We start from the raw sequence: 142,694 nt of genomic DNA, 5'->3' as shown, positions 1-142,694 counted from the left end.
TTTTGGTTTGGATTTTTTTTTTTACTTTTTTGCTCGGTTAACAGCAGATACAATAAATACGTGACTTACTGGCGCCGTCACACATGACACCACGCAAATGATGGGGAGGGGAGGAGAGGGGCGGCGGCGGGGAGCAGCGTCTCGAGAAGCCTCGAGCCAAATCGGAGAAAGCCATTCTGACGATCTGCTCCGGTCGCCCTGAGCACGTTCGCTCGGAAATGAACGCGCCCGCTCGATAATGAATTGCCGAAAAATTGTGACTACTGCAGCAATTTCACCCCCCCCCATTTTCCTGCCCCCGCGGAGCCGTCAGCGAGGGGGCCCTCCTCGCCACCGTCATCGCTCACGCGGCAGCGATCCGCGGCTATTTCTCCGCGGCGCGGGGGGTAATGCCTCCGCTCCGAAACGCAAACCTGATGACCGTCACCGCCGCTGCGGCGGCGATGCACAAACGTGCGGCTTTACCGCTCTCCTCTAAGTAACAACATAAATTGCGGCGTGCGATCCATGCGCGCGCGCGCCTCTCTCTCTTTCACGGCGCGGCGAGCGCACGCGCGCGGCCCGTGACTCACCCGTCAATCACGCCTCGGCCTCCATCAGCTTCTCATTTAGATTAATGTCAAGATTTGCCAAACCTGCACCCCCCCCCCCCATACACACACACCCTGCGCTCCCGGCAGCCGTGCCGCTGCGATGTTTAAACGTAATGGTGTTTCCGGACCCAGTATTTCCCACCCTGCACTTATCTCCCCAGCAGGGACACATTGTGTATGCGTGTGCGCGATGACAATGCCCAGCGGTTCTGGCGTCGACATTGCGAGCGTGTCGTCTTATCGCCGTCGTTCTATAAAGTTAGGGCAAAGGCGCAGACCTGCGAATGCTCGCTCACGCCACTGCTGGAGGAAGAGGCTTCGTTAGAGAGACCTCTAGATAGCCCTTAAAGGAAAAAATGTCTCGCGTCTTGCATGCTGGATAGACGTGTTGGAAGATGTGGGAGTAGCCACACTTTACCCCGCTACACGCGACCTGGCAATCGACTGACTGTGAACATACCCCGCTATTGTTATGGGTGGAAAGAGGAAAATCGGCGACCTCTGGGTTGCAACTACAATGCTCAAAGCGTGACACCGCTGTGGCAGCGCCCCTGCCATTAAAACAGCAACGACTACGGTATTGATGACGGTGGCCATCTCGCGTGCGTGTGTGTGTTCACGTGTATGTGTGCGTGTGTGTGCACGTGTGTGTGTGTGTGCACGTGTATGTGTGCGCGTGTGTGTGCACGTGTATGTGTGTGCACGTGCGTGTGTATGTGTGTGCGTGTGTATGTGTACACGTGCGTGCGTGACCCCCGACCCTGCAGGATGATGTCTCCGGGCAGCAGCTCGTGCCTCATCACGGGGCTGCTGCCGGGCGTCGGGTACCAGGTGTGCGTGCTCGCCATCTACTACGACGGCACCATCGTGCCCTCGGTGGCCGCCACGCGCCTGCTGGGCTGCGTCGACTTCGTGACGGAGGATACCGGCGACGGCGACTCCCATCTCTGCTCCTCCTCCATCGCCTCCTCCATGGCCAACGGCGGCGCCATCATGCCGGGCCAGCTGCTCGGAGGCACCATGATCATCATCATCGGAGGCATCATCGTGGCCTGCCTGCTCGTCTTCACCGTCATCCTCGTCATCGGCTACAAAGCCTGCGCCGCCAACGACGGCACCACCAAGACGTCGAGCCGGGCGAACGGCGCCGGGGCGACCGCTGCCGGCGGCACCTCGGGCCCTGCCGGCGCGGCCGACGGCTACTCCGCCGCGACCGCCGTGGCCGCGTGCCACCCCAACAGCAACAGCAGCAACAGCAACGGCAACAACGGCGCAGCGGCGGCCCCCGCGGGACTGCCGGCGCAGGCCAGCTACGGCGACGTGGTGCGTGAGCTGAACCAGCTGAAGCTCGCCAAACCGCCCGACCCAGCGTGCGACGTGAAGCCGGCCACGCTGCCACGCGCGCCGCGCACCGCGCGACTCGGCGCCGATCTGGAGGCCGAGTCGCCGGCTGCTGCGGCTGCTGCTGCGGCTGCTACGGCGGAACGCGCCACGCTGCCGCGACGGCTCGCAGCGCACCGGAGGTCCGTAACGTCGATGCCGCAGCGCTCGGGGGACGTTTCTCCGGCGGACGGATCGACGACGCGTGCGGTGTGGCCGCGCGGGGACGGGCGCAGGGCGACGCGCAGCTTGTCGTTCGACGGCGGCAGCTTCCCCCACGGAGTCCCCCCGCTCGGGCTGAGCGGCGCGGGGCAGCCCCGGCGGGCGGGCGGCATGTGGACCAAGCGAAGCATGTCTGTCAACGGGATGGTGCCCAGCGTTGAGGACGGGAAGTTGTCCGGACGCAAAGCCATCTTCAGCAGCTCCGACTGGATCCTCGAGAGCACTGTATGAGCGCAGGGCAGCGGCGCTCGCAAAAAAACGAGAGCGGCGAGTGACGGACGAACCCCCCCCCCCCCCCCGCGTTTGGGAATACGTCAGCGGAGATAACAAGAGCACAGGAAGGACACTGCGACAGCAAATGTAACCAGAGATTTAAATAAAGTAAAAAAGATGAAATATATTGTAACAGTATTTAAGGCTTCAGTGGCTCGCTCAGATTTTTGAAAGCATGCACCATCTACGAAGCGCCTTTACCCCAGGAGAGCGTGCGCGTGTCTGGCCATGAGTCGCCATCGCCCCCCCCCACCCACCCCCCAGCGTCAACGCGCCCCGTTCCGGCCATCGCATCAACCTCGGCGCGTCGGGGAGTGGGTATAGGCAGCGACCCGCGAATAAACCCGTTTACAGAGTAGCAGATGTATGATTTGTCCGTGGGCACGACGGTATGCAAGAGTGACGAGCGAGCGAGCGACTCGAGGTGGAGGTGGCTCCCGTAGCTTGTGCTGGCACTCCACTCCCCAACGCCCCCGAGTTTCCGGGCCAGCGCCTTCTTCATATTCTTCTTCTCCTTCTGTGCAATACGCGGAGCCGCGCAGAGCGAGCCCGAGTCCTTGGGAGCACCAGCGAGCAAAGAGGGCGGCTTTGCGCTTGGCCGGGCAGCACACCGGCCCAAGCAGTTTCCTCGACAAGAGAATGCAAATAAAATGATAACGACGACGACGATGATGATGATGATAATGACGATGGTGATTTAAAAAAAAAAATGCAAAATTTTGGCAATGTACAACGGCCTGCATATAAACACAGCGGTTGTAACTAACGGTCGATGTTTTTTTTGTGTGTGTGGAGTCATTCCGATGTCACGCTCGTCGTTCGCAAGCGACTCCTCCTTGCCTGGTGGATGGGGCTAAGGGAGGAGGGAGCTTGGGACAGTCTGATGCCCCTTACCGTTCTATTTGTGTGATTCCGGGAGGCAGTCCGCTACTTGCTGCTTTGCAGCCTCGCTACGAGCATCGCTAAATGGGATGAGTTGATCGACTACTTAATTTATATTTTCAATCTTGCAGTTTACTCAAGTGCTATATATTTGTCAACTGCCAAGAGGGGAAGGAGCGGCTGCGATTTCGTTTTGTATTCTACTCCCCGCGAAGGTAGAATGTGCGAGTCATTAAATTGACCCTATTGTGTTTCGGTAAAGAGATGTGGACCCACTGTCGTGTACATTATGTCAACACGGGGCCAGGTGTACATATGGTGCTTTTTAAAAGTGGATTAATCAGTTCGCGTGTTGCGGTCAGTGCTTGAATGTTGGTTCTTTTGGAGCGATGGTGGTAACTTCCTTGGTGTACAAAGTGAAGTAAACTCGATGTAAATACTTCTCTCCGTCATTATTACCACCGGTGCCACGCGTAACACGCACACACACACACACGAAGACAACGATCCCCCCTGTATAGCCTTTAACTGTTGGGCTAAGGTGCTATTAGCGAGCACCTATTATGCATATATACATAGCACACGCATGCGCCACTGTCGCCAATGTTCACAACTCTGCGAGTTCGTCACCAGATCGAGCGATTTTAGCGATTTCCCGAGAGGCAACATGTTGCCAGCGACATGCCCAGAACGGCTTTCTGAGACCGACCCATGAGGGCGATTTCAGAGCCGACTCCGCGTGCGGCTAACAATTCGTCGATCGTTCGGTGACAATTTTTTTTCATTCGTCGAACAAGTCCGACTTCACGACTTCTTGTCGCTAGTTGGCAACACTGGCTCACGCGACTGCGTTCGGAGTCGCGTGAGAGGGCAGCGAGGCAGGCACGACTCCCCGCTCCCTGGGGCACCAGCTGCTCCAAAAGCAACGCTGGTTCCGGAACCCGGGGTTGCACACCTGGGAAATCAGTTGCACTCAACTGGGTCGCACGCAACTGAAATCGATTGCACGTGGACGTCCCCGCAAGCAGTTGCGCAACCGCTTGCTCACCGCGGATTGCGGACTCTGTTCGCTCGACTCGTAGGGACGCATTCCATTGCGGGCTTCTTATTGGCGGGAGCTGTGATCGATCACCGCCATCCTGGAAAGCGCCGTCCGATTTCCTTGTTGGGCAAAAAACTGTCTCAAGAATAGAGGTTCTGCCCCGCTCACATGTGGACAGAGCTGCCGCGCGATGATTGCCAGAGATCGATTGGGGTCGCGGGGACCGATCGCCCCGGGGCGGTCGTGCCATCCCCCCTCCCCCACCGGCCGGGGGTGCCCACCACCCTCCTTCCCATGTGGAAGGGGCCCACAGAGCAACCTGCCACCCCACCCCCCCCTCCAGCCCCCAAGCCGTTGGAAAACAAACGCACAAATTTGAAAAACATTGGAGGGAAATATTAAAGTTGGATCCGTTTTTTGACGTCTCCCATCCAAGAGCCATCACCTTCTTTCAAGATTAATCGTGTTTTTGCTTTTGGTTCTCTCAGCTCATTAATCTGAGCAACATCAGGGCTGGCAGTAGTTAGCCGTGTAATTAGACGACACCAATTAGTCGCGTGTAATTAACAGGCGCGCTCGTCATTATCTCGCGCCAGCATTGAGAGACGCCCTGCCCGTGCCGTCCTCTCTGCGCGCGGATATCTAATTGGCGCTATTAATTGGAAAGCGACTTTACGGGTGCGTGTGTGTGTGTGTTTTTTTTGAAGCCTCAAAAGAAAGTGAATTACTTTTTTTTAATTAAAATTGAATTATTGTGCGGGGCGAACAGGCGCGGGTGAGAATTGGAAATCGGTAGCCGTGAGGAGTCGCGAAGAGACCCCCTCGTCTTGCCGGAAGCAGCAGGGGCACTGTCAAGCAACAACTCATTAATGACATGCATCGTCAGAGGAGTTGCGTAAACTGTTGTGTTCGTTTAATTAAGCAACAAGTTGCATGCGACAGAATCGGACTCGGATAAAAAAAAAACACACACACACGCATACGAGGACGTTTCTACAACCAGTTGCGAGCAGTTGCGCAACCGGTTGCTTACAGTGGAGACTGACACTTGTAAGCACCGATCTGCTTGGCGATTCGTCGCCACGTGTTTTATTATACGGCGCACAATTTCGAACTGTGAATTGGTTGTTGCGATCTCTGGCTTATTTTTTTTATTAAATTCGCACGTCCACTCGCTCAGATGTGGACAAAGCAGCTGCAGGCGGCTATGTTGCGCGATGGCCTCGAGGGCGTTTGGTTGGGAGGAGGAGGCGGTAGGAGGAGGGAGGAGGAGGAAGGAGGAGGGAGGAGGGAGGAGGAGGAGGGAGGAGGAGGAGGGAGGAGGAGGAGGGAGGAGGAGGAGGGAGGAGGAGGGATGAGGAGGGATGAGGAGGGGGGAGGAGGAGGCGGGAGGAGGGGGAAGAAGGAGGAGGGAGGAGGAGTTAGAAGGGAGAAGGAGGGAGGAGGAGGTGGGAGGAAGAGGTGGGAGGAGGAGGAGGACCCGGCTTTGGGACTGCGGGCGATCGAAACCCATCGATGAACGACGCTGCGAGCCAGCGACGGCGCCTGGAGGAGAGAAACTCCGACAGCCCGGAGCGATTTCCGTGAAAATGAAACTGGTCGCTGGCGTGAGTTGTCGCGCTTGTTCTGCCCAAATTATCCGATGTCCTCTCGGCTCGTACCGCGGGCGTCGTTCACCGCGATGCCCGACGTTTCGCTGCACGTCGCCGGGAGCTTCTTTATCGTGCCAACACAGCCGCGGTACAACACCGCGTTTCCGCATGCTCTGGCAGTCGGACCCACGCCAGCCCCCACCGCCACCGTCTGTATTGCGGCGCGCGGCTCATTAAGGAGGGGGGCGAGCCGTTGGCTCCGATTCCAGGTCCGCGGGGCCCTCTTGCGCAGCGCAGCCAGGCTTCTTGTGGCCATCGATCCGCCCATTAGTTGACGTTGCGCCCAGGCAACGCACCACCGCAGCCACGTGGGAGCCAGAGCAAGGCTCTACCGGATTCAGCGCACCGAGTTGCACCCGTGACGAGGCCATCTGACAGCTTGGTGCACTTGGCCTTCAACTTGATCATCATCTTCTTGGTTCTTTCGGTAAAGTCACGTAGAATAGAAATAATAAAATAATAAAAAATTAAATAATTCTCACGACGTAAAATAATTCTCACGACGTTTCGGCCACAACGCAAGCAGCTGTCATCAGGTGAAGAACAGGTCTGTCTTCTCGACAGACCTGTTCTTATTATTATTTCCATTCTACGTGACTTTACCGAAAGAACCAAGAAGAGGAATCCCTGCAGTCACGAAAGCTTTAAATCGAAATTGATCATCATCACCAACAGGCGTGGTCCATCCACTGCTGGATGAAGGCCTCTCTCCAAGACGTCAACACCTCTCGCGATCCTGCGACGAGTTTGTCCGCCGAACACAAGCACGCGAGCACATTTACATCGCTCCATCTCCGCGGTCGAGGGGCCCCTTGGACGCGTTCCATCTCCTGGCTGTCATTATTCTTGACCGTCGGCCATCGTCCGTCGTAGCTCCAACGTGCGCTGCCCAGGTCCACTCACTTTTATTTCATCATTATTTGAGTGGTGTCTTTGCCATGCGTGTGTTCTCTCATCCGCGCGTTCCCGTTTCTGTCTCTCGGTCTAGCAGCAAGTCGCCGCTAGAACGCGCGCCGCCGCGATCATTCTTCACGGGCTTTGAGCAATTGTTCTCTGAAACGACGGAGGTGGGGGGGGGGCAATTTACCAAGATGTTGTAACCGTCGGCTGATAAGAATTGCCACCGTTCATCACGCTCCGCGAAATTGGCTCCTTCCAGCCGAACCCCTAACAAAAAAACCACACACACACAAAACAACCATCGCGGAATCAGCGAAAAGGGGAGACATTGGCGCGCACTCGTTTTCCCTGCTACACATTCGACTGCCAGGGACAACAAAGGCAACAGCACGCGGCCACAAAACTCCGCCTGGCATTGTTCTATTACATCCACTGTCGTGCCAGCGCAGCGGACCGAGAGCTGCACGACAACTACCTGTGCGGAGGTGGTGGTGGTGAGGGGGGAAGACGACATGAGAAGAGATGAACGCCCAAGTCGTTTGAAGTCACGCGGCTCGTGGTTTTGCAGCGCAAACGCGACTGGCAACGTAGCGGGTTCAGTGCCACGTGGAGCCGCCCCCCCCGCCACCCCCCCTGATTGCTGGGCTATTGCGGGTATTTTACACATTAAACAAAAGCAAGCTGCCCTGCAATCTGTGCAGTCGATCGCCCGGGTCCGATGTGTATTGTTTTTCGAATAACGTTCAGTGTTTAATGCTCACGTTTGGGTGGCGGTGGTGGTGGTTGGGGTGCGGTGGTGGTTGGGGTGCGGTGGTGGTTGATTGTGTTGACGAGAGACGATAGTGTTTTTTCTTGCGAGACTTGGATATGGACCTCTTATTAAACAAAAAAAACGAATAAGGAAGGTCTGATTGTCGTAATAAAATTATATAGAGTACGAGCATGGCAGACTATAACAACAACAGCACACAGCCCTGTGTCCAGTCGGTGCTGGATGAAGACCTTTCCACACAACAATCGGCCATTGCGAATTATTTGAACATATCTCACCACGCCGGTCATTGCAGGTTGGTGAAGGCCGAGGTACCAATGACCGGTTGAGATATCACTCGTCGTGCTGGACAGACATTGAACTCGGATGGTCGGGCTCGGAGCGCAGTGCCCCTAACCACCCTTCATTTACATATCAGCGCACAGAGGTCTGGGGTGGGGATGGGGCGCGTGCGGGTCTAAGGGGCAAAGGTCACGGCTCTTGAATGCACGCGAGGGAAGCGTTGCGCGCCACGCGCCACTTACAGGCAAAGCTCCCACTGATCCGTCTGTCCGGGCAAAGTGTCGGAATTCTGAGTCAGTGTGACATGGTGGCGCGCTTAGAACTGTCGCGCCGCCCAGCGTTATTGCCGCTGTTTCAGATACGAACGCGACGAGTGACTGTCTGAACAATGCACGCTATTAAATCGCCGACCTGTCCAGGGATCAAGCTTAAGTGCTTCGTTTACAAAAATAGCCGCCGCTTTTAAATGCGATTTCCGTGGCTTAGCCATGCACTTCAGAATTCGAGTGAGCGAACGGTGCCGCGTAAACGTCTCTCATTTGACGATGCTTAAACGGCCACGACTGGGCAATGAATCAATCAAAATAATGGGGAATGCACTTCGATCTAATTAAATGGCACGAAAGAGCAGACGAAGGCACCCCGTTTGGCAAGAGTGGAGGGAAGAGGGGGGGGAGGTATTTATTTATTATGTTTTAATATTTCCCCAGCTTCATCGTAACGCGGATAATCAATTTTGAACTCTTCGAAAGCAGAGCGACCCTCCATGTTAGAGAACGGAAGCGGACATCATAGAGTTACCTCTGAGATCCGCCCTAGTGACCCCTGGTCCACATAGCAGGGAGGGCATCACTCGCCCACCCGTTCGTCCACTGAGTAGAGGCAGCGGCATGCGGGGACGACAATTTTCAATTTCTAGAGCTAGAATTTAGCCCAATTAAGTGTGGAAACAACTGTAATGTGACGGGGTTTGTGTGCGCAGGAGTCGGTGACCCTTCTTGAGACCAGGAACTCACTACACAAAACAGCCCAGCTTCATCACAGTGGTCGACCAAACGTGGATACTGGATTCGAACCCAGGCTTTCGGCGGTGGCAGCTCAGCGTCTCGCAACGTTTGAGCAAACCCGTCACCTGCGAGGCGAGCCTACCCCACGTCGTCGCCATAGCAAGGCAACGGCGTGCAGGGACCGGCGTCGGCGGAGTGAAGGGGTCGTTCGACACACGGCGTGGCCCGCGATGCCCTATCAACCAACGTATGCTTATTCTTAGGTTTTGTCGGTAAAGTCACGTAGGTAAAAAGTAAAAATAAAAATTTATGAAAGTGAAATAAATAAATAATGATTAAAACACGACGTTTCGGAGGCAACACAAGCTTCCGTCTTCCGTCTTCGGAAGCTTGTGTTGCCTCCGAAACGTCGTGATTTTATTTATTTATTTTACTTTTTTTAATTTAAATTTTCACCTACGTGACTTCCGAAGACGGAAGCTTGTGTTGCCTCCGAAACGTCGTGGTTTATTTTTTTTATTTTTTTTTATTTTAATTAAATTTTTTTACCTACGTGACTTTACCGAAAAAAACCTAAGAATATGAATCCTTGCAGTCACGAAAGCTTCACATCTAGAACTAACGTATGCTTCTTCGTGTGTCCTCCACACCTCTGGGTATCGTCTCACACGAGAGCGTTCGGGCTTTTCCAGACGGAAGTAATTAGTTTTATACGGCGCAACATCTGACTGTTGTTACAGCAACATCACTGTTAATTAGCACTGAGGCGGTGCCATCTGCGTTCGCCGAGTGCATTTAATTGCGGATCTGTTTTTAGCGGGTGAGATTTATAAATACGAGCGTAAAATGTTTTAATTGCACCACATGTCCACACACGATGTCTTCATGAAGAGATTCGCGTTGCTCATCGCAGGACGTGTGGAATGGGGTTTTGTTTGTGCGTCGGTGCGAACGGCTCGCGGTGTTCCAAACGGCTTTCACGGTGTTTGTATCACGTGATCACGACATTCTCAGCCTTGCCGAGACCACCAACTCGAGCTGCGAAAGCGTGGCCGTCCAGGGCAGGCAGCAGCGAAGCAGAGCGCCAACTGTGGACAAATTTCGTCCGCATCACGCCTCATCGGTTTTCGTAATTTACACAACGTTTTGGATTTCTAAACGCCAGCGAATGGGAGCGACGGCGCACGTGTTGGGTGCGCGCAACGACACAGACGTCGCACGAAACGCTTCCTGAACTTCCCAACAGGTGTTAGATATTCTGCTGGAAACGACATTGGTTTGCACATGTACGGATAACAGCCACGGCAATGATCGATATGAACACGAACCTCTCGGGGGGCGGGGAGCTTCTGAAGGGCTGTAGGAAGGGGCCCCCCAGCTCACTCCCTCGGAGGAGGCTTCTCAACAGACGTGACTCACCCCCTACCCCGCCGGAAATGGCCTGCGCAGGGACATCGTCGCTTTTGGCCACGCGGCAGCAGCAGCAGCAGCAGCGAGGGGCTGAGAGCGGGGACGCAGCAAGGGACGCCTCCATCGCCGGTGGTGGGAGGGGGTGTGGGGAGGGGGGGACAACCCACCCCAGTGGTATTCGAAACTCTGTGGTAAGTGGGGAAGGAGGGGCTCGGTTGTACGGCTCGCGATCTCGAAGGTCGCGACTTCAAATTCCCGGTTGTGGGTTCACGCGGCCAGTCATCTCTCCGGAATCGATCAAAAAACAAGTTCCGCTTCGTGGGGAAGTCCACGGCGGTTGACCTGTGGAAATACTAGTACAGTACAACAATGGATTTTGCTAACAACACAACGCAGCAGCAGCATCATACAACACCCGTTTTATGTGGTGACGGTGGTGGTGATCACCCGTCAAAGTGCTTTCCAGGCTCAGCTCTGGTTAGCTTTTTGAGATCCGACAAGATCTGGCGGCATTCCGGCTGATTTGGTCGGAGGACCGCTGGTGGCTCGGCCTTCGGAGAGATTTGTCGCGACTCGGGCCCTCTTCTCTCGTCCACAAGCACCGGCACCACCAACCCCTCTCGCACTCGACTCGTGGCCCCGTCGGGCTCCCACTAAATGAAGGCCCTCTGGGTTTTGCTTTTGGTACAAATTTAGCGCTCCACTTTGGCTGTATTATTCCCTCGTTCAATATTTAAGCCAATTCAAATACAAACCGCACGCTCGGTGAAAGAACATGCGTGTATTAATTTTAATGGTTGTAGAAAAAATCTGACAGTAGGACTCGAGCAGTGATTGATTTTTTTTTGCTACATTCCCTTATGCCCCAGAGCACCTCGTGGTCCAATCTGTCATAAGCGGCACGTCAAATGTCAACTTTTTTTACGTATTAACTTGCATATGTATTTATCATTGTTATTAAAAAATGCAGTAACAAACGGACAATTAACCACGAATAAACCTACATTCATCTACGTAAGTATTTGGCGGAGCGGTGCTGCGATGTTTAGTGCAATGGCAGTGTGGCGAAGTATGGCAACAACTCCCATTGCCGGCACAGCGTGGTGAGGTTTTCATCCAGCAGTGGACTGACAAAGGGTTGTCATTTAGTTTTAGCCGTGGCCAAGGTGCGACGTGCACTATTACAGCGCAGGTCCATACGAGCGTGGCAGTGGCTTTTAGTCGCCCTCAGTCGAGCAGTGGATTGAACTTGGCCGAGGACAATACAATTAAGCCGACCGGTGTCTCTAAGCGTCACAAAAAAACTCCAATGTCCTCTTTGAACAGAAACAACCGTGGGGTGAAACGCGAATTGGTAACCCAACGCTAAATTTGAAACTGCCAGCGGCAGTGAGCACTCGGGGCCAGGGTGGGCGTCGTTAGGGGCAGGGAGGGGGTGGAGGGGCGGCTGGTGGATCGCTTCTGGACGGTGCGTCGTCCTCCTCTGAGCTTCGCAGCCGCCGTCGCCCGCAGCGAACCCTGGACATGAAAACCGGGCCGCCGCACCGCCGCAACGCTGGACCGCCACACCGTCACACCGTCACACCAGTCAGCCACCTGGCCAGACGAGAGCCAGAAACAAGCCCCCCACCCACCCACCCAGCCTCCACTTTGTGCTTCTAAATAACCTGCGAGTTGAATGTATAACGTCGTCTTTTAAAATAAAAATAAAACGTAGATATATTCTATGCCCCCCCCCAAAACGCCAACAAATCCTGCTTATGTTGTACAGTTGGCTTGCATCAATGGTGAATCAGACCATCTAGAGCTTACATGTTACCAATTACAATCATTTATGGCCCCACACGTACGATCACTGCAGCAACAGAAGCAGCAGCACACAACATCGCGCTCACAGCTAACGCGGCGCAAACACAGCGGACACTTGCGCAGGCTGTTACATTTATTCGTTACTGGCAACGTTTGGTGGTCGCAACGAATCACACATCAAGACGTCGCCTTCCAACGAGGGCTCTGTTGACCGTCCGAAGATACCGCTGCGATCTACACGCCCACTCAGGCGAATAGAGTGCCTTATTCATAGCCTCGTGCAACCCAAGTCAAAGTATTTGATATCCGGTTGCTTCCCCGGAGAATCGACGGCAATTGACGCAGATTTATCGCTTCAGCTTAAATAGGTGTGGGTTTTAAATGAGTGCATCTGCCGCAGGCCAGTGCTCCTAACTTGCCTCGCATCTCAATTTTCGCACCGGCACTCTCAAATTGCTCGAGCCCAGCGGTTCTGTAGCCGAGGGGCGATAAGGAAAAAAAAAACGATTCCGGGAATATCGGTCCCAGATCTCGACTGCCCATTGACGACAGCTGTCAGCCCTTATCACAAATCGGGGCTCATCTCGGCCAATTACGGCGGCCCTTACACGCAGGGCCTATTGGATTCAATTATTTCTAACAAGGCGTACAGTTTGTTGCCGTTTGTACTCGAGGTCGACGCATCACGGTGGAAATAAATCGAGTTGTGTCCGCGTTGCACTCATTGCGCTCTGCGTGAACGTGTGTGTGTGCCTTTGCGTTCATGGGGAGTGGTAGTTAGCGGTTAGCGCGCTGCGCTCTGAACCTGGCGACCCGGGTTCGATTCCCGCTCTCGGCCAACACCAGTGACGATTATTTGAACCGGTACTGGGCCTCCCCTAGATCGACTCAGCCTTAAATGAATACCTGGTGCGGTGTGTAAACATCGCCACTGGGGAGACAAAGGCGGTCGGGCGTGGTGCTGGCAACCCACCCCTTCGTGTACCGTTCCGGCCTTCATAGGTGCTCGCTAACAGCACTTGCCCCTACAGTTTGTTAAGGCTATACGGGGGATCTTTTTGTCTTTGTAGGTTGCGCCACGAACTCGCCGACCCGAGTTCGATCCCCGCTCAGGGCCAACAGCGGTGACGATTTTCTGAACCGGTCCCGGTGCCTCCGCAAGGACGAGTCAACCTCAAAAAACAATTACCGGGTGCGGTGTGTAAACATCGCCACTGGGGAGACAAAGGCGGCTGGGCGCGGTGCTGCTCACTCACCGCCCTCGTGTGCCGTGCCGGCCCTCACAGAGGCGCGCGAACAGCACTTGCCCCTACCGCCTGCATGTCCATGCGGCGAGCATCGCGCACGGGAGACGCAGCCAAACGAATGGTTTCGGTCGCGACTTCGCGTCCAACGCGATCATCGACGCGTTCACGCCGTAGAAAATTCCATCAGAATCTGCTGCGAGACGCTCCGAGACAGTCCAAGCGACGAGCATCGCGGTTCGAGCGATACCCGTCGCCCCGCGTTTAATAGCCGAACGATTCCAAAGCTCCCGTGACTCCTCCACTCGTTTTGTTTTGATGGAATTGTGCAAATGATCCTCTCGAAACGGGCAGCAACAACTGCCCCGCCACCACCTCCACCCATCCACCTTCTATAAACAACTGAAATAATTGACCGGACCAATTCCAAAAAAAAAAAATAGCCGCAATCCGTCTTAGCAAATACCCGCGGCCGCTCGGCAGTGGCGCAGGTTAATGATGACGATGATGAAGGCTGAAGCGCCACCTTGCAGCGGCTGCAGGCTGGGGGGGGGGGGGGGCGGAGGAAGGGGGGGGCTGCATCCTCCAACGTGGATCTGAATATTGATGTTATATTCGGGCGCCAATTAAAGGCAACTGGCGGGGCAGACCGCTCTGCCTCCCGGTGCCGCGATTCACCACCCGCCTCGTTGCCTCCCGGCGCGCCCCGCCAGCTGCATCTCGCTGAAGAAAATGTTTAGCCGGTGGGTAAATGAGCCCTCAATGTTGTGATTTAGTTTCGCCTATTTGTCCACAGGCTGGCAGTGCCACGCGAGCAGCCCCGAGTTGCACGAGGCTGCTCGGTGGCTCTCAACACGTGCTGGTCGCGACGGCGCGCACACATTACAGGTAAAGGCGCAGCCCTGAAATCGCTCGCTCTACGCCACTGCTTGGCTAGAGGGATCGACAGAAAGGCCCTCGAGGGAGAGAGAGAGAGCAGTTTAGGCCACTCCTCCACGCTAAGCCAAACGTATTGGAAAACGATGGGAATGTCCCACACTTTTCCCCACCACGTGGTCTGTGAAATGGCAGCGCCTTCGTTAATTCCTCACGCTGTAGGATTCTAAATCTATTCATGATTTGAGTTTATACTGCTGGGTAGGGAGAGGCCCGACGATTTGAGAAACTTGAGTCTTATTGTTTCGCCTGCCGCGCCGGAAGATCGAACCCAAGCGGCGACAGCGGGCTTGCACATGCAGCGTGCGAACCATCGCAGCCCCAGCAGCAGCAGCATTTGCAGCAGTAGTAGCAGGAGCAGCAACAATAGCAGCGGCAGAAGCAGCAGGAGCAGCAGCAGCAGCAGCAGGAGCAGCAGCAATAGCAGCAGGAGCAGCAGCAGCAGTAGCAGGAGCAGCAACAATAGCAGCGGCAGTAGCAGCAATAGCAGCAGTAGGAGCAGCAACAGTAGCAGCAAGAGCACCCATAGCAGCAGTAGAAGCAGTATCGGCAGGAGCAGCGGCAGCAGGAGCAGCAGCAGCGGCAGTAGCGGCAGTAGCAGCAGGAGCAGCGGCAACAGCAGCAGTAGCAGCAGGAGTTGGAGCAACATTAGCAGCAGGAGTAGCAGCACCAGCAGTTGCAGCAGTAGCATTAGCAGCAGTAGTAGCAGCAGCAGCAGCTTCCCTGCCGCACTCAATCCGAGCGAGCGACAGCTGATGCGCCGAGCGCGTTGACCTTTTGCGGGCAGGGAATTAGACAAGAGGAGCCATGAGCACATTTTACTTCTATCGACACTTTGAGGCGACCTATAAACGGTTCCCCAACTCCCCACCCCCCCAAAAAAAAAATCGTCGAATGTCCTTTCTTTCATCCGGGCAGGAAGCTCAGAAGCCCGAAGCATTCAGAGCCAGCCGCGACAAACATTTCGAGGCGCGTGTCGTCTGTCGGGGCCGGCGTGACCTTATCGCCCAGCTGGAAGTGGGGGGGGAGAAACACACTCGCCGAGCCACGGACACCCCTCCCAATCGATGGGAGACAATTTATCAACTATCGACTCAAACGGTGAAAGCTCCAAAAGCCTTCCATTCATCACGGACGAGTCGGAGACTGTCCGCGGGACGGTGTCGTGGTGGCCTCGCGCGGCGAGGAGCGAGCGCCGCACCCGGTCCACGCCCCTAGGTTGACCTCGCTAATAGGGTGACCTCGACGATAGGGTGACCTCGCTGATAGGGTGACCTCGTTGATAGGGTGACCTCGCTGATAGGGTGACCTCGCTGATAGGACGACCTCGCTGATAGGGTGACCTCGCTGATAGGGTGACCACGCCGATAGGGTGACCTCGCTGATAGGGTGACCTCGCTGATAGGGTGACCACGCCGATAGGGTGACCACACTGATAGGGTGACCTCGTTGATAGGGTGACCTCGTTGATAGGGTGACCTTGTTGATAGGGTGACCACACTGATAGGGTGACCTCGTTAATAGGGTGACCTCGCTGATAGGGTGACCTCGTTGATAGGGTGACCTCGTTGATAGGGTGACCTCGCTGAAAGGGTGACCTCGTTGATAGGGTGACCACGCCGATAGGGTGACCTCGTTGATAGGGTGACCTCGTTGATAGGGTGACCTCGCTGATAGGGTGACCTCGCCCCTAGGTTGACCTCGCTGATAAGGTGACCTCGTTGATACGGTGACCTCGTTGATAGGGTGACCAAGCTGATATGGTGACCTCGCTGATAGGGTGACCTCGCTGATAGGGTGACCACGCCGATAGGGTGACCTCGCTGATAGGGTGACCTCGCTGATAGGGTGACCACGCCGATAGGGTGACCACACTGATAGGGTGACCTCGTTGATAGGGTGACCTCGCTGATAGGGTGACCTCGTTGATAGGGTGACCACGCCGATAGGGTGACCTCGTTGATAGGGTGACCTCGCTGATAGGGTGACCTCGTTGATAGGGTGACCTCGCTGATAGGGTGACCTCGCCCCTAGGTTGACCTCGCTGATAGGGTGACCTCGTTGATAAGGTGACCTCGTTGATAGGGTGACCAAGCTGATAGGGTGACCTCGCTGATAGGATGACCTCGTTGATAGGGTGACCACGCCGATAGGGTGACCACGTTGATAGGGTGACCTCGTTGATAGGGTGACCTCGCTGATAGGGTGACCTCGTTGATAGGGTGACCTCGCTGATAGGGTGACCACGCCGATAGGGTGACCTCGCTGATAGGGTGACCTCGCTGATAGGGTGACCACGCCGATAGGGTGACCACACTGATAGGGTGACCTCGTTGATAGGGTGACCTCGCTGATAGGGTGACCTCGTTGATAGGGTGACCACGCCGATAGGGTGACCTCGTTGATAGGGTGACCTCGCTGATAGGGTGACCTCGTTGATAGGGTGACCTCGCTGATAGGGTGACCTCGCCCCTAGGTTGACCTCGCTGATAGGGTGACCTCGTTGATAAGGTGACCTCGTTGATAGGGTGACCAAGCTGATAGGGTGACCTCGCTGATAGGGTGACCTCGTTGATAGGGTGACCACGCCGATAGGGTGACCACGTTGATAGGGTGACCTCGTTGATAGGGTGACCTCGCTGATAGGGTGACCTCGTTGATAGGGTGACCTCGCTGATAGGGTGACCACGCCGATAGGGTGACCTCGCTGATAGGGTGACCTCGCTGATAGGGTGACCACGCCGATAGGGTGACCACACTGATAGGGTGACCTCGTTGATAGGGTGACCTCGCTGATAGGGTGACCTCGTTGATAGGGTGACCACGCCGATAGGGTGACCTCGTTGATAGGGTGACCTCGCTGATAGGGTGACCTCGTTGATAGGGTGACCTCGCTGATAGGGTGACCTCGCCCCTAGGTTGACCTCGCTGATAGGGTGACCTCGTTGATAAGGTGACCTCGTTGATAGGGTGACCAAGCTGATAGGGTGACCTCGCTGATAGGATGACCTCGTTGATAGGGTGACCACGCCGATAGGGTGACCACGTTGATAGGGTGACCTCGTTGATAGGGTGACCTCGCTGATAGGGTGACCTCGTTGATAGGGTGACCTCGCTGATAGGGTGACCACGCTGATAGGGTGACCTCGCTGATAGGGTGACCACGCCGATAGGGTGACCTCGTTGATAGGGTGACCTCGTTGATAGGGTGACCTCGCTGATAGGGTGACCTCGTTGATAGGGTGACCTCGTTGATAGGGTGACCTCGCTGATAGGGTGACCTCGTTGATAGGGTGACCTCGCTGATAGGGTGACCACGCTGATAGGGTGACCTCGCTGATAGGGTGACCACGCTGATAGGGTGACCTCGTTGATAGGGTGACCTCGCTGATAGGGTGACCTCGCTGATAGGGTGACCTCGTTGATAGGGTGACCTCGCTGATAGGGTGACCTCGCCGATAGGGTGACCACGCCGATAGGTTGACCTCGCCGAGTCAAGCCACGTCGGGTTTATTCGAAGTATTGTCATAGCTACAGTTATTATTCTTATGGCCACATTGCTCTGGGGTTAGGCCGCCCAAGTCTCCCTCCTGCACTTGTGCTCAATGTACCAACACACATAAGCGGACGGAATGTTTCATACATGTCTCCCTCCACAAACAACGAACGCGTTGCTTACACAACGCATCGGCCGCACTGCCCTCTGGGAGTGCGATGATTTCAGCAGCATTGTGTCAAGACAAGCACAACTCTGGACCGGTTTCGACACACAGCGTCTCATCGGCAGAGTGACGTCTGCGTATTTGTTTGTGTTATTTATATTCTCGAGAACGATGCCGATGGTTACGTTGAGCTGAGTCCGTGTAAGGTCTCCCCCCCCCCCACTACCCCACGAGTCGCCCACCCTGTCCCTCGATGTCACCCCAGCCCCTCTCAAGCCCCTCGCTACGTCGACTATTCCAGCTCACCTCTACTGCCCGCTCCCTCCTCACCTTCATCTCATCTCTGTTGCAAACACGTTGGTGACGATACATCCCTCCTCACTCCGCATGAAAAGTTTGAAAGTTCCTTGGGACTGATTCTTAAGAGCATCGATTTGGGCAATGAGACACTCACCCCCCCTTTCCCTCTCTCTTCCCCACCCCCTTCCATTTGAATCTTCTTCTCCAGGGTTATCAGAGCTTAGGAAGACACCAGGGGGTTGTAGAGTTGATTGAAACGTGCGGTTTGGGCAGGTTACCATAGTACTACAATCCGCAATGTGTTGTCTGCGCTGGTGTCCTCTGCGTTGTGTACCTGATATAGTTTCGTGAATAAAATAAATTTTGTAAAGAAAAAAAAAACAAGTTCCTTGGGGTTGCGGCGGATGCTGCCGAAAAGTCTCAATGATCTCAGGCTGCTCCTCTCTCCCTGTCACCGCCGTTTGTTACTGGACGTTTGGCATGTTCCTCTACATCACACAGCACTTGTTCGAGTGGCGCGCGGGGTGGGGGGAGGGGGGTTGTTTACCATTTCCATCACCACCGCATAATTCAATGCAAAGCGCGATTTCGCCACGTAATATCGCAATACGTTTAACTCAGCGGTGGCATTAAACAGCTGCCGTGGTTGTCAATGTGAGCCACTGCGCGCACCGTAGCGTCCCGTGTGCCACAACAGTTGCTTTGTGCGAGAATTAAAGACGAGATTTTTTTGGACAATGCTCCCTCATTCGCGATGCTTTGCGAACCTGCAACAACGCCGCGTCTCTTTCTCACGCCGGGCACATTCGCAGGTGAGTCGGTGGTCCACAATACACTTGACTCATCACCTCACCAGAGTCCGTATCTTCCTTTCATCATAAACAATTGTCTTGCATTTTTCGACCGTACAAATCGCCGGTATAACTTGTAGAGCTCAACGGGTTTTCTGTTGTTGTCATTTGCCGTGACTGCTTTTGTATTTTTTTTCTCGACTAACCCACATCTCGCTTGGAGATTGTGGACTCGAAACGTGGTCTCACTCAAATCCCGTCTCGGTACAAAGAGTCGATTGACATTCGACACAGGCGCCTCCTCCCCTTCACGAGCGCTTCCACCCTAATGGATAAGTTCAATTTGAATGTGCATTTCGTTGAGGGGCTGTGTTATTGTTGTCTTTGTGTGTGGTCTGGCACTGTTGTTGTTGTTTTTGTGCTGTGTTGTTGCCTTGCCTTATCTTGCATTTGGTGTTCACAAATGTGCAGGAATTCATGTACTCATGCAATTTGCACTGATATAATTTAGTTCATTAAAATTGTTTCGTGACTTGCTTACCTTTTCTCCATTTTGCACTCCAATCGCGCTGTTGTATTATTCGTCGGTGTGGCTCGCTGACCCGCCCCAAACCTGGACATCTGTGAAAAATTCTCTCCATAGCTTATCGGATTCCTCCTCCAAGTCTATATCAAGATTCTTATTCTGAGTATCAACGGCCATTGCTGAAAACGCTCAATCGATCTTGGTTCTATTTTGGGGTGGCTCCGTCCACCCTGCTCTCCTGGGGCGGGGGGTCAAAGGGCAATACCCCCCCGCCACACACAAAAGAGGGCCCCACAATGGGCCTGTTTTTGTCTCTGATGAATGAGGGCTCACCTGGTATTCTCGTATTCAAGCCCTGGCCTCCAAGAACCTTTGGGCAGCGCTGGTCTTGACTGCAGAGATCCTGCCCCCTGCTCCGCAAGAGAGCCCTGGCTTTGGACGCTCGACTCGTCCTCTGCCTGAGGCTGTCTCTCTCTCTCTCTCGGGCGGCTTCTCCTCCTGTCACGTCGTCTCTGACCCGCCGCATTCCCCGATGAAAAATAACCTTCCCACCGCCCCCCCCCCCCCGTGGCTCTCGAGATGAGCGTGACTCCTCTCTACGGCGTCTCGAGATGCCGCCGCATGAGCACGCTCTCGTGCATCCAAATCGCGGTGCATTATCTCTACACCGAGGGTAGAGTGGTGGCGCAGTGGTAAGGGAACTGCTGCTTACCCTGCGAGCCTGGCGGACCTGAGTTCGATTCACAGGCTCAGCCACCATCGGTGGCGAGTCACGTATGAACTGGTCCTGCACCTTCCACCCCCTCTTTCTTCGTTCGCCCACCCACAATGACCAGCGTGGTGAATTATGGTTAAAAAGCCTTCACCGCCACGTGCCGAGGAGCAATTTGTGGCTTTCCCAAGGTCCAAGTGGGGCAAGGCGCCTGAGATTCTAATTTACACCTTGTTCTAAACATGGTGCATACAAAAATGAAATCGTTAAATATTTAAAATGTGCGGCATTTATGTGAAAAAAAAAAACTGTCTAAGCTGTGTAAACACCGCATTTAACTCGGGTGTATGTTCTGTGAACGTGTAACAGCGCGCTTTTGAGCCATTCTGCGCTTCCTGCGGAATAATAAAATCCATAAAATGATAATTTTCCTCCTAGAAGTGCCAACTAAATGTGCCGGAGATCCCAGGAGTGTTACGCTCCAATCCACCGCCACCAGAACCCATTTGGCGGCATTCCAAGCCATCCGCCGCGAGTTCATTTGACGGTAAATATTGCATTGCCTGCGCTAATGCTTTAACACTCTTGACTCGTTCGGCGGAGCGCACTGACCCTAAATTGAGGCATCTTAGCGCGCTTCATGTGACTCGCATTGAAATGAGAACTTTGCATGTGCCTCCCCTGATAAGCTTCAAACGCCCTCTCGTGGGTCATGGAGAAACCCGTGCATCTGCCGATGCCTTGATGGTCTCGCGAGCTCCAGATACGAACCCTGTGCACATCCTCAGCGACACGCAGGGCGCTCTGCAGCAGTGCCACGTTTAACCCCGTACGGTGCAGGGCACATTTCGGCGCACCGCTCGTTTTGACGCTTAACGCTGCAGCTCCGCATGTCCCCTGCTTGTGCTCGGTTTCACGAGCCCCTCCGAGTGAGTGGGGACCTGCTCTAGAAAAGTGGTGGCGCTCATCTCCATTCACAGCGCTGAGCCAGTGGCGGGAATTCCACATTCCCATGGTGGGGGTGAGTCTATTTCCGTAGGACCGACTTAATATTTAATGCAGCACACACTCCGTGTCGGTGTTCTGATTGATGATGATTTAGGCCCTTTTAGTTCATCACTAAATCTGGCCGCCCTCATTAGCTGAGCTTGACACATAAGAGCCCGGCAGTTTCCCTTTAGAAACAGACACGCACACATGCAAGCAATGCAACCTCACATGGGCTTAATTACTGCGAGGCGCACAGTTGCAGACGCAGCGGAGTGCAGTCCGTTTACCCGGTGGCCACGATCGATTTTATTTTGTTGTTGTTGTTGCAGGAATTGCTCCGGTAACAATAGCCTCTCTCTCTTTTCATTCCATTCATTCCATTTCGTCCCTAGCTCACGACGACCTCGGCACAGGCGGCGCTCTGTGCGTCGCGTCGCAGCCCGTTTCTTGGGCCAATCCGCCTCGCTCACCTCAACAGGACTTTCACTGAATAGCACCTCCCTCGTGGCCTATCCCGCCAGCGACACATATCGACTTACGCAGCTGCCGGGTCTCCTGCCCCCCTCCCCCCCCCCGTATTCATTCTCTGCTCTGCCCCGCAGAACTCTGCTGGAGCAGTGGCCGTGTCCGAAAGCGAGAGTGAGGCCCGCAGAAAACAAAAACATAAGAATAATCCCCTCTTTTCGGAAAACAAAACAAATGACATTACACTGTGAACGAAGGCCGCAAGCCGGCAATTTCGCGGTTTAAAAAGGCCGCGCATGTAGCCTCGGCGCCGCGTGCGGTCGTGAGCGGTGGGCGGCATGAGACTTCGCGGTTCCGTGCGGGGGAAGCTCGCACGCGCTCGTGATTCTGTTCGGAATAAATAGACTCACGGCGGCCGGCCGGCCGACAGCAAGCTGGGGCACGGCAGCCCGTTGATTTAACGAAGAGTCAACAGATTTTCCAGCGACACTGCCCTGAAAGGAGACACGCGTACATGTATATTGGGCGACGTTTCGGATAACGGCTAATGCACTCATACGGAGGACTGTTTCCCGAAGATGATGAGAGATGATCTCTTTCCTTTCTTGATGTGAAGCTTTCGTGACTGCAGGAATCCATACTCTCTCGTTCTTTCGGTCATCATCACCTGATGACGGACGCTTGTGTTGCGACCGAAACGTCGTGTTCTTTTATTATTATTTTCTATCTACGTGACATTACCGAAAGAACCATGATCTCTTTCCTATGAAGAAATACCATTGTCAATAAAACAATGTCTATTATATTTTATATTTTAAAGCCACGGTGTTGTCGACGAATGCGTCGACTTATATTTGTTTGTTAATGGAGGTTATGCATTTCGAGTGCATGATCACGAATCAAATATTTAATTTGCCGAGGGGCCAGCCTAAAATTCTCAACGTCGTGATTGCTTTCAGTGGGCACACAACCCAGCAAAGGGGAGAACGGGGCAGTGGGGGAAGGGAGCAGCACACAGAATACATCAATGACATGAATGTCAAATCTTCTGTCGCCTTTAATTAGCCTTGCTTACTTAACCCGCTGCCATTACGGCGCATGTCAGACACGTGACCTTATGCCACCAGCGCGGCGGCGGCGGCTGTGGTGAATCGGCGAGGTGGTGCAAAGCTTTCAAGAATATCGAATTGAAATATCCACCTGGCCCGGAGGCAGGTGGAGGGCTTGGTGAGAAGGGGAGGTCACGTGGGAGAGTCTGGCTTCCGTTCCGCGAGACTGCGAATTCTCAACACAAACCAGGTTTGCGCTGAATTTTAAGAAGCCGCTGGCTTTTTTTTTTAATCTGTGATTTTAACAGGAGCTGGTAAATGAATGTGCCGACAGAGTAACAGTTTTCTTTTTGAGTTATCGAACAGCTAGCGGCTAGCCAGGGTGGAGGTGTATCTGGAGACTTGTTAAATCTGACATGCCTTTAGGGAATGTTACAATTCCCAGTTGGTGATTTCATACCATTGCACCCGTGTAACAGCATAAGTGGGTTTCTTTGTTGTACGCGTGCCTGGAATGCATGAAATGGACACAGTTGCACAAAGTAAGTTAACGCTTTAAAATAGTACATTACGCACATACTTACATAGATAAACACACACACACAGCAACAATACGATAGAGATACAAAACAATGAAAAAGTGGATATATTTGTGCAGTTTGTATTAATATCTCCTCCGTGATACATTTTGCAATAACTGGGATTAAAATTTCATAGTGCTTGCACTCAAAAGTTGTCCTCTGGCTTTCAGAACCAACGCTGCCAGTTGACAAATTGCAGCTTCACAAGAGCCAGAAACAGCCCTATAGTTTGGCCGAGGCAGTCCCCGACGGTTGCATAAAAAGGCAGTCTCAGGGTGACTCCAACCCCGCCGAAGTTTTTTTGCGAAAGTCAGGATTTTGTCCCCGGTTTAAAATAGTGCGGCCGCATGTTCGACTCGTGATACGGGCTAAGCTTCCTGAGCTGTGGGCGGAGCTACCTGAGTAGTGGGCGGCGCTCCCTGGGGAGTGGGCGGAGCTACCGTAGGAATGGGCGGAGCTACCTGAGTAGTGGGCGGAGCTTGCTGAGTGGGCGGGTCTACTTGATGAGTGGGCGGAGCTACTTGAGCTGTGGGCGAAGATACCTTAGGAATGGGCGGAGCTATCTGAGTGGGAGAAGCTACCTGAGGAGTAGGCGGAGCTACCTGATGAGTGGATGGAGCTACCTTGGGAGTGGGCGGAGCTACCTGAGGAGTGGGCGGCGCTCCCTGGGGAGTGGGCGGAGCTACCTTAGGAATGGGCGGGGCTACCTGAGTAGTGGGCGGGGCTACCTTGGGAATGGGTGGAGCTACCTGAGTAGTGGGCGGGGCTACCTTGGGAATCGGTGGAGCTACCTGAGCTGTGTGCGGAGCTACCTGAGGAGTGGGATGAGCTAACTCCGTGGGCGGAGCCACCCGGTTTGTGGGCAGTGCTCGTTATTAAGTGGGTTTTGGTTCACCCGAAAAGCGGGCAGAGCTGGCATGGTGCAGTGGCTGCCAGCTCAGCGCGCGTTCCAGTTGAGCCTCGCAGAAATGTGGACAATTGAAGCTCCACACTCGAAGCTAATGGTCCAAGCTCTAGGCCAGTGGCTCTTTATTAACCTGCGGTGCACGCTGCATCCCCTGGGGCTGCGAGATGCCCTTTCTGGGGGTGCAAGACATGGCCAAATTTTTTTTAGAAGGTAAATAAAATTCTGCACGGGAACGTAAGGACAACTACTTTGTTTAATCGAATCTATGTATTTATTAACATTGTACATTTTAATGATTGGGAACCAAAGTGGCGCAGGCTGCGTTGAAGGTTAATAACCACTGCTCTAGGCTGTAGGGTGCTACAAACAGCTTTTTCCTGTATCGATGGGGGAGCACAGATCATAGGAGTAACCCCATCCCCCAGTTTTGAACAGGGAGTAGAGCCATTTCCAGTGCCCCCAAATCATCATCATCCATAGGGCAAGTGCGGTGTGTGATCACGACTTCGTTCCTTTGAGAACCAAAGAAGCTTTGGAAAGCGTGTAAAGTCGCACCGTGTCAGTCCGCATGACCTGCAGTATGGGAAGCATGATTCTGCAATACTGTACTGTAAACAGTCTCGACACAGATGGTGCCATGGGCCGCACAGAGAAGAGGGGGGCAGAGAGTGGGGGGAGGGGGATAAAAGGGATGCGTCCCAAGCGCTCATGCAAAAGAGGGACCCACGGCACCTGTGCGTTGGTTTTTTTGGAGTCATTAATGGATAACGAGCACCCGCGAAGGATTCTACCCCGGGCCTCCAGGAGCCGCTGGGCACACTGTGATGGCATTTTTTTTTATATATGAAAAAAGAAGAATAGGTTTTTACCCTTTCTATTTGATGTCCAACCACCAATTAGAAACATTTTGCTAAATCTGGTTCAAAGACAATGCGTGTATTATCAAAGCACGTTTGTTTGCATGTTCGCCACGAGTACTGTGTGTGGTTCATGCGAATTTGATTCGTTGAACATTATTATATTCGGTGTTTGAACATCTTAACACAACTGTTTTATTGCCGGAAAGGATAACACATATTTGTATTTTCTCATTCTTTGATACTGGTAAAAAGGTCCCATTTTGGCATTTTGCTTTTTTTGGTCGGGTTCATCCCGCTCATCGTGGGGGTTGACGATGCCCCCTGGCTCTGAGCTCAGCTCGGTGCGCGGCCTCCGAGGTTGGCACCGAGCCTCGCCAGCCACGCTAATTGCCCTTTCCTCGCCGCGATCGCCGCCTGTTGTGAACGCGACTGGATGAGCGCGCGAGAGATTTGTCTATCAGCCAGCAGCGCCCATCGACCCCGCCCTCACCCCCCCCCCCCGTGACGAATCTAGGGCCGTGGGTTTGATCGAAGGTGTTAATTACAGCAGAGGCAACGAAACCGAGGTGAACGCTCGCCTTTATTAACCCGCGCACTCCCTTGCATTTTGTTTACGTGCGCGCGCGCGCGTGTGTGTGCGTGGTGCGCGCGCGCGTGCACGTGCGTGCGTGGCGCGCGTGCACGTGTGGCAAGCGAGTAGTGACGCGGTGGAAAACCGACCACCGGAGTTCGATTCCCGGCTCACGGCCAATACCAGTCGCGCATGTCTAAACCGGTCCCGGGCCTCCGCTAGGTCGACTCAGCCTTAAACGAGTACCTGGTGCGGTGTGTAAGCATCAGCACTAGAAAAAAAAGACAAAGGCGGCAGCGCGTGGTGCTGCCCACACCGCCGCATCTTTTGCCGTGCCGACCTTCCCAGGCGCCACTCGCTTACAGCACTTGCCCCAACAGTCTGTTCGAGGCTATATACGGGGAGGATCCGTGGTTATCTGTGCGCCTAATGCCGCCGTTGTTGTTCTGTTTTTAACCCCTCTGGCATCCGCGAGCCGCTTGAGGGAACGAAAGTCACCTTAGCGCAAATGTGCATCGATAATGGATTGCCGGCGCCGCATCCATCACAGAGCAAGGCCCCCCCCCACTCGCTCCCCCCCCTTCCACTCGCACCGACTCCCCCACCCCTCCCCCACTCGCACACCACCCCTTCACTCGCACCCCCCCCACTCGCACCCACCCCCCCCACTCGCACCCCCCCCCCACTCGCACTCCCCCCCCCCACTCGCACCCCCCCCCCCACTCGCACCCCCCCCTCACTCGCACCCCCCCCTCCACTCGCACCAACCCCCCCACCCCTCCCCCACTCGCACACCACCCCCCCACTCGCACCCCCCCACTCGCACCCCCCCCCCCCTCGCACCCCCCCCTCGCACCCCCCCTCCATCTTCACCGCCTTTGAGGGGATCGTCTTACCACCACTCTGCCGATCCCCCTCCGCGCCACCACCCCCCCCCCCCCAGTATAGTCATAACATGATCATACTCTTTGGTTCTTTCGGTAAAGTCACGTAGATAGAAAATAAAAATAATAGATTACGACGTGTCGATCGCAACAACAAGCGATCGTCGTCGTGATCTATTTATAATATTTTCTATCCACGTGACTTTACCGAAAGAACCAAAGAGTTTGAATTCCCGCCCTCACGAAAGCCTCAAATCAACATCATCACCTTTCACTCCGGCTGTGCGCGTGCAGACGGAGAGCGCGTTCCGTCAAAAATCGTCCAAAATCGCGTGACGTCATTTATGGACGGCCCCTAATACAAAACACGCGTCAGCCGTCTCTATAAGCTTTCGACACCAATGTCAACTCCTTGCCGGAGACCAGTGACGTCAGAACCGAGCATGATTCTAATTACTCACGCGAGCTTACCCAGGGAAAGTCTGACTGAGTCTCAACTCTTTCAGGGGGGTCCTGACACATTTTTCATTTTCGCAGGAGGAAGTGGGGGGGGGGTGCAATATTCCTCAGTACTGCATGTGCAATTTCAGTTGAGTAATTTGCTGGTGGTTTTTCAGCATAGGTTTGTTTTGAGCCAATAACAACTAAAGTGTGTTTATTTTTTATGTAGCTATGGGGAGGAAACTCAGAGTAAACCCATGCAGAACAAGTGGTGGCGGGATCGAACCCAGACGCTACGCAACCCTTACCGCTCAAGGCAGAGAGAGAGAGAGGGGGGGGGGACAATCTAATTTGCGGTGGTGAGTGGGGGGCACCTAGACCGCTCAACCCTCCCGCTCGTCTGTGCAACTGCTGCTCGATCTGGCAGAAGGAAGGAAGCGGTGGCTGAGGGGCGGTGGCATCAATGGCATTGGCCATGATGACCTCTTTAGGTTGAGCCCGATTGCCTCAACAGCCAATCCGAGGCGGTGCCTTTGAAGGGGAAGGGGGGAGTAAGGTCAAATAATTCGCACGTCCACGGACCTGGCGTTACGTCTGCTGGGCCACTTCGGGTGGTACGAGCGGGTAGCGCGTTCGGCGATTTTTGTAGATGTTCGCGGTTCAATTCCAGCGGCGGCCCTGGTTATCACTGGCGGGTGTATTAACCGTACAACCACAACGCGCCCTCTGATTCACAGTGGACGTTAAAGATCCCGCGACGTCATTTGCGACGTTCGAATATGAAAAGCTGCCCGAAAATCACTCCGTCGGAACATCGACGGCAATCACTTCGCAAACTTTTGGCAGGGCCCACCTGAAAGAAAAAAAAAGAATCACGAGACTCGGCGAAGCTTTCTTGAGTAACGCGAGGGCAATAATAGAGTACGATTAAAATCAGCTAATGCCGTGCAGGCCCTAGGGCAGCAGAGTAACTTGATGTCGAGACGCTGACAATCTCGTTAGGAAGCACTTGCGCCGTAAATTGCCCTCTCGTGATGTTGCGGCCAGAATTTGGCTGCCACGGGATTTTGGCATGGAACTCGTGAAAAGAATCAGCTGTGCGAGGAGACGCTGGTCGAGACCGAGCGGCGACAACCAGACGGGCGCTCGGGATGAGACAGGAAGACGCGTGGCAAGGGGGTATTGTGAGCTGCGTGTTGTGTTGTGTTCAGCGGCAGCGGGGAGCGCGCCGCGCCACGAACCCGGCGACCCGAGACCGATTCGCGCTCACCGCCAGTATCAATGACGAATATCTGATCCGGTCCTCGGCCTCCTTTAAGTCGACTCAGACTTAAGTGAGCATCGGGCGTGGTGTTGACTACACCTCCACCCTCCTCGTTGCGTTTCACTGGTCGTCATAGGTGTTCCCTAACACAACTTGCCCCGACAGTATGTGAAGGCTATACGGGGGATATTTATCTTTGTAGCGTGTGAATTGTTTTTTTTCCCTCCCTATTTCTCCAGAAGCATGATGGAGCTGACGTTGAGGTTTTCTACAGAAGAGTCTCGTATTAGACCCGTCAGCGCCTTTTGTTCCTCCTGTGGGATTCAAACACATTTGGTGCGTGTGTGTGTGTGTGGGCGACCGGGCGCCGAAGCCATTTAGCGAGAAGCCACGGGTCTCGACCGACATGAATAGTGCATGCGCAAGTGGCAGTGGCCCAGCGACGCGCGTGGGTGTCACGCGGCGTGCTCGCTCGCTCGCTCTCCCGAGTCGCGCACCCAACCGGTCCGACAGCGCGTCCCTCAACCCTGCGCTGAAGCACCAGCTGCGACACGTGCCCACGACGCGTGCCTGCACACCGCGTGGGCCCTGCGACACTGCACAATCCTGACGGTCACGGGTTAGATTCTCGGCCAGGTCGATTATATCAGCGGCACGGAGCAGCTCGATCTGTCTTTTGAGCCTCCCCTAGGTCGAGTCTGCCGAAGCAGCACCTGCTGTTGTGTGTGAACCTGAGCGTTGGGGAGTCAAAGAACGGACAATGACCACCAGGGCCACCGAGACGCGGGAACAGAAAGGGGGGAATTATTCGAGGCCTCACACAAAAAGAGGGCCTCAGAACGAGCCTCGTTTTGTCACTGACGGATACGGGATGGGGGGGGGGGGGCTAGTGGAAGGCACTGATGACAAAATCTAGTTTATGACCAAAACACCCGCAATGTGCAGGGCCTCTTCAGGTCTCAGAAACCCAGCCGGGTATCGCCTGGTTAATGCGTGGATGTGCCGCCACAATGCGTACAGGAAGTTGGTGCATGGTGCCGCGTGGGCTACGTTAATAAGGCACTTTACATCGAGTCTGTTTCTTGTGAAATATTACACGAACGCATAATTGAATAAAACACGCTATAATACGTTCTATTAACGCGTTCTATATAATTTGATCTATGCTCGTACCTATTGTGGGCTTAAGCGTTATTAATTGTGCCTGAGCGCGGCTTTGGAGGCGAGCTAAATTAAGGGGAGCCCAGGGCGACGAGGCCGGAGGGGCGGTGGTGGACGTGGGGGGCCGCCGCGAACCACGTGGCTCGTCGTCACTCGGAATATAAAAGGTGGCGCGGGGAATCACGATCATCATCATCATCGTCAAAATCGCCAATCCACCAATCACGATCATCCGACGATGGTCAATACGTTCAGTGGCGTGCAGTTGAAGGGATGAGCACCCAGGGCTTGCCAGGTGTCGTAGGCGCGGGACTGCGAGGTGCGGCCAGGAGCTGGCGATGCCGAGTGTCCGCACCTCCGTCCCCGACACTTCACGGTTGAATGCGCGGTGCCGGATTTTTTATTTCCGGGTCTCTGGTTTCATCCCACGCGAAGCCAACCTCGCACAGATTAAGTGAATCGCGCCGCCGCAGCAGGAACCCTGCCGAGCGGCCGAGGCTCTCCTGGCCAATGGGGAATCGTTATTGCTGACCTCACTTTGTTCTCCAGACGACACCGATTAGTTTTAATTGTTCGTGTGTGGTTTCCCCTTTCGCCCACCAATTGCTATTCGTGAGAGGTTGACGACAACGCCGCGCACGGCGCTCGCGTTTACCGCGGGACTCTCACGACGACCTGCGGGAGTCGTCGCGCACGCATCATCATCATCATCACCACCAACACGACCACCAATCGGCTCAGAGGCACTCTGAACACTGCCGCCGGTGATAGCGAGGTGGAGCTGTCAATAACCTCGCGAGGCGAAGCACAGCCCATGATCGTCTTGCCGGGTCCCACGAGAGCAAGGCCGTAGCCATGGAGCCAACATTGGGGGAGACCAAATCTTCCAGGGGGTCTGGGGGTCCCCACGCCCCCAGAAAAAAAAATCTAAAAAAAAAAATCCTGCCATTTCCTGCGTAAAATATAAAAAAAATTCACTGACACATGGGATTGACTTTTTATTTATTTTTAACAATAATGTCTAATAGTGTATAGTATTACATTGCTCTGTTTATTTCTTTTGTACCTCTTGTTTCATTATATGTAATGGCAGAGATTAGGGATTTAATAAAGTACAACCATAACCACAATCATATAAACAGAAATCTATTTTATAGCAATATATTGGGGGGGGGGGGGGGGCATTTTGAGCATATTTGAATATTGGGGAGGATGTGTCCCCCCCAATATATATTATAATTACGGCCTTGCACAAGAGCGACTTGAAATCATTCCAATGACGACACTTCACCGGATCTTGCAGTTCAGCGCGGTAATGAAATAATGTTTGGTGAAATGCGCTTGTTAACACACTCTATGTTGTAATTCAAACGAGGACGAGGATTCGTGTTTAATGAAGTGCTCTACATGGAGCTGCATCTCAAATCGCTTTACAAAACACGAGCCAGGAAATTGCAACCCACACCACCCCCACCTGATGCCAGCACCCATCCCCATCAAGCCTCACCATGTCCATAGATAAACCGCTGTCTCAATCATAACAACCACCAATACACCACACCCCATCCAAACACCACCAACCTACCACACCCAATTACCACCAACCATGCACACCAATAAATCACCTCCACCCACATCATCTCACCTCCACCCAAACCACCTCACCTCCACACACCACCTCACCTCCACCCACACCACCTCACCTCCACCCACACCACCTCACCTCCACCCACACCACCTCACCTCCACCCAAACCACCTCACCTCCACCCACACCATCTCACCTCCACCCATACCACCTCATCTCCACCCACACCACCTCCACACACACCACCTCACCTCTACCCACACCACCTCACCTCCACCCACACCACCTCACCTCCACCCACACCACCTCACCTCCACCCAAACCACCTCCACACACAACATCCCACCTCCGCCCACAACCATCTCACCTCCACCCACACCACCTCACCTCCACCCACACCACCTCACCTCCACCCACACCACCTCACCTCCACGCACACCACCTCACCTCCAACCACACCACCTCACCTCCACCCACACCACCTCACTTCCACACACACCACCTCACCTCCACCCACACCACCTCACCTCCACCCACACCACCTCCACCCACACCACCTCACCTCCACACCACACCACCTAACCTCCACCCACACCACCTCACCTCCACCCACACCACCTCACCTCCACACACACCACCTCACCTCTACCCACACCACCTCACCTCCACCCACAACACCTCACCTCCATCCACGCCACCTCACCTCCACCCACACCACCTGACTTCCACCCACACCACCTCACCTCCACCCACACCACCTGATCTCCACCCACAACCATCTCACCTCCACCCACACCACCTCACCTCCACCCACACCACCTCACCTCCACCCACAACCACCTCACCTCCACACACACCACCTCACCTCCACCCACAACCATCTCACCTCCACCCACACCACCTCACCTCCACCCACACCACCTCACCTCCACCCACAACCACCTCACCTCCACACAAACCACCTCACCTCCACCCACAACCACCTCACCTCCACACACACCACCTCACCTCCACCCACAACCATCTCACCTCCACCCACACCACCTCACCTCCACCCACAACCACCTCACCTCCACCCACACCACCTGACCTCCACCCACAACCATCTCACCTCCACCCACAACACCTCACCTCCACCCACGCCACCTCACCTCCACCCACACCACCTGACTTCCACGCACAGCACCTCACCTCCACCCACACCACCTGACCTCCACCCACAACCATCTCACCTCCACCCACACCACCTCACCTCCACCCACACCACCTCACCTCCACCCACAACCACCTCACCTCCACACACACCACCTGACCTCCACCCACAACCATCTCACCTCCACCCACACCACCTCACCTCCACCCACACCACCTCACCTCCACCCACAACCACCTCACCTCCACACACACCACCTCACCTCCACCCACAACCACCTCACCTCCACACACACCACCTCACCTCCACCCACAACCATCTCACCTCCACCCACACCACCTCACCTCCACCCACAACCACCTCACCTCCACCCACACCACCTGACCTCCACCCACAACCATCTCACCTCCACCCACACCACCTCACCTCCACACACACCACCTCACCTCCACACACACCACCTCACCTCCACCCACACCACCTCACCTCCACCCACAACCACCTCACCTCCACACACACCACCTCACCTCCATCCACTCCACATCACCTCCACCCACACCACCTCCACCCACACCACCTAACCTCCACCCACACCACCTCACCTCAACCCACACCACCTCTACCCACACCACCTCACCTCCACCCACCCACACCACCTCACTTCCACCCACACCACCTCTACCCACACCACCTCACCTCCACCCACCCACACCACCTCACCTCCACACAAACCACCTCACCTCCACCCACAACCACCTCACCTCCACACACACCACCTCACCTCCACCCACAACCATCTCACCTCCACCCACACCACCTCACCTCCACCCACAACCACCTCACCTCCACCCACACCACCTGACCTCCACCCACAACCATCTCACCTCCACCCACAACACCTCACCTCCACCCACGCCACCTCACCTCTACCCACACCACCTGACTTCCACCCACACCACCTCACCTCCACCCACACCACCTGACCTCCACCCACAACCATCTCACCTCCACCCACACCACCTCACCTCCACCCACACCACCTCACCTCCACCCACAACCACCTCACCTCCACACACACCACCTGACCTCCACCCACAACCATCTCACCTCCACCCACACCACCTCACCTCCACCCACACCACCTCACCTCCACCCACAACCACCTCACCTCCACACACACCACCTCACCTCCACCCACAACCACCTCACCTCCATACACACCACCTCACCTCCACCCACAACCATCTCACCTCCACCCACACCACCTCACCTCCACCCACAACCACCTCACCTCCACCCACACCACCTGACCTCCACCCACAACCATCTCACTTCCACCCACACCACCTCACCTCCACACACACCACCTCACCTCCACACACACCACCTCACCTCCACCCACACCACCTCACCTCCACCCACAACCACCTCACCTCCACACACACCACCTCACCTCCATCCACTCCACATCACCTCCACCCACACCACCTCCACCCACACCACCTAACCTCCACCCACACCACCTCACCTCAACCCACACCACCTCTACCCACACCACCTCACCTCCACCCACCCACACCACCTCACTTCCACCCACACCACCTCACCTCCACCCACTCCACCTGACCTCCACCCACCTCACCTCCACCCACACCACCTCACCTCAACCCACACCACCTCTACCCACACCACCTCACCTCCACCCACCCACACCACCTCACCTCCACCCACCCCACCTCACCTCCACCCACCCCACCTCACATCCACCCACCTCACCTCCACCCACTCCACCTCACACCCACTCCACCTCACACCCTACCCAATCACCGTCATCCACCCACGGCGCTGCTGAGTTGCTGGAGCAGCCAAGGCACATGAGAGGCGCGGTGTCAAGAGGCAAGACCCAACCTTTTGGATAAAGCTGCTTAAACAAACACTAATATGTCTATATTCGCTTCATGAAAGGGTCGCCTTAATTAAAGATTGAAATGTAAATCTTCATTTTATTACCTAACCTCATGAGTCATTTGCATTCTTTTGCAACCAAGGTGCCTATTTACAATGCAAATTAGCGGAAGGATCAGCGTTGAGACAACGTTACTTCAATAAGGGCAAGCTGCGTGTTGGCAGTTCAAAGTGTCCAGCGACCCAAGCTCAACTCCTGGATACGGCTAAACATCAGTAGCGAGTTGTATTTGGACCCTCCCCTTCGCCAAACCGCACTGACCAGCGTGGTGAAGTATGGTCTAACACACCCCATGTACAACGCGGTGTGGGATTGCCTTGGTCCAGCAGTGGATTGTAAACCACGACATGCTTACCGTCGTCGCTGCTCATTGGGACGATTTGGCCGTCCAGCCACGCGGTGACCCGGCGATGACTTGCAGGGGTTAAGAGATCCCTGGCACAGCACTTGTGATGAGGATCAACCCATCCAATCACGCTGGGCACTTTTCTCTCCCGAGTGGTTGCAGCGAGGCTCCCACTGCACCCACTGCAGGTGGTGCAGGTTTAATGGCGTTGCACCACGACCCCCCCTGGAGTTCGATCCCTGGCACTGGCCAACATCGGCGACGAATATCTGCACCGGTCCAGGGCCTCCCTTAGGTCTAACCAGAATAACATGAGTGCCTGGTGCGTTGCGTAAGCATCAGCACCGGGGAAACAAAGACGGCCGGGCGTGGCGCTTGCCACCCACCCCCTCGTGTTGCCGTGCCGGCCTTGACGGGCGCTCGCTGACAGCACTTGCCCCAACGGTTTGTTGGGGCTATACGGAGGGGGGGGGGGGCTTTGTCTGTGTGCGCGTGCACAGCAATACGTGGGCTGCTGCTGCTGCATGCCACCTGCTGGTATCGCCTTGTTAACGTTGCCGCTTGGATCTAGCCGAACGGCGGTGGCCGCAGTAACCATAAAAGCTCAATTTGCCCTCCCCGGCGTGACCGTGGCGGCGTGCGTGTGGTTTCTCCGGCAGCAGGAAGGCCATTCGTTATTTGTTTTGTTACATTTTAACGATCTTAAGCTGCTCCGTTTGTATTAGTGCAGAAGCACCACGTAACAGCAGCAAACAATCAACACGTTCGTCGTCAATAACACGTACGGAACTACCTTAAAAGGGCAAATATATTTACGAAGAGTTGACGCTTCGGGAAATGGACCTTGATGTATATGCTATGAAGGACCGTTGTCTGCAACGACATCTGTCACTGATTGTTCCTCTTTGCTTTTATTGTTCACTCTGCAAAACAATTGAGTGCAGTTTGTGGCCAGTGAAGCTGAAGATGACCGTTCAAAATTAGGCCACTTCAAGGCAGCTTGCTGTGTAACCCCATCCTGGTCACAGTCGCTCGTGAAGTAACGACCGCGCGGCTCCGCTTCTGCTTTTGCCGGTCTGCCCCAAATACATTTATTTACGCAGTGCGAGCCGTTACGCGAGCGTGACAATTTACTCCGCGCAGACGCACAAAGGGCCGTTCCCCGGCTCTGTTTGTACTCGGCTGAGCAATAAAGCACGCTCGCGTTGTGTTGTTTTGATCGTTCCCCATGCAACGCGCGGAGAGCCGCCGAACGTGCCGCTCAGCGCGCGCCGTGAGACCTCGATTTTCCACCGCTGGCCACGTCGGGCAACGGATTTTTTCGAACGTGACGACGGAGCGACCCAGCGGTGAACCTATGTGGGTGAGCGTGCGCGGCCACCACCCTTGTCCTGCCCGCGCGTCAAAGCAGCGACGGCACCCTCCGCCAGCGACTGTGAGAGACGTGCCCACCTTAGGGCTCCACCTTAGGGCTCCACCTTAGGGCTCCACCTTAGGGCTCCACCTCAGGGCAACACCTTAGGGCTCCACCTTAGGGCTCCACCTTAGGGCTCCACCTTAGGGCTCCACCTTAGGGCTCCACCTCAGGGCTCCACCTTAGGGCTCCACCTTACCGCCAAAGTACGGTTCACATCGGCAGGCGACTTATTCCAAAACGTAAACTGCCGTTATATTTTGAATCGGTTTGTAATATTTTTTTACGCATTCATTCATTTGCAGTTTTATTCAGGAACAAGAGCGATTGTACATCCTCAACACGTGCATTTTTTCGGAAATCGGGCTTCATCTGCAATCGCCATCCGTGCTAATTCAAAATCTGAGCGTGCATCCGTCAGAACTTAAACCCAACGTCGCGAGAGCCAGCATTCGCTGCAATTATTTATCAGCAAGCCAGGGCTGGCAGCCCCGCCAGCGCCGCCCCCGTGGAGTTTCTCCGGAACGCCCCGGCGATCGCGCGGCGGCGCCTCTGGTGGCCGTGGGCGGCGGCAGCGACTCCAATCGGCGCGAGCGTCCCCGCCGCACTCGATCGTAGCGGAGGGCCCGGCGGTCGCGTGCCCTCGTTGCGGGGGGCAGCTCATCTCAGGAGGAATCCCGCTCCGAGCCGGTCGCCCTCCTCCAGGGAGAAGCGCGCCGTGCCTACGTAGTGCGCCTCTCCGCCGACCTCCACGATCACGGCTGGGAACCGGCCACAGCGCAGCTCCTGCGGCACACGGTGCGGCGGGCGCGAGTCGTTACGGACGAGGACCCGCCGATGACCCCCCCCCCCCCCCGGTGCCTTAAATCATTATTCACCGTTCGATTTACGCTCGCCGACGAGCGGCCAAACGGGGACGGCTGAGGGCCCCCGGAGGGCCCGCGTCAGGTGCGCCAGACGGATTTAAGGTGAACTGTGAGGAAGGCCATCAATCACTCAGCCAACGATATTGGGCACACGCCGCGAGGGAATTGTGGGGAACCCGCGCCGACTTATTTTGCTCCACCGTCAGGGGGGCAGCAAGAAAATAAAAAATGAACCCTGCTAATTTTAAAATCTCAACTCCTCGGTGCCTTGCGGACACAGCGGATTAATCATCTCCGATGTAACAAACCTTCGGTCCTAAGGTTAAAGGGGCGAGCCTTGCGGGGAGTTGAATGCTTGCATGGAAGGCAGGAGCATGCGAGTAATTTTTCGTGCGTGCGTGCGCGACGACTGAAACGTGCGTGATGCTGCGCCGCTTGGAGCGAAGCCAGTTTGCTCGAGACTCTGCGGAACTCTGCGGGAGGAAGCTCCCGGGGCCTCTCGACCCATCGTCACGAGTGCGGCTACTCGGCTTGATTTGAATCAGGAGAAGGAATCCCACGGTTGGTTGTGAGGCACCAACCGAGCGGAAAGCGTACACTCGAAGCCTTCGGTCAACCGGCAGATTTGACAACATGCATTACGGTCACCCTCCGGAGACGCTCCTATTATTATTATTATTAGTTAAAGAAGCCATGGCGCAGCGTGCGGACTGCAGCCACTCTCGGGCCACGGTGGGAGCCACCGCAAGTCAAGAAGCCCCGCGAGCACCGCTCTCCATTTGCTCCGCCAAACGCGGCAAAAGGTGTGAATGCACGTGCGACCGACAAAGAAGATCGCCCACGTAATAACTCACGGCCCCACGTAAATCCTTACGGCTGGATGAAGGGGCCTCCTCGTCTAAGATCGGCGAAACGGTTCCGGTGTCACTCGCCGCTCACGTTAACCGTGGCCGGGATTCGAACTCGGGTCCGTGAGCACGGCGGGCAAAGCACTGCAGCGCTGCGCCCCCCCACCCCCCGCGCCCCCCTCAAACGTGAGCATCATATCAGCAGGTAATTTACATATCCATTGCATAATCACCGACTCTTCAATTCTCATGCGCAAACTCTGCCGTGTGTACCGGTCTGTGACTCGATGCACCGCGATGTAGCTATTATGAAACAGCGGGCGAGCCGAACCTCTTCAGCATGCCTACGGTGCAGGGTGAACCATCCCGATAATGGCAACACAATCGTCAATAACACTGTGACCTTGAAAAGTAAACAAACAAAAATAGGGAATGTTTCAGGTAATGGCCCTTCCCCAGGGCACACAGAGCGGTGTAGTGGATACGATGTGGCACCTCATATACCAAGGCGGGACCTGATAAGAATTATATTATGAAGACAAAAAAATCGTGGCAAACAGTTTTTACATAATCCCCTTAGTGATGCATTCCTGGGCGAAATTCTCATTTGAATCGGGGATTATAATCAGCATAATGCACTCAGTGATGTATTGCTGGGCTCTATTCAATCCCCCTGATTTATAAGGACCCTATTCTCCTTCTCAACAGTAGGTGGAATAATTGTTAAAGCGATGGCCTCATAACTTTCATGGAGAATGTCAAACTATTGTTTAAGTGCACTGGGACTGGTGGGAGATATGCACAGGCATTGAAGTTTATCAAATGTTTTATCCGTGATTTTTCACGATTCGGATTTCGCTGCTGATTTCCGGATGAATGAGTGAAAAAAAAAATCAAGCCTGAGTACATGAAATTCCCGATTATCCAAAAAAATATGTCTGGCGCTGTGTTCTTGCCAGACACTGGGAGCACGTTCATAATGGGCAGAAGAAAAAAGAACATGAGTGACATTAGCACGTGACACGAGTATGCAACGTGCAACGACCAGGACATCCGAAATGAAAACTCCAGAAAAAGATTATCCGTACGAATCCGAAATCCCAAACGTTTCAATCCAAAACTTCTCCCGACCATTTTCTCGGGAGGCGTCTATACACGGCAGATGAGCCCGTGCGGTGAGACACGCCGACGGCGGAGGGCCCCCGTGTCTCGCCCGGAGCGCCGCTCACCGCGATGGCCTTGCCGCTGAACATGGAGCCCGTGGTACCGCTCTCAAAGCGCCGTGTCTGGCCAAGGCTCAGGAGGCCCCTGCGGTGCTGCAAGGCGACGCGGGCCGTCACCCCCGACCCCGTGGGGCTCCGGTCCACCTGGGGCACAATTCGCAGTGGTCAGCGCGACAGTGGCCGGGTGGCCCCTGAGACGGAACGTCTGGGTTCGAATGCTGGTAGCGGTCGCCTGTAATTGGACGGGTGGCTCAACAGGGGAGTGAGTAGAAGGAGTGAGCAAGGTTGGGAGCTCAAATCCGGCTTGGGCGTTAACTCGGCCCATCATCCATCCAGGGTCGACAAATACTGAAGAATTTAAAACGTCAGTTTCACATCGGACAAATAATATTTGCTCTGTGTGGATAAATATGCTCAATTGAAGCGATCATCTTCCGAGGCTGTTCTCTCACACAGGGTGATGCCCTGCCAGCTGCAGTGCTCTGAATCGAAGTCTGTTTATCTAATCGCATGGTCATGATAGCACAATTGATATATCATTTGTAAATTATATGAAAAGAAAAACGAAGTACAGCCGTTTGTCGGTCTATCACTGGATAAAGGCCTCCTCACGATGCATTCGGTCATGGAGCTTTTTTGACCATACTTCACCACGCTGGTCACTGCCGGTTGGCAAATGGTAGGACAGATCACGACTGGTTTAGATATCATCCACCGCAGATGTAAGCCGTGGTCGGGAATCAAACTCGGGTTTGCAGGATCGTAGTGCGGGTTGCACTCACCGCCGCGCCACCGCCCGGCGAATACAAAACGAAGGGTGCCGGCGCTACCTGGGCGTCTGCGAAGACGCAAACGTTGGCCGTGGGCTCCTCCGAGAATCCATCACTCCCGTCGGTGAGGATGGTTCCATAGAGGAACGCCAGCTCTTCGCCGTCCGGGTGGAAGAGCCGCACCTGCCAGGGCAGCGTAGTACGTGAACACGAGCCGCGCCAACTACAGCAACACGGACCAGACCAACACGATCCACGCCAACACGAACTGCACCAATACAAACCGCACCAACACAAACCGCACCAACATGAACCTCGCCAACACCAACCGCGCCAACGCAAGCCGCTCCAACGGCAACCGTGCCAACGCTGGCCGGGCGAACGCTGGCCGCACACGCCGCTACCGAATCCCTTGACCGGCATTGCCATGAATCCAACACGGTGCCACCGCTCATAACGTGCCGCTTGTGTGTACGTGCGCAGCTATGACCCGCTTTTTAATCCGCTGCTGGATGAGGGCCTCCCCATGGATTAGGTCCTCCCCATGCCAAGCTTGCGGTGGGGTTATCTGACAGTACTTCACCATGTCGGGTTAGAGTATGAGTATGAGCGTAGATTGTTGGAGCACGGCACAGTACGACAAACGATGTTGCTACGCTGCCCTCTGCTGCCTTCAACGCAGCCCCCGCAGCCATCCACGGCGCCGGTCAGGCGCGGCGATCGCCCATCCACGCGCCATCCAAGAATCAACCCTGCTTCACTGGCGAGATGCGATGGAGATCGCACGCATTCCGCGAGATTTCATCATAAATGTGCTTGTGTGTGTGTGGACACACGTGTGTTGAGGGCAGCACGTTCCCGTGATTTATCGCCGAATCGGAATGAAAAGCGCAATTTCTGGCATCTGTCCTCGCTCTCGCACAATATCTGTCGAGCCGTTCCAGCAAAGGCAACAACACAAAAAAAATACTGACATTTTGGGCTACAATTCAGGGTGAAAACACCCCGCGTATGAATCCCTTTCAGATACAAAAGTGTAAAGGTGAATATCGCTCCGCTACGGAAATCTGTCATCCCTCTATTCCTGTCCCTACCCAAAGAATGTCCCGGGCTCTTTGACCAATCCAATGACATTTTCTGCTATAGACCAGCAACACGTTGCATTGCTTCGGATAGTGGGTGGGGGGAGGGGGCACTTCACCGAAAAGGTCAAAGGACGTCGCGACGTTCCCAGGAATGTCACGGACATGGGTTGCTGGAGGTTTATGTATTCTGTATATTATTAGAGACATCACCGTGAAAGAAACCGTCGTGCCTGTGAAGCTTGCGCGTTGCAGCAGCATTGTGCTAGCGAGAAAAGAATGCCGATAAAACCACAAGGCAAATGTTACTCATCGTCGTCATCATTATCATCGTCGCCATCGTCACCGAAATGTTAACACCAATTCAGAAGACGGGCGACGTTAAAAAAACCCACCACGTTCGGCAATAACGCTGCGGCTTTGACTGGAAAAATATAGACCAGGTGACGTTGCGGGCAAAGGCCCTTCCTCGTAGCGCACGTGTGTTCTTTGTTAATCATGCCGGTGCACAACCGCGAACAACAGCAGCAGCAGCGTCACCAAATAATCCACGGCACGCGATGTAAGATAATAGCATGCAGGTTGGGTAACATTGACAAGGGAGAACAGAATGCAAATGACGGCGGTTAAAATATTACTTGAAATGGGGGGGGGGCGGTGGGGGCCGAGACACCGCGGCGGCGTTAACGCTGCGCCGGTGCTGGGTCGACCGCCGCCGCCCACGACGACAGCACCGCGCCACGGAGAGACCCCCGGGCGTGAGGGCAGGACAAGAGCCTCGCGTGAGCCAGCAGCGGCGTAGTGGCGGTGGCGGCGGTGGAGATGAATATTTGCTCTCGCGAGACAAGGGAGGAAATTCCGAAGCCTCGGATTGCAGGGGTTTACCTGATGGACTTCATCCGTCTGCAATCGTTTTCGGTAAATGCCTTAGCGCGGACAAATGCGTGTGTGGCCTTGGTAGTGTCGCGGTGAGTGCGCGGCGCTACAAACCCGGCGACCCGAGTTCGATTCTCAGTCACGGCCAACATCAGTGACGATTATCTGAACCGGTGCAGGGCATTCCCTAGTTCGACTCAGCCTTAAATAAGTACCTGGTGCGATGTGTAGACATCGGCACTAGGGAGACAAAGGCGGTCGGGCGTGGTGCTGGACATACAACCACGCCCTCGTGTGCCTTGCCGGCCTTCATCGGTGCTCGCTAACAACACTTGCCCAGGAGCCTGTTAGAGGCTATACGGGGGATCTTTGTAGCCTTTCACTGCCATGTGAGAGGAGGTGAAGCATGGATGAGAAGCTTTTGGCAGCAGGGAGCCTCCGTGTGTGGAGTTTGTCTCTACGCCCCCTGTTCTGCGTGAGTTTCCTCTGGGTTCTCCGATTTCTTCCCATAGCAAAAGTAAAAAAAATGTGTCACTGGTATTGGCCAAATATCCCAATGCTGACAAATGCCCTGCAGATTAGTCTGTTGTGATTATGCAGAGCAGCAACATCGCTGCCTACTGCAATAAACTTGGCAGGACCCTCCTGTGTCTCGAGACTCAGTGAGCCTTTTCTGGATAAACAAGCAGAAAAATAATACTCAAAGTAATAAAAGCGAAAGACTTTGGTGCGTGGGAATCCCTCGCGATGAAAGCATAATAATCAGCAGACGATTGGCTTGGGATTAAACCTCAACTAGGGGTGTGCACCAGGGCCCTCTGGTCCAGCCTCTCCTTCTGGACCTCATGCGGGTCCAGCCAAGGTTGTGGGAGGCTCAGGTGAGAGGGCAAAACGAGCGTATGGCACCGATCGCGCAAGCGAGGAGCCTTACAAACCCATCCCCGCGTGTGTCTCCCCCGTCTCCCCTTGCTTGCCTGCTTCTTCACCGCCTCCGTCACTGCGGTGGCCCCTTCGACCAGCGTCTTGGTGGAGGACGATCGGACGTCCAGGCCCAGCGACGAGGCGCTCAGGAAGGCGTAGAACGTGCCGCCGTAGGCCACGTCCACGGCCAGCTGCCCGTAGCCCGGCACCGCGACCAGCTCGTCTGCACGGCAGCAGCGGCGGCAGCAGCAGCGGCGGCGGCGGTGAGATCGGTGTGCCCCAGGGGGCACGGGAAGTTGGCCAAGCGCGGCGAGGAGGATGAGGATGAGGAGGCGCCGCAGGCAAGAGCTGCTGCACCGCTAACGGATTGACTGATGAGACGAGGCTGGCACCGGGATGCGGGTCGATACGGCGCTCGCTATGGCGCGCACGACTAATATGAAATGTAATTTAAAATAAAATTGAAGATCCATCGCCCGCGACGCCGCCTTCGCGCCATCAGGGGTCGTCGCTCGCTTTGCGCTCCGAGCGTCGGGCCGCCGGGCCGAGCGCCGCGTGCGCACGGCCAATTTGCGGCGCCGCCGGGGCCGCCCCCCAACCGCCCGCTACCCCCTCCCCCCCCCCCCGCATCGCCAGGAACCGGCGCTCACCCAGGCAGAAGGCGAAGGCGGGCACGCTGTGGAAGCGGACGTGGGGGTCGCTGGCTCCGTCGGCGCCGCGCCGCACGAAGGCGGTGACGAGCCCGCACGGCACCTCGATGCGCACCTCCGTCTCCGGCTCGGCGCCGTCCACCGAGGGGGCGGAGGGCGCCGGGGGCGGTGCGAGGCCGAAGTCGACGGCGAAGCGGCCGAGGGCCAGCACGGCGTGGCCGCACATCGTGCTGCAGCCCTCGTTGTGCACGAAGGCGGCCGCCAGGTGGGCCCCGGGCTCGGCCGGCTCGGCGAGCACGGCGCCATACATGTCCCGGTGACCGCGCGGCTCGTTCATCAGCAGGCGGCGCGCCGCGTCGTGCCGCGCGCCGGCCAGCAGGGCCCTCCGCGTGGCGGCCGCGCCGGGCCCCAGCGCCGCCTCGTCGGGCCAGCCGGCCAGCACGACCCGCAGCGGCTCGCCGCCCGTGTGCATGTCCAGCACGGACACGGGTGGCGTCGCGCCGCAGCCCGGGAGAGGCCGCGTGGTGTCGGCCGCGATGCTCGCCAGGGTGGCGCGAACGCCGGAGCCCGGGCCGCTCATGGCCACTGCTGAATGCGTGGGTGTGTGAGTGGCTGTGTGGGTGACTGAGTGGGTGGGTGTGTAGGTGAGTGACTGACTGGGTGGGTGATTAGATGGGTGGGTGTGTAAGTGGCTGTGTGGGTGAGTGGCTGTGTGGATGACTGAGTGGGTGGATGGGTGAGTGGCTGTGTGGGTGGGTGATTGGGTGGGTGGATAAGTGGCTATGTGGATGAGTGACTGGCTTGGGTGGGTGAGTGGTTGTGTGGGTTAGTGGCAGTGTGGGTAACTGTGTGGATGAATGATTATGTGGGTGAATGAATGACTGGGTGGGTGGGTGGATTAATGTGTGTGGTATACAGTGGGTGGGTGGGTGATGGTGGTGTGAGCGGGTGGTTCTCTGCGTGGATCGGTGGTGACTGTGAGTGGCTATGGTCCAGTGGCTAATCGTGGATGGGTGCCTGGAGGTGGATATGACTGGATGTGTGTGGCACGAGCAGTGAAAGTGTGCAACGCAAAAATGTATCTCAACGCAAGACAAAAAGGCACGCACCTGGAGGGGGTGGGTTGAGAAATGTGACGTCACATCAAAATGCGCAACTTTAAGTAAATATAGACAACACGTTCTACTTAATTAAATATTATTTTAATACATGTTTTCTCCTACAACATCAGTGCAGCGCTACGCACTACAATGACAATAGTTTAAAGCGATTTGAAGCATGTTTTATTTTCAAAATGGACATATGGTTTAGGGGGGGGAGCAGAGCTTTGTGACGTCACATTTGAGGGGGGTCTGACTTTTTGTGACGCCGTGTGACGAGGAGGGGGGGTTCAAAAATCGTCCAAAATCGCGTGACGTCATTTATGGACGGCCCCTTATTACCGAATTCTCCGCATCATAAGACACATTTTCCCTGTACTGTACATGTGACCAGCTTTACATCACTTTATGGAACAGCTGCGCTGCTCGGTTGTACAGTTTTCGGGAGCTTATCACAGCTCAATGCAGCGACGTCAAGCACCGGTGCCAATTCCACATTGCCAGGGCAAGAACCGTACCTCTCAAAATGTACGACCACTCGACTGTCCAACAAAGCTGTACAGTACTGAGTGTATCGACCGCGGCGCGATGATGGGCCTGGTAAAGCCACAAAGCAGCCCCCGCTCACGCGAGGTGGCCGTGATAATCGCCGCTCGCGATATTCGAGTTGACGATTATCGCGATATCAATTTCCCTTAACCTCCTAATTGTTGCATCACGGGACCCGGACAGAGGGCGACGGTTGGGGGATGGGGATGGGGAGGGGGTCCTTCATCCAGCAGTGGTTATGACCACGGCTGCCGATGCTGCTGAACAAATGCTTAAACCGTTGCATTGACAAGACGCCGCCAGCGGGTTGCACTGCATGCGGGATTTACAAACCGCGTAGCTGAGCGCGATGCGAGGGATGTCCCCGTCTCTGTGGGCTCAGCTTCGACTCCCTCCCCCCCCGTCTTTGTCTCTTTCTCCAACTCGCTGCGTCGACAGCACCACCCACGAGTGGCCACGTCGCGGCAAGAACTTCCTGCCACTGCAACTCCCTTTCCTCTCTCCTCCTCCTCCCTTTCCTCTCTCTCCTCCTCCCTTTCCTCTCTCCCCCTCCCGTTCCTCCCCCCTCTCTCTAGACCCCTGGGCAAAGGGATCCCTTGTGGGTGGAGGGGCGAGAGAGAGGGGGAGGAACACATAAAGCAAAGCACTGAAAAAAAACCGAATTGATGAACGAAGCAAAGTGCCGACTACACCGAGCATCTTCTTGTTTCCTGTGATCGTAAAAGAGAGAGAGGGGTGATGACACGGGTGGTAGTGGCTGGGGTGAGTGCCGGATGAAGATAGTGCAACGCCTGTAGCATGATGTTATAAAGAGGCCCTAAATAAAAATACATTAAAACACACATTTTTTACTTGCATAGTAAAGTAAATGTATGTTTTTTCATTTGCTATACAGCCAGATAATACGGATTATTCCGGATTATCCTAGTAGCAAAAGTAGCTACATATATGCAGACCAGTCAGTCTGCATCAGCAGTAGGCCATGTTTTCCCACCTGATGACGGACGCTTGTGTTGCGCCAAAGACGTCGTGATTTAATTTAGTTGTTTTCATTTATTTTATTTTTTACCCACGTGACTTTACCGAAAAAACCAAAGAGTATGAATCCTTGCAGTCACGAAAGCTTCAAATCTAGAATTAGCTACAGATGCAACGGGCCCTGCACTTTCAAGGGCCCTGCGCTAAATGCTTTCAAGCTATCAAATCCGGTTCAGTGATTCTGCACTTGCTCTATTACTATAGTACTATACCGCCTTCAACTTTTACGAACGACTGGGTGTTTAAGGTTAGCGATGTGTGTCGTATTATCTGGCTGTATAGCAAATAAAAAAATACAATTACTTTACTATGCAAGTAAAAAAAATTGTGTTTTCATTTTTTTTTTTATATTTAGGGCGCCTTTATAACATATGCTACAGGCGCCCGCATCAGCTTAATCCGGCACTGAACAAACCACAATCACTCTCGCGTCCACGCTCCCTGCGCCTTCAACGCGCAGTTAACCGAGCGCGGGGAAGTATGGTCCAAATCTATCGCCCACGAAGCGCAATCCAGCAGTGGATTGACAAAGCAGCGCATTTTTCGTGTAGAATAAGACGACAATCTTGAGGCCATTTACGAACAGCATCGTCGCCAGCTTCACAATGAGACTTCGAAGCAGATCTCCCGTCCACGTGCTGATAACGCGTTTAGCACCGCAATTGAAAGTCTAAAACGGCCTTTAAAATGTTCTCGAAAAAATCGTGTTCATACCCTATAGCTGATCTCGTCAAATGATCCCTCTCCCAAGGGTTCGCCCATTCTGCGCCAGTCCAGTGCCGTAGCGGAGATACCACGGCTCCAGACGGACTCGATGGGAGGGTGCCTCTTTGTTCTTGGCTGGCCGCAAGGTCTGAAACTCAATGACGCGAAATACAACAAAGTCATAATAGTGGGCGAGAAAGCAAATATAATCAGCACTCCGTCCCGTGTCTAACATATGAATAATATATATTGCTCTAGTCCATCGGCGTTTTGACCTTCCAGACAAATACAATCAAGTGGCATTTGTTTAAGAATGAAAACTACAGGCCGGCTTCGGACGTTCATTCTGCCGACTCCATCGGGGTCTTTAAGCCCCGTTTTTAAGGCCTCGACTTTTCTCCTCCGTCCGCGCGCGGATGTTCTTGTGAGTTGGGCCGTAAATCCTCGTTTACAACTGCGGTTTATACTTTTGTCTGTGACCCCGACAGGGCCGTGTAAATCAATCAGTTTGTGTAAATCAACCCAAGACCTCCCCTGCAGAGTGGCCCGTGTCTCCAAACGACGTGGACCCATAAGCGAGGACGAAGCCCAGATTGCATCGCATCTCACACAATGTGAAGGTGTCACGGTGGATGCTGTGAGTATTGGGAGCGTTTTACAATTTTAAGGTTTTTCTTTTGAATGATCATGGTGGCGGCGATGCCGCAGGTGGTTCGCGCGCACTGAGCTTTGGACCACCTGAGTTTGTTTCCCGGCCACGGCTAACATCAGTAGCGAGCCATATCTAAACAATATGGACAGCTCCTGGGTAACGCCTACAGCCCCGCACTGATCAGGGTGGTGAAGTATGGTCAAACAACAGGCATTGTAAGGCCTTCATCCAGAAGTAGATTGACAAGCAGCTGTATTTATAAGCATCTTTTAAAACATGAATCTGGACCTGTTTCGATCTTTTGAGTCTCATCAGAGCGATTGTTGGAAAGAACACTCACTCCAAACGACAGGGACATGTTCAGTGGACATATCAATGTTGTGTTAAAACAATCCCTTAGATCGCTGTTAAAACATGTATTTTTTTCATCATGACGCTTATTTATCCAGAAAAACCTGAGTCTCAAGACTGTTTTTCAGCAGGGTCCTGGCAAGTACTTTGCACGTGTCAATCCATCATCATAACCGTCTATGCTTCGTTCTTCCCTTAAAACGTACATGTCTCCTTACTTACCAAAACTCCCCTTCCCTTCAGCATCATTAACTCCATCCCTCTTCCCAACTTGCCTACCCATCCATCACACTCACTCATCATCATCAACCACTCACTGGCACTTTCATCCTCGTTAATTTTACGCACCGTCATATTCATCACGCATTGCCATCCTCATCAACTCATCTAATCCCATTACCCTATTCTACCCTTCACATAGTTCATTATTTGTTCAGCGCCTTGGTCAAGACGCTATATAAATTAAAATAAGATAAGACACAAATTTAGTTTAGCCCTGGGATGTTTGGCCAAGGCTCAGAACCAAACACGTTGCTGGTTTTACCCTCGACACTGCAGATGTGCCACCCCCTTTCTCCACAACCAGGAATCAAATGGCTTGCATCTTCGGCAAGCCTATAATCGCTGCAGCGCTTCCAATGCTCAATATCAGGTACAGCGCGCAAAATTACCCGACACTTTTGCGTCAAAATAGCGTCGAGAAATATAAAAAAACAAGTATTTCACCTTTTCTTTCACGGAATGTCCGCATCTTCGGCGTGCCAACGAACACTTTGGAATAAAACAAATGTATCACGCAAAATTGGCGACGTCTTTGGCCATTTGAGTTAAAACTTCGAGGAGAGTAACCGCGCGTGTCGCTGTTATTGTTGTTTACGTGCGTTGTTGTTGTTGGTGTCGTAAACCCGCTCGGCGTGCTCTGTCCAGAGGTCCCTGACCCAGGTGCTTGTTTACGAGGCCCTCTATCCGGTCGGGTTTCAAGGCGCCGCTCTGGCCACCACCTCTACATATTTATATTGTCTCACAAATCACAGTAACGGGCTGTATATTCCTCTCAATGGTGGACCGTTTCGACTTGTCTACATCTTTTGCACGAACCTCGCCCGAATATTTACTCTGGGCCGAAATTGTAAACCCCGACTTTTTCCATTCTTTTATGACGTCGGGACGTTTTAAGCGTGCCACTGTGTACACAATGCGTTATTTGCACGGTACGACCGCCGCACATTTACGATTGTGAGAAAGCGTAACACGACGGCAGCGCATCATCTCGAGGGGTCATGATTCGGGTCACGATCCGAGCGAACGCACACGCGATACGGGCAGGCATCGCGAAGCGAGCGACCTCAAATCTCATTACCAGCACGCACCTTGCATTCGAGAGGTCGCTGGACATATTCGCGCCCGGGGCAAGGCGCACTCTCCCCTCCTCCCTCCTCCTCCTGCTGCTGCGGTGCCGGCAACGCCCCATCCACAATTTGAACCACCACGGCCTCCAACTGCTTTGCTTTGTTTCGAACAATTCTTGCTCCGCTCTATGGAGCGGCGCCTCCCCCTGGATGGGTGTCCGTGGCGGCCTTTGCGCCCTTGCTCCTCCGACACGGCATGGCACTGCCTGGCACCACATGCTGCGGTGTTGATATTTACCGTATTCTGCTCCGGAAAGTAAGGCTCCACAAATTGCAATTTAGCCAAACCCTCACGTTGCTACGGGGAGGCGTGGTGGAGTGCGCGGTGTGGTGATGAATTGACTCACCACGAGGCCACCCGGTTCATTTGGCTCGGCAAATTGAAACGGCGGCTCCTGCTGCCCTTGGCTCATGATCAGGTCACGGGTCAGGTCAGAGGATCGCGACCCAGACCACAACCACTTTCTTTCATACCGAGTCGCCCCCCGCCCCCTCATCCACGCACTTACCCGTCCTGCCCCCCCAATGTCGGAAAATAAACACGTGTGTGGCCTGAGTGCCAATGTAAAATCGTGACTTCATCAGCAGCAGCCATGCTCTATCACTGCTGAAGGCTCCACGATCTCAAAACCCATCTCACTCCTGCATATGAGCTTATCTCATAACTCTTATCTCCAATATAATCTTAGGTCATCATAGGTCATGGTCTATCTACTGCTGAATAACGGCCTCCACCCACAACGTCTCCGTCATTCAAGGTCCCGGTGATGCTACGATCCATCTCGCTCGTGCATATGAACCGATCTCATCGCTCCATCTCTGCGGCGGTAGCCCTCCTGGGCGCGTTTTCTCCCGTGACGGCCATTCGGTGACCGCGCAAACTCATCCATCGGCCGTGACAAATTCTGGTGCCACTCTCTTACACAAACATCGCATTGCTCGCCGTGGGATGGCCTCAAAACAAATGGGGGATGTGTGTGGCAGGGCTTGGTGCTCAGCGGTTAAATTATTTTTGTGTTTTAATTTGCCCCAAATCTCATCTTCATTGCGCTATTGGAGACATTCACATGACGAGGATCCAATCCGGATCAGTCGAAGGGCCGTGCAAGTCTGCACGATAGAGAATGGCCGGTGGAAGCGGATTTCACAGAGATAGATTTAAGATCCCTTCAAGTGTCCTGGCTCACATAGTAGAGGGCAGCACTTCGCCACCCGCTTGTCGCGTGACCGGAGAACCGATATTTACAATGTTCAGAGTTGGAATTTAACCAAATCAAGTACAGAACCAAACGTATTGGCCCCACTTCTTAACGCGGCTCGGGTTGGAGCTGCTCAGTTGCTTCCAAAGACGCATCAACGGCTCAGCCGTGGCCTGGCTCAGGCTACGCTCATGGAAATCCTCAGCACGACTGGGAGCATGTTAGAGTTGGCTCAAGTGAAGTGTAGCTGTGAGTCGGCTTATTGGAGCCAGAGCAAAGCCTGAGGCCGAACCGTGACTCAAGAATACACGGACCTTAATGTGATCTTTTTTCGTGCAGCCATTGATGACCGGGCTGAGGCCATCAAACTCTACTGGACATCTGTGAAAATGAGTTATATAGCTCATCGGATTGTTCCAGTATAAATACACTTATTCTGAACAGGCGGCTGAAAGACGTGGATTTAAGCCCAGGACTCTCAGCGATTGCCGGCTCAGTGTCTCTCGGAGCCACCTGAATTTCACGACAGCCGCCTTCGTGGTGCGAGCCGCTTCCTCCTCCTCCGCCACCGCCGCCGCGTGTATTGACTCAACGCGCATCTCGTCAAATAGTCGCTCGCTCAGAGGTGCGGCGAGGTTATGGGAGCACAACGATGGGGGGGCGGTGGGGGGGAGGCATGGAAGGGTGGGGGGGGGGGCTCGCTGGAAATTGGTTTTCACGTCAAAGCTTTACAAACACTCATTACTGCGGTGATTTATGTGGCCCCGTGGCTAGCGGGGTGAGCGGTTGCGAGGTGAGGGTGAGCAGGGTTGCGTGCCGGTGTGCATGGAAACAAGCGAGGGGTGGAGGAGAGGGGTTTTGGGGGATGCGGTGAGGTAGTCGAGGGGGGGGGGGCATGGTGAGCAAGAGCTGTGTGACGATGCATCGTTCTTCATTTGCCGCACGCGATTGAGTCACGTGATCCCGGCAGCCACTAGAGGTCGCTACATGCACCAGATGGAAAAGGGAAAAGATCGCGACTGTGTTGAGTGCAAATCCCACGTGCGTGGCACACGTGACCACGTAATTCAGATGATTTAGTTTGACACGTAGAATTTCGCGACTAATATCATCAATAATGTAGTTTATTTGGGGGGTTAGATCGCGTAAATATATAAATGTGCTGTTAAACCCGCAACCACCCGACACGGCCAATTGATAAGGTATGCTACGTAAACAATACATGCCAATTTGTTACAATATTTTGTTTACGTGACAAGCCTTTCTAATTTGCTGTGTCGGATGGTGGCGGGTTTAACGACACATTTATATTTACGCGATCGAACCCCATAAAAAACCTCTAATTTGCAGATAGACTATCGCGACCTACCAACGGCATGAGATTACTATCTCGGAGACCTTCACCACGCGGAAACAGGTTGCGGGGTTCACAGACGGGCGAAACCTTTGCAAGAGGAAGTTCAGCTCTCCCCGCTGTGTTTGCGTTGCGAACGCGAATGATTCCGTGACCTTAAGAAACTCCCCAGCGCGTCGAGCGAAACGTCAGACATCATCATCATCATCCCTAACAAACGCGCTCTGACGTCGCCAAATAAAATAAAAACTCACCGGAGAGAACCAGGGATCACAGCCGCGACAAGACAGGCAACAGGGGGGACATGCATGGCACTGCAACTCCCGCACGTGGGAAGCTCATGCTGGGTTGCGGTGGGAGTTGGGGTGGAGGGGGCAGTACTGGCGATAGGCAAGTGCGGGGAGGGCCACCCAAGCAGAAATGACGGCCGCATTATGTCACGGTTGTTGTGCCGTTAAGTCACAGTTGTTGTCACGTAATTAAGGCAATAGGCGAATTACCACAGACTAATTACGATTACACGTGTAGCGAGTCACTTCGGAGACGCTAATAGGAGGAGGCACATACGTTTATTCTACACTTAAACACTTCTGTTCACACACGGGATAACTACGGACGGGGCACGCTGCCTGACCCACGACGCCGAGGAGACGAAGACGCAGCACCTTAGATTCCATTCCAAACGACAGCTCCGATCCATCCTCGGGACCTCCCTTTTATGCCCCCCAGCGTGGCCTGGCTCCGCCCTCGGCCACGCCCCCTTTTGGAACCTACGAGAAGGTTCTGGGCTATACCCCACGTGTCCCCTCTGTCACCTTTGCCCTACCTCCCTTACCCCGGCCTATCACGTGCCCTGTTAGCCGACGAGGCTGCTACGTCCTCAGATGCCCTCTTTCTGCCAGCAGCCAGCGCTACGCACCCTCGTGACCCATTCCATGGCACTGCGTGCTCTTCTGGCAGATCGGCTGCTACACCCACAATTCCCCTCTCTGCCAGCAACCAGCGCTACACGCCGTAGTGACCCATTCTATGTCACTACACATGTGTTACTACACATGTGTAGTGACATGTGTAGTGACACACATGTGTAGTGACATAGCTGGATGTCACCATGCTGTGGGTGCAGTACCGGCCCTAGAGGGGCACGGTGTGTGTGTGTCGACCTGAGGGGAAGGTCAGGTAAGGCCATGACAGTCTGGTTGACCCGGGAGGACACGTGACCGGTATAGAATGACAGGGGGTCCCCCAAGATGGGGCTGTGAGGGTCACGTGATAGGAACCGAGGTTCTTCGTGAAGGTTCTGGAAAGGGGGCGTGGCCAGGAGCGGAACCGGCCACGCCGGAGAGAATATAAGCCGAGTCCCGAGAGGGATCGTGGCTGTCCGTCCCGGGGAAGAAACCCTTCGACTACGATCTCCGTTCTGCGAGTCTTCCAGCACGTGGACCCGGGCAGCATGCTGTTGGTCCCGGGTCCAGAGTTAATAGTTACTCAGTAACCAGTGTAGTTAGCCAGGGTGGTTACCACCCTAGGTCGTTGTCTTGTTAAACGGTGAAGTCATCCCGTTGTGTTGGAACTAAATAAATGCGCTGCCTCCAAGTGGCTATGTTAATGTGAGAGATTCGCATTTTAATGTAAGATCGGAGAGCGGCCTCCATGAGGGCGTGGAGGTGGCTATGTTACTGTGAGAGATTAGCATGTTAATGGGAGATCGCAGAGCAGCAACGTCGAGCTCGGTGAGCGAGGGAGCGAGGTGGCTTTTTTAGTGGGGAAATTTAACCTGTTCATGTAAAATCAGAGCCCCGCCCACTTCGTTTATGACCCTTGGACTACACCCATTTTAAACCTTTAAAACTGTCTGCCTCAGCAGCTGTCCCCCTCCTTTTTCTTCCTGATGACGAATGCTTGTGTTGCGATGGAAACGTCGTAGTTTTTTTGTTATTTTTTCTTATTTTCTTGGAACCTATCTACCAAAAGACCCAAGGATATGGATTATTGCAGTCACGAAAGCTTTAAGTCAAGATTTAACAGAAACTATGCGACTGTTTTTTTTATTTGACCAGGCAAGACCCGCTGAGCTGTTATAGCTCTTTTTCAGAAGTGACCTGGTCACAAATGACAGCTCAACATACGTGGCTTATCATGTGGAACTGAAAATAAAACTCCAAATATACAGGGCTCGAATCCACAACCTCCTGTATACCAGGTGAGGTAGTTAACATCTCGCCACCGTGGCGCACCCCAAGAAGAGACGATGGGAAGGGAATTCCAAAGCAGCAGTGCGAGGGAAGAAGCAACGAGAGAATTGTTTGTTGACACGGCTGGAGGAAACGACGAGTGGAGTTCACGGGGACTGTAGCCATGGTGGTGGTGGTAGCAGGGACATAACAGTGACAAGGAGGCGAGCGAGTAAGGGGCCATCCATTTAGTACGTACGCATGGAGGGAGGGGAGGGGTGGTTAACCCAAATGCGTACGCTTGGGTATGGGGGGTTCTACTGACAATGTACGTACGCATAGGAAACGGGGGGGGGGGGTGAAGCCTCGATTATAATTTGTCGACATTGGCCTTCAAATGAGCCACAGTTCAGTTTCTTCAGCTGTGAGACAACAAGTCCTGCCGGGAGAAGTGGGACTGTGGGAGAGGTGTCACTCGTGTGCCACCGTGCCCCTGACTGCAGCTGTCACGCAGCTCAGCAGAATAAGTGGCCAAGGTACGCAACTTAATTCTTTAATGCAGCCGGCGGTGGACTCTATCTGTTTGCTTAAACGCGTTAACATTATTAATCCTTCATCTTTTCTACGTGGATTAAATATCGGCCGTTCTATAGAATTCGGGGAGGGGGGGTGCGTCAGGCGTACGTACGCAGGTGGGGGGGGGGGGGTTTGGGGGGGTGTAAAAAGTCCGCGTGCGTACAGGGAGGGGAGTGATGGGTCAAGTTTTGACAGCTTTTGCGTACCTACTAAATGAATGGCCCCTTGCTGCTTGGCGCCACCCCATTCGTGATTTCTGGCTGCTGTAGAGGCACGCAACCTCCCACTCCTCCCGCCCCAAACGCAGCGCAGAACCACAGGAACCTCCCCCCCCCACACCCCCTCCCGGGGTCTCGACAAGCGCTAATCAATTAACCGCCCCGCGCAAACTTTTTCCCAGTTCCTACACCAGAACCGGGTGTTTGCTCCTCGCCACGTCGGGTTGAGGGAGGTCCAAAGCGAGGGGGCGAGTTGTCTGCGTGTGGATCGGGTCAGACGAGGAGGCGAGCGCGTTCGGCGAGAGACACTCGGTTCGCTGGGACGCGCGTTTGGCTTGAGACGGGGAACTGCAAAGTGAAGGCGAGGCGCTCTTGACGCGCGGCGCGGATGTCGCGGCTATGGGCTGCAAAGGAAACAAGACTTGCTGCCGGCACTGGTGGGGCTGGGTGGTAGCCCTGGCCTACTTCGGCTACCTGCTAATAGGAGCCGCCGTGTTCCAGGCCCTGGAGAAGGCGACCGAAACGTCGAACCAGGAGAACCTGCAGCTGGAGAAGCTGGAGTTTCTCCGCAACTACACTTGTCTGGACGCACAGGCGCTGAAGCAGTTTGCGCAGGTAAAACCACTGCACGTTCATGTGGCATATTCAACACCCTCCCGTGTGTGTGCTCGCCTGTAACAACAACAACACCACACCCCCAGTATGGGCTGTTGTCACGCAAAGGACCTAATGTCTTACTGACTTACTCGATACTTTCCGGACCGGCTCTGGGTTAGCTCGGAGTAGGGAGTGTCTGCTTAACACAGTCGCAACGGCGTTGTTAATTTAGGATTTTTTTTTTTATAATCATGGGATGGCATGATTCGTATAAATGGCCATCCTGTCGCTCGTTTAAGATGAGCGGTCCCGTGGCAGAGAACCCCGTGTGTGGTTCCGGACACCCCCAGAGATACCCCCGTTTGTGGATCCGGACTCTCCGAGCTCACAGACGTTTCCCCTGGCAGGTGGTGGTGGAGGCCATGTCGCAGGGTCTGCACCCCGAGGGGAACTTCTCCAGCATCACCAACTGGGATTTCAGCTCCTCCTTCTTCTTCGCCGGGACGGTGGTGACCACGATAGGTTGTTGAGCGGCGTGGGGTGGGGGGATCAACTTCTAAAATATATGAATGATAATTGACTGTGTAACAAAACTAATTTTGGCCCTGGGTAGTAAGTGTTATTTCCTAATTGTTCATGCCTCAAAGTACAGAAGATGGCTATTATTCCCCACAAACTTTGTGGGGAATATAGGAAAGTGATATTTTGAAACTTACCTATTTTAAATGAGAAAACGTGTGCATTTGCGTATTTCGTTCACATCAAGTCCTGGTCACAAAAGCAAAGTTTGTGGGGAATAATAGCCATTTGCTGTGCTTTTTAGGCATAAGCAATTGAAATATAACACTTAGTACCCAGGAACAAAAATTGTGTTACGTAGTGTAACCTAAAGGCAAAGGTGCAGCACTGCAATTGCTGTCAGAAGCGACCTTCCGCTACAGAACCCCGCGAGAGGTGTTTTTGGACTACTCTTCCACGCTGGGCAGATATCTTACGAGAGGTGGGAGTAACCCACGATTCACATCACCAAGAGCGATTTTGTCGATCGGCCAATTTTGGTGAACCCATTTATACGCTGCTGCGTGGACAGAGACTGGGATATTTAAGGAACGTGCCCCGTTGTTTCAATTTCCGCGCCGGGAGATGGAACCGGCGACCTCTGGATTGCAAGTCCGATAACCATGACCCCACTGCAGCATCAAACAGCATCATCATTAATATTTATGATGAAAATTATTATTTACGCAGGAAAGCCTCGATAAGTCTCAAGGCTTGTTTTTTCAGAAGGGTCCCGCTGCATTGGGTTTGTATTTTCAGATGTTTTCAGCCAGTTCGTGAGTTGCGTTTATTATACAAGTGGGAGGGAAACCAGAGCACCGGAGAAACTCATGCACGCAAAGGGGGTAACAATCTATCCCCGTACAGATAGAAACAGATGCCGATTAGTCCACACGTTGCTGTACTGCCTTCTCCTGGCGAGTCAGGTTATGGCACCTCGATGCCCACGGGAAGGGCGTTGCACAACATTTATCTGGTGACCCACCAACCCTCACTGCCTTCACAGCGCTGGATAGCAGGCAGCCACTTGCATAGCCACCACCGGCCGGCTCAGAATAAAAATAAAAACCCTTCCTTGGTCGATGGCTTAAATGTATACACGCTATTGTATTCCATTTGCACAATGGAGCAACACCGTACTACCTGTTCAGAACATCATTAGGTATATGTAGCATTACGACTTCAGACGCTTGGGGGATTTTATAAATAGCAGGTGCTCAGTGCACGCCGATAGTACAAAGTGGGCAGTAAGACTGAGCCGTTGATTATAGTAACCTATGGCAGGTAAACAAAAGCAAGTGTGCGGGGTCATGGGGTTCCAGAGACAATCACGGCATTCGGGGGGGGGGGGAGAAGCAAAGGGAGAAAGAATGTGTGCCCTGCAATCGAGGAGCTGAAGACGGAGTGAGCCGTGGCGATGGCTATGGCATTTACGATGCGCTCTGCAGAAGGGACATTGCCCAAAACATCACCTATTATATGCAGGGTCAGTGACGAATGCGTTGAGATTTGTTTTTTTCTTTACTTCTGGGGAGGTGCGGAATTGGCATAGCAGCCACCCTGATACAGACTACTCTACCTGGCTGGCCTTGACTACGGCACTGTGAAGAAGGGCCATCTGCCCCGAAACGTCGCCAAATGTACGATCCTTCCCAGGCCACCAGTGTTACTGACGAAAGGTGTTGAGTTTTTGTTATTGTGGTTGTCGTCTCGGTAGAGATGACGCCGCAACGTCGACTGGGCATGCGGCTCTTGCACCGTGCCCCGCGCCGATTCGGCTCCATGGCTTCTCAGGGCTCTGCGCTCACCTGCGGTGGCGTTTTGCCTTCCCAGCCCATCCCAATTCCCAGCTGCAGGCACACAGCCTCTTGTTTGAACGATTTCTTCAAAACAATATTCAAAGATCAAGCCCAAAAACAATGTTGAATGTGAGCTTCATTGCTCTACCACCATCTATTTTATATATCCAGTATATATGCATCTAAGTGCACTCATTGTACAGTCGTGTGTCATATGAATGCCAAATATGAAAATTGAACAGAGAATGAGAAAGGGGCGCTGGGGTAAGGTCAGGGTCCGTGGGAGGGATAGTGCTCGTGGCTGGTTAACGAGTTGGTTAGTCTAAGGGCTAGTATTAGTAGCTGATGGACTAACTGTTTAAGCTCGAGGGGTCGGGCTAGTTACATCAGAATCATTATTTACGATGGAGGAATTCGATAAGCGATGAAGTTCTTTTTCACAAATCTCCAGCGGGGGGTCAGCGAGTTACATCAACAAACGACACAAAGAACGATATTAAGAGCAAGAAAAAGATACGGTGAGCAAGTCTATCTAAATAAATAAAGTTTACAAGTACGCGTTGCATAAGCACACACATTTCTGCCAAATTGTCAACACCAAATACAAGCTTGGGCAAGGCAGCAAACAGCAACACCATAATAACACACAATAGTCCCTCGATTGCATTGTGCAGTGACATCGAACTATAAATATCTTATAAGATTTACGGTGTTAAGGGAGGAAACAAGGTTGTTCCAAAAACTTTGGTGCTGCAACGGCAAAGGCGTTTGTCACCTATTCCAATTCTTGTTCTTAGAGTAAGGGGTCGTCCATAAATGACGTCACGCACCTAGGGGGGGGGGGGTCAGACATTTGTGACGATGTGTGACGAGGGGGGGGGGGTGGTTGAGAAATGTGACGTCACATCAAAATGCGCAACTTTAAAAAAATCTAGACAACACGTTCTACTTAATTAAATATACTTTTTAATAAATGTTTCTCCTACAACATCAGAGTGCAGCGCCACATTAAATACGCACTTCAATGACAATAGTTTAAAGCGATTTGAAGCATGTTTATTTTCAAAATAGAAATATGGTTTTGGGGGGGGGGGCAGAGCTTTGTGACGCCATATTTGAGGGGGGGTCTGACTTTTTGTGACGCCGTGTGACGAGGGGGGGGGGGGGTCAAAAATCGTCCAAAATCGCGTGACGTCATTTATGGACGGCCCCTAATGACGCCGACACGTTGGAACTATTATGTGCCTTTATTCGGACACAGCACTCTCTCGGCCCAGACTTCGTCTTGGACCCCGGTCTTCACTCAAACCTCTCCTCCCCTCGTGCTCTCTCCTTTTATCATCCCGAGCCCTCTTTCTCAAACCTTCTCTCTCACCCCACTCTCCTCATCCAATCCTCTTCCTTCTTCCCCCAACGGTTGACAACAGTCGTCTTTAAATTCTAACTTCGCTTTGCACCTTTTCCGTTCAAATCTCCCCTCCAGTCCCATTGAATATTGCCTCCCAATCAATCCCTGGAGGCCTCTCTGTGCCAATCGGAGGCCTTGGCCTACTTCCTGGTAGTCCGTTAATTTCGGGTCAGTGATCTGGATTTTCGGTCATTACATTAGGATAGGCAATTCGATGGATATCTTCGGTTTCTTGGGTTTTACAATGGAGATAACGAATTAGCTAAGTATAGCGCAGCTTTGTAAATAAGGATTTTATGGATGAACAGGGCCCAGTGTACATTTCGTCTTGCATCGAGTGATGGGAGATTGGATTTTAAGTAGAAGTCACAATGGTGGGTCCTGTATGGTCCATCCAGTGCAAATCGAAGAGCAGAATGATGAAGCGGGTATTAGTCTGTTTAGTGATTCATTAGAAGCTGATTGGTAAGCAGTGATGCAGTAGTCAAACATTATAGAATGATAGCCTAAACAATTTGCAGGCGCAGTCGAATTGGAAAACTGCGTTTCTGTATAAATCCCATAATTTTTATAAGATTTGAGATGTGATCAATATGGAGTTGGAATATAAGTTTTGAATCAATCAGTAAACTTAAGTATTTGAAGGGCTACGTTTGCTGTATGTATGTTGAACGTCTTTCGCACTGTACGTAGCCAACCGTGCTCATCAGTTGTTGTCTGTTGTTTCCCCGTGCCTCAGAATTATAAACACATCCTGAGCACATTACAAACGTGCAACTTGAATGCTGCTCAACTGTCTCGGCAGGCTACGGACACCTGTCGCCCAATACGGTGGGCGGGCAGGTGTTCTGCGCCTTCTACGCGCTCTTCGGAATCCCGTTCAACGTGATCGTGCTCAACATGGTCGGCAAGAGCATCACGCGGTACGCCAAGCGCCTGGAGATGCGGATCCGGAAGAAGGGCTTCAACAAGGCAAGGAGACAGCCAGGGCGCACGCGCTTGTGCGCTCTTGCACACACACGTGCCAGCGTGCAGCCTGTGCGGACCGTTGGGGCGAGCGCCACTAGCGAGTGGCACCTGTGAAGGCCGGCAGGGCACACGAAGCGGGTGTTGCGGCCATGGCCACGCCCTGCCACCTTTGCCTCTCCGGTACTGCGCCAGGTATTCGATTACAGTGACTCCTCTACTAACGAACGAGTTAGGTTCCAGAGGTCTGTTCGTAAGACGATTTGTTCGCAAGTCGAACTTTACTCACGTCGATTCCAAACATGTTGTACAGCATGTATATTAAACCACAGAGAATGAATTTAAAAGTTGTATAATCTCCTGTAGATGCAGATGCCACTGGTACTTCATGTACTGCAGATATAGATGCCACTGGTTCTTCATGTTCTGCAGATGTAGATGCCAATTCCGTTTGGTGCTCGTGTTTCCTCTTTACTCTCTTGAAAAACTCATTCCGAACAGGCAACTGGACATACGGGCAGGTTTTGTTCCTATCTCAGAATGTTCGTAAGTCGAATGTTCGTAAGTAGAGGAATCCTTGTACAGAAGAGTTGTGCGAGGTCAGGTCAGGAACCAGTTCTGATATCACAGGCAACTGAAGTAGCCATGGTTGGGAATCAAACCCAGGTTGCCTGGTTCGATGTGCAGTGGGCTAGGCACTGTATCGCCACTCACACGAAGCACACGCTGTAGGCGCAGCTTTCATGTACCAAAAAGAAACTACGCCTTAACCTAAGTGGAGCAATGAGTCTGACGCGTGTTTGACGTGTCTCAAATCAAGAACTGTTTCTTTATTTCTTAGTTGCACAAAACGATCGGTTTCCAAAGTTACATCTCGTTTCTACTTGATCACGTGATCACACGTGGTCAAAAGACTGTCCACTCGCTCCATATTAGGGTACTCCTGGCTTCCGTTTTGCTGCCAGACCGGAAGTGACGTCATGGGTTCAACCAACGGAGCATTTAACCAAGGGGCATTCTAAACAGTTGAATATTCCAAGTCAAATATTCCCAATCTTAAACAAATGTATGACAAATGTACATCAAATGTATACACATAAATAATACATTCACTTTCTGCCTTATGGCTCTTACACTCGCACACACTTGCACCAAACAGGTGGCTCAGCTGGAGAGCGAGCAAATCACGATCGGAAGGTTGCGAGTTCAAATTCTGGTTGGGGGTTGACTCAGCCCATCTTCTCACCAGGGTCGATAAAATATAGTACCACTTTGTGGGGAAGTCAAGAGTGTTTGACCTATGTAAGCACTCGCTCCTGCCATGAGAACGTACAATTTCCACTCCTGGCTCAGGACATGATTTAAAGGACCGCTTTACGCACACGCGCCAGCCACGTGCCAACGTTGGTGCAACGTTGCCTGCTAAACCTACCGCACGCGACGTTCCCACGCAGAGGAAGGTGAAGGTGGCCATTGCGCTGCTGTCGCTGCTGGGAGGGACGGTGCTCTTCCTGCTGCTGCCCCCGCTCGTGTTCGGCGTGCTGGAGGGCTGGACCTACACCGAGGGCTTCTACTACGCCTTCATCACGCTCAGCACCATCGGCTTCGGGGACTACGTGGTCGGTGAGTGGCACGGAGGGCGCGATTGCCCTGCGCCGTCGCCCTGAGCGAGGCTTTAATGATGACACACGCGATGAGTTCATTTGCACCCCGGTGTTGTTATCGTTATTACCATTACGCTTGTTCACCCAGGATAGCCTCGCTGAGTCTGATGAGAATTTTTAAGTGTCCTGTCAGGTTTTCGCATTTGGGGAGGGCCACGATTGCTGTGTGTTTCCCAATTAACTAATCTGACATATTATAGGATCATGATGCTGACAGACAATGCCCTAACTCTTCTTCAACTGTGACGTAAACGGTACGTTGTAATTTTACAATGAATACACCTGCGGTGATAGCCAGGGCGACCCGCTGCAGTGTGTACACATCACCACTGGGGAGACAAAGTAACTGGGGCGTGGTGTTAGCCGCCCACACCCTTGCGCGCCATGCCGGGCCTTGATTAGGTGTTCACGAATGGAACTCTCCCCAAAAGTGCCAGAGGCCACAAGGGGGACGTTTTGTCTTTTTGTACGTCCGTGCACCGCAGGAAACAACCCAAACCGCACGTACGCGCACAGCTACCGCGGACTGGTTGCCCTCTGGATCATATTCGGCATCGCCTGGCTCGCCGTCATCTTCAACCTGTTCATGGGCATCATAGAGGAGTCCAAGAGAGTGCTGAACAAGGTTCGTTTCAAGCCGCGACAGAACGGGAAGTTCTGCGTGCTGATGTGCGCCGACGCTCCCATCCGGAAGTCGGGCAGCACCTCTGACGAGAGACTGGGTACCAACTACGGCTCCGCAGCGACGCCCGAGAAGGAGAGCGCAGAGCCCACGGGCGTCTCCCGGACGCCATCCTCCACGGGCAGCATCGACGGGGGCGAGGCCGAGATAGCCCTCAAAGTGTTGGGGGTCGCCAACGCTCACTGACGTCGTCATTCCGCGTAGCTCTCCTTCCGACTGGGGAAGGGGGGGGGTCGTGTGGGCGGGGGAACAAGCGAGGCGCTCCATTCGCCTCCTGAAAAAGCTGCCAGCATGTGGAGTGAAACAGTCGGCGTCATCGTCGTGAAACACACCGGGAGTGCTCTGCAAAGTAAAACGCTTGACAAAACGATGAGGAAAAAAGCCACGCACGCGCACGAATTCCGCAACATGACGTCACACGCAGTGCCGCCATCGGGAGGCGAGGCACGAATGCTGATGCGTGACGTCATTACCTTGGCCAGCAAGGAAAAAAACTTTTAGCGCTGGTTTTTATTGCTCAATTATGGGAACCTCTTTGGTAAATTTGGCAGATGGTGTCTCGGGTCAGTCTCTAATAATAACGCTACTTTAAACTTAAATGATGTTAACATTGGATCATATTCCACCCCCTCCCCCTATTGTATCTATCACGACCGTGTAGGAGAGTAAGGTCAGCGTGGTCGCTTTGCTTAGACATTTTTTTGGATAAATAAGGGTACTGTAGTACGTTTGGTAGAGAATACAAAATATGTACGGACATGAACAATAAATATTATGTTTATAAAAACGGTATTGACGCTAAGATTACAGCCCATGTTGGTGAATACTGGTAGCACAGCCTTTCCCCAAGTGGAACCGGCCAACCGCCTTGGACCATGGGCAGTCTGTGTTCCACACAGAGGAGGCTGTTGTGGGGTCGCTTAAAGAGAAATGGTATTGTACCAGACCTGCTTATCAGTCCCTATCTCTGGCAGGGAGAATATTTAACTTGAAAAGGTGTAACGGTTATGAGGGCAGTCCATTTGTGTGCTGGGCCAGACATCGTTCACCCTGACCAGCGTTATCATAACTTGCTTGCAAAGGAATCGACGAGCACACCTGTGCCGCACGTGTGCACGACCCAATGATGTAACAAATTCGCTGGTACACGAGCCAGGAGTCTTGTCTGAAAGACGCGTCCGTTTGAAGACACCGAGGTTTCTTGTGCATTCTCACAGAGCGCACGAACGGTTAAACGCAGTGCCCCACGTTTTTTGTATCGCCCGTGCCAGTTGACTGATAGCGAGACGGCACTTGCAACACAACTTCTTATCTCCTGGCAAAGTGTACTCCTTACCGAATAGAAATATAGTTTACAACTTTGGACTTGATATGTAAACAGCTGGGTTTTTTTTTCTCCTTCCACGGGTTCAATGATACGTTATTGGCAACTCACTACAAGGCCGTAATTATAATATATATTGGGGAGGGGGACACATCCCCCCCAATATTCAAATATGCTCAAAATGCCCCCCCCCCCCAATATATTGCTATAAAAATAATTGCTATGCTATGTAGATAAAAAACAACAATTTGCTAAACCTTGTGGTTATGGTTGTACTTTATTAATCCGTAATCTCTGCCATTACATACAATGAAACAAGAAATGGTAAAAAAAAGTCAAAACAGAGCAATGTAATACAATACACTATTCGACATTATTGTAAATAAATAAATAAAAAGCACATGCCATGTGTTAGTGAATTTTTAAATATTTTAGACAGGAAATTAGTTTTCAAGTTTAGATATTTTTGTAGGTTGGGACCCCCAGACACCCTGGAAGAGTTGGTCCCCCGCCCCCCCATGTTGACTCCATGGCTACGGCCTTGACTCACGATATAGTTTTTTATTTAATCGTTGAACATCTTGTGCTTTACATTTCCGTCTTTCAAGGCCACGTAAAATATATCTATAATCTAGCGGGCAAAGGGAACAAAGAGAGATTTCGACGCGGGCGTTCTCAGTCGCACGCCGTCGCCTGTCGCTCCGCTCGGGCACGGCACGGCAACTGGGGCCTGGGGCTGTGTCGGTGGGGGGTTGTGCCGAAGGCGTGCGATCAAACCGAAGGATGATGATCTTTGCACCACCTGCGTTCCTCGCACTCCCGACGCCGCTTGGGAGCCGCAGCCATATAAAGTTTTAGCGCTCTGCCGCGCGTTTATCAAGGGCACAGCCCAACAATCGTCAAATCCTTGCTGCATGTGTAGAAGCCATGATCGCGTGCACATCTCTGAAAATAAACTGACATACATTCTTTATTTACAAATGTAGAAACTCTTGCGGTTTTTGTTGTTGAGGCGGTCGTGCATAACTTATGCCAACTTTATCTGCAAATGTTTTCATGTTTTCAGAACTGATGTTACTGATGCTAATCAGCAGCATAATTATATTATCCGAGTGCCGAATAGTGTTTCTCGAATATACTCATTGGATGGACACTGCAAAATTGAGGCAACGTGGATGCAAAAATGATATAAGCCGCATTTATCTTGCAGCACGCATGCCGTCTAACCGTGAATAAGCTGCAAATTCTAGACAACACCTTTTCCTGCCGTGGAAATGGACACTGGAGGAGGCTCCTGCCCAGGTCGTGGTGCCGTGGGCGCTGCGATAGGCTCACCGCATCCTCGATTGGATTTCCTCATTTTGTCAAAGCCTTGAGCGATGGGTGGGAGGGGGAGGCAAAGCTCGTTCTTGGGGCTTAGAGCTCACACCTGCGATTGTACACAGCCTGCCACCTCCGGTGCCTTCCCCGCATTGTTCCCATTCGCACGTCAAACATGGGGTTGCCAACGGAGCGACTGAACGCAAACTCAAAGGGGGTGGGGGGGGGGTTCCTGTATTTGCGCAACACACACGCCGCCAAGGGAAAGGCAGGTAGCTTGCCAGCTGCATTAACGATCGCGCGCGGCTCCTTTATTAATCCACTGCTGGATGAGGGCCTCGAGTCACCGTGCAGGTAGCGGGCTATTTTTTTTTACCATACTTCACCACGCCGGCCAGTGTGGGTTGGTGACGGCGGGAGCACAGAGGTACAGCACAATAGATTTTGCAGCACTGCGCTCTGCTGTCTACCGCACTGCTTAAGAAACTGTAAGCTCTGGCAGCGGTGATAAATCCAGCTGTGCCATAAACAGGAGCTCGGAGAGAACTTACAAAACCGTGCTACATGTGCAAAACAACTCAACACATTCATCAATAATACTGCCTTAAATATATATAACAGGATCTCATTGGCGAATGTGTTAATTTGTTATTTGTGCTTGTGCGTCGCTTAGCACTATGTCGCGTGGGAGGTTTTAATATTTAATAATCTTATTAGTCTCATTGTCTAGGGGAATGTTATTCTTTCACATCAAATATAGGACCTTTTCACATGCCAAAGGTCACAAGGTCTCGCCCGCAGGATACAAACCCAGAATTGAGCAACATACTGCGTTGATGGATAAAACCACACGAGACCGAAGCCGCTTCTCAGTATTTTCATAAAATCTACATATCAAGCGGCACCAGCGGGGAGGCGTGCGCCATCGGGTTTCAGCGACCGCCACGCACCATCGCGAGACGCGCATCCCTCGCCGGCGTGGTGCAGCCGTGCATCCACAGTGGTGCAAGTGTCACGAGCACTTAAGAGATAAGAAGTCTGGTAAAAAATAAAAACATTAAGGAATAATTTTTTGTTAAATCTCCAGAGTAGAACAAACCGATCACTGTTGCCTCCCAGCGTGACATCTCAAGCCGGTTGCATCTGATTTAAATGAAATGTGGTGTGAAGCTGGGGGAGGGGGAGTGTCGTGGTTTCCAGGCACACTGGGTTAGTGGACTGGAAGTGACACCGCGTTTCCTTACCCACGCGTCGGCCCTACGTGACGATGGGAGCCCCCCCCCCCCGGAGCGCACAAGAGCGCATTCATATCCAGCGCGACTAACCACAAGCGACGCTTTGAGCACGAGTGTCATCAGGCGACATTTAAAGCGCAGTCACAGCGCGCACGTGCTGGGGGAAAATCAGGCCACCCACAAATACAAACGAGACACATGTTTGGGGACGAAAAAATAAATAATGTAGTCGTTGTTACGTAAGAATTGTTATTTGTTTTTTAAAGCTTGGTTGTTCGTCGCTTCAACTATATGGGTGTAACGATGTTCATACCCGTCAAGCCCTTATCAGTGCCCTACCTCGTACCAGACCAATTCAGACCTTATTGATCACCCCGTGCCGTTATAAATCTCAACGTTTATTCTACGAAGTCCCATTACAAGGGAGAAAAATAGACACACAAAAACATATGCGCCTATTGAAACGGATGTACGCCGTATGGACCTGAAAACTCAATTGCCCCGTACAAAAATACGGGGTAAACCGTACGGGTTGACAGATATTGATTTTTACTTTGCGGGCAGTCGGCGTCTGCAACTTATATCGGCGTTTGACAACCATTTCACGTGAGACGACGCACGTCGATCATTGACGACGAATATCGCGAAGTATTAACGGGAATGCAATTACTATTGTAATGAATGAAAGTAAAAAGAATTGAACCTGTACACTCGGTGCAAACTGGCTCAGTGGGTGAGTGTGCTGATGACTCTCATATCCGGTGATTCAGTAACTCGTATTGCACGGCAATGATGACATGTGTACACTCACGCGTCAAATCGTGCGCAAAGTGGTACATCGGTTAACGTGAACGTAAAGTACTTGCAAAAATTTCGTATGACAATGGAGTGACCAAAACTGTACGAACGAGACATGTGTAAATACAAATGTGACGGTGAAAAAAAGAGCCAAAATACGTTTGGCCGACGTGGAGGAGGCGCTTCAGCCAGCGAAACGTTGCAGTGGACTGCACCGTTACGTTTTGCGCGCTCGCTCCAGCCACCTTGCGTACGGGAGCGTCATCACAAGCGGCACCGTTCCAGAATGCCCGGCTGGAGAAACGCGAGCGCTTCATCGCTGTGCGGCTGTTCTCAGTGGGGGTGGCGGGGGGTGGCGGGGGGTGGCGGGGGTTGGGAGGAGGCGTTGCGCCGTCACGGCATTCGTGCCGCGGTGGAGCGCAGCATCGAGCGGCTTCTTCGGGTGACGGCAGCGCCGAGCGAGCACACGTCCCAAACTTTTGCCCCCTACGACCCCCTCCACCAATGCCAACTGTTTCCACCCCGTAGAGTTTGGTGACCCCCTAAATTGTGGAGAAGGTGGAGAGTGGTCGGAGAGGGGGGGGGGGTGATACGGTGGTGGGGAGGCAAAGCCACCAGGGCTGGAGATGTTTCATTTACCACCGGTTGAAAATCTGGCATTACTGTCACAATGATTAGATAAGAGCTCTGGGTGGCTCAGAGGGCTAAGACTACGACGTCAAAGAAATGAGTTGGTTGCGCTGAGATCCTGGATTTGAATCGCGGAAAGCCACTGATGATGAATCACGGCTCTCAAGTGTAGAGAGTTAATGGGCTCAGCTATGTCCCCAAAGGCTGCGCAACAAAAACAACATTCAGTTTGGATTTTCACTTTGGCATATTCCGCCTCTGAGAATTTAACATTGATTTGACGTGCGACAAAGGCGTATAACAGCTCTATACACTTCGTATGCAGGACAGGCCTATCGGAAGTGCGCTCGAGGTGACTCGTCTCTTGGGGTTTTTCTCCAACACGAGGTGGTGCACTGCTGACTGCAGAAGTTCTGAAGTCTGATTCGTCTCGCGATGTAAACGTATTCGCCGCGTGGGAATGCGTTGGCTCAAAAAAGAAGACACCAAAGAAATGCATAATAGAGGTTCTTTTTTTTGGGTTAGATCGCGTAAATATATAAATGTGTAATTAAAACCCGCCATCACCCGACACAGCCAACTAGTAAGGGTTGTCACGTAAACAGAACATGCCAATTCGTCACTAGTGCAGCACACCGGTGTGTTGGAGAGCCAAGCCACAACATTTACAATCTGAGCACGACGTTTCGCCAGTAATCACAACTAGCTGCATCATGTCGAGGCGTAGATAATATATAAGGAACGAAACAGGTGGAGTTCACAAATATGGCTGTCGCCTGATGAAGCTAGTTGTAATTCCTGGCGAAACGTCGTACTCATGGTGTAAACGTTGTGGCTTTGCTCTCCAACACACCGGTGTGCTGTACTAGTGACTAATTGGCACCCACCGGGCCTTACCCGCCGCATGTAGCCGCCCCTCTCTCTCCGCCCACGAGCCGGGGCTCATGCAGGCTTGCCAACTCCAAGCAATAAGTCACCGGATGAAGCTGAAAATGTCGCTAGATTGTTTTGACGTTCGAAGGTCGTCGAAACAAAGTCGCCAGAATACTTACGAAATATTCCAGATAGTAAAGCTCAAGAAATTGCTAGATGTCACGATTCTCAGCAGTACTTCAGACGAAGGTGAGTGGCGTTTCAGTAGCATCTTTGATGACTTTGTAACAAGTGCAGTGAGCCCATTAGAGTGCTGGACGGTGGTGAGGTCGTGCTGGAATCGGGCAGGATTGAAGGCAGTGCGTTGGATGTGCATTGATGAAACGCGGAGTAGTTGCGTGTGAGCACGTGGTTTATAATGCGATAAGGGGGGGGTGAGTAGTTACGAGGTGGGGACGAGCCCTCGGTGCGTGTCGCCACATCGCCTTCGAACGCAGGAGGGCTTCCATTTAAATCTCAATATCGGAGATCCCTGGCACAGCAGCGCCCGGCGGTGGCCCTCGCAATGAAAAGCCATCATGTTGGCGTCTTCGATGTCACTTCATCGCCGCTGTCCGCATTAAAAAGGTCCCCGAGAATTGTCGCTGGTCGCTATCATGCTTCTTTTTCCTTCTTCCTCGCAAGAAAAACGCAAAAGTCGACAGATCTGGCGATAAATTCGTTAAGTGGGCGACAATGCCGGGGTTGAGCCAGTGACGTGGGCTCTGGCTGGTGGGAGGCATGTGAGCAGGATACGGGTTTCCGAGTAGTTCTGGCAAATGTGTCCATTGTTTCAAAGTAACCTGACTGCCTAAGCCATTGTGTTACCCGAGTGACCGCTGACGATCGCAAAAACAGGAAGCATTTTTGGGAAGCATCAACGACGATGCAAAATCCGGTGTGAGTCTTGTACCGTGTCGACTGGTAGCAACGTTCTAGCACGTGTGAAGGGGCATGCGGTGGCAATGGTGACAGCGTGTGTCTCTCTCTCTGCATGTGTCTGCCTATGCTGTTCCCGTGTCTATGTTTTATCATTCATTCTTACCTGATTATGGTTGCTTGTGTTGCAACCGAAGCGTCGTATTCCATTATTATTATTAGATTGTGTTTTCTACGTGACTTTACCGAACAAACCAAAGAGTTTTACAAAGTAGTTTTCCTTTATCTGCCAGCGCAATCTGAACCAACCGCCACCACTCCCATTTAACAAACGTGTGTTTGGCAGCGGCAGGTTTTGTGAATGACTCATGTTGAGAACAAACGAGTGTCACCCACAGCTTCACCGGTGACCCCACTGCTTCGCATTTCAGTTACAATTATTTACACAAGAACATTTTACGGAGCGACTTTTCATTTAACGAAAAAATGCTACATAAAAGTTCACAGGGGCCGTCCATAAATGACGTCAAGCACCTGGGGGGGGGGGGGGGGTCAGACATTTATGACGATGTGTGACGAGGGGGGGGGGGGGTTGAGAAATGTGACGTCACATGAAAATGCGCAAATTTAAATAAATATAGAATTATTATAACAACACTAATTGTTATAAGAACGCTCCTACAACACCAGAGTGTAGCGCCACATTAAATACGGAAATATGGTTTGGGAGTAGAGTTTTATGACGTCATATTTGAGGGGGGGGGTCTTTTTTGTGACGCCGTGTGACGAGGAGGGGGGTCAAAAATCGTCCAAAATCACGTGACGTCATTTATGGACGGCCCCACACACCAATTGCAACTTGCATCCCCATTGTTGTTGCAACCCCCACGCCAAGATATCGAACCGATCCAGTGCGCTAACCATTATCCTGTACCCACGGTAGCATGTGCCGGGCATTAGAGATACAGCAGCACTTGCAAGGAGCGGCTCGTGTGGCAACCGCTGGGCTGCTGGGCTACTCCTTGTGGTATTGTTGTTGACGTGTTCCGTTGATGTGTGGTTGTTGATGTTGTTCTTGTGTTGTTTGTGGTTGTGTTGTAGCACACGCGCCGGCTGCATCACAGGATGCAAAAGCCCATCCAGCTCCTTCACACGAGCCTCCCATTACTCCGTCTCAAATATCAACGAAACCATCATTGCGGGCCATGGTCTATCCACTGCTAGATGAAGACATCCCCTTTCCAGTCGCCATCTTTCACGTGCTCATGATGTCACTGTGACCCATGATGATGTTTTATTTTTTTTGTTGGAGTCATAAGATAAGTTTTGCAGGTCAGCTTCACAGGCCTGAATGGGTTAATTTACAGTAAAACCCTGGATAGCTGGTTGGGCTATTTGGGGTTTTACTGTAAAATAAAGGATGCAGACTCCACATTCCTCCACCATAAAGCCACTTGCTTGTGGAATTCGCCAAACATCCCAACGTCGCAGGACCCTCCTGAAGCAAATAATCAAGTCTCAGCGAGGCTTTCCTGGGTCAATAATTCACATCACAGGTATGCCTTGCTTTACGAAGGTTTGGTTCTTCTTATTGGTTCTTTCGGTAAAGTCACGTAGAAGGGAAGTAATAAAATAATAAAAATAAAACATAAAATAATTCTCACGACGTTTCGGCCACAACGCAAGCAGCCGTCCTCAGGTGAAGACCAGGTCTGTCGGGGAGACAGCGTCTGAATGAAACACCACCACGCTTGGAGCGTATATTTAAGCTGGGTTGGAAGAGGGGAAGGGCGCCTTGACAAAATAATTTGCATATCAATAGGAATTTAGCATATTTATGGGAAATGCAGGTATGTGATTAGTACTACTTGTGAAATGCGTAGGAGGTGGGCGGGGGGGTTTCAAAGTCAAATTATGCCCGTGCATTATGCAGGATTAGCAGCATCAAAGGGAGGGGATAGGAGTAGCATTAATAAAGGGAAGGAATGTTAATAGTATGTAGCTGCAGTAACATTTTGCGTGATCGCAATTGACAATTTCCGCGTAGACGGCTGTGATGGTGGGAGGTGTAATCTCCCGACAGCAGTTGAAACAGAAAACAATAAAAGACTCTCGGCTTGTCCAAGGAGATGCTATGATGCTCTGGAAAGTAAGACGCATCTCCATATTTAGTTTTGAAATAGTGTAAAAAGCATTATTTTAATGTGGAGAATACAGCATGTTGTCTGTGTAGTGGTGTTTGCCAACTGCTCACGAGCGCTGATGTAACCCAGACATATAAACACGTGGATTCAGTTAGGTATTGGAAAAGCGTTTAATTGCAAGGTCGTAATAAATGCCAAAAAACAATCTTCCAAGTATATTAAGTGTAAGCACTTGCAAATAACAATATTTCCAATACAACACAATTTCACGGTATAATTTTTTTGTAACGCAATTTCCAGTTTGATATTTATTACAATAAGCCAATGTGGCACAATACCCGAATCAACTGTGTTTTTTGTAAACAGTATTTAAGTGTCAAATAATACGAATCAAAGGCCGTGAAGACCCCCCCCCACACAAGCCGTCACCATTCCGCACGACCACCACAATCGTTGAGAACACTGCGTGCGATCCGATCTCATTGCTCCGTCTCCTTTGTGGATCTCCTCTCGAGTGCGTTTCCCCTCCTTCGGCAGCTACTCCGCGATCATCCGTGATCACCTGCCATCGTCACCTCTGGCAACGTGCCCTGCTCAAGTCAAGACGATGTCTCCAACTGGGCGTATGTTCTGTCTGTCAATGTAATTCCAAGCATGTGCCCCCTGATGCTGCCTTGCACTCTTAAGATGTTTTTCTTCCATATTCTTTTCCAACGTCCACGATTCTGATCCAAGTCATAGCAGGCAATTTGCACTGATTGACAACTTTCTTCTCAAGCCACATTGCTATGCTGCCTTTCAACCTGCTCATGTCCAACTTATGTCCTCACGTTAATTCTGGTCCCCCTTAAATAACTCGCCTGGGTATTCACACTCTCGTTGTTCTAAAGTTGCGCCCCTTCGAAATCAGTTTGCTTCACTGTTGAGTTTTAGATAGTTTTTTCCAGTTCGTAAAAAGATCAATGTGACTCTCACACGAAGCAATTTCAAACACAGATTCCAATCGTGTGAACGCTCCATGTGCTTAACACAATACTGTTGCATAAAAACCGGCATTTCGAAATCATAGTTGTTTCTTAAGACGACCAACATTTGAACATGCCAGCCTTTAAAAAAGGTTTGATTATTATGGTCAGGACATAGTATAATACATATTAAAAAAACCTTCATAGATATTCAGTATTCAGCCATGAGTTTACATGTTTATAATGTTGTGCACGATGTTCTTGGCTTCCCTGCATGTCCAGGCTCTTACTGTTATAGCAAAATATACACATCAATCTCCAGTTAACAAACGTATACCTAGGGATTGCGTAATCCAAGTAACATAACATACCATAAAGATACGTCATCTTCAGTCGCGAGTGGTTTTTACAAAAGGGTAACTTAAGAGGTGCACACTTGCCATGTTTAATTCTTCCATTTAAATTGCTGAAAAGAGAAAGAAGACAATGTTTAGTATTACACCTGATGAGCAATGTTTACATTTCTGGCATATGCATGCATATAGAACTTCTTTCACACTGCATGTAGCCAACCGTGCTAATCGGAGATGTGGGGAAAGGACAACACAATAAAAGCAAAAGGCAGTTCTAAAGAAATAAGTTGTCAATCTAGATTTAGAACCAGAATTCCAAGTCTTGCTCAATGTGATACACTCTAAACCCAAGCTGCAATATAAAGTACATAACCAGTCCCATTGTACATAATATAATTAAACATCATAACAGATTATCATTATCCATGGTCATTCCACTGCTGGATGAAATGCTCCCCAAGCCACTACCACCCCTCACAATCCTTTGATGTAACACGCCACCACGTAGCACCTGCACACCAACTGATTTCATCGCTCTATCACTCGGTGGACTATACCTCACAATTATTACAGACAGTTAACAGCACTTTGCCATGTATAACATTCCGATTGTCATGGTTATGATGTTGATCGAGGTGGGAGTGGCGCCATAGGGGTTTGCGCGCTGTGCTATGAGCCCATAAACCAGTCGGATTTTCAACCACGACTCGCGTTATTTTATGTCATGCCTTATGAATGACACCCGGCTATGACGGCGTCATTAACACAAAAGAGTAAATAGGGTGGAGTGAAAAATAAACATCTCACTGGGTTATGCAGGACTTCAACAATCCTTTGTTCCACCTGGGAGCCAGCCTCCACTTCCTTCTTGTACTGAAGCAGTTGCTGACGATCCCTCATTTGGTAGAGCATCTGCGGTGCACGGCAAGAGAGCGGCAGAACGACGACATCATCCGCACTGCTCCGTCAAGCCCCTCTCTCACGGCCGCACAACGTTCACAATGGCGTGACCGTGCATCAATTAAAAGGATTAAATGGAAATAGCACAAATTTCAGCAAAACACGGCATGTTCCAAACACCCACGGCGCTACCATCTGCGTGCACTCCTGGTACCCCACGATGCATGCAGATGAATTGGGGGTTGAGATACAAGATGGAAAAAAAACTTCACCACCACCGTCAAACACTGCGTATTGACGAGCTATTACCTTTCTGCACTGCTGCCAATGCAACCTTTGGAAAATGAGTGATGCCGTGCTGGGTGTAGAGGCAAAATGTGTATTAATCTGCATGACCCATGGTTAATCCACTGCTGGATAAAAGCCTCCCCCAATCCACCACTACCTCTATTTTTTGTATAATTATGGCCAAATCCCACTAACATGTATTACTTTGTTTTAAATATAAAGGTATTACTGTGTGCACGTAACTTGCATATATTCGTTTTGATACCCATGGTATTATTACGTTCTGTTAATATGAAAAATGTATAAACTTTCCACAATTTAACTTTCAATGCATTTTCAAAAAAAGCCTTGTTAAGCATGTCAGGGGCTCACAACACCCAAATATGTTAATGCGTTGTTGGAGATTGTGCCTTGGAACAACCCGTGTTGTAAATTGCGCATTATAAATGAACGCGATGACAAACGTTGTCTTACATCCACAACGATGGAATGACACTTGTGCTTGATTGCAAGATTCAGCTTCAGCTCTTCATCCGTCACCAGCATAATGTATTCATGCAGAACCTGAGACCCAACACAGTCATCATTCATGATACATCCTTGCTGCATTCATACAGAACTTGTATGTATGTTGAACTTCTTTCGCACCGTACGTAGCCAACCTTGATAACCGGAGGTGTTGATCTTATGATTCAAGCACAGTTAACATGATGTATTTATACAGAATCAATGAAACAACCGCCGTGAGTATGTGTGAGCAATGTGTACGTCAACAAGCATCAAGCTATAACCACTGAAGACACATTCACAATAATGGCATTGCTTCAGTTTGCAATGTGCATGTAATAATTAAAGATGTTATTTAAGCATTTCAATATCTTGGGTTGGCAGTTACGTAGATTAGAATTAGTAGTTATTTATTAAAATGCTTGACTTGAAAAATCCCTTGGAGATGGAAAATCTCGTTTGCAACAGTGTACCGCCATTCACCACTAATTGGCGTTGACAACACCACGGCACTTGTGCAAGGCCACGTAAAGTGTCGAACGCCTGCTGGCAGGTCACGGGACAAACCCAGGTGCTCTGGATTGACTGAGATGACTCGCTGATGCACCACTTGTGCCACCTATTATGCTAATTTGCTCTGTCTTATCCACCCGCCACTCCGCTCGTTGTTGTGAGCATCGCTCCTCTGCCCCCTGTTGTTACTGGAGGGCGATTGCCTCCAACTGCCCAGTAGTGTCCTTCACGAGCCTCCTCCATAGGCCGATCTTGACACCGCCGGTACCAGTCTTTGGCAAGTCCACTCCGTTCTAGATTTGAAGCTTTCGTGCCTGCAAGGATTCATACTCTTAGTTTTTTTCGGTAAAGTCATGTAGTTAAAAAATTAAAATTAAAATTAATAACTTTACCGAAAAAACTAAGAGTAAGTCCACTCAGCTCTACATCCTCTTGCACCACATCACTCCATCCCTTCTCGAGCCCATGAAAACGTAGCAAACACGTACTGACATGCATATACGAACAATTGAAATGCATAAAGATGCTATGCCTTCCAGATGGGTCTCCTCAACACAGTTTTGATGTTGAACTTTTTCATTATCTGCTTGTGTGATATGTCCCAAACAATGATTTCTAAGGATACATCACTTTTAAGTACAATCACTTTTTCGCAAGATCTTTGTCCACATTTGTTCAACTCAAAAGGTGGGGACTAACGATAACGGGCGTGGAGAACGTCAACTCACGTTTGGCGGTGCGTTGTTTTTGCTGACAATGTCCACCACCCTGTGAAACCCTATTGGGGCCGTCTTCTTGAGCGTTCCAAACCATCGCTGTGAAAGAGTAACCAGCAGACTTAGTCTTCACAACAGTATGATGCAGACATCGTACATCACCGCTGCTTTACAAAGCTCACATTTAGCCATGGCCAGAATCCTGCTGCTGCCATATCTGGAGTGGAGCACCCAGGTCCTAACTCACCATACTTGACAGAATTCAACATAAAGAAATAAAGTTTATTGATGATCCAGCACTCACTGGTTCACTTCATTAACTCAGTTACCGGTAGTCAGTCGTTTGCTTTTCACTCTTCTATTGTTACCAGTAGTATTCTAGATTTGAAGTTTTCGTGACTGCAGGGATCCATACTCTTTGGTTCTTTCGGTAAAGTCACGTAGGTAGAAAATAAAATATAATGCCGTGGGCTCTCATGATATTGTTTTTTTCCGAGACCAAGGTACTCTGCAAACCTTCGGGCTACTATCAAAGGTTTGTTCATGAAGCCATCCAGATATATAAACATAGACATAACTTCAACCGAGAAGATGGATACAAATTGAGCAATCATTGGAAGGATGTTATTAACCAGGTAAATCCTTAACTGCTTTATGGTGTTGCCTTCATATCCGCATCTCCAGTTTCTTCAGCCTCCCACTCCCAGCCCCAATCACTTCCCCCCCCCCGGCATTTTGCCGTGCTCGCCCTTTTCCTAATCCCTCTATCAGCGCTCCACTCCCCCGACCCCACACCCCCCTCTCTATCTCTCCTCCCTGGCTCCTCCCTCCCCCTCTCTTACCTATATAGCCTCTTGTTACAGCAGCCCTTTTGCCCACTTCAGCAATTGTTTCTTGCTGTGGTTGTCCCACCTGATGACGTACGCTTGTGTTGTGCCCGAAACGTCGTGATTTAATTTTATTTTATACCTACGTGACTTTACCGATAGAACCAAAAAGTACCAGATGTATTGTTTCCGGAAACTCCAGTCATTGATTACCCCACCCATGTTTGGGACTTAGTCTAACAGACTGTTTTATCTCTTCCATGTGTAGTGACATCGCGGATGTCACTGTGTGGTGCCGGCCCGAGAGGGGCACAGCGTGCGATGTACTCACATCACGGACATCACGTATGTTACGACATCGTGAATGTCACTGTGTCATGCCGGCTCTAGCGAGGCACGGCGTGCGATGCATTGTCATCGCGGACACCCCTGAGGTGGGTGTAGTACCAGCCCTAGTGAGGGCTTGGTAAGGGCTGGGTCAAAGCGCTCAGTGGCACCACACGTAGCGTGCAGTGCCGACCCCTACAGGATGGGATGTGAGAGTGTCAGCCATGGGATGAGGTTACCCTGGGCCATGGCACTCTGGTTGACCCTGGAAGGCACGTGACCAGTAAGATCTACACAGGGGCCCCAGGTGAGGGCTAGGGGGTGGTCACGTGTCAGGGTGAGATCCTTCGGAAAGGGTCGAGAAACGACGAGAGGTTTCTCGCAGGTGGTCGTGGCCAAGAGCGGGGCCAGCCACGACCCAGGGTCATATAAACCGGGTCCCCACAGGGACCAGGGCTCTTGGCGTTGCTGTTGTCATCTGAAGATGTACGATCTACGTTCTAGGTCCAAGAAGAAGTCACCAACACGTGGACGAGGACCCAAGCCAGGGTCTCGTCCGTTGTAGCTACTCCCAGCCTCCAAGGAGTACGTCTGCGACTCAGTTAAATCCACTACACATGCAACTGCGAGGTCTTGCCACTGTCCCAAATATATATAGATTGGAATGGTGAGATAAGAGATGGGAGTACCTTGGTGGTCAGAAGACTGTCCACATCTGGCCAGGCCTTAAGCTTGGACCTTGCTGCCAGCGCCGTCCACAAAAACTGCTTGTCCGTGATCTGCGTCACACGCCAGATGAGAACGTAAGTTAGATTTGTAGCACTGGCAGCATTTACATACACGGCTTGATTAGTGAAACGATGATAACACTGAAAGAGATCATTACTTACGCTGAAATTCTTTCGCAAATTGACAGGGCAACTCAGTGACCCCTATGAGAAAGAAGAAGAAACACAACACATTAAACACAATGAAAATCGCCTACTAAATACATATGTTTGTGTCAAGATGGAGAATGCAAGGCTATTTGTATGTATGTGTGTGTTGAACTTATTTCGCACCGCACATAGCAATCCGTGCTAATTGTAGGTGTGGGGGAAAGACAACAAACACAAAAATCAGTTCTAAAGAAATTAGTTTTCAACATCAGAAGAGCGTTCCATATGGCCTCAAAAGCGCATCTGAAAGTGCGGGATAGAGTGATCATCTTTGTTTGATGGCTAGGCAAAAGCCACTGCGAGGATGAGTGGAAAATTCATCGAGCGATGCCAAGAGGGGCTAAAGTAGACTAGGCGAAGCTGCACAAGGCCGACTTGAGATGGTGACTCGAGAAGGGCTTGGGAGTGATGGCAGTGACTGGCCTCCTGCTCTGCGTAGTGGTAGAAGCAGCAGTAGTAGAACGTGGTCACGAGAGGCATGAACAGGATGGACGCCTTGCGTGGGTACTTCTTGAAGATCTCCAGTGTCCCTGCCGCCTCCACCTTCTTGTCGTTGGCCTGCGAGGCCACAGCAGTGCAGTTTTGTCATGTTGTGATGGTTATGGTCATTCTAATGTGCAAACATAGCTCATCCGTTTTTACACGTGAAACAATTAACTTAAGGTAATATTGACATACAAAAATTGCCCAAATATGCAACGTTGGAAACCTTTACAAATGTACTCCAACGTCAACACGATGGAGTACAATGGTGTCATAATGATGGTGTGCTGCACTGTGAACCCAGCAAGTTCGATTCCCGACCAGGGCGAGCGAGATCTGAACCAGTACTGGGCCCCCTTTTGTCAACCTGCACTGACAAGTGTGGTGAAGTATGATCTCCTTATGCTTATGACTGACACAGTACGCATGGGTAGGCTTTCATCCAGCAATGAATTGATAAAGGGATGTGAATTACCATTAATAATAACACATTGCTCATGCAATTGCATTAAGCCGCTGCCAATATGCTGCTTGATCTTGACCCATGGTATATATGTATGTATGTTGAACTTCTTTCGCACCGTACGCAGACAACCGTGAAAACCAGAGGTGCAGGGGAAGGAAAACAAACTAAACACAAAAAGCAATTTCAATAAAGGAGTTTCCAATCTAAATTTAAAGGTGCATAGCTCCAGTGACTTCCTAATATTAGAAGAGCGTTCTAGATGGCCACAGAAGTACATCTGAAAGCGCGCAATCCAGTGACCATCTTTGTTTGATGGGTAGCCAGAGGCCGCTGCTGCGAGGATGACTGAAGTTTGCGTGATGGTTTATGCTCTTGACGAGATCAGCAAGGTATTGTGGTTCATTTGTGGCAAGCACTTTGTGTGTAATGAGTGCGACCTTCTAATGTATCAGTTCAGTAGCCAATGCAGATTGGAGAGCACTGAACGGATATGGTCGGATCTTGCAGTACCCGTCATGATATCTGCCAAAGAATTTTGTACACGCTGCAGATTGGTAATGTTTTTGCCAGATGTCCCGTAGAGTAGTGAGTTGCCAAAATCGAGCCTCGTCAATACTTTGCTACAGTATATTATGGTGACACTACCTCAATGATGATCTGTCGTTCCAGGAGGGTGTATTGATCACGAATGTGCCCCGAGTCCTCCATGCTGAACGGCAGGCTGTCGTGCACAGGCCAAGTCCATAACCAACCCCAGACAATAAACAGATGCAAGACACATTTACAACAGCAATTACATATTTGCATGCAAAACATTTTACTTTAAGACTCAATTAACATTATGTATAGTATGGAAATGACCACCATAAAGACATTCAACTAAGTAAAAGCAATAACATTATAAACACAAATATGAATAACATACAGAACAAACCAACCGATTAATTTTGAATTACCTGAAACATCTCTTTAAGAAAGCCACTCTTTTTTCAGGGTCCCGCATTGTTTGATGAGTCTTGTATTCCATGAGCTTCAACAACAGGAAACACACATCAGCATAAACAGTACAGATATGCTTCACGGTATTTGAACACTGGATGGATATTGTAAGGACTGAAAAATGCTATATTTTTAAAAGACGCACTTACTGCAGCTTCGTCTGCCTTTCCCATTGACCTGGAATGAAAAATGCAAATATAATTCATGATTTTCATCAACACTATATTCACATTACAATCCTCTGTATCACCATAACGTCCCCCCAAAATAATGCACATGCCGTATTCTCAGTTGAAGACACACTTCTTTTCCCTGTATTCTAAAGCAAAAGTTAGGGGTGTGTTTTATCATCCTGTATGTGTGCGACCAGATTGTCTAACTTTATTGACATCCGGCAGTTAACTCTGCATTCGATAACTTTATACTTTGCATCCTTATTTCCTGCATTCCCTGAATGTCTTTTTTTTTTTTTTGGAGCGCATGTTGCTTTGCTAGATGATCTTATAAGCTATAGGATAACACATGGGTATTCATAGTTTCGTACCTTATTCTCAAGATTATAAAGTTAAAACCAATTGAATATAGCGGCTTTTGTGGCCATTAGATTAGGTACGTGAAGTGATGCTGTGCGCACCCACCCCAAGGGTGAAGCGGGGTGCAAGGGGATGGGGGAGGGGATGTGTGGCCTCACGTGAGCAGCTCCACAAGCATCTTCCAGTCCCTGCTCCGCTTGAGCAGGTGCACCAGGTGATTAGCGGCCACCGTCCGAGTGATGAGCTCGCCAAACAGCACCTCTGTGGGAAAGACGCACAGCCCGCGCGTCACTGCGAGCTCGCTGGACATTCGGATACATCGCAAGGCCAAGCAGCCGTCGTCTTCCAATCAACTGCCATTTGCTTCGTGTGGTAACATGCTTTATAAAAATCAACATCGTTCGTGAAGATCGTTCGTAACAGAATAACAAATTTATAGGTCCATCAACCCACAAGAGCAAGTTTATTTCATAAAACATTTTCTAACATTGACCGGACACGTAATATGAGTCTATATCGGACAGATATCATATACATATAACAATAGGTTTAACCCTTTCTGGCAATAATGTGCTGTTCACCTTTTGGCGTTCTCTGGTCTAACACTTTGAGACGAGGTAAAAAAGAAAGCTGTTTCTGGTGTGGACCAATCCGTTTGCATGTTTACTACAAAATTAAAATAAATGAAAAAACAACTAAATTAAATCACAACGTTTCGGGCGCAACACAAGCGTCCTTTTACATTTTTTACCTACGTGACTTTACCGAAAAAACCAAAGCGTATGAATCCTTGCAGTCACGAAAACTTCAAATCTAGAAAACATGTTCAGTACGAGTACGTGTAGTTAATGCAAACCGGATTCCTTGAAAAAGGTTTCAGCTTGGTGTTTTTAACATCTTTACACCTGTTTTATTGACAGAAATGGTAAAACCTATTGTTATATTTTGATACTGGCAAGAAAGGTCCCATATTATTAGATATCATACACACTTTTTCCTGGTTTTTGCAGACCATGAATAGGCGTTTAATTCAATGGAAACTAATGCAGTCATCCAAACGCTCACAAATCGAGGGTAAAAAATAACAGGTAAATAAGTAGTCATGCATTGCAAAATCAAGTGCATGTTGTGTTTGTTGTGATAATCATTTCATGGCCGTTTCATATTTACCTTTTCTCAGAGTAGTCTTTAGAAAAATCAGTATCTGCACAAAAATAACTCGGTTATTGATATGCTGCTTCAAAAGTTATTTTGTGATATTATAACATGTCTGACTGCATAACAATACAAATGATTTTGCACCTTCGAAGTTTTGGCCTGACAAAGAGGAAAAAACCATGGATATGCATGGATTCTGTAACTCTTTCCAACATGTGTTTGTCTCCGGAAATATTCTCAGTAATAATGTCATGCGCCGTGTGATGATATCACATGTCGTCGGGAGGGGGAGGCGATTCTCACTAAGTGTGATGCCGCGAGATAACAGCACCTGTATTGACGACATCTGGAAATGTCATGCGTAATTAAATCGCGTTGGCCGAAAAGGCAAATACTTTTAGCGCTCATGTTTTCCACCAAGTTTTTGGTGACCTTTTGATAAATCTTCATGGTTTTCTACATTGCAAGCCCCTAAAAGCAACAAAAAATATACGCGAAATTTTAAATTACATTTGATCTTCAAGAGAATTAACGTGAATCCACATTACAGACACGCGGAGAGACGGACCGAGATAAAACATTCAAACTTTTCACTTTAGTTAGACAGTGTAAAAGTCACACTCACAGCTGTGATGACATTGCCATCATGAAACTGAACCGCACGGTCCAGAAGTTCCAGCTTTTCCTTCAGTGACCTGTATTGTTCCAGACTGTATGGCTACACAAGAGGGACAACGTTTTATATTTCTGGAAAAAATATGTTAATTGCAGTGTCCTGTTCATGTCCATGTCATGGTCATATGTATACAAATTGCGAGCATGCCATAATAAAGCACTGTGACCACCTCTTTGCTCTGGATTATTTAAGATTTTTTTTAACAGTGTACATGAGTACACATACAGCACATTCTCAACCCACGACATGGGGAGGGGTCATGTCGTGCAGGTCATGAGGATTATTTGACTATACTTCACCATGCTGGCTGGTCAGTGCAGATTTGTGAAAGTGAATGCATAAACATGGGAGCATAGAAGTACAGTACACCAATGGATATTTCTGCACTGCCCTCTGCTGCCCATCACATAGCCCAGAAAGCTATAACACCTGTTACGAATGGTGGTGGACCACACTCAGGCACTATCCAGGCTATACTGTTCAACATTAGTGAGGTGTAATCATGTTAATAAGGTGTGATTATATTACTAAGATTAGAACGTAAAATGTAGGTTACCCACATTGCCCTTAAACATCTTCCAGATTGTCTCCTCTGGCGACAAATGTTCAGTTTTCCCCGTCTGCAGAACCATGAAAAAGCATACAGCGCACAAGTTAATTCAAAAGTGTATGTGGCAGAGCTACACAAAACCACAATGTGAGCCTGGTCTGTATTTCAAAGGAGTTTGAATAATTAAGCGTTGGGCTTTTAGCGAGATGTGTAAAATGTGATAGCCTGCAACTATACTTGGAACCAACAAAGCCAAACCAATACCAAATGGCTTTGCAAAAATTATTCTGCTTTCCAATCTAATATAGTTTGGCTTAAGCAGCTTGTGGCACCTACCTGCAGGCTAAACCACAATGCTTAGACTGAGATATGTGCAAGCAAGATGTGTGAGCTTTACACACACATCTTGCTTGCAATATTTACACTCTTGGGGGAGGGGGGTTCAGATGACTGGTACTCTGCGATGGGGGATGGATGCCTGGAGGCAAAAAGTGAGCTGCTTCTTCTTTGTACTTCTGTCCCCCGCCACCTCCACCTATTATGAAGTGCCAACCTCATTGACAACGATCCCCTTCTGAGTGGGCACCAGCTGTGCTATCCATTGTGCCGACACCCACTGGGTCACTTTTGAAAACCGGGTCACTTTTTAAAACCAGGTCACTCTTGAAAATTAGACTATTCGGGTCTGTTGAGCTCTCAGCCATTTTAAACAAGTAAATTAGACTTGACAAGCAAAGCTCCACATGTGTTGAGGTTTTTAATATACATCGACATCTCTATTTTTTTTTGTCAATCCACTGCTGGATGAAGGCCTCCCCGAGGTCATGCAGCTCATGGGGGTTCTTAGATCATACTTCATCAGGCTAGTTCGTGTGGGTTAAAGGGGGTGGGGGGAGAAGCACACAAGTACAGAGGAAGAATTACCTTTTCTGCATTGCCCTCTGCCAAGTGTTGGCACTAGCCATGGTGCGCCAGTACCTGCTGCAGACGGCGGAGTCGCTGATTATCGCTGGAGGGTCGAGGCAACGCACTCTCCACAACTATGTGCACAACAAACACAAGACACTAATGCTAAAACAACGGCAACAGGCAACCCAAATGATAATTAATGGTATTGATGCGTTTCAGAGAACATACACCACACATTTGTTTTTTATAATAATATAATTATCCTGTACAACTACTGTGGTAGAAAGTTAAACTGAATCAAATCCTAAAAATAAAACACTCGCCTTCAGAAATCGACAGGGAGCTACCAAAGCGACCTCCTGGAGAAGTGTCTTGTCCAAAGCTTGGCACTGCAAAATAACGCTACGTCACAAATTTTACTTGAGAACAAATAAATTTTTGAATACAGCTCACTCTGGATTGACTATGCTTCAGTCACACACACAAGCCAAGCCCCAGCAGGTGTTGGTGATGAGCGGCGAGGCACCTTTAGCCGGCATGCCCAGCGAGGTGAGCGAGTGACCGGAAGACAAGCTGCGCATGGAGGAAGACAAAGCCGGCCGGGAGGGGAGGCTGTCCCTCATGCCACCTAGGAAGCGCTGCGCCGACCCCAAGGCACCTCGGCCGCTTGGAGCCCCAGCGGAGCCCTCCAGGGTTAACGGTGGACGAACTGGTCTTAACTCTACACGTCAGGCAGCCAGGAGGTAATGTAACAACAGCTGAGTGATGTTTGAAAATCTAATACGTTACAATTTTAATTTACGTAATGTCTAAATGCAACTGCATCTAAAGACGCAATAAGGAAACAATGGGAATATTTAACTCAACATGTTACGTTTTAGATACATGTACATAACTGAATTGTTCTTTAAATTACCGGTTAGCCAAAACAATAATCTTTGGCGTGTTGTTAAAAAGTGTGGACACAGCGTGACAGCTTTATTTGTTTGGCTGTGCCGGGTGATGGAGAATCCTGTGACAGATATTTGGTCAGATCATGATGTTGTGGCCTCACCCAAATATTCTGAATCAGTGGGTATATTTTATATGGAGAATGAGACAAACAGGGGGAAAATGGTCTTGTACATGAATATTTAAATAGAGGCAGGGAGTCCACAGCATGTATGAAAATGTAATGGGTGTTCTAGACAATGCGGGCAGCAGAGTAGAGCAAGCAACCTCACTCCTAAAATATTAGTGCCAGAGAACATTTAATTTGTAATTGATGCAACTTGTTTAAAATCAATTATAATGGAGTACACGTGTTTGAGATTCTTTTCAATCGCAAGAAAATAACTCCAACCTTTAACTGTGGCTTCACTCCAGCTGATGCTTTCAAAAGAATCGTCCTCATCATTGTCGTCGTTGTCCAAGGCGCTGAAGCTTTTCATACTGCGCACCGTTTTCTTCGACTCCGAGAGCTGCACACAGCGAGCGGTGGTCACAAGCCGATTGCTCATTGCGGCACACACACCGCAGGGACACACACAAACCGTATTGCACGCCGACACGCGGTTAACTCTGTGCTAGCTGTACACCACCACGTATGCTTACCTGACCCATGTCATCGTCAAAGTCGAAACCCTTACACTTGGACCCATTCCAGTATTCATTGTCATCTTCCAAACTCTGCTTGGTCGACTGCAAACAAATCGCAAAATTAGTACTTACACTTCACACAACATTCGTATACTCACTCATTAGTATTTACACAACATTCGTATACTCACACATTAGTACTTACACTCACATATTAGTATTTACACAACATTCGTACACTCACACATTCATACTTACACTCACACATTAATACTTACACTCACATATTAGTACTTGTACTCACACATTAGTACTTACACAAACACAATTCCACCATTAATGATTCACGAATCAGTGCTGTCAAACGTTTCATTACCATCATCATCATTAGCCATCGCCAATCCACCTGCCATCCATCACAATGTTGCAAATGTAAACAACGCAGCACATAAACCGATTTCATCGCTCCATCTCCCCGTCCGTCGTATTCTGGGACGCTTTCCATTCGTCAACTGGAAGGACTAAATAGTTTCGCCACAAGGGGGCGATGACATTCTCCAAGCCGGAAGCGATCAAGCAGATGAATGAAAACCCAGTGTGCAATACAGGGCATAACGCGAGACAAATGGACATCTCGATGTGGTGGCGAATGCATGGTAACAGCAGACTACTTGGAGGTGGGGTTGGTGGATGACGCAAAGATTGCGTCTGCCATTCCGCACCAAAGTGCAGTACAAGAAGATATTCAACCCATCTGTGCGGAGTGTTATCCGCTTCGTATCCGTGGTTTCACCACTTCACCGTTCACTTAACTTGTAATCGGTCAGATGCTGTGAACACTTAAATTAGAACATAGTTTACTTCCGCATATTGGCCCTCTGCATATACAAACACTGCACGTTACGTGAGGTCAATTTTACGTATGTTCATGTAGTCTTGCAAATAATGTTATAGTGTCCAGTATATTTTGCAGGGCTAGTCGTAGGGTGCAGTGCAGAAACATCAATTGTACTGTACTTCTACAACACGTCTATGCTCCCCGTATTTACTACCAGAGGTCGATTCCCGACCACGGCTATCACCAGTGACGAGTTATAGCTGAACCAGACCTGGGCCTTCCCCTTAATCGGCATGATGAAGTATGGTTACACAACCCCGAGGACTCGTACGGAACCCTTAATCCAGCAGTTAAATGACAAACGACTGCAACATCCCAAGTGGAATTGACCATCAGACTGCGTGGCCCTCCCCAGCCTTGACATTCAGCGAAGTTTAGCTTGACAGATTACTGACAATATGTACCATCATAATTGTCACGGACAGTATCATATTTCCAAACAGATATCGCCTTACCAATGACATCGCATTCACGTCACAGTGCAACGCGCCGCCGCCCCTGTGGTCGAGGGACCGCTCGGCTGTGCCTCCACTACCGCCTTCCCCTCGCCGTCCCCGGCAGGCTAACTAGGCGAGGAGCGGTCGTGCGGGGCCCTTTAGGTTGCCGCACCGCCACGGAGAACGCCGTCGCCGCTCGATAGACGCAGACACCGGCCCGAGCACACCACCACCACCCACCACCACCACCCAGGCGGCGAGTGCGGCCGCCTCTCAGGCGAAGCCGCAGTCGAGGAACGAAGCGGGGGGCATCACCAGCAAAGGAGGAGCGAGTTGGGAACTCCCTCGCGGATCACGTGAGCGATCGGCCCGTGTGATCGCGGTCACGTGAGCGATCAGCCGTACATATTAAAAGGCGACGTTTCGAGCAATGTGGCGTTCTAAAATAAATTTGCTTGCCGTGAAAAAAACGCCGTTGACCGAAACGTCGACTGTTCGCGGCGTCATTGACGAATGTGCTGAGTCTCCAGTAATGTCTACAGGGACACCTGTGAAACTACTGGGACACCTGTGAAAATATTGGGACACCTGCGAAAATATTGGGACATCTGTGAAATTACTGGGACACCTGCGAAAATATTGGGACGCCTGTGAAATTACTGGGACACCTATGAAACTACTGACCCACCTGCGAAAATATTAGGACATCTGTGAAATTACTGGGACACCTGTGAAACTAGTGACCCGACTGCGAAAATATTGGGACATCTGTGAAATTACTGGGACACCTATGAAACTACTGACCCACCTGCGAAAATATTGGGACATCTGTGAAATTACTGGGACACCTATGGAACTACTGGGACACCTGTGAAATTACTGGGACACCTATATAACTACTGGGACACCTGCGAAAATATTGGGACATCTGTGAAATTATTGGGACACCTATGGAACTACTGGGACACCTGCGAAAATATTGGGACATCTGCGAAACTACTGGGACTCCTGCGAAATTACTGGGACACCTGTGAAATTACTGAGACACCTGTGAAACTGCTGGGACACCTGCGAAAATATTGGGACATCTGTGGGGGGGGGGGCAAGAGCTTTTTTGCTCATCGGATTCCTCCAGTGTCAATACATTTCAATACACGTGATTGTCACGTGACACGGAGCCAGCGGCCCGGATTGCCAGCGGCCATCTTGGGTAAGGGAACCGAGAAAGATTCCGAGGAGCGGGGGGGGGGAAGACGTCCGCTGTAGAAGTGGACGGAGCTCTCCCCACCCCCCTTTGCCTTACCCAGTATGGCCGCCGTGTGGCGAGTCGCGGTTAAACTCAACGGACGACGAGGCGGCGACCCGGAGGTTCACCGCCGCGTTAAAGAGACCGCCACTCATCAGCGACAACTTCCCACTCAGCCCGGGCCTCCTCCTCGGTCGTTGTCGTCGCCATCGCCCAACCATGTCCTGCGAAAACTTCGAGACTCTTCAAGAGGAGTACCTGAGCATTTACCAGAGTCTCAAGGCGAAGCTGGACAGCACGCTGCCAAGATGCCACGGCGGTGAGGCGGGCGGGCGGGCACCGGCCCACGAGCTTGGAGTTGAGCCTGTGCTCCCCCACTCCGTAATGTGTATTTCATTTACTTAGAATAATGTGGTGTCCACAACAAAAAGGGGCAATAATACGTTGAGATTAAACTGGCGATGTGTGTGTGTGACAGACTCCGTGCGAGATGTTCAACGTTAAACGTAATTAAAATTAACTCCCCGTTGCACTGTAAACAAGTTGGGAGCGTTTTTAATTCCTTAAAATCCTGGTTGAGGGTTCACTCGACCCATCATCCTTCTGGGGTCGATACAGTGCGGTTCCCCATTGCGCCACCGCCATAGGCATGAGGAATTTCCACCACGGACTTCGGGCTGTAAACAGGATATGACCACTGTCTCAATGCTCGTTTTGGCAGGAAATCTATTCTGCCTTTACTATATTATTTAGCAATTGTACATAATATTTACAGATGGGTTGTGCCTCTTCTTGTTAACATATTCATTCGAGCAACTCGTTTAAAGTGGACCAGGAATGAACGTGCTGCAATGTTTAGTCTCTCACCGACAACAGCGCAGTTCTTTCATTGGGTTACAATTTGCACAGGACAGCCGTGGTGGTACTTGAAGCGATGTTGGTCACGGGTGACATTTGAGTGATTTCGATTTAAAGCTTTCGTGACTGCAGGGATTCATCTTCTTGGTTCTTTCGGTAAAGTCACGTAGAATGGAACAATAAAAATAATAAAATGAAACATAATAAAAAATAATTCTCAACGACGTTTCGGCCACAACGCAAGCAGCCGTCATCAGGTGAAGACCAGGTCTGTCTGGGAGACAGCGTCTGAATGTCTGCTTGCGTTGTGGCCGAAACGTCGTGAGAATTATTTTTTATTATGTTTTATTTTTTTTATTGTTTCCATTCTACGTGACTTTACCGAAAGAACCAAGAAGATTTGAGTGATTGTCCGTTATTGGCCCAGAGCGGCCTATTCGCCGAAAGGGAATGGCAGCAAGTGAGTTAATTCACTAACGTCTCGTTATTTTCTCTGCAGAGGAGAAGAAGCGGGTGACCAGGGAAATTGAAAGGAGTTCGGAAGAGGCTTACCTGCTGGTACCTCTTTCACCTCAACTCCAGTCTCTGCGAACTTCTGGCGTCACATCACTGGGGTGCCACGGTGGCTAGGAGATGTTAACTACCTCGCCTGGTATACAGGAGGTCGTGGAGTTCGATCCCGACCCTGACGCCTGCTGCTGTATATTTAGAGTTTGCGTATCTCCCCGTGGTCGCGTGGATTTTTATGCGGGTCCTCCGGTTTTTCCCTCCACATTTAGAAACATGCATGTGGAGTATTTGGCTGCTATAAATGTCCACATGATAAGCCACTTTGTTAAGCTATCATTTGTGGCCAGGTGGCTTCTGAAAAAGGGCTATATATGTCCGTGAGCCTTATACGTGGTGAAATAAAGAGAGTAAAGATAGTCTTCTCCAACATTATTATGCAATGTATAACATTATGCAATGTACATATTCAGCCATTTTGTTAATCCACTGCTGGATGAGAGCCTACCCATGCCTTCCGGGTCGTCTGAGTTTTTACTATACTTCGCTACGTTGGTTAGTGCAGTTGGTTAAGGTGGGGATCACACGTGGGAGCATAGTAAATCACAGCAATGGGCTTTACTGCACAACCCTCAATGCAGCCCCATAGCCTATAACACCAGTTTTATAACGTGATGGTCACCCATCTAAGCACTATTCATGCTCAAACATGATTACTGAGATTTGAAGAGACTGGTTGCATTGATTTGATCATAAGACCCCTTGGCAAATCTGCACATGGAATGCAGGCACTGTCTGCTGCAAATAGCTGGCCTTTTGAACTCCTTAGCATCAAGGAAATGCCACAGCTACTGATTGCATCAGTAAGCCCAGGGGTATGTGAAAGAATAGTGTTATACCTCCGATGAGCACTGTTACCTATGTACTGTGCGAATGAAGTTATAAACATAAATAAATAATAACTGGTAATGAATGAAGAGGTATATTGCCGAGAAGACTATAACAAATGGCTCCTCATTTAAAGTATTGCAGCGTGTTGGCCAATATCTTTCAACTACAGATCTTGCGACCTCCACCCCACAGTGCACCTTTTTGTGATACCTATCTTTACATTTTCATATAACTGAAGCCACCGCACACTGCACACACCTCATAGTTCGTCATCAACGAAAAACCACCACGGTGCGTGGGTCGCGAAGACGGAAGTTGAGCGACAACTGCCCTACATCGTGCAGTACAAGAAATGAGAACTGTTTTTTTCAACGTGACTATACGTAAGTCGGTCTTGCGCACCGCACGTTGATGTCTGTGGCTTCTCCCGCTGCCCACAGCTGCAAGAGATGGAGGAGGAGCTGAAGGGGGCCCCGGCGCCGTTCCGCATGCAGATGGTGTCGCGCATGCGTGACTACCGACGGGACCTGGAGCGCATCACGCGAGAGACCCGGCGTGCCACGGACCCAGCTCTCTCTGCCCGCTCCGACCTGCTGAGCGGAGGGTTGTTTGCAGCTCAGAACAAGGAAAGCGTAAGTCGCCAGCTCCATTGCCTAGGAACATCTAACCATTTTTTTTCTTTAAGAACAGTTTTCAAAGAGGAATGAAAAGCATTACACATGCTTTTCATCTAAGTTTGAAAGTGTTAAAGCATTAGTTCTTGTCCGTCTGCGTGTAACTGTGGGACACGATGACTCGTAACAATCCTACGAATATTAAAAAAACTCGGCACATTTGTTCCAAACACTGTGGTCTTCAAAGGAAATATATTTTATCGGTGACATTTCTCGCAATGACTCTTCTTCATAGCAAATCTATAAAGATGAAAATGTATAGTGTCAAGTTGTGCTCCTATTCGGGACTTGCAGAATATTGGCCACCTTGATCAAAGGGCTGCCAGCACCCTCCTTGGCAGAGCTGCTTTCCAAGGCTGATCTCACCATGGTCTATGGATGTACTCCTCCCTCTGCGCCTGCTGTGATTGATCCTGTTACTTGTAAATTAAACTTGCCCAAGGATCAAAGCATACTGAAAGCATTACAAAATTCATTCACATGCATGATTTTTACTGGTAGGAACCACCTGGTTCCACCAGCGCACATGGGATTATTGTGTCTGTCCGTCGTGCATCCAAAAATGGGAGGGCTGGGTGGGGAGGGGAGGGTGGGGAGGGGCTGGGCTGGGTGGGGAGGGGCTGGGTGGGGAGGGGCTGGGTGGGGAGGGGAGGGTGGGGAGGGTCTGGGTGGGGAGGGTCTGGGTAGGGAGGGTCTGGGTGGGGAGGGTGGGGCTGGGTAGGGGGTGGGAGGGGTGGGGCTGGGTGGGGAGGGGCTGGTCACCCCGTGGTGCCCTTATAAAACTCAACGTTTGTGTTCTTTATGGTGTATATTTTTTTGGGCTGGCTATGACAGCGTTTTCAGATAATATGCAGAGGAGTCCGCTAGTTACACTGAGGAATGTTTTCCACCTGCTCTTTGCGTGTGTGTGTGTGCGCATCCATGCGGATCTCCCTAATGCGAGGTAGGCCCAGGTGGCCTCGGACCGCGCACGACTGCTACAGGGCACCGAAAGCCTGGGCCGCGCTTCGGCCAGCGTTGAGCGTTCGCATCGCGTTGCTGTTGAGACGGAGCAGATTGGGAACGAGATCATCGACGAGTTGGGAACACAGCGCGAACAGCTGGACAGGACGCGTGACCGGGTATGCATTCAAGACAGGATTTCCCAAATACAAATTGAACCCCATAACGCCCATAAAACAAGACCACATCACCTTAGACGCTCCGTCAATTCACATTGTATTTGAGATGCGTTTTCAGTTGCATTAAGTAATTGAATTATGGCATTGTTAAATGTTGAATTTTCTTTTCTTTCAGCTTACAAATACAGGACAAAACCTATCAAAAAGCAGGAAAATACTGACTACAATGTCACGCAAGTAGGTCCTACAATTCGCCACGATTTCTCCTGGCATTTAAAACTCGCTTTGTATCATGGAGAAGTTTATGATCTTGGTGACACATTGATACCTTGCAGTGTGGGAAGAGAATTAACGAGCTATTTCTGTTGGTGGTTTTTCAGGATTGTGACCAACAAACTCCTCCTTGGCTTCATCATCATCCTCGAACTTGGAATTCTAGGTGCTGCTGTATACTTGAAATTTTTCAAGAAATGAGCATGTTATTTTCCAGTGTTTAAAAATGTCAAACTTATGAAGCTTAAACACATGTATTGTAAATACCATACTATCTTTTGATATTGGCATGTATAGATTCAGTATGCTCTAACTTTGCATCGCAATGAAATAGTGATGTTGCTTTATAAGATGTGCCACATGAGGTGGAGCGGTGGCAAAGTGGTTAATGCCCTGCACTTTTAACTGTGTGAGTTTGATTCTGGGGCATGGCTAACATCTGTGGTGAGTGATATCTGAATCAGACCTGGGACCTCCCTTCACCACCCACACTGACCAGTGTGGTGAAGTATGGTCAGACAACCCTCATGATTGACATGGCATCGTAAGTGGATTGACAAAGATATGTATATTACCATACCACAAATTAAAATGTGTGATTTAGAGCACAAGTAACTTTGTTATTTGTATTATCACATGTTTGTCATGTAAAACTTGTAAATACAATTTGCTCTTTTGCCATGAATGCACTTGGAGGAGAAATGTTTAGAATATTATGAAAGATGTAAATGTTGAAAGTGGAAACAAATATGCCCAAATAAAAAAAAAACTGAATGCTGCTTGAATTTAGGTTGTATACTTTTGATCAAATAAAAATTACATGAAGGCGATTTTTGTTGTCTTATCTGTTATCTTTTGAGAATAAACGTGAGAAGCTGTCATAGCAACTGGAAGTATAGTGGTCCGTGGAACGGGTATGATAGAACCCAAATGCGTTGTCTTAATTGTCATGAAAATACCTCAGGAATCTAAAACAGCAAAATGTTCATCCAGCCGTTTCCCATGGTGCTCTACTGTCCCTCTGTTCCTGCCATTGTTGCGTGGCCTTGTGGACATCAACCAATACAATCCACTGCTGGATGAAAACATCACCAAACGGTTGCCATCTCAAGTCATACATCACAGTGCACTAATGGCCCAAGCTGAACGTGAGCGGTGCCTGGGAGCCCTGGAGGGCACAATCGCACCAAGCCCTCCATGGGCGTCCCACAATTAAACAACTCTGGGATGTGGGGTGGCCGATTACTCGTGCCCCTTTAAACATGGTAGCCGCCCTGACGCTCTGCCTTTTGAAGGCTCATAAGTGAAATATGACACGAAAAAACACATTCCTGCGGAGGGAGCTGGTAGGAACGTTGGGTTGCTCGGTCAATGGCCAGGGTCAACGGCGGTGTGGTGTATTCCGCAAATATGCCCGACTGTGAGGGCGGGCACAAGCTGGCGTGAGTAAGTTAAATGATGAATTTTATAAGGGCACCACGGGGTGACCAGCCCCTCCCCACCCAGCCCCACCCTCCCCACCCAGCCTCTACCCACCCTCCCCACCCAGCCACTCCCCACCCTCCCCTCCCTGCACGACGGACGGACGGACACAATAATCCCCTGTGGGCTGGTGTAACCAGAGGTTCCGACAAGTAATAGTGTCACAAAAGCACGTATCGGCTCTGCTACTCCCATGGGTAGTGCAGTGCTGATGCATGCTCTGTGGGTGGTGCTGTTGGTCTACACCGAAAGTCTGGATATTGCCTCCCATTTGTTGACAACTCCATTATAAACGTGGCCCCCTGGTTGTAAAAGTCCGTTAAAGATGTAAAGTGTGGGGTTTATTGCCACGCTTAAATGCGAACAAAGTATTTAATTTCTCAAAATGTTATCGTCATTTTATTTTGTCTTGTTACGCGAGTTTTAAAATGTTTAAAGTTTATAACCGAGTTGACAGCCCCTTGTGAGAATACTTTTTTAACAGGAGACCTGCACCGTAAATAGTGACCACACTTAAAACAAGGTGGTACAAGTACATCTGGATATGTGTATTAGTATGTTGGGCTCGTGGAAGTGGCACATGTCAAAGTAAATGCCTGAATATAAAATAAAACCTGAACCTCGCTGCACCACTAAAGAGCCCAGGAGTCAGCGCCACATCTCCCAGCCGTGAAGACAATTGCTCCAGGCTCGAGAGCCCGGCTGATACCGCATACCTGACAAACCCTTGGTGCCTACCTTATTACATACCAATTCAGGTCTTATTGGTCACCCCGTGCCCTTAAAATATCAACGTTCATCCTACAAAGCTTCATCACAAGAGAGAACACAAACAAATAGACATTTTACTGGTAGGAACCTCCTGGTTATACCAGCCCACATGGGATTATTGTGTCCGTCGTGCAGGGAGGGGCTGGGTGGAGAGGGAGGGGCTGGGTGGGAAGGGGAGTGTGGGGAGGGGCTGGGTGGGGAGGGGCTGGTCACCCCGTGGTGCCCTTATAAAACTGAACGTTTAACCTACTCACACCGGCTTGTGCCCTCCCTCACAGTCGGCCATATTTGCGGAATACACCACGCCGCCGTTGACACTGGCCATTGACCGAGCAACCCAACGTTCCTACCAGCCCCCTCCGCAGGAATGTGTTATTGTCCGTATTGAAACGGCTGTATGCCGCGTGGACCTGTAAACTAAATTTCTCTATACAAAAATACGGGTAAACTGTATGGGTTGACACGGTATGAGACCGCGTGGGATGGTTCTGGAAGCCGGGATGTTTTGGTTAGTGGAGCCTAACTAAGGCCCCGTAGGATTGCCCTAGAAGTGAAATATCTGAGCTGCCTGAGGACCCATTCCAACTCCAATCCGGTAAAGTAAACGCCAACTCTGCAGAGCTTCCAAAAAGAGAGAAAACCGTACACAGTTGCAATCGGGAATACTCCAAAAAAAACCTCGTCCTACATCTGACCAAATCAACCGGAATATCCCCAAATCTTGGATTGTAAGTGAGATTGAGCCTGGATAGTACTTAGGGTGGGCGACCGCCGCGCATAACGCAGACATCGTCAGGCTACTGTGGGGCTAAGATGTCAGCAGAGGGCACTGCAACAGAGTCAATTGCTGTGCTAGTAAATCTAGCTGTGACGGTCCCACCTGATGACGGAGACTTGTGTTGCCTCCGAAACGTCGTGAATTATTATTTTATTTCTATAATTATTTTTTTTTATTTTTTTTTACCTACGTGACTTTACCGAAAAAACCTAAGCGAATGAATCCTTGCAGTCACGAAAGCTTCAAATCTAGAATTGCTGTGCTGCTGTGCGTCTCCGCTGCCGCCTTCGCCAACCCGTAACTGGCGATCTTGGCCAAGCCACATGGTGAACAACTCCGAAACGATGGCCACGACTCGCAGCACCTGCCCGGGGACATTCGCATCCGGCAGTGGATTGACAAAGGCGGCGGGGGGGGGGGGCTTTACAAGTGCGCGTTGTTATTGCGGGAGATTTGTTGTTGTTGCTATCTATGCTAATTTAAAACGCACGTGGGACGAAGAACAATCGAAACGCCAAAGCAGTCCCGACATGAGCGAGAGATCGGTTTGGCGCATCGCAAAGCTCGGCGACAGCGGCGCGTCTCGCCGGGACACCTCCAGTGAGCTCGCCCATCCGCGCTCCTCAAAGCGGCTATTTTGGACTCAGGAATGCGCACAGCTGCTCCTTGTTAGTGGCCGTGTGCGTGCCATTAGGCAGTCAGCCGCCCGCAAACACACGGCGAACACACGGCAGAGTCTGCCCCACTCTGCCGAAGCACACGCGTCGTTTGCAGGGTTTACGCGCGGTCCCTTTAGACCTCGGATAAGGCTGATGGGCACGAGCGGCAGGTGATTTGCGGTCCAACGGAGACTAAGTGCTCGTATTCCTGCAGCTCCGGAATTGAACCTTGATTGCATGTATGTTGAACTTCTTTCGCACCGTACGTACCAAACCGTACTCGCGGAGGTGATTACGTGCATGTCACGGTAGGAAGTGTTCATTCCGGTCTCTCGCAGAAGAGGCCAACCCTTCGTGTTGGAGAACGACCCAAGCGGTTATAATGGAGCTACTTCTGAGAAGCCTTCATGTGACGTGATACACTCAGTAAGGGGGGGGGGATCACTTTCCCCCACCTACTCTGCCATAAGAGAGTAATATCAACTGAAATGTAATGTGGTGTTCGATTTTAGCAAGTAATTCGTGACCGGACTGAGACGACACTGGTTTTGAACCCCAGGATCTCAGCAGTGCCCGATCAGCGCTCTGACCTCTTAGCCACTCATCCACCTTTTTTCTTTCCTGTGTTTGAGCATTTGAGAGGCATCGATTGGTGAGAATAGTGGCCTAATGTAAGGGTGCCAATGTAGGGAGTCCTCATCTGGTTTCCACAGAGCTGTTCTTTATGAAGGCAGATGCTACTTAGCAATGCAAACACTGGATTTGCTAATGAACTTGATAAAGTAAACCAATGTGACTCAAGGAGAATACTGCATTTCAATCATTGCATATGAACTGTTATGGCATGGATCAGATACATGAAGACAGGTAACGAAATTGAAACAAAAGTAGAAACATGTGCAAAGAAACGTGGAGATGTGCGTGCTGACAATTACACCGAGAGACAGAGGAATGAATGCATCTGAAAGCAAAGGCCAGTTGGAGACATCGCTACTATGATTCAGCACCGCTGATGTTCAGGTCGATGTTGGCGAGTGAGCCAGTGGACGTCTTCACGAGTGCTCTGGTGAACATCTGAAGCGCTTCAGATGTTCACCAGGGCAAGAATGCATCACAATGGCTGTGTGCTTTTTGAAACACATTTTGTGTCTTGTTTAAAAGTTATGGTTTTGCTGCATGCACTATGTTTCTGTTATAAAAGGCTTTTCCCGTCACTTTAATATTTTACAGATTTCAAATATATTCTGTATTTTAATGCATGGCCAAACCGATCTAGAGCTTTTCTTGTCTTGAATGAACGCTGCTGAAATTGTGTTCTCCCAAAGGCCGTTGTGAAATAAATACTTTTATTATTTGTATGTGCAGAGACGGATATGTGAAGGGGGCATATTGTCTGTTCATGTATTGTGCTAACGTAGCAAGGCTGGTAAGCCTAGCAGGGTTGGTAAGTCTTACCTAATGTCGCGCAAGGATAAGAGGCGGTGCAGTGTGTGTGTTGCGTGTTTACCGAGGCGATATTGAAATTCCCCATCTCACAGAAATTCACTTGGCTAAATTGCATTCTTCAAGGGACGGCGTTTACGTGCGAACTTCTCTGTAGTCTCCTCCAAGCGTCTGCTCCACATTACCGAAACGCCTTGGCCCCCCCGGCTTTAGCGCGCAAAAAACACGATGAGATCAGAGCGGCGCGGCTCTCATGCATGGGGGGCGGGGGAGCGCTGCAAACGCAAAGCGGCCACCAAGGAAAACAACAGCCGCCCTTTCATCCCGCCGCGGTGAGAGGCGCAGAGAGCGAGGGGGCGCGCGTCTTCCCACGACGTTCCAGGCGCAGACTCGGCACCCAGACCCGGGCCCGACACGGGCACACGAGGAGATCCGCGGCGGCACGAAGGCCACGCCGTGGTGGCATCTGCTCGGCTCGTTCTCCCCTTTGCGACGTTTTTTGTTGTTGTGTTTGTTGTTGTTTTTTCGGTCATTGTCAAGAGCGACGTGAATGCTCAGTGTTTAGATACGTCCCGGCAGCGAGCGAACGTTGGTTCACGTTGTCTGCGACGGTTCAAAAGGACTCGGTGGAAGAGATGGATGGCCACGTCCAGCGGATGGGTGCGTGTTGGTTCCAGCAGAACACATTGGCTCAGATTGACATCATTCGTTTTGTAATATCTGCTTCGGCAGGCAGTTCTCTATCATGCGTGTGCTATGAAGAATAGCAATTATCCCGAAACGTCATATATATTATATATTCAAATTTTAAAGGCCAAAGTGTTATGAAGGTCGTGTTCAGGTTTTTTTTTATCTCGGAAATGGGGTGGGGTGTTATAAAAGCGTTTGTCACCCCAATGCATGTCTCTTCACTAGGCTGAAGCTACGACTTTTTTGACATGGCATTTAATTTTGTTTCAACAGTTTTCTGGGGACATAGCCAAACATGAAGTATTATCCACAACTGCAATTGTAATACTGTCATTGACCCAGTCGCCACCCTTACACGATCCTCTGCCGGGTTCCCACGCCATGTGATCGGCTGGACAAAAAAAAAACCTCCGTCAAAATAGCTAAACTCGGTCGAATTTGCTCAACCGCCGATGGGCAATTCTTGGTGGCAAACGTGTACACAAGTGGCACCGTGCCGAGATACACAAGTACGTTCCATTGAGCACCGTGTGATTGTGGACTGTGGTGAGAGCGCACTACCATGTGTGAACGATCCATTCGGATTGCTGCGACGGAGTGGAAACATTCTTAAAAATAATACGAGGCGCCCCATCCAGACGCACGAGGCGCTCCACCCACGGCCACGCGAGGCGCTGCCACCCACAGCTTCGCGTGGGAGTCAAGCCGAAACTTTGCGAGAAACCAAAAAAACCCGGAGGGCACACGTTCAACAGTGCCCATTGCCCGGCTACCTCCCATCCCAGCCCGCGCCTGCTGTGGACAATGGAAAACGTTTGATTTGACAATCGTGGGCGAACATTTTGCAGTTCCGAGACGGCGATTGTGAAATATTGCGCTGGTGAAATGTATTTAGCATTCACAACTGGCAGTGTTGGCCTTGATTATAACTTGTTCCTTTACTCAAATAAACACGGCAGAAACAGGATAGCGAAGGTAATTGCGTGGCCATTGTTCAGCTACCATTTCGATGGCATCCAAGAGTATGGTAGCAATTTTCACGGCATTCAAGCGGACGTTCCTGTAACGTTAATGACATTTCAAGGGAAGCGAAGTCGGAAGTCGCAGAGAACAAATTACTGGAGATTCCTGTGGAAATTAACGTTTCGTTTTATTTGTGCTGTTCGCAGCAATTTACAGTGCTCTACAGAAGCGACGCTTTTACAGGCACCCCTTGCCGAGCGCGCGGTCGTCACGCTCAAGTGGCACGCGCAAGTGGCACGCGCAAGTGGCACGCGCAAGTGGCACGCGCAAGTGGCACGCGCAAGTGGCACGCGCAAGTGGCACGCGCAAGTGGCACGCTCTCGGCCCGCATCCACGCCGGTGTGTCACGCTCTCCACGCGCCAGCACGGACACCCAGGGGAGTGGCGGCGGCGGGGGGGGGGGGCTCCTTCCCTCCCCCTCATCGCGTGGAGCAAAAGCGGCGAAAAGGAGACCTCTCATCAGGCATTGATCGTTGACACCATCCCTCGTTGGATTTTTTTAAAATATAAGTAGATTTTTTTTATTTTCAAAACGGGACTTAAACGGTATGCTTTCAACGTAGGAGGGCAATAGATATTTAATTTATGTTTAATAGCTTCATGTTGCCCCCCACCCACTCCTCCTCGGACGCACACGCGATTTCCTCCCCACTGCCCCCTATCGACATCGGGTAATGAGACCAAGAATCCGTCAACTGTTGTTGAGGAGCAGTGAGACACCGCATGATAGAGCATGCGCCCGCCCCCCGTGGAAGTGGATATCAGATAACTACAGAAATCTCTGTTTATTCATAGTAGGAGACAACACTTTTCCACCTGCCCTGCTACAGCAATGCTTGTCAGTGAAACCAATGTTTTGCATTGTCAGACTTGCAATTCAGTCAGATTAAGGTGGCCCATGCATACAGGATCACTGCCAAAACCGACCACAGTTGCTCCCCAAATTCAGTGCAAACCCAGTCAATGTGATCGTTTTTTCGTGCAGTCATTGCTGACCGGGCTGAGGCCATCAACTCGCCGCGACACCTGAGAAGCCGTCTCCATCACTGGTCGGCTGCCCAGATTCCGACTGGGAATCTCCAGCGGTGCCAGCTCAGAGCTCCGACCTCTGACCCACCCGGCTGCCCCCACACGGACCCTTGATATAAACACACACACATAGAATGGAGCGAATGACACGTGACCCAATGTTGACTCGCTGCCGTCAGGGAGCCCGCTGCTACACATCGCCCACAGCTCATCCTTTCGGAGTAATCGACGCGGAAGGTTTCTTGAGCCGTAATGTTTGGGCCCTGCTACCACAAAGCCCAGAGACAACATTCCACCCGATGTAACAACTGAGCGAGGATTCTAGTTTTAATTCCCTTAGAAAAGAAACACGGTGATACATCCTTAAAATGCATCGTGCCCTCTAAGTTTTAACTCATTTTCTTCGCTGCCTTGAAGACCTTGGCCCGGAGATGACAATACATAATTTGATTATGGAATACATCTGTGCGGAGTGTTCACCGTTACCTCCTCGTATGCCCAGATTGGACTCTGCTCGGTTGGTTACCTCCCACACGAAGTCAAAGTCTCATTCACGGCAATGGCCAAACATCTCAATGTAGCAGGACCCTCCTGAAAGAGAATCTTGAGACTCGGCAAGTCCTTCCTGGGTAAACAAGGGGTATCACTATTATTGTGTCTTATTTAAGTTAATAAACCATCTCTATGGCCCACTGCACAGAAACCTATCACCTGACTGGCCGTGCTTGGTTGAAAACTCAGAAAATCATTGGCCGATATTGTCTAACTCGAGCAGATAGGCGTAGCTACAAAAGCAGGGTTTCCTTTCTCATGGAATGCTTTCTGGGGGGCCTCGAAACCCAAAAAATCCAGGAGCCTGAAATATTCTCTGGAGCTCTGCGCCGGAGAGCTCCGGCTGAAACGAAACCGTTCGTAACAAGGAACAGCAGCAGCAGACTGTGGCTATGCTGGCTTTGGGGAATTCTGAACACAAGCAACACCAGAGTAAACCTCCCAGTTGTTTCCAACCCAATCGCCACGACCATGAGATTAATAAATTACTATTTCGATTGAATGTTTAATATATAAATTAGGGCTTATTCAGAGAGTTGAGGGACCTAACAGGCACTTGCAGAGCGAGCGAGCATCCGTCCACGCTGACGCTCGAGACAGCCTCCCCTGGCGGGCACCCTTGCGAGTTGCGTCGCTACCACCCGGAACGCGGGCAGTGGCGTGCCGCTCTGTCACGTGGACCGCGGGCAGTGGCGTGCCGCTCTGTCACGTGGACCGCGGGCAGTGGCGTGCCGCTCTGTCACGTGGACCGCGGGCAGTGGCGTGCCGCTCTGTCACGTGGACCACGGGCAGTGGCGTGCCGCTCTGTCACGTGGACCGCGGGCAGTGGCGTGCCGCTCTGTCACGTGGACCGCGGGCAGTGGCGTGCCGCTCTGTCACGTGGACCGCGGGCAGTGGCGTGCCGCTCTGTCACGTGGACCACGGGCAGTGGCGTGCCGCTCTGTCACGTGGACCGCGGGCAGTGGCGTGCCGCTCTGTCACGTGGACCGCGGGCAGTGGCGTGCCGCTCTGTCACGTGGACCGCGGGCAGTTGTGCTCCACTCTGCCGGTTGGACCGTGGGCAGTGGGGCGCTGCTCTGCCACTCGAAACGCGTGAACAAAAGTGCCAGCGTATCGCTTCGTTTCTGTCTCGTTCATATTCATCCCCAAGCAAGGTTTCTCCACGATCGCCTTGCGGAATTCAAGGCAAGATGTTCCAGCCAATAAAAAAAATATATATCAAAACAAAATACACTTTCATTATCTGTATTCCGAGCGATCAAAGACAACTAAATAAGTCAGCAACTAGCTCCAGTTATACTTAATTACATTAAAGTTTAGTTCTTTAGTACATTAGCTTTATAATTATTCTGTTATTAAAAAATATAGAAATAACATTGCCAAAGCATTAACAAACAGCGCGACGCACGAGCCAACAAAAATACACCTGTACAGAAAGAGGGAGCACAAGCCACGTGGAATGCCTGAACGGATACTTTTTGGGAGAGAGATAACTCAGAGAGACAGATACATTCATTCATGACAATTCTTTCTTTCCCCGTCTGACATTATCTCTTTTTGCATCTTGTATGTCGAGTGGTGATACTTTGATTGCGACTGATGACACCAGAGCCTATTCAATTTTAACACAGAGTAAGCTGTGTGTGTGTTCGTGTTAGAATGTAAAAACTGGATTAATAAAATAAAACATTACTTTAAAATAAAATAATAAATTAAAAAGTTGGTCAATCTTCTGCCGACTGGCCTCATCAGGCCGTGATGAGGCTCGTCAGCTGACACATTGACGAACTTGTGGCTTCGCCTCACTGTGTACTCATCAGCATGGGTTCTAATGAGCGACGTGGCAATAACTTATGGAAAGTCGACCGCCGTTTGAGTTAACGAGCAGATCTCAGCTACGGGCGGCACTTGGGGTTCTGGAATGGCCCAACATCAAACCTGCGAGCAGTGCAAGTACCTTTCATGAAAAACAAAATAATAACTTGGATATAAACAACACCGTGTTTGCGACAATGCAGCAATAGTATTAGATCTCTGAATTGGCACGGCCCGCCCAAGAACACCACGTGTACTGACATCATGAGAACTCTGCTTGATCTCAACAAAAAACGTAGTCAAAAAGACATTGCTATGAACGTCAGATATTTACATTATCACATCCTATATAGTGCTTTTATTTTTTTTTTTATAAAATATGAAGAGTAAGCAAGACAAAACAAATCTATAAGCAAAATTGAAAAAGGTGCTTTTAAGGCTTTCTCGACGGCTGTAACGAATTTCGCACAAATCGATCTCCTTGTCCGTCTTCTCTGTGACGTCGCCACCCATCGTCCATGCTGCCCACTCTCCGACGGCCCAAGTTCCCAACGCTCCAGCTGCCCAACACAGCCATGAGCCGCCCAACACAGCCATCAGCTGAGCAACACAGGCATGAGCTGTCCCAACAGTCTCGCCTGAGGTCGCCCAAGCTGGCTGACAAAATCGGCATTCATTTTCCCGATGATGAGAACAAAACATTTTTTTTATCTTCTTGAAAATGTGGACGAGAGTGACTGCGATGACGCAGTTCTAGGAAATAATACGGGGTTGACCGTTATATGAAACAAAAAATCTAATTTTGTTTCCATGTCGATCGTTTTTATTTTTGTTTGAACCTTGCAGAATTATATACAAAGCGCTATCGGGGGAAGAGGGGCTTCGAGGGCAGCAGAAAGTGCACATTGCAGAAGAGTCAAGCACTGGGAAGAGCAAGAGACGACAGGGCACCCTCCGCCGGCCGGCAGGAGGCCTGGAGGGCGAAGTCCGTGGCTCCGGGGGGGGGGGGTCCGTGGGGTCACGGGGTCGCCGGGATGCGTGGGGGTGTCACACGCTGGCGCCGCTGGGGCTGATCATGCTGTAGTAGCCGCTGTAGCGAGGGTCCGGCTCTGCCAGGCGCTGGACCTTGGCCGCGTTGTTCAGCGGCGGCTTTACCACCGCTGCCGCTGTGGTGGCGGTGGCGGCCGTGTTCTTGTCCAGGTCGTTGTTCAGGTAGACCGTCTGCAGACACGGAAAAAGACGACAAACGAGTAAGAGGAGACTGTAACATGAATTGAGATATCAAACAGAAACGTGGATATCAAGATGGAATTTGAACAAAAGCTTACAATAGGTATCTATAGTTGGTGTTTGAACATCTTAACGCCTGTATTACTGCCGGAGAGGCTAAATCCTATTCTTTTTTCATCATCTTTACACCGGAAAAAAGGGTCTCATAGATAGAAGCTGACGAGTGCGCATGCAGAGAAGCATGCTTGGAATTAGACTCAGAGACAGCAGGGGGAAAGCATGGATCCGAGAACACCCGGTTCGCATGTGTTTCCTTCCACGTGTTATGTGAACAGTCCAAGTGTCAAGTTAATTTTGTTTAACCCAGTGAGAACTCAAGCGACCAGGATAGAGTCACATTTGCATGAGTGACCCGTAGAATTAATTTGCCAGTCGGGGGAAACGATTGCCGCTGTCTGTATAATCCCTGTTGAGTAATTTGCAGGTAAATTTCGATTCTGGGCACGCGATGGTGGCCAACCCTTGCGAGTGACATCACAGGATCTTAAACGTCCAATGCGAAACAGACGGCGCGTAGTGTTACAACGGCTTAATTCGAGCCGTGAACGTCCGCTCGGTGTGCTTCCGCTGTGCCACGGCCTCACCGCCATCGCACGAGCTACGCGCACGTCCCGCGTACAAGAGGAGTGTCTCTCGCTCGCTGGCGGCGCCTGGCCAATGCTCCGCACACCACTGGGTGCTCCGCAAGGCCCTGGACGGCGGTCCGCGATACCCGCCGCAGACGCGGCTATTTGGGGTGCGGTTTAAACTCGAGAAATTGTCGCTGGTGCGCGGCGGTCAACCAATTTTGTTTGGTCCAACAAGTTTTGGAACCACCATTGGAACCTCATTTGCCAGTAAAAAATATGATAATTGGTTTTTTACCCTTCTATCTGGCAACAAAACTGACACCTTTTTTTACAAGGAGTCATGTTTGCATAGACCACAATACCTGCAGCCATAATGCAAACAAAAAACATAACTCTGATAATATATGCACTGTCCTTGAAGTTGATTGGTCCATACCCGAGACAGCTTTCCTTAGAGCCTAGTCTCACATGGGTTGGACCAGATGACGCCTTTTTGTTTGCATTATGGCTGCAGGTATTGTGGTCTATGCAAACCTGACTCCTTGTAAAAAAAGGTGTCAGTTTTGTTGCCAGATAGAAGGGTAAAAAACCAATTATCAAGTTTTGGAACCATTGGACGCTGCGCGCGTCACGCGGACCACCATGGCGCGCGTGCGAGGCTTGTCCCGTGTACGCCGCGCACGCGTGGAAGGGCACCGTGCCTTGACGGGCGGCTTGTAGAGCTGCAGGGGAATCCACTGGCGCCGCCGCGAGTGCAGGAGCAGCACAAGCACGACGAGCAGCCCCAGCGCCAGCGCGCCGATCACCACCCAGAGAGGCCACACGTCCGCACCGCCGGCAACGCCGGCAACGCCGCCGCGCCGGTCCACGCTTGCCCCGTCCACCGCACGCTGGCACCCCAACTCGTCTGGAGTGCCGTGTACACGTAAGCAGACGGACGGACGCACACGCGGGGAGACGTAGAGACACATGCATGGACACACGATAATAAACAACAGTTCCCCTGCTGAGCTGCACCAGTACCGCGCCGCAAGCGAGCACAAGTCGTCACGGTGACGGAACGCGGCTAGGAACATGAACAGCCCTGCTGGATGAAGGCCTCCCAAAGACCATGTGGGGTTGTGGGGATTATTTGACCATACTTGACCATGCTGGTCAGTGCAGTTTAGAGTTCAATTAAGGTGGGGAGCATAGGCACGGGAGCAAAGATGTATTTTGTACTGCCCTCTGCTGCCCACAGACACACAGCCACACAGTCACACAGTCACACAGCCACACAGTCACACAGCCACACAGCCACACAGTCACACAGTCACTCAGACACACAGTCACACAGTCACACAGTCACTCAGCCACACGGTCACTCAGTCACTCAGTCACACGGCCACACGGTCACACAGTCACACAGCACACGGTCACACAGCACACAGCCACACAGTCACATAGCCACACAGTAACACAGCCACACAGCCACACAATCACTCAGACACACAGTCACACAGTCACTCAGTCACACAGTAACACAGTCACTCAGTCACTCAGACACACTGTCACACAGTCACTCAGTCACACAGTAACACAGTCACTCAGTCACACAGTCACACAGTCACTCAGTCACACAGTAACACAGTCACTCAGTCACACAGTCACACAGTCACACAGCCACACAGTCACACAATCACTCAGTCACACAGCCACACAGTCACACAGTCACACAGTCACTCAGTCACACAGTCACTCAGTCACACAGCCACACAGTCACACAAACACACAGTCACACAGCCACACAGTCACACAGCCACACAGCCACACAGTCACACAGTCACACAGTCATTCAGTCACACAGTCACACAGTCACTCAGTCGCACAGTCACACAGCCACACAGTTACTCAGTCACTCAGTCACACAGTCACACAGTCACTCAGTCACACAGTCACACAGTCACACAGTCACTCAGTCACACAGTCACTCAGCCACACAGTCACTCAGTCACACAGTCACACAGTCACACAGCCACACAGTCACTCAGTCACACAGTCACACAGTCACTCAGTCACACAGCCACACAGCCTCACAGCCACACAGTTACACAGTCACACAGTCACTCAGTCACTCAGTTACACAGTCACTCAGTCACACAGTCACACAGACACACAGACACACAGTCACTCAGCCACACAGCCACACAGCCACACAACATCTGTTAGGGTGGTCGCCCATCCAAGCACTTTCCAGATCAAACTCATTCCAGGCGATTTGAATTAAGAACATTCGCCCCGCGCCAAACAAGATGTGTGCCCTTACTCGAATCCTCCGACAGCGGCCCCATGACGCAAGCGATGGGAACCATCTCCGTGACGGCCTCGACTTCGTTGGACCTCTCAGCGGGCACGCTCGCGGGCTCCGAAGGCAGCTCGTCATCTGGAATGAGACGCCCCGCACCCCGCGTTAAGCTTTTCAGAGACACATTCTGCGAGCGGCGTGCGTCCGTACGCCAACAATCGCCCCGTTCGCCCGCCCACAAATGGGAAAACACAAAAGAGCACAAGAGATGCGGGGCAGATCGACTCTCAGCTTCTGCATAATGTCCTGCGCATTCGTGACACTACCACCACCACCTCCACCACTACCATCACTACAGTCACCACCACAACTACAGGAACTCCTGCCACCACTGACACTGTTGCCATCACCACCAACACTACCGTCAGCACCCCCGCCACCACCCCCGCCACCACCACCGCCACCGCAGGTGTGACACCGACGCAGCATACCTGGGCACGCGAGGCAGCAGGATCCGTCGAGGCGGACGGGGCGGCTGCAGGAGGGCCGCAGGCAGTCCTCCACGATGCACACGGCCTCGCCGTTGCGGCAGTGGCAGTGCGTGCACTGGTCGGGGCTCCAGCGCTCGCCCTCCCCGTAGATCTGTTCCTCGTAGTAGCAAACCTTGAGCGGCACGATCACCTCTGCAACGGCGAGAAGACACGCGGCCGTCACGCGACGGTGAGCGGTGGGCGCTGGACTTGCGACCTGGAGGTCGGCGGTTCAATTACAACTCCCGGGCGCGGCGGTTCCGAAACAACGGTGCGAGTTTCTTAAATCCGTATTCTTAGGTTTTTTCGGTAAAGTCACGTAGGTAAAACATTAAAATTAATTATTTTACTTTCATTAATTTTAATGTTTTACCTACGTGACTTTACCGAAAAAACCTAAGAATATGAATCCTTGCAGTCACGAAAGCTTCAAATCTAGAATTTTCTTAAATCCTACCCGCCGCTATCCACCCCGGCGGCACGGGCGAGGACGCCGCAGTGAGTCTATCGGGGCAGGTCGCGTTTGTCGGGGTCAAGTGTCGGTAACTCTTCCAAGACATATGTGGAAGGGTAGACCAAAAACTCTCTCTTGGAGGCCCTTCTGCCCGGGGTAGCATGAGAGAGCAAATACAGGGCTGCGCCTTCATTTCCCAATCGTATTGCATTTGAGATGATTGAGGTGGGGGGAGGGAGCAGGTGGGGGGAGGGTGGTGGGTGGAGGGTGGTGGTGGGTGGTGGGTGGTGCGTGGAGGGTGGTGGTGGGTGGAGGGTGGTGGGTGGAGGGTGGTGGTGGGAGGAGGATGTTGCGTGGAGGGTGGTGGTGGGTGGTGCGTGGAGGGTGGAGGGTGGTGATGGGTGGTGGGTGGTGCGTGGAGGGTGGTGGTGGGAGGAGGATGTTGCGTGGAGGGTGGTGGTGGGTGGTGCGTGGAGGGTGGAGGGTGGTGGTGGGTGGTGGGTGGTGCGTGGAGGGTGGTGGTGGGTGGAGGGTGGTGGGTGGAGGGTGGTGGTGGGAGGAGGATGTTGCGTGGAGGGTGGTGGTGGGTGGAGGGTGGAGGGTGGTGATGGGTGGTGGTGGGTGGAGGGAGGGTGGAGGGTGGAGGGTGGTGGGTGGAGGGTGGTGGTGGGAGGAGGATGTTGCGTGGAGGGTGGTGGTGGGTGGTGCGTGGAGGGTGGTGATGGGTGGTGGTGGGTGGAGGGAGGGTGGTGTTGGGTGGAGGGTGGTGGGTGTGTGGAGGGTGGTGACGGGCGCTCACCCAGGCAGTAGGGGCAGCATTGGCCCTTGCGCAGGACGGGCCGGCGGCAGCTGAGGGGCGGGCAGCGCTCGGGGAAGCGCACAATGCGACCCTCGCGGCACACGCGGCTCTCGCACGCGTTCGCCTTCCACACCTCGCCCTCCAGGAAGATGTCTCCGTCCTCCGACACGCAGTACTGCGGCGCGACGCCACCGACGCCGCCGCCGCTACTCCCGTTGCCGTTCGGCGCCTCCGAGGCACCCGCTGGTGTGAAAAACGTAAAAAAAATGTAATTCGAAGAAGAAGAAAAATCACGCATGCGAGTTGGATTCCGCGGGCGGCGTGGGGAAGCGCTGCATCGCAATCGAGCCCGAGTGGCCGCCGCTCGACCCACATGCTCGACGCGCAGCTTCACATGCCCGTAGCGACCCCTGCCGCATCCCCCCCTGCCCATCACCCCCCGCCCCCCCACCCCACACACCCACATACTCAATAAGGCTGTCCCATACGGTACTGCGCAATTGAGCCCAGAGAGCGTGCACCCGACAGCACGCACGCTCTCTCCGCACCTCCCACGTGACCCGTTTACGTGAGCGGCGTGGATATGGGGCGCTCGGTGTGGGCGCGTTGCGAGTGCACGGGCGGCGGACTTCATGGCGGGCCGTGCAGCGAGCGCTGCCTGCAGGTGGAGCGCCAGCTGGCACGCGGCGCGGGGGAGCTCTGCGTGCGCACGCCCATCTGGGCACCACCACCCCCCGCCCTCCCCCCTGCCTCCCCGTTCCACCCCCTTTCCGCGCTCGGCTGGAAGAGTCAACTTCACCGCGAGGGAAATCGCCGTGCCGTTCCCGACGTTACCGGCTGTCGGCGGCGCGCTCGCGATAAACGGTTCGGAATGGGGGGAGAATCGTTTTGCAAAATTCACGCGCTGAAGAAAAACAAAACCGACTGCATAAAATGCACCTGAAATTAAAAACCCATCAAAAATGTGTCCATTATTTTTCTGCCAATTTGCACTAACGATAAATATCCGTGATACACCCGGGGGGGGGGGGGGGGTGGGTTGGGATGGGGGGGCGACCGACCAGGGGAAGCGGGGGAGCGTCCCCTCGAGCGAGCGGGTGTGCGGCCGGGCGAGTGTGCGTGCGTGCGGACCTGGGCAGGAGAGGCAGCAAGATCCCTTGGCGCGCACGGGGTCGTGGCACAGCAGCGGCGGGCACACCTCGGTGTCGCAGAGCACGCGTCCCGCGTGGCACGTGCACTGGGTGCACGAGTCGGCGCTCCAGCTCTGGCCCTCCACGTAGTACTCCCCGCCGAACGCCTGGCAAACGGCGTGCGGCGCCTGCTCGGGCCGGTCGGCCAGCGAGTCGTCTGCGAGGGTCACACAAAGAGCAGCGGCAGCTAAGCGAGGGAGACAACGCTCGTGCCAGGCTAGGTGCGCGTTGAGGCCACGCGCAGAGCGGTGGCGCACGAGTGCAATTGACAACGGCGCGACACGTTCGTCGATAACACTTGAAATGAAATATATACGAACGGTGACGTTTTGGGGTAATGGCCGTTCTTCATGGCACAACAATAAATTTTGTTTTATGAAGGAGGGTCATTGCCTGAAACGTCGCCGACTGTATATTTTTCATTTTAAGGCAGTGTTATTGACGATCGTGTTTGGGTGTTTTTTGGTGACGTGTGGTAAGGCCGGCTTTCTGGCAGGAGAAAGTTACGGGAAAGACGCAAGTGCTTCAGCTTGACCGAGATGACTGGCAAATGCACCCCCTATGCTCCCCACTGTGCAGCAAGGGAAACGTGTGCACACAAAGATCCCCGTATAGCCTGTGACAGACTGTAGGGGCAAGTGCTGTTAGCAAGCACCTATGAAGGCCGGCACAGCACACGAGGGGGGTGGGCAGCCAACACCACGCCCGGCCGCCTTTGTCTCCCTAGCGATGTTTACACACCGCACTAGGCACTCATTTGAGGTTGACTCGACCTAGGGGAGGCCCAGGACCGGTTCAGATAATCGTCACTGGTGTTCGCCGTGAGCGGGAAACGAACCTGGGTCGCCAGGTTCGTAGCACAGCGCACTAACCACCACACTACCGCTCCCCATGCGTGCACACGCACACGCGCACAATCATACGCGTGCGCACACACACACGCGTGCGTGCATGCGTACTGTGACGCACGGAATTCCCTAACGTGCGTGCGTTGGAATAGGAGATCAATATTTGCGCACGCATTCCGTCGGCGATTTTCAAAATAACAAAATATTGGATGCGAAACGCTCCTGTTTGTTTTGTTTTCAAAGCGTTTTTAGAGCCGGGAGTAATGAATACTGCAGCAATAAACACCGCGGGGGTTGGGGGGGGGGTGAGGGAGGGGGGGGGTGACGCGTGTTGGTGCGAGCGTCGCCCGTGGCTCGACCTGCCAGGCCGACGCGGCGGCCCGCGCAAGTTAAAACCAAACACAGGGCCATCGATTCAGGATTTTTTAGATTGTGCTCGTTTCCACAGGGCGCACCAACGCCCGGGACTTGCGTTGCTCCTTCTAGCGGTCGGACACATAAAGGGGGCCTGTGTCCCGCAGCCAAGGAAATGTCAGGGCCTTAGCAAAATGTTTTAAGAGGCGAGCCAGCATGCTGCGCACAAAGCGAGAAAAAAAAAACCCCAGCCCTAATGAATGGCTTCCCCTGTTATCCGCTCAAAGAGACGGCAGAAACGGCGCTGACCACAAAGGGACGGAATTCCCCGTACGATTTGTACTAAATTTAAACACTGTAGAAGTTTGGGAACAGAAAAATTTCAGCACGGCTGACTTTTAACCTCTTTTGTTTACCAGAACATTGCCGTGGAACATTTTGATGGGGTTTTTTTTTTTGCCATCCACGCACAAAATCACAGTCACGGTGCCTTTCTTCTGAATTGTAAACGTGGAGTCACATGAGCCCCGACTAAATTGATATCCGGAGTTTGAGATTTCCTCCATTATATCAGGCATATGCCACGATTTAACGCGAAACAAAGCGGCCATTGTTACCTTCATACAAAATAATTCCCATTCAGCTGCGATGAATATTCAAAGGTTACTTGCCCAGGGTTGAAAAAGAGACACGGGTGTGTGTAGGCTCATGTAACAGGCCCATCCGAATCCATTCAAGTCACTCTGAAATCCACTTTGTGATGACCTCTCACGAGAGGCTTACGTGCGAGAGCTGTCATTGTGTGGTGGAGGCGGGGGGGGGGGTTGCGCAAAGGGGGGACCGGGCTGGGGGGCCTGGGCATGTGACCGACCTTCCCAACGCAGCCGCTATAGCCAGCCACGTTTCAAACTGCGGCCCCCCCCAGAAAATAAACAAGCGCCAGAGGTGTGGACTCGAGTCATGTGACTTGGACTCGAGTCAGACTCGAGTCATGAATTTGATGACTTGCGACTCGACTTGGACTTGCATAACAATGACTTTGTCCCACCTCTGACAAGCGCTCACCTTGCTTCAGGTTCCGAGGGCAGTCCCCGACCTTGACACTGAGAAGACTTTTTAAAACCCACGGTCAGGTTACGTGAACCACTCGGACTGACGCCCCTGTGGTCGTGGCATCGTACGCCTTTTGGCGTCATCTGGTCCAACACCAGTGGAGACTAGGCTCTAAGAAAAGCCATCTCGGGTGTGGACCAATCACTTTCAAGGACAGTGCATATCATCATCAGTTGTCTCTTTTTGTTTGCATTTTGACTGCTTGTGTTGTGGTTATTGCAAAAATGATCCCTTGTATAAAGGTGTCAGTTTTGGTGCCAGATAAAAGGGTAAAAACCTATTACTATTGGTGGCCACTACGCCCCCCTCCTTCTGGAGCTCCCTTCCCAGGCAATGCAATCTACCCCCCTCTCCTGCTTTTCAAGTCTTCCTCTACAATCCCCGTGCCTTCAGACCCCTTCATCGCTTCCGTTATCACCTCTTCTCTCGCTCTGTCCATCCCCCATTCCCCCACCACCCTTCCCTCGTATTTCCGTGCCGAGAGACGTCTGTCACGTCGTCGTTATTGCGACGACGTGACGGACGCCGCCCGCCACGGGGGGCACACGACGAAAGCGAGCGTTGCCGGAATTCGGCGACCGTACCGGCGCACGCTGGGCAGCAGTGTCCTTGGCGCAGCTCCGGCGTGGGGCACCGTGGCACGGGACAGGCGATGAGCGCGCACATCTCGCGCCCGCCCTGGCAGTAGCAGTCGCGGCAGCCGTCGTGCCAGCTCTCCCCGTCGGCGTAGCGCCGCCCGTCCATCGACGTGCACGAGCCGGTGGCGACCGGCGGCGCCGGCGGCCCTGGAGCGACTGGAAAAAAAATAATTCGGAGGTTACCGGGGATCGAGGCCGTAGACTCGCTACATCTTGAGAGACCGGTTTGGTCACGGGCGGCTGCCCCAATTCGAACCCGGCATAGTGCTCTTGCCTTCGCCGACCCGCGCCGACCAGCGTGGCGAGGTACGTTAAAATAACCTCCACAACCCACGTGGCACGGAGGTTCCAGTGGGTCGCTCTGAAGCCAAGCCGCAAGCGACCGCAGACCCCGGGCGTCGACCGATGACGCGTCGCAACCTGGCGCCGCGGCGTCTCGCATCGGAGACGAGAGGGATTTCGTCACGGGCGTCACACGTCACTGCCAAATCCGCGTCGTCCCCTCGTGGTGAAATCCACGTCGTACCTTTGCACCTGCAGAGCAGGCAGCCCTTGCCGTTCTCCGCGTAGCCGTGGAGGCAGAACTTGTCACACACCAAGTCGGGGCACTTGACGCAGCGGCAGCTGTCGCAGCCATGCTTGTTCTTGCTGCGGATCGCAAACGCACCACACATGCACGCCGCGGAGGTCAAGGGGCAGCCGCGTGGCTCGCTGGGCATCGATGCGCAGTCAACAGCCATGCCAGCCCAGGCACCGCCGAGATCCAGGGTTTAAATCCGAGGTTTGGCCGTCCGTGATTAAATCGGGTTTTACGGTCGTGTGGCGAGCTCATTGTCTCAGCCCAGTCATCAACAGATACCAAAGAATCTTTAACCTTGGTCTTCGTCACTTCACTTGGATTTTTCCTGATACGAGAATGCAACGTTCTGCTTCATTCGAACAACGCGCGGCAGGTGCGGCCAGCTGCTTCGTGAAATGAAAGCGTCGCCCGATCGTGAGATGTGGTCTGTCGATCGCGTAACCGACTACACGCTCACACCTCGCATGGGAGCGACGGCCGCTACGCATCGTGCGACTCCCGATGCTGTGGAATTCATTACGCGGTGATAACGTTTAGAAAATATGCCTTTCGAATGCCGTATGAGAGGACTCCTAACAGATAGCACGACTGGAATATAATTTTGGGAGAGGAAAGCGACAATAAAAATACCGGCCATCGCGTGGACCTGCACCAGCAGGCGCCCAGTCACCTCGACAGGCAAGACAGACACGGGCACCCGGCAAACGCGCAACGTTGACCCAACGTTTCCCCGACGTTCCCCGGAGGGACGGCACGCGGCAGTTCGGCGCGCTCACATGTATCCGTAGGGGCAGCGCTTTGCGCAGGCGACGTGGCGACACTTCTTGGGTTGCGGGCGGCACTGGCACACCTCGCAGCCGTGCCGGTCGGTGGCCATGCCGTGGGGGCAGTCGAGTCGGCAGCCCGAGATGACGCTGCGGCAGTGCTCCGCTTCTGTGGGACGGGGGGGCGGGGGACAGGCAGGTGGGGGACATGGGGAGGGGGGTTGGACAGGCGAGGGGGACAGGCGGGAGGGGACAAGCGAGAAGCGAAAGGCAGAGGGGGGGGGGGACAGGCGGGTGTGTGAGTCGCGTCATTGGCACCGTGGACGCGCGGCGGTGTCTGAGCGGCCGTAGCCGGGTGTCGGGCGCGCGTGGCTCACTGGTCTTGCAGCGACAGGTTCGGCACCCGTCCGAGTCGAGCCAGAAGCCGTACGGGCAGCTGTCGTCCGTGAGCGAGCAGCCGAGCAGCGGGGAGCAGAGCGGCGGGCGGATGGTGATGAACGTCGGCTCTGGAAAATGAAATAAAACCCGTCACGAGCGGCAATAACCCTAAAGTCTCGCGTCCGTTCCATTGCACAGAAAATACAAGTGAAGGCGCATACATTTGTGTTGCTAATTACTTATTCCACATGCAAATCGCATCGTGGAATCACATGAATGTTGCCAGCCTAGCAGCACTAAACAGACACGTCATGAAAGTTATATTTACTAAGCGTGGATTTAATATTACTATATTAATATTACTATATTAAATCCACTCACATGGCCTGAAATTACTCTGCCCCAATGAAAAGCAATTTTTTTTTTATGATTTAGGGTTGAGATTCTCTTAAGGAATCAATTACTTTGCTACCTGTGAGGTGGCAATGTAGCACCTCACACGGCTGCAAGGGGTCAGATGAACTAATTAAGTGCGATTTGCACGAAGAAAAAAATAATAAAAATGGAAAATACAATCAACGAGCATTCGAACCGCATCTTGTTGGCGAGTCGACACATCACTGCGACGCCGAGCATGTACGCTCGGTGTGCACGCGAGTAAACCGAAGGAATTGTCCCAGAAGGTCGCCGCGTCATCATCAGGGGCTCTGAGAAGAACGACCCCCGGGCCGGCAGGCATGGACGCGCTGTGCGCAGTCCCCCGCGTGGATGCGCTGTGTGCGCGTGTGTGCGCGTGTGTGTGCGTGTGTGTGTGCGTGTGTGTGCGTGTGTGTGTGGGTGTGCGCGTGTGTGTGTGTGTTTGTGCGTGTGTGCGTGTGCGCGTGTGTGTGTGTGTGCGTGTGTGTGCGTGTGTGTGTGTGTGCGTGTGTGTGCGTGTGCGCGTGTGTGTGTGCGTGTGTGTGTGTGCGCGTGTGTACGCGTGTGTGTGCGTGTGTGTGTGCGTGTGTGTGCGTGTGCGCGTGTGTGTGTGTGTTTGTGCGTGTGTGTGTGTGTGCGTGTGTGTGTGTGTGCGTGTGTGTGCGTGTGTGTGCGTGTGTGTGTGTGTGCGTGTGTGTGCGTGTGCGCGTGTGTGTGTGCGTGTGTGTGTGTGTGCGCGTGTGTACGCGTGTGTGTGCGTGTGTGTGTGCGTGTGTGTGCGTGTGCGCGTGTGTGTGCGTGTTTGTGCGTGTGTGTGTGCAGGCACGCGGCACAGCTTAGCCCTGCTGCTGCTGCGGGGCGGGGCCAAAGCCAAGCACAAGCACACAAACACGCACACACAAGCACACACACACACACGCACACACACACGCACACACACACACGCGAGCTCGCAGAAAACACACCCGCGCTTGTACGCTGATCTCCAAATAAAGCGCGTCCAATTACTCTCTCCCCCCGCCCCCCCAACGCTAACGCTGGTATTTGGGCGCTGGTTGCAAATGCCAAAAAAAGGGGACCTGTTTGTGTTGTGCAGTTGCTGTTGGTTATGAGAATGTGGTTTCGAGACCGAGGCTCGGCCACTTAAAACTTCCTGCGCGGAAATAGGCGGAGGACTGCGGAGCACATTCGTTCTGCTCCCCCCCCACACCGCTGGACGCAAAGGACGGGAACCTTCGAGATCCAGAGCGTCTCGCACTCCGCGGTGAGCGGGCGGAGCCTCCGCCGCGCCCCCCCCTCCCACTGCCCCCACCGCCAACAGGAGGCCAACCCGAGTTCACACCGGAGCGAATTAATAGTGCTAGTGACTGGCCACTTTATGAGTTAAGAGAGCCCCAAGAATGTAATATCGTCCACGGGATTACGTCCTATGATGGGTAGGTTTTCAATAAGCTCTCGAGCCTTTTGGCATTTCATTAAAATCCGCAGTTGAAATTGGCCGAAAGAGTTACACACTTTCAAAAATACCATCATATCCCTTTCAATCAATCCGAGCCCATGGCAGCGCCAAAATTAACAGCACTGAAATAGCGTGCGCACTATTCTATTCGGTAGGGAAACCAAAAGCGCTGCCACCGCAACCACTACCGCCGCTGCGGCCACCGCACATCTCTCAACAAATTCCCCCGAGCGTGGCAACTCGGTACATCTTGTATTCCGGGAGCTGATGCGCGCGGTGCCAGCACAGAACGTCAACAGCGACCTGGCCGCCCCACGGCCCTCCCAGCAATGTCACCGGACAGTATGCATGGACACATTTTTATTCAGTGGCATCACGGAGAGCGACGGAGAGCGAGCACAAGGAGCAAAAGGCCGCTCTCGTGCTGTGGCGTTTACCATCGGAAACTTTGCTGGATCATCGAATAAGAAAAAGGCACAGCGATGGCTAAAAATATTTTGGCAGCGAGGGTACAAGCATCGTCCTGATGTTTCGTGCCTTCTGCTGCGCTTGTTCCTCTCTACTCCGACTCACAAGATACCACCGTACGTGCTCTCCGCCCAGCACTTCCGATGGGCGTGTGAGTGACTGTGTGAGTGAGCGTGTGCGCGAGTGAGCTTGTGTGTGTGTGTGTTTGTGAGTGTGTGTGTGCGCGCGCAATTTTTTTTCTCTCGCAAAAAATGTTTCCACTCGTGCTGCCAATAAAAACCTCCCCAGCTGTGAAATCTGGGTCAGAACTCGGCAAGATCCCGCTGGAAACATTTTCGGACTGACGGGCGGGTGTGGGGGCAGGGACCCGATGGCCTTTTTGAAAAATCCTGCCCCAGCGAGGGACTCTTGAGGGTCAGTGCAACCGGCGACGCGACGAGAGCGGCGACGCGGAGGGAGTCGCGCGTGCGCGCGCGCTCTTTGGAAACTATTGCGAACGCTCCGGTGGATCCCAAGCCAGTGGCTTCATCCAGAATTAGCCGTGCAATGTTTTGTGCCCAAAACAAAAGGGCTAATTTAGCTTCCATCTAATTTGGCCCCAGCCTGGCTATAAACAATGCAATCTATTTTATTCAGGAGCCTATCCAGAAAAAACCTTGATGAACTACGTGCGAGCTCTGCGCTTGAGTTACTCTCATTCACTCATTCATTGATTCGTTCACTTGCTCACTCACCCACTTGCTCATTCTCCCACTCGCTCATCCATTACCTCACTCATGAATCCGATCTATTGCTCATTCATTCACCGATTCACTCACTCATTCTATCACTGTCACTCACCCTATCATCCATTAACTTATCCACTATCACTCATTCAGTCAATATAACTCAATCACTCACATTGTACCACCCAATTACTCACACATCCACCCTAATACTTCCATTTACACTGTCACTCATTCACCCTGTCATTGACTCACTCATTTAATGGCTCACTCAGCTATCAAATCACTCACTCGCGAAATCATGAACTATATCACTCATTTGTACACACACCGCACCACTCGCCATTCACTCTCTGGCGTATTGACCTGTTTACGGTGGTGGTAGCAGTGGCAGTAGCTGTGGGGGTGGCAGTTGTGATAGAGGTAGCCAGTGGCAGCGGTGGTAGTGGTAGCGGTGATGGTAGCGGTGATGGTAGCGGTGGGGGTGGCAGTGGTAGCAGTGATGGTAGTGGAGGTGGCAGTGGTAGCGGTGGTAAAGGGGGTTGCCAAGGTGGTAGCGGTAGCGGAGGTTGGTAGCGGTGGTGGTAGCGGTATGGGTGGCAGTGGTGGAGGTGGTCGTGGTAGCAGTGACGGTAGCGGTGGTGGCAGCGATAATGGTGGTGGTAGCGGCGGCAGCGGTAGCCGCGGCAGCGGTGACGGTGGTGGCGGCGGTGGGGGTGGCGATGGCGGTGCCGTACCCTCGCAGACGGGACAGCACTCCCCCGGCACGCGGATCGGGTTGAGGCAGCTCTGGCCGCACGCTGTCGCGGTGCAGTGGTGCTCGCCGTTCACGCACTGGCAGAACGTGCAGTCGTCCTCGCGCCACCGGTCCCCGTGCGCACGGATCTGCCCCTTGGCAAAGCAGCCCGCGGGGTTGCTCACAGGGAAGACGGGATCTGTGCGGGAGGGCCGAGGTGGAGAGAGGAGCGAGGGGGTGTCAAGAAGGATGATGAAAACGTGGGAGCCACACACGAGCAGACCGACTCTCAAAGCGCACGACGCAGGCTCTGCCAACGGCGTCCCGTCTCCTGAAATTTTAAGCCACAGAAATCGGCCAGACCACGGCGCGTGGAAACCAACGGCTGATCCCGAACGACCGGTGATGCCCTCTCACCGGGGGTTCATTCCCATCCCCCCCCAAAGACACCAGATGAGCGGGGAGGGGGAGGGATGTTAGGGGAAGAATTTTCCGGATCTCGGCCTCACACAGCTCCGGCCGACTGAGATGCGACGAGGAGGCGGTGCCGGCAATCGCCCTCGCACACGGGGCGGCACTCACCCTCGCACACGGGGCAGCACTCGCCCACAGGCACGTAGTAGCGCTGGCACGCGAGCGCGCCGCACTGCGCCGAGAAGCAGAAGGAGACGCCGTTGTGGCAGCGGCAGAAGCGGCACGCGTCCATGCGGTACATCTCCCCGTCCGCGTGCTCCATCCCGTTAAACGTGCACGACGACCTCGTGTCTGCAGGGGGCGGCGGGCGGCGGGGTTGGCGGGTGGGCGGGTGGGTGGGTTGGTGTGTGGGTGAGTTAGTGGTGGGGTTGGTGGGTGGGTGGGTGGGTGAGTCAGCGATGGGGTTTGGTGGGTCGGTTGGCGGATGGAGTTGGTGGGTGCGTAAGTTAGTGGTGGGGTTGATGATGGGTAAGTCAGCGATGGGGTTGGTGGGTGGGGTCGGTAGTGGGTGGGGTTGGCGGGACGGGGGTGGGATGGGGAAACAGGGGAACACGTGCTAAGCAAGAGATGCGGTCGATGCTGGCAGCCCGCCTGGGGTAAATGGGGCGGGGGGGGGGTTAATGGCCGCACTGCAAGGATTTAGCCGGCGCCAGTGTACAGCCAAGTGAACCGTGGGCCGCTCGTGCAGGCGACCGAGTTGTGTTATGAGAGTGAGCCGAGAGCGTAGCCACGGGGTACGAAGCGATCGGCAGGGCCCCATCAAGTCCCAATGGGCAGTCCAGAGTAGAGCCGCGGGGACTCATGGCCGTGCCGCGTAACGGGTCGCGCCCAACCCCCCCCCCACCCCGGAGTCACGGTCACTCACTTCAGAAGCGCGACCCCTAAAGAGCACCGGCCACCCCTCTCTACGAAGACATTATCCACTTCGCACGTGTCACGAGGAGGAGGAGGAGACGCACGGGGAGAGGGGGCGTCGACATCTCTCGGCACGATCGAGGCCCTCGACCCCTCCGCGGGTTCGAGCAGCCGCAGCTCGGCACCGCTCGAAGTTTCCGGCCCGTGAGCCGACACGGAGTGAACACACGTCTGTGGTTTACCACCCTGCTGCCACATTCCTCGGCGCCGCCTATTTCCGAGGCTCGTCTGTGGACGAGGCTTATATTTGGTGTGGCCGATGCATTTTATTCCTCCGCTATATATTTTTGTTTCCCGCGCGTGCGGCTGCCTGCGATGAGAAAGCGCACTCTTGTGCGTTCTCGGCACGCCACCCACTTGCCGTAGCCTTACCAAATCTCGACCGTCACACGCGAGCCCCCCCTCCTCAGGAGGGACGGCCACGAACTGACCCAGTGCTACGAGCACGTATGGGCGCAAAGCCACCAATGTGCGACATATTTTAATGCACGGTACTTTCTTATTGAAAATTCATAACTGGCACTGTACTGCACAGGAGGGGTGGAAATTGTGCATCGTCTATCTGCCACCGCATCTCAAAAGACCAACTGGAAGAGCTGTGCGGTGCAAAATAATTTGATCGAGATTTTATATCAATAAAGAGGCATCATGGGACCTCCTTTGCCAGTACCAAAATATAATAATAGGTGTTTTCCCCTTTTTTCTGGCAACAGGTGTTAACATTTGATTTGAAGCTTCCGTGACTGCAGGAATTACTCTTTGGTTCTTTTGAGCGTCGTACAGCTGTACGCCTTTTGGCGTCCTCTGGTTTGAGACGAGGCTCAAAAGAAAGCTGTCTGGTGTGGACCAATCAGTTTCAAGGACAATGCATATACTATCAGAATATGTTTTTTGTTTGCATTCTGACCGCAGGCATTGTGGTTAATGCAGACATGATTCCTTGTAAAAAGGTATCAGTTTGGTGTTTTAACATCTTGACACCTGTTTTGTTGCCAGAAAAAAGGGGAAAAACCTATCATCAATAAAGAGAAAGTCTGTCACGGACAGAGGAATTGAAAAGTCTTAAGCCTTGGATTAAACAGGAGCAAGGAGTCGATCGCATGGACGACTGGGGGAGGGAGGCGGAGGCTAAAAAGCCACAGAGACGAATGAGCGACCTCCCACCGAGCGAAGGCTGTAGAGCACGATCCCTTCGTAAATACGCCCCAATGGAAGTGTGCAAAAAATCTCTTCATCAATTGAACCATCACTCACATCGAGGCCCTCTACCCAGAGCCAAGCCACCCACGAATTGCAACAAAAATGTCTCTGATGTTCAATTCCTGCCCAAGAGGCATGGGGTGTAAGCATCTCCGATCTACCGGAGCAGATGTGAATGATCGCCGAGATTTACACGAATCCACGAAACAGGGCCCAAAGTGAACGCTTCCCTTGGCAGGGGGCCACCCGCTAACGCTGAGCGGCTGATGACATCATTATTTTTATTGAAACATCTTTCCGCTATTTTTTTTGTTCTGATTTTAAATGTGCCAACAAAACCCTATAAAAAATTTTGCAGGAAGGAAAGTGGATGTGTGCCAATGAACAGAAAAAAAATTGTCCCTGGAGATTTAGGGTCCGTGAACTAAAGATAAATTATTAAATAATTCCTTAAGTAAACCTCCGATGTGTTACACGGCTGAGCTAATAACAGTTGCGTGTGCTTTTTGTTAAATGATTGAAACAAAAGATCTGTGCGGCTCGAAATCACTGCCAATGTCCTGGACGCGCTCGGGGATGAAGCGTTGCATCAGACGCAGAGCAGAGGCTCCGGCGGAGACTGGTGCCACCACCACCACCACCTCCCCAATGCACACCCAGCTTCCACCCCCCCCCACCCCCCCCCCGCGTTGGCGCACGCCGGCGACCCGGCGCCTCGTCGGCGGGGACGGCGGTTCGCTCGACACCCCCTCCACTGGCTCTGCTACGAGGCGATTGGTCGATGGTGGCACCAGCGAGCGTCTCGCTGTCTTGGCTGCGCAGATATACGAGCGCTATCCCCGTCGTGCGGGTGGTGGCTTTTCCCCGGCTTCTCCAGTCTCGCCGCACACAAAGCCAAACGAATCAAACCCACCCCCCCCCCCCCCGACGTAGCGGGACCCTGTCCCCGGAAGGGAACCTCACAACGCCGCCACCATTATTGTTGTTGTTGTTGTTGACGTACGGGGAGGAAACACGTGCGCACGACTGGCAGCTGGACATGGAGCGCTCAAAAAATAAAACAAACACCCCCCAGCAGCTGCAAGTCACAGCTTGGGCCGAGCGTGTGGACGCCGAGCGGAGGGAGAGCGCGCCCCGGGGAGCGGCCCCGGGGCCCCCCCTGCACCCCCACCGGATTTTAGCAGCTTCCTGCGCAAACACGTCCAAGCGGCACGGCGGCCTGCCGGAACCGTGCGGTCTGTTTTTTTTTGGTTGCGCGTTTCTCTTTAAATTTCGCGTTGGGCCTGGGCGCCGTGCCAAGTGGTGATCCCAACACGACTCCGTGCTCGGTCGCTCGCCCTTTACTCCCTGGCCCAGGCCAGTTCATCGCCGGCGGGGACGGCTCGTATCCGCGCGGGTTGGCATCCTGGTTGTTTTTGCACGGGTTGCCAAACCGTGGCCGCTGGTCCACCAATGTGAAAAATCGTAATGATGCCGACGTTAACGGGCGGCGAGTGCCCAGCTGTGTAACGTTCCTCAAGCGAAGCGTCCCCGTGCGTCATGCCACGCGAGGGGAGATATCACCCCGGGAAGTTTCATGCAACAGACCGAACGTTCTCTAACGATGACCCCAACTGAGAAAAATGGACGGGCAACTAACCCAAGCCCGGACTTAACAAAATCCAAAAATCCTCACCTTCAATCTAGCCTCAACAATAACTTTAGATTTAAAGCTTTCGTGACTGCAGGGATTCATATTCTTGGTTCTTTTGGTAAAGTCACGTAAAAGGGAAATAATAAAATAATAAAAATTTTACAATAAAATTCTCACGACGCTTCGATTGCAACACAAGCAATCATCATCAGGTGTGAAAACCACAGCAAGAAATTTGAAAAAAAGTGGCGTTTTTATTTTAGATTGTGCTTAAGAGTATTGACATCAATACTCTCGTGAAATAATTAACAAACGATTATTATCCTTGCAGCAATTAGTCATGAAGAGTGGAAGGTATGGCACACTCATTTGCAGAATGATGTCAAAGTCACCCGGAATGTGCCCCCCCCCCATCTCATCAAATCTCAGAAGCCGAGAAGTGGTGAGCCTGGCTTGTGCTTGGGTGGGGGGTTACCATCGTGCGTAACAGATGTTATAGGCTGCTGTGGGACTAAGTAGTCAGCAGAGGGTAGTGCGAAAAAATCCATCGTTGTACTGTGCTTTGCTCCAATGTCTATGCTCGCAACCTTCACGAACCCACACTGACCAGCCCGGTAAAAAAGTACGATTGCGTAATCCCCATGACCCACACAGCATGGCAAGGTGCTCATCCAGCAGTGGATTAGCACAGGGGCTGTGCATGTGTCCACTGCGTCACATCGCCCCTAAAGTCCCATCAGAACCGTTCTGTGAGAAATAAGAAGGACTTGCCTTATGGATAGATTGGTCCCCACCATCAGAACGTGGAATTTCCAGAGCTGGGTTTCAGGCCAGAAGATTTCACAAAGATCCGCACGCGTACAGTTTCCCGACGCCGCGGAGAGCATGGCTCTGTTGCCGAGTGTTGCCGTACGTTGCCGTGCGTTGCCGGCCCTGCGGCGGCCCCTTACCGTTGGCGCACTCGTACTCGTCGCAGCAGCTCTCCACGCTGCCGTTGCCGTGGGCGACGAGTCGCAGCACCATCCCGGCGTCGCACGTCGGCTTCTCGCACAGCACGGGACACTCACACCTAGAAGAGGCACGTGGGGGGGCGGGGGGGCAAGCGGGGGGTGGGGGGGGCGTCACGGCACAGCAGGGTCAACACCGTACAGTGACATGCGCGCCCGGGAACAGGGCCGCCGAGCCAACGGTGGCCTGGGTGGCTCACGAGTCGCGGAACCCGGAGATTGGGTTCCAGGTTTCAGCCACCAAAAATGGGTCGTCGAATCCTTTATTTAACCAGGGGAGATGACGTCAAGCCACGTGAGAAACACGAAACACTACAGCCTCTTTTGTAACAGGTTACGTGAAAGACATCAGCCCATTTCGCCGATCACCGGTATGTAAAATCCACTCAATCCGAAAGCCTAGCGTAGGCCCGAGCTCGTTCATTCTCGGGAGCCGAGAGACGGGCAGCGGCGCGGAACTCACCGCGCGGGAAGCAGGCAGCAGCCGTCGTGGCTCTCGGTGCCCAACGCCACGAAGCTGCCGGGGGGACACGTCACCTCGGGCACCGAGGGGCAATCCTCAGGGATGCAAGTCTTCCCTCGCGCTGCAGAGACAAAGATCCCCCCATGTAGCCGACACGGACTGTTGGGGGCGAGGGCCCACGTGAGGCGGTGCTGTGGCCAACACCGCCACCCCCCAGGGCCGCCCTTTTCTCTTCCAGTGCCGATGTTTAAACACCGCGCCCCGGATGCTCTCTTTTTTTTGTTAAGGCCGAGTCAAGTTTATTTTTGTTTAAGCAGTTGAGAACTCAAGAGCCCAGAATAGTTTGTGTTTGCTTGCGTGACTGGGGGTCATTAAAATGACAAGAGCAATAACGTACAAAAAAAGTATGGCAATGAAGCGAAGAGAAATCAGAGCAAAAACAATTTGAGAGATCACTCGCCGTGGTTGGGAATTCAATTCTGATCGCTAGGTTCACAGCGCAGCGCGCTAATCACTGTGTCACTGCTCCACCTTCGTGCCATGCGCACGCCAAACACACACACAGCCGTGTGGGTAATTCCAAGTGTGACAGCCGCTAGATTCGACCTCTCGGCGTGGCAGTTGAAACAATGGGGAAAGTTTCTCAAATCCCCGTCAAGCAACGCAAAGGGGCTCACCGCACACAGTCGATCGGCAGGTTCGCATGCAGTGGGGTAAAGTGTGGGTAAATGCCACGTCTTCCGAGACATCTGGCCGGCGCTGAATAGAGGGCCAAAATACCCCCTGGTGGGAAGGAGGTGGGGGGGGTCTCTGTTGCTCCCTTTACTGGAGGCCCTTCTGCCAGCAGTGGCGGGAGCGAGACACTGCAGGGCTGCGCCTTTGCCATTTCACCTTTGACCCAGCGATGAGTAAACACAGTTGTGCGGGACGCCGCGCGTGGGCGTGTGTTTTATGCGCGAGCTTGCGTCCGCGCGAGCCGTTCTCTGAGAGCCATGTGGGGTCCTGACGGGTGCTGGTGTGGGGTGGGGGGTGGTGGTTATGAGGGTGGGGGCCGGCTAGGAGGGGTGGGGTGTAGGATGAAGTGCACCTCCTCAATCTATTAAAATCCATCCCCCCGATTAGCGGCGGCCATGAATGTGAAACGGGAATCAACATGCGCATGTCGAGAGCGCGCTGCTTGCTCTGTGGGAGAGGATGAAATTAGACAAGGAATCTTTGTGCGGTGTTTTTTTGGCTTTTCCTGCCACAGTCCGGCATTGGCAGTTTTGAAAGGGTGGCCTCTGTTTATCCCTGGCTGCCAAGAAACCCATCGTATACACATTGGCGCTTGATCTCATTTTCTACAACTGCCCAAAACATTTTAAGTACTGGATGTAAAAAAAAAGGACTGAGGAGGTCTCTGTGTTTCTTTCGTACACTCCGGGTTGCGCTCCTTCACATCGTTTAACCTCCTAAAATAACAATGCGACAGCTCCGTCACGTGATCGCAACAAAGCATGGAGGACTTTCAATCAGCATAGGACAACCTCCCACTCAGAAACAAACTCAACGACGTGCGTCAATAACACTTGTGCGGGCTTAAAACAAAGACAGATATGTAGTAATTGGTGAAGTTTCAGACAACGTGCTGACCACGAAGGGGATTGAGTGGAGCCTCACCAGAGTGAAGGGGTCCAACGGGGGGGGGTGGGGGGGGATGAGTGATGAGTGCGTTGGGAGCAGGATTGACAATTGTCGCGCGAGTCCCCATGGGTCAGTGTCCCCGCGGTGCGTAAACGAACGTCCGTGACAGCCAATCACCTTTGGGCACTTGTCGCGACCACTGGGCTTCATTTGCGTACGTTTATCAAGGACTTGTCATTGCGTAGAGGTGGAGCGTGGAGATGGAGGGGGTCGCGAGCGGACAACGCGCTACGTCGAACTACTCCCCAAGATTTCCCCCCCACCCCACGCAGCCAGAGCGACCACCAAAAGCCAAAATGTGATACGATGGCCCGATCACCCGCAGAGAGATCGGCACCCATGGCCGGGTACAACATCCCGGCGGGAACCGCCGCGCCGCAGCCCCGCCGCTCCCGACTCACCGTCGGACCGAGGAGCGCAGACGTGGAGGTCGCAGCAGCGGCCGGGCGTGCGCTGGGCCTCGGCTACGAGCACTCGCACGCCTCCGCGGGGGCAGTCGGGCAGCGTGCAGCGGGCCGGGTCGCACTCGCAGCGCGAGGGCAGCGCGCAGCACTCGCCGAGCGGGACGTGGCCCAGACGCAGCACCGAGTCGATGGGGCACACGGGCGGTGGCGGCTGGTCCTCGCACACCACGTCCAGGCAGTCGGGCGGAACCTCTGCGCGAGCGCGGGGAGGGATGGAGAGAGAGGGGCGGACGCTCAGGCGGTGCCGCCGGGGTCGCTGTCGCCTCCCGGGAATCTCGGCAACATCGCGGGCCAATATACCGCCTTGATATCATCACCACCGTTATTTGCTGAGCATTATCGTGATCGTTGTTATTTACTATGAATCAGCTTAATACGACTCTCATCATAAACTCCTTACATCATCATCTTTATATCATTATCATCATCAGTTACTTTGCAAAATCATTATCATCACCTCCTTAAATCATCTTAATATCATCATCAGTTACTAGTTACCAAGCATCAACTTACTATCAATATCATCATATTGTAAGCGTCTTTAACAGCCATGATTACTCCACTGCTGGATGAAGCCAAACAGTAGCCGCTTGCGCATCACCGAGCGGGTTTCACTCTGAAAGAGGCGAAGCCATCACGGGCACAGGAAGAAACATATACCGCTGTGCTGCTGTCTGTGGGCGTCGGGAAACACGAGAGACCAGAATAAAGTGCGATCAGAATGGTGGTGGGATGGGTGGCTGGTGGTGGTGGTTTCGTGGAGTAATCGCTGTGTTGACATTTGGAGCCCTTTTGGCTGCATCAGCTGGACGTGACGTCCCGTGCCAGTGAAGGGCCCCCCACAACACGACACCACACGACTACTTCTGGAATCACTCGACCCGGAGGTTGTTATATTTTTTTGCTCCCAAATTACAAAGTGACATCTGAACCGGACCCGCGCCGACCAGTGCGGTGAAGTACGGTCAAGCAAGCCCCATTAACCGACATGGTGCGTGGCACAGGCAAAGTGCAATCGTGTCATAAAATATGGTATGACTTGTGAGATATTAACGCAAGTAAATTTGTAAGTAATATGCATGTCCCTAACGGGAAGATTCTCGAAACATGCCCCACAGAACCTCCTGCTACTGTCAATGTCATGTGATGAATGGCCTTCTGCAAACAAAGCGTGTCTGGAAAAAACGCAAAGTAAAATCGATAAAAAAAACATGAGACGCAACACCCAGGGAGACCTGGGTATTTTTGAAAAGTGACATTTTTGGTTCTATTAATTAAGTCGCGGGCCATCAGACGACGGAGCGATTGGCAAGCGAACGTGGCAGAGGGTGATGCAGCAGCGTTTACAATATGCCGCGAGGGCCGAAACGGGAGGCTCAGGTGCGGAGTCCAAAGGTGAGCCCTGTCCCAGGGGAGTGACCTCACGACCCGGGGAGTTCCGCGTGTCAGCATCAACAACAATAGCAACAACAATGGCAACGACAACAATGGCAACAACAGTAGCAACAATAACAAGTTGCAAGCCCACCAAGTCAGCACACGCGGGACTTAATTTCTCACTGAGCTGTATTTGTGGGTCAGTGGTAGACTGGAGTAGGTGGTGCATAGCTAGAGATATACTGGATGTGGTGGGCAGCAGACGAGAATTGGCGCTCTGGCGATTTCCCCTTCGCCGAGTGAGCAGAAATCTCGCGACCAAATTGAAAGGAATTGAGCATAGGGTTGTCTTCAACCAGCAGTGGACAGAACGTGGCCCGTGATGATTATGGCATTGGTTGTTCTCAACATAAGGCAGCTGAAATGATGCAATGTGTTTACTGAATGGAGCGTAGGAGGGGGGCTAAGCTCCACCAACTGGGCCAACCGCGATCCCACATCAGACCACACTCACCTGGCCTAATCACTCACCTGGGGTGACTGCATTCACCTGGGAAACCACTCATCCCGGCGAACAACACCCAAACAAGCTAACCGCAACTTTAAGGGTGTGGCCAGAGTGAGACGTTGTGACAGCAAAACTAATCACGTTACAACAATAATAATTTACAGAGCCTTGTCAAAGGCCTCCTCAATGCCATTTCAGTCCCGGGTGTTGTTTGGCTGGTCAGTGCGGTGGTTAGGTGGGTCGGCCAGGCCCAAGTCAGATATCAACTCGGGTTACAAGGTTCATGGCGCAGTGCCACCCTAACCATGACCAACACGCGCACAACAAGCTTAACTCGCATGGAACGCTCGAACAGAACCGACCATGCAGCTGCTGCGGCCTGGACAATTCCTGGCAAATTTTAGCGCGCGGGATTTCGTAAACCATTTTCAGAAAGCTACCTCCGTAAACCTACTGCTGTGAATCGGCACTTAGCGAGGTGTGGACTCGCGCCGTTGCGACATCCCCTGGGCGTTCTCCCACCGCCGACGCCTGCGAGCCACTCACAGTAGTGGACCGTGGCCGCGTCTCCCGGGGCTTTCAGGCGCAGCCACAGCCCGGCCCCCACATCTGCAATCGCACGGCGAGTCGGAGCTCGTGACGAGGACGCCCGGCACGGAATGCACGCGATGGAGGGAAACAGCCGTGCTAAGAAACGGAACTCAGCTATTTTTTTTTATTACTACAGAGTGTCCCACATTCGTCTCTACACAGGCACGTCCCGCTCATGGTGGCCTTTCTTGCGTGGCAATAAAACAATAAATCGATGCACGTCTGCAAACCTACGCGAGCTGATGTCAGAAATTCCTTTCACCCCCGGCCTCCGGACTTGGCTTTGGGAGGGCCTTGTAAACATTGGGAAGTTTGGCCGATTCCACGGACGAGATTTCGGCATCGTGTCGTGGTGAACCCTGGAGAAATCCCCTCATGCGTACAAGGCTGGATCCTGTACCGTCATCGATTGGTCACCCAGCGGTCCATCGCAACTGACGCGTACCCTGACGGCACCGGCGGACGACTGCCGGGTGCAAGGAACACCGCTAGCGAGGAACCGGCCATGCTGAGCGACGAGGGGGCGATGGCGTGACGGCGCCAGCGCTCTCCGACACGCGGGACGCGGCCGGTTAGGACTTTAAACGGTCGCCAACCGCAGCCGCCAGGCTTTTAAAAGTACAAATTCAAAATAGATCGGGAAACACGACCTACGAATGCGTCCAGCTGGGCGCAGCGAAGGACACACCGCGGCGCGTCGATGCGCTCTCCGTAGCGGCTGTGTTTACGCGACGGGAGGTTCCATTGGCGTCACCGCCATGAGCGCTGCGCTCCCACGCTGCCAGGCAAGTCGCCGAGTGCCCTGCCATGACCCCGCGTCTCAACAGAAATGTCACGGTCGCCGGTTCGCGGCTTCCATCGAGAATCGGTTCAATGTTTGGCCTCCCGCGGTGCCGTACTGACGAGCTCGTGTTTTTTGCTGTCTCGTCCGCGAGCTGTTGCTGACGGAGGACAACGATCACCGAGGACAATCGCCGGTGGGGCCCGAGCAGCTCGTCGGGATCGATGTTCGTCCGACGGAGGGGCGACATTCCACGGAGCAGAAGTCGCTCTTGCCGAGCCGCTGCGGTTCTTGTCTCCGGCGCCGACATCAGCCAAATCAAGAAGCTCAAGAAATGTTGAAGGCAAGAAGGAGAGCCCAGGAAAAGCGCATGCTGACGTCCATCGCTGAGAGATCTCTGTCTACGCTCGTTTTCATCCGAATCCTTCTGCTTGAACGTACCCGCGGGACGTCACGCCGCGCTCAAGGTAACTCTTTGCTTGACCAAACGAAGGCAGTAAAACCCGGGGCACAACATTCACGAGGGGGCGGCCCCAAGCCTCCCGAGGCCACTGCGCTCCGACCAATGTGGAACTCGCCCGCTGCAGGGGCCGCATTGACCGCGGCGTCGAGAGGGGGAACTCGCCAGTAACGAGTGGCACACCCGACTCTGCCGATGGGACCCGGAAGGTCGAAACCAATCCAGAGGTTGGCATTGCATTTCAGCGTGGGCACCTACAAGTCTTGTAAGGCCAATGCACTTGATTGACACGTCTTACCGGGATAGTCCCTTGAAACGGGAGCAACCCGTTTGCAAGAGCGTTTAGGGTAAGGCTGAAGGAAAAGAAAGCCGCTTGCACGTGGAAGACGCAGCAGAGAAGTCGGTTTTACTCACGACATTTGATTCCCCACAATGTTCCGTAGCAGCACACCACCCGACGAGCTGAAGACTCCCCGCAATCCGAGAGGTTCCCCCCAAAGCCCCCCCCCCCCACCGCCCCCCACATCGCCTCCCCCCCTCCCTTCCTCCTCAACTCCTCCAACTCCCCCAACCCCAGGCCACAAATTAGAAGCGAGCAAGTTCTAAATAGCCAGAGGGCAGGGTGGCGGGCGGTGCTGGGTGGGGGTGGGTGGGGAGCCGGGGGGGGTGGGGTGAGACGTGGGGGCGGTGGGGGCTAAGGTGGAGGGGGTGAGTGTCGGGGTGAGTGCTGGGGCGAGACTCGGGGTGCGAGCAAGAACGGGGTCCAAACCCACGACCACAGGCATTTCTACCGTTGCCTCCGCCACTTAAAACAAACAGTTGGACGAGACATTTTTTTTCGTGTCGCTGGTATGTTAGACACAACAACGCCCTCCTCCCTCCACTCCCCCAGAAATGCAAACACGCACGCACACGCGCGCCCCGCCCGGCACCTCCCCATCCAAAGGTTCCTCCCCCAAGCCCCGTGTAGCCTCAACAGACTGTTGGGGCAAGTGCTGTGAGCGAGCAGCAGCACCTTATGAAGGCCAACGGGGTGGGTGGGTGGCCAGCACCACGCCCGACCGCCTTTGTCTCCCAAGTGGTGACGGTTACACACCGCACCAGGCGCATTACTGGACATCTGTGGAAAGGAAGTTTATAGCTCATCGGACTCCTCCGGTGTGAGATTCTGATCCTGACTAATTTGAGGCTGAGTCGACCTAGGGGAGGCCCAGGACCGGTTCAGATAATCGTCACCGGAGTTGGCCCTGAGTGAGAGCCGAACCCGGGTGGCCGGGCTTCGTAACGCAGCGAAATAACCGCTGCGCCACCGCTCCGCGTATCTACACACGTACACACCTACACACACACGTACACACAGACACACGTGCACACAGACACACGTACACACGCACCACCCTGCTGCCCACTCCCAACAACACCCCCCACCCGCCCCACACGCGGACGCACGCGCTGGCCTGCCCGCTGCCCGCTTGTTTTTCCCGTTTCCCGTGAGCGTGCGAACGAAGGAACGGCGATGATGATGATGCGGTGGTGGCGTGTAGCGGTCGGTCGCCTCGTCTGGCCTCGCGGATTCCTCCAGCGGACGTGTTTATTCATCGCATTGGCGTCGTCCTTTCCCCCCCCGCTTCGCTCGCTCGGGCAACGCTCCTCTCATCTGCGCGAGTTCCAGACATTCCTTTCTGCCACTCGGCCGAACACACCCTGCTCGCTCGCTCGCCCTCGCTCGCCCTCTCGCCCACAATGCTGCACTTGAGGCCCATAGATACGCGGCACGGATAGAGTAATTACACAGCTCCCGTGAGCCCCCCCCCCTCCATCAATCCCCCCCTCTATCCCCAGCGAATCGACAAACACGCGGGGCTCACGGCCGTGAGGACCTCGTGGAAACTTTTCCCAAAAACCACGGGGGCACCAAGCTCCGCGCACGACCGCGGCAACCCGCGCCCCACTGAGCACGCGCCCGACCCTCGCTCGTGTTCGACTCCACTGCTGGACGAGGACCCCCCCTCCCCTCTCACCCCCCCCCCCCCCCGTGGCGTGGCTATTTGACGGCACCAGGCTGGCGAAGGAGCGTAGACACAGAAGTAGGGTGCGAGACATTTTTGTTTAAGAAATTCTGAAATCTTCTCCGCTACCCGTCGCGTAACGGCGACGCCGCGCTAATGCCGACCTGCGGCGCGCGTGGCGTGCCGGTCACGCACCCGAGGACTTTGCGGGCTCAACCCCGAGCTGAGCGTTCCAAGCGGTGATGGAGATCGGGCGCAGTCAGAGTCGTTGGTCAAATGCCTCCGCTCCAAGTCAAGCGGGTATCCTGCTCTCACGAGCCATGGAGTTACAGTCCTGCAACTAGCAAGCGGTGGAAATTCCGCATTCCCATGGAGGTGAGGAGGGGGGGAGTTTGGGCGGGTGGAGAGGAGGAGGAGGGGGGGGGGTCTATCAACAGGGCCACGATACTTTTGTACAAAAAGTAACTTTGGTGCAACACGGGCATTTCCTATCCTCTCTTGAAATGGCGCGTCTGCCTGCTGCACGCCGTCGCGTGCGCTCACGGAGCGCCACGAGGGCACCGTGGACGATTCCTCAGACACCCCGGAGCAGATGTTTCCTCTCCTGCGCTGTCACGGCTTAAACCGGTGACCTTAACCAAACTTCCAACAGAAACTTTCGCTCTGACTAATCGACCTGAAAACGGCGATCAAGGAAACAGCCGCCTGCTACCGCCTTCTCTTCCGAGCTTTTGACTCCCCACGTTCCTCAATTCCCAGACGGGCGTTGCGATAGCATGGAAAGTACCAACAACTCCCACACCGCCGAAGGGTAAGGACACTCAATCCCACGGTTACAAATGTTTATTCTGAAAATCCATGACTTCCGTATTCGTGGAAATGACAAGCGAGAAGCAGCCCCCCTTGTGACCAACTACCGACGCCCTGCCCATGACTAGGGTTTAACATAATAATCGAGTTTATAACATCATAGAGTTTATTGATCAATCGTGAACCCATCCCCCAGTCACCTTCTACGAACGACCACTGTCGGCAGACTTTATGCGTGCCGCAGCGCAGTAAAAATTCCACCCCCACCTTATATAACCTGCTGCGGGTTCGCACTTCAAGCACGCAACACACGTAACACGCATGTAACACGCATGTAACACGCGCGCCAGGCTCCAGTGTAAGCGTGCACATCGAGTGTTAAACGCACCCCCCCCCCCCCCCCCAATAAAACTCTGACGTTGTTTTCAGGATGGAACGTGCGCTGGGCTGGTTGGCACGTCACGTTTGCTTGTTCAGGAAACTGCCAGCATGCGGTGCGAAACGTCGGGCATCAAAACGCGTAGCAACCCGAAACCACACCGTAGAGCCCAACCCTCTGCAACGCACACGGTAGTCACAACAACAACAACTACAACAACTACAACAACAACTCGGGGCAGCCCCGGGGCAGCCCGCCTGAGCTGCGGAATTGACAGGGGGACCGTGACGGCATCTCCTGCCTCGGCCATCGCTGGATTTTGTTCCAACACGTGGCCTCAAGTAACCCCGGGTGGAGACAATGGCCGTGGAAAAGCCCCACAACCCCCACCCCAAACCTCCGCATATCGGCATCCTCGGCATATTTCGTGGAATCTATGGACACTAAAGCTCTCCGCCGTGTTTTGTTATTTGTCGGTTACTTCATCATGAAAAGAGACGAGGCTCCTTTCCGGTTGTTTACCTTCAAAGTGAGGGGCCAAGGTCCCCGCCTGACACGCACACGCACCCGCACCCACACACGCAATGCCTTCCTGTTTGTCTGGACAGGATCTGCGGTGTCCGGATTTCTCGGCCTCTTTGGCGACAAGCCGCTGCGGTTTCGAGCGCGGCTCTCTGCCCGACGAGCGCCCTCCGGAGAGGAGCGACGCTCGTTGTTTTTTTCTTCGTGTTGCGCCAGCGAGCCGGCTCGACGCACGCGCGCACACCCACGCGCGCACACCCACGAACGCACCCACGACGCGCCACCGCAGACGAGCCCACCAGACCCCGCGCGTCGGACCGAGCCACCTCGTCCACGCGGCCCGTCGAGCCGCAGAGCGCGCGCACCGCCAGGGAGGCGCCGCTCGAGGCTTTAAGAAAACCAACGCGGTGCCAAACTGTGATGTCATTAAAAGAATTACGAAAAAAAAAGCATTCGCTTGCCAAACTTTATAACAATTATTTACGTCCCCCTTTTTTTTTTGACAGGGAGGTCTTGGAAACGAAAATTCCATCCGTCGAGGTGCAGAGCGGATTGATCGCCGCCGCGATTTTCTCTTTTATGAACAATTCTTCGTGAGCTCCCCGCACGCGCCCGCTTCTCTCTCCAAACGACGCAGGTCCTTACGCGCGATAACAAAACCTTCGCGCGGCCTGCGCGAAGGTTTTGTTATTGCGGTGAGGGCGCGCCGAGCCGAGGAAGTGCGGTGGCGAGGAGAGGCGACGCGAGGACAAGTCACGTCCCGCACACTGGCGGCGCTCCCGAGCACACGACCGCCGGCAGAATCCAGCCCCGGGACTCTCGCTCCGAGCGAGCGAGCGAGCCTGCACGGGTTTAACTCTTTGGCGGCTACCGAATTGAACCGGCACATCACTGCCGCGACCGCCATGCGCTGGAAGCGAGCAGCTTAGCACTAATGTGCAGTGGCTTGCGCACGCTCACTTTACAGCTTACTGCGAGGCGGGGATTACGAGGCGAAAAACAACCCCGGCGTGTTCGTCAATTTGTCGCACGGATTTTCGTTTTCTGCGTTCGGATTCTTTGCGGGGTTTGTTGCATGCAATCTCACTGCGACACGAGACAGGTACTCGCGTTTTCCGAAGATTCTGCAAAGAACGAGTCGTGCTTATCATGGCACGGTGACCGGCACGGCTCAAACCGAGTGTGCTTGGTGCTTGGAAATGCGTCTTGCAGGGCAGGAAAATGCCACAAGGACTCTTTATGGTCATCACGAGGGCTGCTTGAAATGGCTTAAGCGTAGTATTTGGAGTTGCTACGCGCGGCATTTTTTCACGGTTAATAAATATAGACCATTCCTTTCCTGTTTGTTGGTCTTGGAGGCGCGCAGAAGCATTCTTGCAGAGGGACCTTGACGACTGCAATCGCAAGCAGGGCTCCCAGACGCCAGCCCTAGCTGACTCGAACCAGAGCCAAAAAACCCGAGCCTGAGATAGGTCGGGCCCCTTTAAGCGTGATGGAACCGCCTCTTCCGACACATCGGATCCATGTGGAAGAGTAGACCAAGGACCCTCTAGAGCTCCCCTCCAGTGGATGCCCTTCCGCTAGCAGTGGCACGGGCAAGCAATTGCGGGGGCTGCGCCTTCACCCGAAGGCTTGAAATGCACGAGCTTGCGGTGACGGCACTTCGCTCGTCTCACGGCACACCCCGGATCTGTGCGACGCGCCGTCGTCACCGGCGGCGCCGATAACGTCTCCCCGATGTGCCGCCAGCCGTGCCGAATCCGTGCTGTGCTCCCGCCAGCCCGCCCTGCGAGCCACGGTTCGGTCACCGGGCCTACGCGTGGGCAGACTCCGGCATGCAGCGCTGCCAAAAGCAATTGCCAGCGACGTGAAATGAGCAAAATGCGAGTTTTCTGTCTCACTTACAGACCCTTATATGGCCAAGAGGAATACTTGAGCAGTGTGTTCAGGCAGGAAATAGTGAAGTCACATTGGAACATGTTGCCCGAAATGTTATTTTTCAGTTCCGTTCACATCTGAGAACCCACGCAACACGCATTGCTTTTTTTGGTTTGGGTGGCCGTGATTATTGCACCACCGCCCGCCCTCCACCTCCTCCTCCTAAAAAAAAAGGGGACCTTTGCTTAAAAGCGAATCCATACATTCATCTTTGGCTTTGCGGCTCCCAAAGGACAGCCGCTAACAAAAGCGCCATTATTGCAGCGCGACAAAAACGGCGCCGACCGCTCATCACCTCCCGCACAGCGGCAGTGGCGACGCTCTACACCCCCCTGCCCCCCCTCTCCCCGAGCTACCGGTTGCTTCGCGAGTCCAGGAGGCTCCGCTCTGTTTCCGCAAAACTCTTGCAATGTCCAGGGAGTCCGTGAGTTTGGCTCGTGCCGAACGTGTTTGTCGGGACTTCGCGAACCTGAATCAGGGCGCCTGCCGCCGCCGTCGTCGCCGCGCTCATCTTCGCTCGGTGGCCATCGCCACCGATTCTGCGCCAAAATCCCGATCGCGGATGCAATCTGAGATCCGATACCAGGAGTGCCATTTCCCTAGGCCCGGTATGGTGCATGTGTACGTGTACGTGTATAAACTCGGCCTCAAATGGGTACCTGGTGTCGTGGTATAAACATCGCCACTCGGGTGACAAAGGCGGCCGGGCGTGGAGATGGTCACCCACCGCCTCGTGTGCCGTGACGACCTTCATTAGGTGTTCGCCAACAGAACTTTCTCCTACAGTCCGCGAGGACTATATAGGGGAACTTTGTGTCTATTGCGCGTATGCCTGCATGCATGCAAGCGCATGTGTGCGTGCGCGCGTATGTGTGTGTGTACGCGTGTGTGCGTGCATAATCTGCAGGGACTCTGCTTCCAATGCGGTCCAAGGGATGGCCGCAGCCCACATCAAACCCCGCCGCAACAAAAACACCGCGTGGACCGCGTGCAGGCCAAGACACTGAACCGGCGGAACGGCTGCCATTGTTGCCACGGCTACGGGACCGGGAGGGGGGGGTGGTGAAAAAACGTCACCAAAACAAAAGCCCGGGGAAGCTCAACCGCATTGACCTTTGCGCGGACGGGGTCACCCGCCTGCCCCCCATCCCTTATCTGCAGGTCGTGCTGCAATACGGCCTCCGCCAAATGGGGATTTTTAGCCTCGCCTCCGTCACTCGAGCGCGATAGTGCCGGGGTCAAAGGTGACGCAGCCACCACGTGAGCCCCGATTGACGTTTAATTGTTAATCAAGTGCGGCACTGTGTCCACAAAAGCCGGAAGCTTTCCACCAATGGGAGATAGAGGATGTGCCGTGGCCGGGTTTCCTCCCCAACAAAAAGCGTTGCTCCAATGCACTCTCTTTGGTTATGTTTGGGGGGTGCAAGCCCACAGAATGTAATGACCCTCTGGCAGACGCCGCAAGGCGTGGAGCGGCTGAGCGAGTGGTTAACAAGCTGCGCGACGAACCCGACGATCCGAGTTCGATTCTCGGCGGCGAGCGACATATGAACTGCTCCTGGGCCACCCCCCGCACCACCCCCCTCCCCCCTTACGCCAACCAGAATCGAGGAGAGAAATCCCACGGCCTAAACGGCGTATGGTGGCCTTCATCCAGCAGTGGATTGATCAGTATCGATGAAGCTTTGAACACCGAGAACGGCCGAGAATGTGCTGGGGGGCACAGAGGACAAAGACAAAATCCCCCATATAGCCTTAACAAACTGTAGGGGCAAGTGCTGTTCATGAGTAGCGCCTATGAAGGCCGGCACGGCGCGCGATAGGTCGGGTGGCCAACACCACACCCGGCCGCCTTTGTCTCCCCTAGTGGCGATGTCTACACACCGCACCAGGTACTCAATCGAGGCTGAGTCGACCTAGGGGAGGCCCAGGACGGGTTCAAATAAACGTCATTGGCGTTGACCGTGAGCGGGAATCGAACCCGGGTCGCCGGGATCGCGTTTGCGTCATGCACGCGTCTGCCCAACCGCCTCGCATGGCGAGACGTCGTTGGCAGTGCCAGGCTAACAGACGTCCTTCAGTCCCCTGCGCCGTGCGTATATAATTACATATATTGCATATCCGTGCCCGGTGCCCTTTTAGCTCCTGTGAAGCGTCGCATGGAAAACAGTGTCGCGTTACCCCCGCCGCAGTGTCGCGTGGCACGCCCGTAGCAAATTGGGCAAACGCCGAGCACAACATTGAAGCTTTACGTGCTTTCACCTCCCACCCCCACCCCCCGACACCCAACACCCTCCACCTGCGAGCCAAGTTGACGGAACCTTTGCCGCAGATCGGCAGCGCTTCTCGTGGCCGCTGGGAAGGTCCCAGGTATGCGCGACGGGGGTTCCTCCAGCGGGGGCGCTGGCGGCGGTGTCGCAAGAGTTCAAGGAGTGTGCCGCAGAGGTCGCAACCGGGTACCCGATACCCGTACCCTACCCGATACCCGGCTACCCGTACCCGGCCAGGTACGGGTACGGGTACCCATTTGCGACCCTGGTGCGGCCGGGTACGGGTACGGGTAAGGAATCAAAACGCGTTTGCGACCTCTGGTGTGCCGAGGCGCTTGCCTGCGAGCGCCTCGCGGCGTTCGAGCTTCGAGAGGAAGGAATCTTTGGGGGCGGCCGCGATGAGCTTGCTTTGCGGGGCCACCTTCGGCGGGTCTCGAGGATTATCGCCGCGGTGGTTCCAGGCACGGTGGCGTAGTCGTGGCGTGCGCGCATTCGATGCCCGTCCGTCTTGCGTTAAAGCATCCGCGCCTCTTAAGTGGCCTCCATGAAAGGTGTGGGGGTCAAACATCCCAGAGAGCAGGAGCCTCTTGGGGTTCGGCCAGGAGAGGGCAGTGCAGAGTGTCGCCCCCCTTCGTACCCGGGGGGGATGGGTTGGGGGGGTTTCTAGAGGATCTTTCTCGTGTACCTCCCCCACACGAAGCCAAACTCGCGCTTGCGGAGTTCGCCAAACGTCTCAAAGTGTAAGTAGCACCCGACTTAAAACGAGTCTTGAGACTCGAGGGGCAGAGGAGGAGGATGGGGGCTTTCTCCTGGGTACATGATTTGTCATGAGTTGGAAACAAGCCAACATTGGTCCATTGATAAAATAATTCCGAAACATTTTTTTCAGAGAACAACTTTTTGTCCAAAAAGCCATTGCCCTGAATTTCAAAAATAAATTCCTCTCTCTTTTCCCCTTGGCTAGAAAATCAAAAAGCCACTCCCCCCACCCCCCACCCCCCGTACTTTGGCGTGTCGTAATTTCTCCTTTAAAACACAGTCGATGTATTAAGACGGCGGCTTTCCGGCTAACACAGCGTCAGGGGTGGTGGAGGGGGGGGGTGTTTGAAAGTGCGCAATCGCAGGAGAGAGCGAGAGTGAACTCGAGGCTCCATTAATACCACAGGAATGCACCTCGGAGCGTCGGGTGACACTGTGCCCCTAATGGGAACGCGCGCACTTTTCACAACAAAAATGACGCCAATGATTTACCCCGAGAAAGCCTCGCCGGGCCCGAGGACTCTCTTCCAGGAGGGCTTCTGCTACGTTGGGATGTTTGGTCAATGCTGTTCATTAACGAGCGCGGCGCTTCGTGCAAGAGGAAAACGTGGAGCAATGACAACTCTCCGCTGCTGTGTCCGATGGGGGGCGTTGGGGGGGTGACTTTCGGCACTGCCATCTTCTGGCCACACGACGTAGCCCACGCCTACGACACCTGCCAAGCCCTGGTAGTGGTCACCCACCCATGTACTGAACAGGCTGAAAATCCCTGCTTAGCTTCCGAGATCCAACAGGACCGGGGAAATTATGGAAGATTTCTGGGCCACGGGCACAACTCTTACGTTCAGTCCACGAGTGTGCGCAGTCAATGGCACCGCGTGTGTTTGTGTCTGTGAAGTCATGGGGAGCGGTGGCGTAGCGGTTAGCGCGCCGCGCTACGAACACGGGTTCGATTCCCAGTGACGATTATCTGAACCGATTCTGGGCCTCCCCTAGGTCGACTCAGCCTCGTGCGACTTGTAAAAAATCGCCACTGGGTGAGACAAAGGCGGCCGGGCGTGGTGCTGGCCACCCACCCCCTCGTGTGCCGTGCCGGCCTTCATAGGCGCACGCAAACAGCCCTTTCCCCAACATTTCTGTTAAGGCTACGCGGGGGATCTTCGTCTTTGTAGTCATCCCGAGACTCGTTGGGCTCCCGTCTCCAGCCGCGCACCGAGCGCCAAAGGTGTCGTCGGCAGCGCTCTGCGCGAGACGTCGGCGCGACGGTCTCGAAGGCTCTCGCCGGGCACGCTTCGACTGGAGGCACACGCCGCCGACGACGACGAGGTCGACACCGTGACGATGCAACACGCCGGGGCTCCTTTCTCGCGTCACGTGCACCAAAGGACGCCGAGCTGGTGCACGCGAGATGCTGCTACTGCCGGGACTGGGTTTGACCTTAATTGGGGATCATATCTAAGCGGGTTTAGCCTGCCCAATGACCGGACGCGCTCGGGTTAGCGTTGAGATCGGGGTTCGGTGTGAGCTCAGGCTAGAGGGTGCGTTTAATTTAAAATAGCTCCCAATCCTTTGTCGATCGACTGCTGGGCAAATGCCGTTGTTGGCCATGGGGGCCGTTTGACCATATTTCACCACACTGGTCAGTGCAGGTTGATGTTACTCGCCACTGATGGTAGCCGGGCATCGAACTTGGGTGACGAGGCTCAAAGCCCAGTGCGTAAATCACTCCAGAGTTTGTTTTAGGATACCCGGTTAAAACACAACCCCCCACCCCGTGACTCCCACGCAGATGTGATGGTCGGGGATTACACGCGCAGAGCTAAAAACAAAGAGAGGAACGGGGAATAATTGGGGGGGGGGGGGGGACACACAGACAGCAACTGTGGCTGTTGAGGAGGGCACGCGGAGTTGGGACGCATCGGTGAGCAGGGACGATGGGCGATGGACGAACCCGGTGACGGAGTGGGAGGCAAATGGAAAGGAGAGAACGCGCCCGAGGGGACGGCAGGGGCGAGCTGGAATGTGCAACCCCATCAGGGATGGCGATGACGTGGGGAGTCCTTCATCCAGCAGTGGATAGATAATGGATGCTGCTGATGATGATGGAAGGGAGACCATCGAGAAGATCATGACTCGCGATGATGATTGTGGTGGTTGACTTGGGGATGTTACGCATCCAGTGATGGAGTGAATGAGGAAGTATGGTCAAGGTTAACACGACGACTCAGCGATGATGGTAATGATGACCAAGGTACACGAAGATCAGGGTGACAATGTGGACGTCTCCATGCAGCATTGGAGATGATGATGAAATACGGACAACCTAACAGTCCACCTTAGTCTTCTTGGTTCTTTCGGTAAAGTCACGTAGAATGGAAATAATAAAATAATAAAACATAGTAAAATAATTCTCACGACGTTTCAGCCACAACGCAAGCAGCCGTCCTCAGGTGAAGACCAGGTCTGTCGGGGAGACAGCGTCGGCTGCTTGCGTTGTGGCCGAATCGTCGTGAGAATTATTTTATAATGTTTTATTTTATTATTTTATTATTTCCATTCTACGTGACTTTACCGAAAGAACCAAGAAGATGAATCCCTGCAGTCACGAAAGCTTTAAATCGAAAAAGCCCACCTTAGCTCAAATCACTGCTGCTGATGACCACCACCACCACCACAGAGTGCCCGCCGACCCCCAATGCGCCCCAGCAGCCTCACAACGAGACAGCGAGCGAGCGAGCGAGAGAAATCCGTCACCGCTGTTGGGACTCACCCTCGCAGTGTCCCGGCGTCATGCTGAACCCGAGTCTTGCGGCGGGCGGCTGCGCGCACCGCAGGCCCCTGTCGCACGTGCCCAGCATGTCGTACATGCCGCCGCACGCCTCGCCCGCCTGCTTGGCGCATGCGTGGCAGCAGTGGCACACGTCAGGCACCGTGCCACCCGCGCAGCCACGCGGCGCCTCGCAGCGCGCGCGGTCGCAGAGGCACGAGAGGGCAGACGCCGAGGAGACGAGGAGGGCGCCGAGGATGAGGAGGATGAGGAGGGGACGACCGGGGCGAGCTCCGTGGCGAAGAGGAGCAGCCATGGCACGGACTCGTTCACTCGCTGCGGCTGGCGAGGCTGCTGCTGCTGCTCGTGTCGACCGACAACTCAGACTCCACTGCCTCTCGCCTCTAGTCCTTCGCGTTTCCTCCTGGATGACGCGCCGATGCTACCCACCGCTTGCAGTCCCACTCTTCGCTTCACCGCTCCTGCCTCCAGACACGAACACGGCGAACTAACTGCTACAGTAACTCGGCTCCCTTCCCCCCCTCTCTCTCTCTCTCCTCGTGGCTGACACTCGAGAAGACAACTCGCTTGCCACGCGTTCGCGCCCCCTATCACCACCCTCTGTGTGTGTGCAGGCAGATAAGACTCCCAGCGAATCTGCGCGTCTCTTGTGGGTTGGCCCCGCTCGCGTTGGATAATTCGAGATTTAGGTTTTTGTCGATCTCTCTCGGTTTACGCGTCTGTGTGTGTGTAAGGTCTAACACTACCTGCAGTGTGAGAGAAGTGTACGTACTCGCGGCTGTGTTAGGTAAGCGCACGCACGCACGCACACGCGTGTTTGTGTGCGTGCGAGGTGTTCTTGGGACTCCCCGCCCTGAGTGGCGCCCTAGACCGCACGCGGCTCGCTCGATGTTCTGAGCGAGATTCTCTCTCTCCACTAACTCTCTCTCCTCTCCCCCCCAACTCTCTGACTCTCCGAACAGTAACGACTACTAGTCCCCTCCAACTCAACGCTATGAATTATTCATACAGCTGGCTCGACTGCAACTTCCCACAAAAAAACAGATGTATCCTACCCTTCCTTACTTTCTTACACTTATCCCGCCATGCGCAGCAGAAAAACAACGAACGGCAACTTGTTTACGTCACACTGCTATTAGCAGCAGCAGCAGCAGCGACAACCACCTCCAACTCCACGTAACAGCAAAGGGAGTAGGAGACTCGCCCTGGCTGCGTACACGTGTACTGCTGTGTTTTATATATCGCCTCTCTCCCTCTCGCTACACACAAGTTTGGCTCAACGCTTCCCTTGCCCCGCTCTCTCTCTCTCTGCTTCCTCGAGTGCTGGCTCGGCTATGATGATGGAGACGCGGGCGGAGCAGGGCAACCGAGACGACACCGCCCTCCGCCTTCTCTCCTCCCTCCCCCCTTTCTGAGTCTCGCTCTCCGTGGGCAGTGCCGTACGGCTCCCTCCAACCCACGGTGCTTTGAGTCGCTCAGCGCTCTCTCCTCCCCTCCCTTCCCTCTCTCTCTCTCCACCCCACTCCCCGGCTCGGTCAGAGCTGTCAATCACAGTCGCGCCTCCCTCTCTCATCCCCTCCTCGCTCGCCCTCCTCCACCCGCCTCTCCTCCGTAAGAGTTCAGCAGCGGCGGCAGAGACAAAGACGCGCCCGGCGCGTAGCCTCTCACTGACTTTTGGCGACGAGTGAGCCTTACGGGCGGGGACCCCGGGGTCAACGAATAA

At 52.7% G+C, this 142,694-nt stretch overlaps 6 protein-coding genes across 12 annotated transcripts in view; 3 read left to right on the top strand and 3 right to left on the bottom strand.

Moving 5' to 3' along the window:
* The window catches only part of LOC144728720 (leucine-rich repeat and fibronectin type III domain-containing protein 1-like), a 21,048-nt gene extending 18,372 nt beyond the window's left edge, over window positions 1–2,676 (top strand). Inside the window, exon 2 of the mRNA XM_078608328.1 lies at window positions 1,361–2,676. Within this exon, the coding sequence (XP_078464454.1) occupies window positions 1,361–2,426 (1,066 nt within the window). The 3' untranslated portion in view covers window positions 2,427–2,676. The remainder of the gene's footprint in view (window positions 1–1,360) is intronic.
* A 33,652-nt stretch (window positions 2,677–36,328) lies between these two features.
* Window positions 36,329–45,460, bottom strand: L3HYPDH (trans-L-3-hydroxyproline dehydratase). Of its 3 annotated transcripts, none has more exons than XM_078608670.1 (6): window positions 45,253–45,460; window positions 43,271–44,303; window positions 42,674–42,843; window positions 39,802–39,924; window positions 38,978–39,115; window positions 36,329–36,820 (listed from the first exon to the last, which is right to left on the bottom strand). In XM_078608670.1, the coding sequence occupies exons 2-6, from the start codon at window positions 43,848–43,850 to the stop codon at window positions 36,695–36,697; spliced, it is 1,137 nt and encodes a 378-aa protein (XP_078464796.1). In that variant the 5' UTR covers window positions 43,851–44,303; window positions 45,253–45,460; the 3' UTR covers window positions 36,329–36,694. The 3 variants fall into 3 exon arrangements, with proteins under 3 accessions (XP_078464796.1, XP_078464794.1, XP_078464795.1); XM_078608668.1 differs by having other exon boundaries at window positions 43,271–44,379; window positions 45,253–45,459; XM_078608669.1 differs by lacking the exon at window positions 45,253–45,460 and having other exon boundaries at window positions 43,271–45,243.
* Window positions 45,461–54,707: 9,247 nt separating this feature from the next.
* LOC144728918 (potassium channel, subfamily K, member 16-like) lies at window positions 54,708–64,574 on the top strand. The gene is made up of 5 exons (XM_078608667.1): window positions 54,708–55,210; window positions 55,600–55,714; window positions 59,763–59,929; window positions 61,378–61,546; window positions 62,073–64,574. The coding sequence occupies exons 1-5, from the start codon at window positions 54,995–54,997 to the stop codon at window positions 62,453–62,455; spliced, it is 1,050 nt and encodes a 349-aa protein (XP_078464793.1). The 5' UTR covers window positions 54,708–54,994; the 3' UTR covers window positions 62,456–64,574.
* A 7,088-nt stretch (window positions 64,575–71,662) lies between these two features.
* Window positions 71,663–86,929, bottom strand: VIPAS39 (VPS33B interacting protein, apical-basolateral polarity regulator, spe-39 homolog). Of its 4 annotated transcripts, XM_078608662.1 has the most exons (20): window positions 86,551–86,929; window positions 85,213–85,299; window positions 84,962–85,079; window positions 84,146–84,340; window positions 83,943–84,008; window positions 83,689–83,750; window positions 82,721–82,780; window positions 82,110–82,202; window positions 81,497–81,530; window positions 80,485–80,587; window positions 79,943–79,970; window positions 79,751–79,824; window positions 79,440–79,515; window positions 78,269–78,403; window positions 77,798–77,839; window positions 77,597–77,686; window positions 75,766–75,852; window positions 74,492–74,581; window positions 73,637–73,741; window positions 71,663–72,942 (listed from the first exon to the last, which is right to left on the bottom strand). In XM_078608662.1, exons 1-20 carry the CDS (start codon window positions 86,557–86,559, stop codon window positions 72,922–72,924), a joined length of 1,575 nt encoding a protein of 524 aa, XP_078464788.1. In that variant the 5' UTR covers window positions 86,560–86,929; the 3' UTR covers window positions 71,663–72,921. The 4 variants fall into 4 exon arrangements, with proteins under 4 accessions (XP_078464788.1, XP_078464789.1, XP_078464790.1 ...); XM_078608663.1 differs by lacking the exon at window positions 83,943–84,008 and having other exon boundaries at window positions 86,551–86,670; XM_078608664.1 differs by lacking the exon at window positions 84,146–84,340 and having other exon boundaries at window positions 86,551–86,670.
* Window positions 86,930–87,834: 905 nt separating this feature from the next.
* VTI1B (vesicle transport through interaction with t-SNAREs 1B) lies at window positions 87,835–92,932 on the top strand. Its single transcript, XM_078608666.1, has 6 exons — window positions 87,835–88,097; window positions 89,136–89,194; window positions 90,475–90,666; window positions 91,656–91,829; window positions 92,005–92,066; window positions 92,210–92,932. Exons 1-6 carry the CDS (start codon window positions 87,998–88,000, stop codon window positions 92,301–92,303), a joined length of 681 nt encoding a protein of 226 aa, XP_078464792.1. The 5' UTR covers window positions 87,835–87,997; the 3' UTR covers window positions 92,304–92,932.
* A 6,124-nt stretch (window positions 92,933–99,056) lies between these two features.
* Window positions 99,057–142,414, bottom strand: LOC144728915 (cysteine-rich motor neuron 1 protein-like). Of its 2 annotated transcripts, XM_078608659.1 has the most exons (16): window positions 140,954–142,414; window positions 125,717–125,971; window positions 123,633–123,753; window positions 123,113–123,231; window positions 118,523–118,705; window positions 117,942–118,139; window positions 114,135–114,263; window positions 113,770–113,926; window positions 112,940–113,061; window positions 112,360–112,569; window positions 109,402–109,617; window positions 108,271–108,513; window positions 106,979–107,170; window positions 106,509–106,625; window positions 104,905–105,110; window positions 99,057–103,565 (listed from the first exon to the last, which is right to left on the bottom strand). In XM_078608659.1, the coding sequence occupies exons 1-16, from the start codon at window positions 141,264–141,266 to the stop codon at window positions 103,392–103,394; spliced, it is 2,955 nt and encodes a 984-aa protein (XP_078464785.1). In that variant the 5' UTR covers window positions 141,267–142,414; the 3' UTR covers window positions 99,057–103,391. The 2 variants fall into 2 exon arrangements, with proteins under 2 accessions (XP_078464785.1, XP_078464787.1); XM_078608661.1 differs by lacking the exon at window positions 118,523–118,705.
* Between the last annotated feature and the right edge of the window lie 280 nt (window positions 142,415–142,694).

Source organism: Lampetra planeri, chromosome 30 (genome assembly GCF_965212315.1).
Source record: "Lampetra planeri chromosome 30, kcLamPlan1.2.h2, whole genome shotgun sequence".
Lineage (NCBI taxonomy): Eukaryota > Metazoa > Chordata > Hyperoartia > Petromyzontiformes > Petromyzontidae > Lampetra > Lampetra planeri.
The sequence above is the reverse complement of the archived record's forward strand: the minus strand, read 5'-3'. Positions and strand labels throughout refer to the sequence as shown.

Coding starts and splice junctions, on each gene's coding strand:
- LOC144728915 (XM_078608659.1), bottom strand. CDS start 141,266: ATGGCTGCTCCTCTTCGCCACGGAGCTCGCCCCGGTCGTCCCCTCCTC. Junction 123,232..123,632: donor TGCTGCCTGCTTCCCGCGCG/GTGAGTTCCGCG, acceptor TGCCTCTTCTAG/GTGTGAGTGTCCCGTGCTGT. Junction 113,927..114,134: donor AACCTGTCGCTGCAAGACCA/GTGAGCCACGCG, acceptor CCCGTCCCACAG/AAGCGGAGCACTGCCGCAGC.
- L3HYPDH (XM_078608670.1), bottom strand. CDS start 43,850: ATGAGCGGCCCGGGCTCCGGCGTTCGCGCCACCCTGGCGAGCATCGCG. Junction 42,844..43,270: donor CGCCTTCGCCTTCTGCCTGG/GTGAGCGCCGGT, acceptor GCTGCCGTGCAG/ACGAGCTGGTCGCGGTGCCG. Junction 36,821..38,977: donor TCAGCGGCAAGGCCATCGCG/GTGAGCGGCGCT, acceptor CGTGTGCCGCAG/GAGCTGCGCTGTGGCCGGTT.
- VIPAS39 (XM_078608662.1), bottom strand. Junction 79,516..79,750: donor TTCTTAAAGAGATGTTTCAG/GTAATTCAAAAT, acceptor TGTGCACGACAG/CCTGCCGTTCAGCATGGAGG. Junction 77,840..78,268: donor ACCACTACGCAGAGCAGGAG/GCCAGTCACTGC, acceptor TCTTTCTCATAG/GGGTCACTGAGTTGCCCTGT.
- VTI1B (XM_078608666.1), top strand. CDS start 87,998: ATGTCCTGCGAAAACTTCGAGACTCTTCAAGAGGAGTACCTGAGCATT. Junction 89,195..90,474: donor CGGAAGAGGCTTACCTGCTG/GTACCTCTTTCA, acceptor CGCTGCCCACAG/CTGCAAGAGATGGAGGAGGA. Junction 92,067..92,209: donor CTGACTACAATGTCACGCAA/GTAGGTCCTACA, acceptor GTGGTTTTTCAG/GATTGTGACCAACAAACTCC.
- LOC144728918 (XM_078608667.1), top strand. CDS start 54,995: ATGGGCTGCAAAGGAAACAAGACTTGCTGCCGGCACTGGTGGGGCTGG. Junction 55,715..59,762: donor GACGGTGGTGACCACGATAG/GTTGTTGAGCGG, acceptor CTGTCTCGGCAG/GCTACGGACACCTGTCGCCC. Junction 59,930..61,377: donor GGAAGAAGGGCTTCAACAAG/GCAAGGAGACAG, acceptor GTTCCCACGCAG/AGGAAGGTGAAGGTGGCCAT.